The sequence below is a fragment of the Cololabis saira genome, chromosome 23 (genome assembly GCF_033807715.1).
Source record: "Cololabis saira isolate AMF1-May2022 chromosome 23, fColSai1.1, whole genome shotgun sequence".
In the NCBI taxonomy this organism is placed as follows: domain Eukaryota; kingdom Metazoa; phylum Chordata; class Actinopteri; order Beloniformes; family Belonidae; genus Cololabis; species Cololabis saira.
This window is the reverse complement of record NC_084609.1, coordinates 21834990-21969665: the sequence shown is the minus strand read 5'-3', so window position 1 is coordinate 21969665 and position 134676 is coordinate 21834990. Positions and strand designations below refer to the sequence as shown.

Here is a 134676-nt window from a genome sequence, read left to right as displayed (position 1 = left end):
TGTAAGAGACATATAAAATGGAAGAGGAAAATCATCTTAGATACCGGTAAAAGAAAATTTGATCAGTGATTAACACTGATATTTCAGCTGCCAGTCAGGCCAATCAAGCAGCCGGACTGGAAATGACCCGCTCCAACCGATACCCCTATATTCTCAAATGAATTTTGCATTTAGGAGTAAATGAATCAATTCCTGACTCTGCAGGCAGCTCCTGGGGAGCCAAAAACAGCAGCTATTAGTGCATACCGCACACGAGACAGCTAATAGGGCTGAAATGAAAGAGAGGCGATGGAAAGATAACGTCAGTTTACTGCAGCGTGCAGGTGCAGACTGTTTCCATCCAATCTGGTCGCTATTAATATAAAATGGGGTTTGTATGTAATATTTATAATGGAACGAGGAACTGCAACACATAAAGCTATTAAAATATCAAATGAAACATTTCGTTTCAGCAATTTTCTTTGTGAATTGTATTCTGGTTAAAAGCACAGATGGTGCAATAACAGGATGTACAACATTTAAAGGAGAGAATTACCTTCCACTTCAGGTGGAGCTTCTTCTGCATGAAAGGAACAAAATATGAATGAAAGAAGCAAAATTCTGTTATTAGTAGCTAAGAAAAGACTTGCTAGAGACATGTGCAAAAAGTGGCACCCCTTCTTTTAATTGTATGTAATTTTGCTACTTGTACAATCTCAGACGTAAACACTTAAACACGTAAACATGTAAACACTCAACACATAACGTTTTTCACTTTGCCAATATAAGTATTATCATTTTTGAACAAAAATAAAGCCATAAGAACAGAAGTATTGATGAGGCTAAGAGTCATCAGTCCCTGATCATCAGCACGTGTGGAGGCCTCCGTAAAAACTGACGTATTTCCAGTTTGCTGATCTGAAGAATTTAGGTGTTAACAGAATGCCAAGAAGGAAAGAAATTAGCAAAGGTCTTAAAGAAGTAACTGAAACTGCACATCAATCTGAAAAGGTTCCTAACCATTTTCAAATAATTTGGAGTTCAAAGTTCCACAGTGAGTGACGTGACTCTTCACACGTCACTGACTCAAAAGAGGCAGGGAGCATCATAAACGACCCCTCACACGCCGCACGCACAGTCCTTTCAATAATAATAAAAGAATTTAACTTGTAATGCACTTTCCATTCAATGAATCTCAAAGTGCTACACTTAGACCATTATTCATTCATTCACATTCACATTCTCTCCGGTGGTGGTAGCTACATTTTGTAGCCACAGCTGCCCTGGGGCAGACTGACAGAAGCGTGGCTGTCAACCGGCCCCTCCGACCACCACCAAACATTCATACACCCAAGGCCCAAGGACACTACGACAGCAACTGGGACGGAGCAGGATTCAAACCGCCGACCCGCTCTACCACCTGAGCTACTGAACTGCCACCTGAACTGCTTCCGTCTGGCAGGCCTGCAGACCAGGACCAACAGTCAGTGTTGCTATTTCAACCCTACAACAGTCTTCCTACTCAACCAATAACTGGTATCTGGCACAATATTTGCACCATTATTGTATATTTGTATAATTTTGCATTAAGATATAATTGTTTTTATGATTTTACACTTCTTTCTTTATTGAATAATCACTACATTGTGTTAACTAAAGAGGCAGCAACTGCAGACAAAGAACTCCTTGTATTTTTCTACGTACTAAAAAAGCTGATTCGGATGTGGAAAACCTTCAAGACAGGTGCCAATCTTCCCAAAAGTGGATGTCTCAGAAACTTTATACCAATGTCACACTGTGCAATGATAAAAGAAAAAAAAAAACAAAGAGCGACATCTGGGCCTCACCGAGCAGCGTAAATGTTCCAGTCAGAGACAGGATAATTAGAGGAAGACTGAACAAGGGAGAATTGTTCGGAAAGGTTTCCGTGAGAAAACCTCTGCCGTCTAAAAAAAGCATGAAAGCACAAATAAGGTAAAAAAAAAGAAGCCATCTGAACACACCAAATTAATCCTGGATTCAGCCCCATGTCTGTTTAACACCAAACACATCGTAACCACCGTCAAGCATGGCGGCAGAGGGATGATGGTTTGGTGGAATGTTGCGGCCACGAGGCACCTCGCCCTCATTTAGTTGACCGTAAAGTCATCTATTTAATATTCCCTCTGTAAATGTGACACCATCGCTCAGATTGATGAAACTGGGTCACGCAGCAAGTTCGCTATCTGAAAGACAATCGGCTGAAAAGAATCAAGGTTTTGGATTTTCCCTTGTTCAAGTCCAGACCCCTGATTGAACCTAGAGGGCTACGTAGAAGCAAACGCCCAGAAACCTCCATGAACTGGAGCAATGTTGTATCAAAGAAAAGATCAACGTTCCTCTTAAACAATGTGAGACTGATACAAACAGAGTTGTTCAATTTATTGCTATTGTGTTGGATTCAACACGCTATCAAATCAGTGCAGGTCGGCTCACCTGCTGATGATTGATTGATCAGGAGCTGATGATTAGCACCAAGATGCTACAACTTAAATCCTTAAATCCTACAAAAGATTTTTTTGTCTTGTTTGTTTTGATTCTGCTAAATCAATAAATGGCATGGTAAGAAAAGTTATATGGTGTCATCCGAGAATGTATTTGTCTGAGACCAAGTATGATTTGATGATTTTTGCTTTTTTCACACACAAAAGTAAAGTAAAGTAAGAATAAAAGTAAAAACTTTAAAGGAGGGGAGCACACGGTTACACACATGCTCGACGCCAAAACAATATGCCATTACAGGGTACAAGAATTACACACACAAAGAAAATAATTCATTCAACCTTTCTTTTTCAGAAATACTGAGTAAACAAATAATAGATTAGTGGATCAATTAGACTCTTGCAGTTTGGATTCGGGGTCCCTGGGTGTTGTGGTTTGGGGATGTGTAGATAAACAAGTCTGGGCTCTCAGATCCAATCACAAAACCTCCAATATGTCATCTCAAAATATAAAATCTGTTGGGAGATTATTTATAGTGGTGCTACACTTGTCAGCACCTTATTACTTCAACCAGTTTGTCCAAGTTTAAGTGAATAGTTTGTACAAGAAAAAAAGTAAAGTTATTTCTTCAAATTAAATTAAAGCTGACTTTTTAACACGAATAAGCCTAATTTGTACTAATTTAAAATGTTTCCTGCATTTAGCAAAAGTGCCTCAGCTTTAATGGTTCTGTCAGGATTGTAAATAAATTTACATCAATGCAGTAATTGTTCCCTGTTCTTTTTTAACTACTTTTACAAACTGCAAATTAGATGATACTTATTTTGAGCCACAAAATGTAACAAGCCTTCTTTTCTTCAAAACCATATACGACAAATTTGATCAGAGGGAATCAAATCTTCGGGACTTGGCGACATCCTCGCGCGTCCTGGCCTTCTGTCGCAAACTTCAAATGAGGCGCGAATCAAAGCACGGCGCTAAATATGGCGCGCGGATAATTCCAGTAAGAACTGACACTTATACACGAGCTGACAGACACATGGAGCGTTAGCATGCAGGAAGAAAACACACTCGTGCTTTTTTATCGCTGACAGCAGACGGTGTAACAGCAGATGAACATGTGAAGCCGTGCCTAAGTCTTTGCCGCCACCTGAGCAGACATAATCAGGTCAGCCGCGTTCAGGAGCCGGAGCGAGAAGTGACGTTTTGGTTTGAAAAAAAAAACAAAAAAAAGAGCTACAAAATGCTCACAAAATCTTTACTTACCTTCTTCCCTGAAAAAAAAGAAGTCAAATTATTAAAATCTGTAGTAATCAATCAAAATTATATCTGTTTTTCTCTTTATAACACACGTCTACAGCTTAATGACTAAATGAAAGTACTTACTGCTGCTCCTCCACTATTACTTCTTCATCAGCCATGTCAGTTTACTGCTACTTTGATCCCAGAGGAAAGCAGAAAATGTATTAGCCCTAAAACACCAGAAATCAACGCTTCAATTTATCACATTTAGCACATTTTAATGAGTTTCTCCTCAAAGATATTAAGGTTTTTTAAATATTATTTATCAACTGATACAAACTCATCCACAACAGACTCTTCAGCTAAATAAAGCTTTCACTCTAGTTTTCAGATGCCAATTTCTTTTTCTTGCTGTGATTGTTTGCTTTCTTTGTATTTCCTCTCTTAATCTTAGTGAATGTTTTGTTTTTACAATCCCTTGAGCTCTCTTCTCCTCGGATTAATGGGTTCTATCTCTCCTTTTCTTCTCATTTTCAGAACTTCCATCATTTGTGGGGAAACTGCCTACATGTATATGCTGTGGGACTGCGACAATGGTAAAGTAAGGAGTGATTCCTGCATGGGCATGGCAGGGAGAGGCCCGGGGCTTTAAACAGCTCCAGGCCTAATCCTCAGCCATTTCCTCTTGGCACTGATCAAGGCTGCAGACCGCAGGACTGGGGTCTGAGCAGCTCGGAATCGGCCAGGACTGGAAGAAATGTTTCAAAGATGCACCGATGCATCTAAAGCCACGCAGGTACATCACTTTGGCTTTGAGGTGTACACACTTTTCCAGGTTCTGAAACGGCTTTGAAGTGGTGTGCAGCATCAGATGTCATCAGATCTGTGATGTTGTCTGGTGGTCAAGATGGACAGGGTTTTCTGTCCAAGTCATTCATATTTACTATCCAGTCTCAAAATGTAGGTTGAGTTAATGTATTTCATAGATTTTTCCAAATTTTGGGACAAGAGTTCTAAATAATCTTTGATTAGATTTGATTAGATTTAGACACTAAAATCACTTGGCTAGTTTAGTACTAATTGGTTAAATTTAGGCATTTAAAGGTAGGTTGGAAAACAATGCCGTGGATTTAGGTGGATCCTTTTACCCCAACTGCGACAAATTATAAAACTGAATTTTTTATATTTCCAGTCATGACAGAAACCTCCAGCTATATTACGACGACGCTTCGAAAGTTACCCTTATCGTTTTGGGGGTCAAAATGGCAATTGGTGTCAATCTATAAGTGAAAAAACCGAAGCTTGAAAGAGGTGTGAGCTAACCAGAATGGGAGGGTCTAGAATTGAACTAAAATTCAAAAGTGAGGACATTTCAGGCCATTTTCTGTTCTTTTAATTATTCTTTTTTTAAACTAATAGTTTGATCAGACATTTTGTAATGCTCTTCAAATATGTAGTGAGAGTTTTTATACCCTATATAGTGCATTCAGTATACCTCGCAATGTATCCCACTGACGCTACGTTAGCCAGCAGCAATTTGTAACATTTTATCTGTGCGACAGCAATGAACAGTGCTGACAAAATAATTTGAGTCACGTTTGCTGATGAGCTCAGTTCATTGTCCCCTAGATAGTGTTCTCTTGTACAGTGTAGCCTACATAAGGAGTAGTGCACTATCTGGTGATTAGGGGTTGATTAGGGGTTGATTTGAGATGCAACCATAGCTGTTGAATCTTTCATGTTCATGTGCATATTGAAGTTCTAGCCGGTGAACGATGAAGTGATCTCATCAGCAGAATGAACCTTTGGAAGTATTAGTGTAATTTTGTTGGGACTATTGATTGTGTCATTGCTGTTGCAAAGATAAAAATGTGAGGGATCACCGTACACTCCTGTTCATGATGGTGGTAGACTGAGGCGACTATACAGGGTTTACCAATTTATGATACAGATTCGGACGGTGCTACCAAATCGCTAACACATTATGTAGTGAATAAAGGGAAATTTTTCTGACGCACCTGTCAGTTAACAAAACAATATTAATTGTACTCCACAGCACCTTCTGTGCCTAGATGAATGCCTCATGTCTACTAGTCGTGCAAGTTCGTCACATCGTGCAGCAGTCAAAGTTTAGTCGTGTTGAACTACAATGCTAGCTTGAGAGAGTCATTAGGTGACGACATGAAGATAACTTTTTTCTTTTTGTATCTGGAGTTCTGGATACAAGAAACATTTCCTCACACCTGTGAAACCACAAACTGTAACTTATTAGGGCCAGAGCACTTACAGTGCGAAGGCCCCATTGTATCTGTAGGAATTTTCCTTCTTTATTTTTCCGATGAAATGAGGGCCTTTTTGCCCCCCTAAACGTGCCCCAAAAGTCACCAAATTTTGCACGCAAGTCAGGCCTGGTGAAAAATTCGATATTTAATGGTTTGCATTCATGGGCGTGGCCTAATGGCTCAACAGCGCCCCCTAGAAAACTTTGTGCCTCAAGCCCCACAATACGGTGTGACGTACATGCACGAAAATCGGTAACCACCTGTATCATGTCGCAACTTAAAGAAAAGTCTCTTGGTGCCATGGCCGAAACTGAACAGGAAGTCGGCCATTTTGAATTAATCTTCGGCAGTTAATACGGCCCGAACCGTAACGTGCACCCAGGTGTGTTATACATCAAAACGTGCGTCTCCATCCTGCGACTACGCGCATTACTTTTCTCTTTCAAAAGTGTTACCGTGGCGACGATAGATGCCAAAAAGCGCGCCCCCACTTCATCTGGTTGGTCCATATTTGATAGTTCCTACTTTCTGCCATAACTTTTGAATGGTTTGATAGAAAAACATGTGGGTGGTGTCACCGGACTCGGTTTTGAGTACTTGAACATAATTGGTGCAAATTAGCCCCGCCGCTTCTTCTGATTGGTCAATACTTGATAGTCCCTATTCTCTGCCATAACTTTTGAATGGTTTGATATAAAGACTTGTGGGTGGTGTCATCGGACTGGGTTTTGACTCCTTCACCTTAATTGGTGCAAATTAGCCCCGCCCCTTCTTCTGATTGGTCGATATGTGATAGTTCCGATTTTCTGCCATAACTTTTGAATGGTTTGACATTAAGACTCGTGGGTGGTGTCATCGGACTCAGTTTTGAGTCCTTGAACATAATTGCTGCAAATTAGCCACACCCCTTCATCTGATTTGTCCATATTTGATAGTTCCTACTTTCTGCCATAACTTTTGAATGGTTTGATATAGAGAGTCGTGGCTGGTGTCATCCGCTAAATGTCCAGGCCTGGAGACATCTACATGCAAGTCCTACAAGCTTCCACTGCAGCACGCCTAAACGTGCACAAGGGTGCGAGGGTCCATTCATCGCTGGTTGCAGCTTTAACTCACCTTTGTTTTGGTATTGATGGAGCAATGTCAGATATGTTTACCAGTATGTTAGCTATCCACATTAGCTGCTTCACAGCTTTATGGTTATTTACATAAAAAGCAGCGGTATCACTCAATTCATCAAGCAAAATTATCCAATGGATCCTATATTTATCCTATATTTATCTCTGACACGTTCTTAAAACACAATAGCAAATAGCTTTAAATGAAAACAACATTGATAAGGGTGTTATATTGACCAGGTACATATGTTAGGAAGAATTATTTTGTCCTAAAGAAATAACAATTGTAGCAGTGGATTTGACCTTGGCAATACTGTTTATGATCAAGGTTATAGATGAGGGTTACATGTCAGAATATGATTTTGTAAAACTGTTCCAAGAACCATATTGTTTTCCACTGGGTAATAAATCACTAGGTCATAAAAACCAGTGTCAGCATGGCTGAAGACTGGAGGGGGGTGGGTTGGAGGGGGGTGAAAGTCTATTTTTGAAAATAATAGGTCGAGCTTTTGAACAGGTGTGGAACACCTCCTCCAGACAATGGCCCCGGCTCACCTCGCCTGTGCTCCAGTAAATCAACGATCTGGGACCCACATTCAGCAGGCTATTTTTGTTGTTGCAGGCTTAACGGTCAGCTGCCGGTTTGGTACGACAATATATCACTGGAGGAGCTGGTCTTTACATTCAAACATATTTTTAGCAAAGAAAAAAAGCCAAATGCTCATTTTACAAACGTATGAATGCTGGATTTTTGATGGAAAAAAAGAAATAGGTCCATTCAGACCCAGTTTTATCTTTGGTCCTCCTGCTTGGCGGAAGTCCTATTCTTTTTTCTCTCTCCAAATGTATTAAAATGACTCAGCTGCGTTCCTCTGCTGAATATAGCGACAGCCCCCAAACTCCTGCTTCTGTTTCAGTTCTGTTGCATATCTGCCAAAATACAAATACTGTGGTCGTTGCGTATGGCTGCTGCGGTTGTTACTTGTGTCATCAGATTGCACATCTGACGTCAAAAGATGAACGTGAATAAGAATGTGAAGAGGATAGAAAAAGCACACATGAAAAATTACCATCTGGTTGAGGAAAATCACCGACTGGAAACCCAGAGAGAACTCTGAGGGCTGTCACGACTGCTGTATTTAATGTGTATTTGCTTTAATGAATGCGGTCAGATCCCGTCTGGCTGAAACGGTGGAACAACACAGTCTTGACAGTGGCAGGAATGTTGAGGGTGCTGGTTTCAGCATTAAGCAGCATTAAGTCAAAGCCTGCAAAGCATGCTACCAACACGACAGTCTCGGGGGCGAGCTTAGCACCTTCTTTACCAGCATATGCACTGCTCCGATCAAAAAGCAGCGAGAAAAAATACAAATAAAAAGGAAAGCAATCATAAAGTCTTAAAAGTCTTCTCAGGCTGTTTAATTCAGCATTCCAGACTCTGAATGAGAAATGTCTTGCAGTCTATAAAGATATTTGAGTTATATCCTAAACATTTACTAAAAATTGCATTATAATAAACCCTATTCATGTCATTTACTCTTTCAGTGTTAGTACCAGTGGTCTTTATACCGTCATGCTCCCAGAGGTCATGGTCATGCACAACTCCTTACCTCCTGAACTGTATATCCCTTGAAGAAGAGATGGGATTAACAGCAAGTTGTGGTCTTATTCTTTCACAACCTGACACAGGCAGGTCCTATCCTGCCCCCCCACCCCATTCTTTGCAACCAAAAGGCACGCATAATACACCCCTGTCCACCATGTGACCACATATCCTCCCTGTGACTGGTTAGAACAGTCAGTGCTATTGTTGGAGACAGAAAGAGGAGGTATACCTGGGGAGAAATACTGCCTTCAAGTGCTCATCATAATCCGCTACACTTGAGAGGAGAAAATTAAACCATCAGAGGTCATGTCCGAAGATTGAGGGCCGTGGTTGTTATTGTTTCTTTATTAAAGTTACACATGACATATTTTGTGCTGTAGGGTAAAGTAGATAAGTACAGATTGGAATAAAAGAGGTTATTTATGTTAATAGAATCCATTCAGAGCCTTTCCCAGCCGTCGCCGCGGAGGCGCTGGGGCACAGTCTGGACAGCTCCATCACGGAGCGCATAACTCATTATTTCTACATTTCTTAAAGCAATTGCCTCCTTAAAACGTAAAGGAGGCAAATGTTGACTCGATTTATCTGAGCACCTGTCACTGAATAGCTTGAAAAAAACCCCAATCAGTTTGCAAATAAAATAATTCACAGATAAAATATTACCTGAACCACTTTTGAATGTTTGTTAAAAATACCTCATGACGAAAGGTTAAACACACACATGCAATTGAATGGATGGACAACTGTCAATTAAATATGTAAAAGGTTCAGGTGTTATGGTTTGGTTTAGCCTGGAGTCCAAATTGTTAATTAAACCTTTTTTTTTAAATGTTAAACACTTTTAATATGCAACTGGGAGGTCAGCACAATTAGCTTGCTACTGGTAATAAAAGCACACGATTTGTTTTCTTTATACGTCATTACTTTCCAGCAGTCCGGGGCCTACGTCCACACGTTTTGTCAATGTGTACAATATTACCACCTAGTTTTTGCTGGCCACCAGCCAGTGCCACTTTGACGCCAGTGCAGGAAAAGCAGTTGTGTTTTAATGATCGCAGTTTGCTGATTTGGAGTATCCTGATGTGTTAATGAGAAAAGACATTAGCAATGGTCTCAGAAAAGCAACTGCTGCCACCCATCAATCGGGGAGGGGTTATAAGGCTATTTCCAAACAGCTTGAAGACCACATCATTCTGCAGTGAGAAAGATTATTAACAAGTGGAAAACATTCGAGACAGTTCTAAACAGTGTGTCCTAAGAAATTCAGTTCGTCCCAAGGTCAGGTTGTGTAATTCCCAGAGCGGGAGAGAGAGGGGGAAAAAAAAGACCACAGGCTTTACTGAGTTTGTTAGACACTAAATTTAATAACAATAGTTAGTAAAACGGCTTTCAAGACTCTAAGAAATAAAGGCTCTTCCTTCTAAAAATAACACTGCAGTATGATTTAGCTTTGCAAAGTTACATCTTATTCAACCACTACTACCAGAACAATGTCGTTTGGACGGATGAGAGTAAATCAGAAATGTTTGGTCATATGAGACAGAACCATGTCTGACAAAAATCTAACTCACATATGAGCACAAACACCTCATTCCAGCTGTCAGGCACCGTGGTGGAAGGGTTATGATTAGGGTTGAAACCAAGAACTTTGTATACAAAAGTATTCTAGTATCAAACATGAGCCATCTGTCCGCAACAGAAGGGCCAAAAATAAGGAATCAAGGTGTTGTTAAGATCATGTCTGTGCATTTTAGGAGACCTGAAGGTAAATGAATGCCTACAAACCTCAATGAATTGATACTTTTGTAAAGTTTGATGAAGGAACAAACCTTTCCAAAAACTTGTTCATCCAGGGTATAAATAGAAATTCTGTATCCAATTTGGTTGTTTTGAATACTATTTCTTGAATGATAGTGTATGAGTCATCACATAAGGCCCACCCCCATCCTGTTGCAATTGGTTTTGGTAGGGTCTATCCCTACGAATGGGAGGGTACCGTTTAGTCTATTTGCCAGCCTATAGAGCCCTATTGTGAACCCGGAAATGTTGAGTACCCCAAAGTTTTATGTTAGAAATGTACAGTATAGGTCCCCAGCATTTACTTCTGGGACACAGGGGTTTCCGCCCGCATTTAATTTTTTCACCATAAATTTTGTACTCAGTAACGTGAGGGGGTTCAAATGTAGCGAAGTAAAATACTTGGGTCAAAATGTACTCGAGTAAAAGTAAAAATTACATATTTCAAAAACTACTTAGAAAATTACAAATTACTTTTTAAAGTAATTAAAAGTACTCAATTACAGTAACGTGAGTAAATGTAATTCGTTACTTTCCACCCCTGCTTTTCTCACTCTGGACATGTTAATCTTGTGGCACATAGTTGGTTTGATGGGTTGCTGTAAAGCTCAGGAGGTAGAGAATGTGTTTGAGATGTTGCAGGACTGAGTTCAATTCTATGCAAAACTATCAGAAAATTACGCCAAGGAATGCTCTGTCAAATATTAAATCTGAGAACTAGTCAGTTTTTTTTAATTTAAATACTGCTTGTGTTGAGGTTCAGTGCCCTCTTCAACATGTTCTTTAACATGTTGAACATTTTGAAAGCTTGAAACAAAGGACAAAAGATAAAAAGTTTTCAGTGCAGTTAAACTTGTGTCCTGGTGTAGCTCATCTTGGAACAAAGAGGCTTTAATGCAGAGGTTATTGGACCAAACCTTATACCTGAACCACTTTTAAAATGACGTCCTTCTACTGACGATTGAAAACTGGCCAGGAAGCCTGGGAAAGAGGCAATAATGTGGGGCCTCATGGTAAAGAGCTGTACATTGTTAAAGAGACTGTGAGTTCAATTCCCGCAAGAGGTCTTTAGCCCGTTGACTTTAAGTAGCACAAAATCCACTTTTAGAGTTCAACGCTAAAAATGAAAAGATAAATGCACTAAGAGAGATCTCTTCCCCCCAAGGATACTGGTGGTGTGGAGGGTTTGCTCATGGCTTTAAGGTGCCAATGAAAGGGTGGTGCATGCTGGTTCAAACCCACAGTATCTGGAGAGGTAGAGGCATCAGACCTTATACCTGGACCACTTTTAAAATGACGTCCTTCTACTGACGATTGAAAACTGGCCAGGAAGCCTGGGAAAGAGGCAATAATGTGGGGCCTCATGGTAAAGAGCTGCACATTGTTAAAGAGACTGTGAGTTCAATTCCTGCCAGAGGTCTTCAGCCCGTTGACTTTAAGTAGCACAAAATCCACTTTTAGAGTTCAACGCTAAAAATGAAAAGATAAATGCACTAAGAGAGATTTCTTCCCCCCAAGGATACTGGTGGTGTGGAGGGTTTGCTCATGGCTTTAAGGTGCCAATGAAAGGGTGGTGCATGCTGGTTCAAACCCTCCCCATCCTCAGTATCTGAGGAGTTAGAGGGATCAGGGAGGATAAGAGGTTAGGAGTGCTAGGGGATGAGGTAGGATGAGGAGGTCTTGGGGGGTCAGGTAGGATGAGGAGGGGGGGAGGACTAGAGGAGAAAGGCAAGGGAGATCAGGGTGTAAGAGGTGGGCTAGGGACATGAGGAAAGACAGCTTGGGAGGGTCAGGAAGGTTGAGGTAGAGAGATGTTGTCCCCCCAAGGATACTGGTGGTGTGGAGGGTTTGCTCATGGCTATAAGGTGCCAATGAAAGGGTGGTGCATGCTGGTTCAAACCCTCAGTATCTGGAGGTTATCTATTAATTTTGGTTATCTATACTTCACTGGAGTAATTATTTTTCAGATGACTTTTTACTTTTACCCCTTAAATTTTCACGCAATTATCTGTACTTTTTACTCCTTACATTTTAAAAACCGCCTTGTTACTCTATTTCATTTCGGCCTTTAAAAAAAAACTATCCAGTTAAATTGCTCCATCCGGATAGAGTGAATTTGGTTGTGGTTGTTTCAGATGTTCTTGTCCAGTTTTGTTCTTACATCCGTTGCCCTCAGATTCCTGCAACTAAACTTGGATGTACATTCCAATAAAGGTTAGGATAAATGATAACATGCATTAGATTATGTGCTACTTAAAGTCAACGGGCTGAAGACCTCTGGTGGGAATTGAACTCACAGTGTCTTTAACAATGTGCAGCTCTTTACGAGGATGCGCCACATACAGTACTCACCTCTTTCACAGGCTTCCTGGACAGTTTTCAATCCTCAGTAGGACATTATTTTAAAAGCGGCTCAGGTATAGGGTTTGCTCCAATAACCTCTGCATTTGAAACCCTCTTTGTTCCAAGATGAGCTACACCACGACACAAGTTCAGCTGCACTGAAAATTGCAATCCCTGCAAACCACCAAATAACCTCTTCAGTCATGTCTCATAGCGCATTTATCTTTTCATTTTGAACTTCAAAATTGACAGGTTTGGTGCTTTTTAAAGACAACAGGATGAAGAACTCTAGAAGGAATTGAACCTTAAGTGTTCTTTAGACCATGCACCTCCATAACATCTTGTGCCATAGAGTCACATGCCGCTAAGGCTTCCTAGTGAGTTTTTAGTCCTCAGTAGAAGGAAATCGCTTTAAAAGTGGTCCCGGGATAAGGTTTGAACACAAGCTCTGCAGTGGAAAGCCTCTTTGCATCCAGTTGAGCTACTGAAGAGTACTTTGATATGAGGTTTCAAAATAGTCTATCACAGGGCTCTTCAAGTCCGGTCCTCGAGGGATCAGGTAGGATGAGAGGGCAGGAGGGGTAGAGGGATCAGAAGGGTCCTGCATGGTTTAGGTGTTATCTTGCATTAACACACCTGATTCTAATCAATGGTCATCCCCAGAAGTGTCAAGTAACGAAGTACAAATACTTCGTTACCTTACTTAAGTAAAAATTTTGGTTATCTTTACTTCACTGGAGTAATTATTTTTCAGACTACATTTTACTTTTACTCCTTAAATTTTCACGCAATTATCTGTACTTTTTACTCCTTACATTTTAAAAACAGCCTTGTTACTCTATTTCATTTCGGCCTTTAAAAAAAAACTATCCAGTTAAATTGCTCTATCCGGATAGAGTGAATTTGGTTGTGGTTGTGGCACAGATGTTCTTGTCCAGTTTTGTTCTTACATCCGTTGCCCTCAGATTCCTGCAACTAAACTTGATGTACATTCCAATAAAGGTTAGGATAAATGATAACACACCTCTGAAGTTTGACTTTTTGCACCATTACAATACTTATAGGCAACTAGTCATCATATCTTCTGCTCTCTGAAACACATGTTAATGCTCAATAGTACACATATATGGTTCTTTAATATATTTACATTATACTAAGATGCATTCATTTTCAATGGCTTTTGTCCTTAATGACTTTTTCCCCCTTACATTACTTTTACTTTTATACTTTAGGTAGTTTTGAAACCAGTACTTTTATACTTTTACTTGAGTAAAAAACTTGAGTTGATACTTCAACTTCTACAGGAGTATTTTAAACTCTAGTATCTATACTTCTACCTGAGTAATGAATGTGAATACTTTTCACACCTCTGGTCATCAACAACTTGTCATCGAGGTCTACACAACTCCATTAGTGACAGTTTACAGCCAGTGGAGGCTCAAACTGTTGAACTTGTCTTTGCTGCCGGTAAAACTATGACCACAAAATAACGCTTATGCATGTGCAATCAAAATCTATGACTCTGTTTCTGGAATTCACGCCTTTTGAAAAAAAATTTGCTTCCATACCTGTGACCCAAATGAGAATAAGTATGTATGGATAGATACACATAAAGTTTGACATAAAGAGTCGTGGGTGGTGTGATCTGACTCGGTATTGAGTCCTTGACCTTCATTGGCCTGAATTAGCCCCGCCCCTTCTTCTGATTGGTTGATATCTGATAGTTCCTACTTTCTGCCATAACTTTTGAATGGTTTGATATAGAGAGTCATGGCTAGTGTCATCAGCTAAATGTCCAGGGGCCTCATCTATAAAGCTTGCTTGCGCAGAAAAAGCGCCTGAAAGTTGCGCAAGCCGCCATCTACGCAAAGCCTCGGATCTAAAAAGAAAAAACTAACCGAAAAATCTGCGGATCCCTACGGCAACCCTCGGGTGCGCGTCTTCGCATCGCTTTCGCACAGACAGGCTGAGGCTACCGTTAGTTTTTAAACTGTAAAGTGAGGGGGGCAAATACATGATTTTGAAAAGTGGGGGGGGACATGTCCCCCCTGTCCCTAGTGGTAATTGCGTCGTGACACTAACGGGCAGCAACGGCGTGCTACCACTCACTCGCTTTATTTTATTGTATACTATTTATATACTTATTCTAACTTTTACTGTGACCACCAAATAATGTGGTTTTCCTGTCCTCCACATAATTTACAACATCTAGATCTAAGTCTCCGTGAAAGTCAGTGTCACGGTGGCTGGACACCCTCTCATTCATTCTGACGCCAAACAGGCTGCAGGAAGCCACTGCGCATGCTCAGTGGGCTCATCCATATGCATTTATGGTAAAAAGTGAGCGTGTAGAGGGCGGGATATGAGGCAGATTCAGCTGCGCAACCTTCCAGCTGGACTGTTTTTTTTTTGCGCCCGGCATTTTCGGCTTTTGGGTGTACGTGCACTTTTAGTATGACTCCTACGCAGTCCATTTTAAATGAGGCCTCAGGTCTGAAGAATCTACATGCAAGTCATACAAGCTTCCACTGCAGCCTGAACGTGCACAAGGGTGTGAGGGCCCGTTCATCGCTGCTTGCAGCTTTAATTCTAGTTTGGTATGGTACCTGCCTTTGTTACCTCCAATACCCAATTGTGAGTCACCTCAGAGTGTAATGTGAATTAAAATGTACATGTTCTGCACTGTTTGGATAATTGTGTTCATAAATATCCTACAATTTATAACCGAGTTGTTTCAATTATTTCAAATACATAAGTTATCTGTCCAATCCAATCGATTCAGCATCTTCTAAAACTTCTAAACTGACTGAAACTTCATCAAAATCGGCCCACCAGGAGTTGAAATATGGCCACTTCTGGTTTCAACGGCCATTTTGAATTTTGAAAATGTCAGAAATGGATTCAGCATCCTCAATAACCCCCAGAACCACTCCAATATTGTCCAAATTGGCCAAGCAATTGCTGAAATATTGTCCATATATGTGAGTATGCTAATTGATGCTAATTATGCTAATTGCCCAACATATGTAAGTTAGCATCCGGCAGTTTCTAAATGCTGGGGACCTATACTGTACATTTCTAACATAAAACTTTGGGGTACTCAACATTTCCGGGTTCACATTGCTGGCTAGTAGACTAATTTCAAGAGAGATCATTTTCTAGACTGAATGGTTGTGGGTGATAGCGGAGTTGGTAAAGGAAACTAAACAAAGTGAAATACCTCAATGTCTTTATTGCTGTTGTTGAGTCAAGGGTACAATGTTAAAAACATTCATCCACTTAAAAAGTTGCATGACATTGGGAGAAAGAGTACAGATAATGTGTTTTGCATAGGCGTAGCGCTACACAAACAAGTGCCTGGTTAAACATGGAAATGAAAAAAAGGAAAAGAAAAAAAAACATTATATGGACACAAGGTCGTACAAAATACAGCATTAAGAAAGCACTGTATTAAAAAAACAAAACAAAATGAAACATTAACTGTCACATTAATTCACTTTTTAAAATATTTTGGTCAAGCTCCCCTGTTCTTTTCAGGAGCCGTGGAATGTGATTGTCAGCATCTTATCAATAACATTACGCATTGAAATTAATGCCCTGACAAACTGCTCATGTTCTTTTTAAGTCATGTGCTGCACAAGCTACTACTAAGCAAGCTAAGATAAGCTGAGCTAAACTAAGAGTTTAGCAACCTTCGCTAACGTATAGCTCTGTTTACATAAACAAAGCTTTAGCTAAGCTGTAAGTAGCATAGCATCTAGGAATGTAAGTAAAAAAATAAACGTAAAGGTCCCGTCTCAATGTCATACTGTTGCGAAAAGGCTTTTATATGCTGTTTTTCAGAAATGGTAAATGTCATTCCAATCATAAAGCGAGAGGGTTTACATAGTGGTAAACAATCCGTCTAGATACATGGACACAAGGTTGTACAAAATACAGCATAATGAAACAACTTTATCAAGATAAAAAATATAAAATGTTGCATTAATCCTATCTTATAAATATTTTGGTCAAGCTCCCCTGCTCTATTCAGGAGCTGTGGAATGTGATTGTCAGACTCTTGAGCAGTGAAATCAATCAATTTAATGCCCTGACAAACCGCTCACATTCTTATCAAACCTTGTGCCACAAAGGCTATGACTAAGCTTCGTTAAGCTAAACTACAATTAGGTAAATTAAGCTAAGAATTAAGCTTAGCTTATCTCATTTGAGCTAAGAACTTGGTTTAGCTCAGTATAACCAAGTTCTTAGCTTAGTTTACCTACAGCTAAACTCACAGCTTAACTATAAGTAGCTCATAGCTAAGACATGAGCTATTTATAGCTAAGCTATTACCTTATAGCATGGCTATACAGTAGGTAGCTCCTATCTAGCCGTAAGCTCATATGAGCCTATAGTTCAGCTATAAGTAGCTCGTATCTAGCTTTATCTGAATTATAAGTGGCTCATATCGAGCTTATAGCTGAGCGATAATTAGCTAGTATCTAGCTGATACTCATATAGCTTAGCTATGAGCTACTTATAGCTTTCAACTTAGTTATAAGTAGCTAACCTATGAGCCAAAATTATTTCACAACCATGTGAGACTGATAATGTAACACAGAAAAGTGAAGCAAAAAGCTACTTATAGCTTAGCTATGATCTACCTATAAAGCTAAGCTACGAACATGTGAGCGAAAAACAGGACGGTCACAAGTTTCCAAGACATATTGTTGCTACAAGGCTCTTTTATACTGTTTCTCCGACCTTGTAAATGTTGTCATTGCAATCATTAGGCAAGCGGTTTTACATAGTGGTAAATATCCTTGCACGGCTGTCATGCTAAATACTTAGGCACCCTGATTTTACTTTTTAGGTCCTTTATCTGACAAGAACTGCTGTTATGAGAGTGTGAATAGAGACAATGAAAAAGTTACTATGAATAGAATAGTAGAATATAAAAGATGGGTGATTTTCACATATTCCTTACAATTATAAAACCTGCAGCTTTAAGCAGCAAAGGCACCATGTGCATTTAAAGTGGAATGTTTGATGCTAACAAGAACAGGTAGAAAAAGATAAAACAAGACACATTTAAACTTAAATTAAAAAAATGACAAAGGATATGAGTCATAATGGCCTTCTGAATATTCAGCACTCCTATCGCCTTCAAAATAAACTGCCTGTTGGTGAATAGTTTGGGATACTAAACAAATAAAAACAAAAAAATAACAATACCTTTTGCGATGAGTATACAGATGTTATATATGATACAGTATGATAGGTCATATTAAAAACATCACATGTGCTAACTTACATTACTCAGACCATTGCTGCACTGTTGTTAAGACATAATAAAAGTGAAATAAGCTAAATTCTAGAAGTGCTTATATTTCTATCCTGAACAGGTGAACGTTGAATAAAATAGCAATGTGTGAAGCTTTCGCTTTAAATATAAATAAGAAAAGAGATGGAAAATAATCTGTAAAAGGGAGAGAAGTAATTTCACCAATCTCTTTGGAATGTGGAAACTTTAAACTCATCCACTCTGTCGGAGTAAAATCTAAATTAAATCACCCCCTGACTTCCTGGAAGGATTTTTTTGTTTTGTTTACAAATTACAAATGTCCAAATTTCACAGCATTTTTTTTTAAGAATGCAAAAACCTTTGTGCAAAGGCACTATACGTGGCAACCCTATAAAAATATGCTGCTGCTGTTTCAGTACAGTGCGAGGATAGCGTCTCTCCTGTCACTTTGTCTTGTCTTGGGGTCCCTCGCTAGAGTGTGGTCTTTATTTGGCTTAAAAAAAAAAAAAGACAAAAACAAACAAAAGAAAGAGTCTTGGATTGTCGTGGTCCCCAGCTTTAGTGGCTCCTTTGAGACATTAGTGTCCCATACCTGATGGAAAAAAAAACAAGAAACAAGTCCATTAGTGACTTTTCCTGACGGTCACACAGTTAAAATCTCTTTCATTTAATTCCTAAACTGAAAAAGTTGGATGATCTCTTTCTGAAATTCTGGAGGAAAGCATGTGACTAGTGCTGGGCTGAAACTCTCGAAAATCTTAAAATCGAAAATCAGGACAAATCCTCTGTCATCCTCTGAGTCTGACAGAAATGGAGCACTAATCTCCAACATACCATGTATTAATGTGACAAACCAGCCTGGCAGAACCCCTGCTTGTAACACTCATCGGGTCAAAGCAACAAAAGGGCACTTGCATGAAGCAAAAAAGCTGAAAGGTTTAAGTGGTGTTAAGATGGCTGAGCATGTTTAGAGAGGCGAAACTGTTGTGCGCATTTAGGAGTGCTGGACTGAGCAAACAGCGCATTACATTGTCATGTAAGGAATCTCTCAAGGTCTAACCTCTCGCTCCTCCCGTCCGAGGGCGACCGAAGGGGGATGAGGAGGACAAAGAGGAGGAGGCGGCTGCGGTCAGATCTGATTTTAAAATAGCTAGCAATGCATTGCAAAGCACTGGCATCCCAAAATGCCGGGGGGGGGGGGCAAACAAAAGGCCCAACAGCATATTAGAAGATACTTCAGGGTGGACTGGGCCAGCGACTGGTTTTGGGACACATGGCAGCTATTTATATTAAGCTCAAGAGACAATATCACATTTGTAACACTTGTCTGGGTTCCAATCTGTCTCTGCTTACATATACGAGCAAAAAGTGGAAAGGGGTTTTGGTGGGAAGCCAGTCGGGGATCATGTGAAGGGCCGAGTGGACTGAAGGGCGAAGACACCTGAATCCATGTCGCTGTGATATCAAACCTCGGCGTTCATTTCATGCCTATCCTGTGTTGCTCTTAGCTTGGTGAAAGACTTTCTGTGTTTGTATGTTAGCAGATTATCTAACTTCGTGTTGAATTTAGACAATTTAATCCTTGCTAAGCAAAGAATATCAGTCACTTTCATTAAAACCAAAGCAAACCTCAGCAGAGGAAAGAAAACCAGAGATGATGGAGAATATAGATGCACTCTCCAGCCACTTTATTAAGTTTATCCAGTTGTAGCTTTATATAAATGATAACGTGGCTGGTGAGTTAATTATGATATTATGGGAATACATTTACAATGTTACAATCAAAATAAGTCATTATTTACAAATCAAACTATCTTACAAGAAAATCATTGTTATAAAAGTTTCAACTTTAAAATGAAAAAAGTCATTACATTAAAAGAAAACATTTCGTTATTTTATTAGAAAAAAAGTAATATTATTGAGTCTACTTAAGAGTACTAGTAGTAATCGTCCAAAAAAGATTAAAATATATTAAAACTAAAAAATCATAATTTTTATACAAAAATCATCTGGACAGGAAAAAGTTGTCGTTTTAGCCGAAAAAAGGTTATATCAATACAAAAAGGGAATTGTCATATTACAAACTGATATTTGTTTTTAAAACTGTAATTTAATAATTACAAGAAGAAAGTTGCAATTTTACAAAAACAAAGCTGTAATATGAGGGTAAAGTCATAATTTTATGACAAAAAAGCGAGTCTTTATGAGGAATTAAGTAATATTTTATTCAAAGTCATCAATTTGAGAAAACTGCCCTACTTTTACGAGAAAAAGTTTGCTATATTAAATTAAAATGCTGTCATTTTGAAGGAAACAAGATTTAGAGGTTGCAGACACGAACATCATGGAAGAAGAGAACACTATCTAATCAGTTAATTTCCCCTTCAGGGATTAATAAAGTATTTCTGAATTGAATTTGGATTGAATGATGAGTCTTGCTTAAACTGCGGCTCCCATGAGCTCGGCTGTTAGGTGTCAGGTTGCAATTAAAATAAAAATCAAATTAAAAGGGAGTCTTGGTATCACGAAAAAAATCTAATATATTCCATATTAGTTGTTATATGTCAAAATCTTTAGTCTCAACTACCAATTGCTGCAATTTCATGCACAAATCAATCAGGTTGTAGTAAATAGAGACCCTGCAAGATTTCTAATCTTAAGTCTGCAATGTGATACTTGTATCAATCAATCAATCAATCAATCAATCAATGAAACTTAATTTATATAGCACTTTTTGGACAATAAAGTGCAGCACTAAGTGCTTAACAGTAAAAACAAGATTAATCCCCCCATCCACCCCCTTTGATATCTTTCCGCAAGGTCGTCTAATGTAAGGTCAGTGAAGTTGAAGATTGAGATGCCACCAGTTCATTCAACAAAAATGTCTTTCAAAGCGACTTCACAAGCGCTGCATTTTCAGGCTGGTCACTGTGGTGTGAAGAGAAAACTCACCATTGGCGACTGATTTGGTCTCCCCTCTACCTCCCACCTGCAGAGCATGACAAACAGGAGAGGTATAAGATGTAGAAAGTTACCAAAAACATATCTGAAAAACGTCAAATCAAAACGTATGAAGAAGCCTGACTGTGACATCGTCCTGGTCATTCTGTCCTCATGACATCACAGCAGCTTAATAATAAATTCATTATGCACTACTGCTTCTGTCCAGGGCTCAGTTCTTTTTATTCATTTATTTTTTAAATATCAGTACAGACCACATCCGTGCCGGCTGCAGGTCTACACTGCTAGCACCAGTGGCAGGATATCCTAGTCTCCGTGGTGCAAACCCACTTTTATTTACATGTATGAAGAAAGATACGACTGTTTATTTGTGTCTGGTTTAATCAGACGTGTTTGAAATTGTAAAACTGTCAATCAGCCATTACAGAACCTGCTGAGGTATCTTCATTGTCAAATAAAACCCCAAAACGAACACATAAAACAAGCCATGAACAGTTTCTCCATTAGAGCACTAAAAAGTTGAGTGAAGTTAGACTGGGAATGGTGCTGCGTGATGGCCGGAGTAGCAGCGGTGATGCAAGACAGCCATCGGTGAAAAGCGTGAAAAGCCTGCAAAAAGTGCGCTGATAAAGCTTTTAACAACAACTGCCTTCAGTCTGAACGCTGGTTTGGGTGTCGTTTCATCTTCTCAAACAGGCTGTTCCTCAGCATGTTCATCAACACTTAGAAAAACTGGAAAAACTCCTTAACAAATTAGAAGTTTTATAACTAACTTTTAACTATACAACCCGACTCCTGGGAGCTCGTTCAGGCAGGCAATCTCGAGCAACGGTTATGTGCAGCATGAAAACTTCTGTTTCAGCCCCCCTGCATAGTTCAGTCCATTCACACCCTCGTGTTTATAGATCTGCTGCTCCTGAAATCCCTCCTCTTCCCCAGCTTCCACCTGACGGCTTGGGGTCTTTGGATTGGGCGTTAAATTATGTGCACCTAGAGATGGGCGGTATGGACTAAAAAATGTATCACGATCATTTCTGGCATTTATCCTGATAACGATAAAAATGACGATAAAAAAATACCAACACAAAAAGTGTCATCAAGGGGAATATTTCTTTCTTTCTTTCTTTCTTTCTTTCATGCTCATTTCTTTCTTTCTTTCTTTCTTTCTTTCTTTCTTTCTTTCTTTCTTTCTTTCTTTCTTTCTTTCTTTCTTTCTTTCTTTCTTTCTTTCTTTCATGCTCATTTCTTTCTTTCTTTCTTTCTTTCTTTCTTTCTTTCTTTCTTTCTTTCTTTCTTTCATGCTCATTTCTTTCTTTCTTTCTTTTTTTTTCTTTCTTTCTAATTTCTTTCTTTCTTTCTTTCTTGCTCATTTCTTTCTTTCTTTCTTTCTTTCTTTCTTTCTTTCTTTCTTTCTAGGCTCATTTCTTTCTTTCTTTCTTTGTTTCTTTCTTTCTTTGTTTCTTTCTTTGTTTCTTTCTTTCATGCTAATTTCTTTCTTTCTTTCTTTCTTTCTTTCTTTCTTTCTTTCTTTCTTTCTTTCTAATTTCTTTCTTTCTTTCTTTCTTGCTCATTTCTTTCTTTCTTTCTTTCCTTTTCTCTTTATTTCTTTCTTTCCTTTTTTCTTTCGGGCTCATTTCTTTCTTTCTTTCTTTCTTTCTTTCTTTCGGGCTCATTTCTTTCTTTCTTTCTTTCTTTCTTTCGGGCTCATTTCTTTCTTTCTTTCTTTCTTTCTTTCTTTCTTTCTTTCTTTCTTTCTTTCTTTCTTTCTTTCTTTCTTTCAGGCTCATTTCCTCAATTTAATGTTTTTACCGTGAGATGATAAATTCTTACCGTGGGGAATTTTTTTGACGGTTTATCGTGAACGGTAAAATATCACCCATTCCTATGTGCACCACCCCCAATATTCCTCTATTGACCAAATCAGAGCCGAGAAGCCAAAACTCATGTATTTTATCTTTTGGAAACCAATTGAAGTGAATTGTATTTAGTGTATTTTTAGAAAGCAACAGCTGTTTATTGTTCATGATTTACCCTTTGACAAACCTGTCCAATCATAGATTCCTGAGTTCAGCCTGTAACTCTGCAACTAAAAGAAGCAGTAGCGTCCAACCAGAGCAGACAGAGTGCAGCCCAGACAACGCCAGACAGAAAAGAAAGTCAACGGCGTTGCAACAGAGTAAAATAAGCGCTTTGAGGAAACATTGATTAATTACTCCTTTACCTCTCCAGGCTTATTCCAGACTGAACAGTGAGGTCAACTAGCTATGAGAGTTCTTTAAAACAAAAGCAAACACAAGTATTTGTTACTCCCATTGCTGCCCCAGCGGGGTTCAAATGAGCGCTTTTTCTCTTGACTGACAACAACTGGAAACCGAGGAAAACGGTGAAAATCCGTCCAAAAACCACAGAAATATTTAGCATAATTGAAGCTTGATCTGGCTGTATTCCGCCGGGTATAAATACTCACTTGTGTAAGACTGGTACAGAAATACATTTGCAAATAATTTCTTGGTGTTTCTAGACGGCAGTAATGGGCTGAGATCAGCTAAGGCTACCTTTGTTGGGGTGCCGCCTTTGTTTTCCCATAAATTCCTCTTGTTGGTGACGTCAACCGGCTTCAGGTCCTGCTAGAGTGAACCGGGACAAAAGAGACAGGGGTCAAAGTGTTGAATCAGAGGTGCTCAGCCTACGTAGAGCCAGACTATGTCAGCTATGCGGTGGCGGTGCCTGAGTACTTGAGATGTAGAGACAAATCACTGATGGACATCACTGAACTGAGAGTTTGTCAAGAGGAAGTGGAAAAAATGCACTGTGGCTATTAGCAAGAGGATGAGGCACTCAGAAGGAGCCTCTTCCTCTGTTTGGAATGGGTTTGACCTCAAACTATCCCATAATATCCTCCCTCAGCTCTGCTATGCGTTGCCTATTTTCAGCACTTGGCTTTGGTCCCGTCAAAGATTCTTAAAAGAACTGAGATCGGGGCTCCAGGACATCGGTTCTGGTGTCCTTCAAAAGGATTTGGATGAACCAAGATCCACGTTTAGGTTCCTTGTCTTCAGACATGAAGGTAGATTGGCAACAGATTTATTTTTAAAATCATTCCACCAAATACCAACATACCGTATTTTCCGCACTATAAGGCGCACCTAAAAGCCTTTAATTTTCTCAAAAACTGGCAGTGCGCCTTATAATGCAGTGCGCCTTATATATAATCATTACGGTAATTTCTGTTACTGTAGTCAGGGGGATTGTAGCTACTGTAGTTGGTGTCGCCGAAGTAACGGCGCTAAAAACGTCAGGAATCGTCACAGACGTTCAAGACAACAGCAGCGACGCTGACTTGCATAATGTCGACTTTGACGAGACGAAGCAAAGCTGGTTTTTATTTTGTTAAAAAAGTTTGACATACGGTACTTTTCTTCTTGGTTTTTTTTTTTGCATTTGCTGTAGGATTTTGTAGCATTTCCTGTAGCGCAGCTCCATCAGGTAGATACGTAACTCAACCCCAGCCACTATAGTACGGTATTTTACCATATATTTCGTGCGCCTTATAATGCAATGCGCTTTATAGTGCGGAAAATACGGTAATCCTCTTTTGATGGCTGGGACCCCAGGCCCCCACCATAATGCTCCCACCACCATGTTTCACAGTGGGAACCATGTTTTCTGGGGGTTGAAGCCATCTATTTTCCTTTGACAAACAAAAGCAGCATCCACATACCTAAACAGTTCCGGTTGGTCTCTCAAAGGGACCAACTTTCCTCACACTCATCCAAACATTTCAAATATTCACAGGGCTACTTTAAGTCGCTGTGTGAGCAATAAATCTCCCCCTGGACGGCGACCTTTAAGGTCACTGTAACAAAGAACCTGCATGGCAGTTTTCCTTTAAACAAGCCCATGAAGAGGCTGGTTCAGCAACTCTCAGCTTTGCAGACATCTGAGGTTTGGTTTCCTGGGAACTTTGCATTTTCCTTTGTTTTTCTTTAAATCAGATTTGTCTCTTTGTATTGTGCAATAATGCAACTGTTTTAGACACAGTAAACCACCTTGGGATGAGCATCAACTAGCTCATGTCTGAATTTCTGTACTTTTTGACGAGGTGATATCAGAATTAAGGAATTTCTCACAATAAAGGGTCAAAGATATTGATTCATGGAGGTTTAAATGCTGCCTGATTGTTCAGGTGAGGTTAGAAGGCAAAGTCAATTGGCCGCCAATAATTCAAACCGCCTTAAGTTTCACTGCGTTTTACACACACAAAATAATGAGAAATATTTATTATTTAACATTCAAAAATGAACCAAATAGGGGCCTTAGCAGTGAGAAGTGCTTTATTATGTAAAGTTTTATAAATAATGCAACCACTGGGTCAATAATCATCTTGAGCTTAACTGTATGTGGACGTTACAAAGACTTGCAGACTGCAGCAAGTTCAGAAATGTCACAACTTTATTTATGGCCACCAGGTGGTGCCAGATGGAAAAAGTGTCAGGCTCACTGGCTTCACTGCATTTTTTCCTTTTTTGAAGATTTATGCCTAGTAATTATGACATTATATAATAATACAGCGGGGCTGATGCAAGAGGCAGAACAGGTTCTCATGAAGTGAACCAGAGTGGACTGAAGTAACTGCGACTAAGCTCCTGCAGGACGACGGCTCTCATGCACAACAGCTGCTGAAGCCTTACGACAAACATCTGCAGAGTTCAATGATGCCAAACCGTGTGGGTGTGGTGGTCTGACTGCATTTGGCCATGACCTCTTTAACAGTTATCTGATTCTGATTAAAATATTTCTAAAACCTAAATGGTACGTGGGTATACATGACATCATTCTGAGCTCCCACTTGAAGGCGATATATTAAGATGATTTTTTAGAAGTTAATTAAATTTCCTGAGGTCTGTGATGTATTTTGGTCAAAATACCACTGTGATACAGTTCAAAAGCGTCCTTTTTAACCGTTTCTTTACAGCTGTGTGCATAAAGGCTGGTTTTAGGGGGCGGAGTCAGACACACAACTAGACTCCGCCCCCTCTGGTCTTTCCAGTGCTCCTCTTTTGAAACTGATGAAACAGTTAATGTGATTTCATGTAAACTTGGGTGGATATGAAAATGTGGAAGGTGAATAATCCTAATGTGATACGAGTCTGGGATGTCACAGTAGACTGAAAAGCTGTATTTTCAGGGAGAAGGTTCTAATTTTACTTTTTGCCGTCAAACATAGGGTTGCCACCCGTCCCGTAAAATACGGAATTGTCCTTTATTTGATAAAAAAAATGTTGCGTCCCGTATTGAACTAATACGGGACGCGATTTGTACCGTATTTTCATTAACTTTTACACCATATTCTAGTTGAATTATTGAAATAAATTAACCTTTACACCATATTCTAGTTGAATTATTGAAATAAATTAACTTTTACACCATATTCTAGTTGAATTATTGAAATAAATTAACTTTTACACCATATTCTAGTTGAATTATTGAAATAAATTAACTTTTACACCATATTCTAGTTGGATTATTGAAATAAATTAACTTTTACAACATATTCTAGTTGGATTATTGAAATAAATTAACTTTTACACCATATTCTAGTTGAATTATTGAAATAAATGAACTTTTACACCATATTCTTCACCTGTAGGCTATATTATACATCTGGGCTGATGTGGACATACAGTAGCATAGGAGGCTATTTCAGTTGCTAGTATGGTTGTCTGTCTGTACAGTCATGCAAGTTCAATGCTATTAAAGCACTTTAAACTTGAAATCAAAGCATTTTGTTTTTTTATATAAACATTTTATATAAAAATAAACACATTTTTATTCAGTTTAGAAGTTTGGGGGCTTTTTTTTTTGGCTCCTGCGCTGCTGAAATCAGGGCGTCCCTTATTTCTATTTCTGAAAGGTGGCAACCCTAGTCAAACACAAACAGTAATTTTTGTTTTTTTTTTCACAATATTTCCCCCAAACTCCAAAAACGTTCCTCCTTTGGAAGCCTGTGTCTCCCTGTAGGTCCACATGGCTTCATTTCCTGGCAGCAGCGACCTACCGCGGGCCTTCCTCCTGGCGTCTTGCTGCCCTCTGGGGTTTTATTCAGCCAGTCGTTGATGCGGCCCGCCACGCCCGTTTTAATCACAGCTGTTTCCTGTGTGGACAGGGTCAAAGGTCAGCCAAAGTTGGTCATCCCTGACAGCAGGGCAGAGCAGGAAGTTACAATGAATTCAACTCTTTCCTCTTTCTTTCTTTTTTCTGCTCAGTCACACAAGTTTTGACCTTACATCCTCATTGACCTCTTTTGTTCTTTTAAAAAAAAAAAAAAAATTAAAAAAATCATTGTACCTTGAATGAACTCCCGCCGCCTCCAGGCGAGCTGAAGACGTCGCCTTTTTCCCACATGCTCTTAATATTTCGTATGCTGTCGGTGACTATGGGGAGATCGGCGGCTCCAGAGCGGGGGGATCGAGACTCCTTGTTCTCTCTCTGCGGAGACGGAGAAGGCCGCGTTTAAACTGGTGAGCAGCAGCTGCTCTGATCATAGCTCAGATAACTCTCTTATTTAAAAACACCACATGAGCTCTCTAATAATAACAGCGGTAAATTCCTGTAGTGTCTTTCATATGTGCCCGATGCGGACTGATGAATAAAAGCGTGGTTTTCAAATCAGCAGAGACCCGTGCAGGCTGTGGCTTACGTAAAGCTCATGTACAGGTTTATGACGTTAATCTGGTCTGCCGGCACAGGTTTGCGTGATACAAGTGAAATAACATAAAATAAAATAGAAATCACTCTCTCAGGCCTTCCATCTGAAAGCAACAGTATGATGCATCTGAAGGCTGAAAATGTTCTCCTGTCTGTGTTTGAGCTTTTAAGAGCAGAAACACACAAAAGGGCTGCACAGTGATGTCACTAGGTAAAGGAAGAAAAGCCTAAAAGTGTCCCCGCAGAGATAAAGTATGTTTGGAGTGGACTTTGCAGCAACATTGCAGACCATTTACTTGCATAACAAACTATAAAACCTGAATCAAAGTTGTTTTACATTTTAACATTTTAAACAGAGTTTTGTGATTGTGAGTTAGCTACTGTATGCTAAGCTAAGTCAGGTCAAATCATGTAAAAAATTGATAAAAATCATTTGATCACACTTAGTCTTACGCATAAAGTCTTACGCATAAATGCTATTTCTTTTTACCAATGCCATTATTGTATTTATTTAACAAAAATGAAGTCAAAAGGAAAAAAACAAAACCCAACATGTGCTAAGTGCTAAGTACCCCCATGATTCAGTAGCCTGCAGGTCCACAAGTAGCACAAGTTTAGTAGCAATTACTTAAAGTAGTTGCTTCATGTATACATTTATCATTCTCTCACAGCAATGTCAGTATTTTAGCTTATTGTTCATATCCTATGATATCAGTAAGAAGGTTCTGGTAACCTGATACAAACCATCACACTTCCACTGATGTGCTTGATAGTATAGTAACTGTTCACAGCCTGCGGTGGGTATGAGCTGTCTGCGGAAATGCTACTAATGCCCAAACATTGTGGTTTGTTCGGATTTGCTGGGACACCCCCGTCTGAATCATTGGCAACTATCTTGAACTCTTTCCACTTCAGAATAATCTTTCTAATGTAAGAACGATGGACTACACATTTTTGGAAGTGGTCAGGATTAAGGTGCAGCAATGATTGCTTCTCCAAGACCATTCCTTACGTCTTTCCTTCTTAGTATTGGGTTTTAACAGAGTATCTAAGTGCTCCAGAGCCACGAACTGCCAAAAAAGTCTGCTTTTGCAGAGGCATGCACACCTGCTTATGATTATTTCATTAAGGGATGTGATTAGCAGCACCTGGCTGCAGCTTAACCATTCAAACGCTAAGCCTGGAAAGGGGGTACTTTATATTGCCCACTCGTCTTTTGGCCTATTTTTGGCTTCATTTTAGTTAATAAATAAATAATGGTGAAAGAATTATGACGTTTGGCGGAGGTTTGCTTAATACGCTTAATGTGATTAGATTACTTTTATTATGTTATGACATTGAAAAATACAGTATTAAAAAGAGGAATAGCAGCTTTTGCATGTGATTGCATGAGAAATGGGCCAAGTGTTTAAAAAAATGCTAACCTGAGCAGCCGAGGTGTACTGTTCCAGCCGGTTGTCTATCTTGGACACCACAGGAGAAAGAGCGGTCTTCACTGTGCTGTTGGCCAGGTGCAGGTTATTAGCACACAGTAAGGACTACATACGATTTATATACAGTTTAATCTATAGACTGTAGACACTCAGGTGGGAAGTGACGCAGCATCTCTGGATAATGTCATTCTAATTCAGCTGAGACAGTTTTGTGAGACAAAAGACATGGTTACAATTTTTACCTTTTCTGTGCAGACTTGTTGAGGAACTCTGCTCGCTCTCCGATCTGTACAGAAAGATCACAGAGTTATAAATAACATTCCCACTGGTTTTGTGCATGCATCCCTTTTTTGGTGCATGAACTGATTCCTGACTGAAGGCCGCAGGTCAAGTATGTGGACACGCATATCCATCCATCCATCTATCCATCATCTATACCCACTTGTTCCTATATAGGGTCACAGGGATCTGCTGGAGGTAATTTTTAGTAGTGGTGGTTTTATTTGTGTGCAAAAGATGCTCTGCAAACATGCACTCACAGCACAAGAAAAACACAGCATGCTTTTGTTTTTCTTTTTTCTTTTTTTAATCCCTGTGGTTACTCTGTGGGAATCTCAGAGCACTGTTTATGATACGCGACAAAAAGGCTAAAAGAGGAGGCAAGCGCATATTCTCCTCAGTCATATTAAAAAAAGCCCTTTAAGCGGACAAAAGAGACTGCAGAAAAAGCTTCTCTTCCCCCTCCCTTCTCCGTGAAAAGGGACCTTGCGTTCAGCTGCTACCGAATGTGGGAGTTCCCAAAATACTCTCCGACAGGAAATTCCCCATTCTCAGACGCGTTTTTAAAGAGCTGTAGCCATCCGTATGCAGTTACAGTAATCCTGTTAACCCTAATCGCTTTCCTGCATATCCCTACAGTCTGTCCTTCATTTCAGCCGGCTGTCAGAGAACAGTGTGCTTTATCTACAATACAGAGCAGGGTTATGCTGGTTCACTGCAGATAACATGACGGCGAGCGTTGGGGACTCTGCGTTCTACTGGGAGATTATTCCTGGTACTGAGGCATTTTTTTTTTCCTTCCACATTTTGTTGGAACAGAAGTTATAAAATTGCAGTTGTGAAGCGGAAAACATGCAACGGCAAAAGGAATGGAGGAAAAAAAAAAAAAAGCATATATTCTGAGTTTCATGCATGTACTTTTTGGAAATCGGAAATAGGTTTTTGACAGAGGTCACTGGGGCATGAAATTCACTCAGCACAGAAATTGAGCAGGAAATTGTTCAATTTATGTGAGGAATATAAAAAAAATTTGAGCTGCATTTTTGCAACTTTGTGTGGTTCTGCAGAAAATAAAAACCTGGAATGGATTCACATTTCAAAAACTCTCTATTCTCATAGAGCTGTTAAACTCGTAATGTGTGGAGCAATATCAAAAAGGTTGGGCCACAAGTAAAATTGCTCAACTTCTAAGGATGGGACACGCCCCCGTAACTTTCTTGTTATGGCTCATAACTCACACAGCAGGAAGGTCGTTTTATTTTTTCCTTTTTTGTTTACGTGCAGCTTAGCTTTCACTTGTTTGCTAGCCTGGCCAGGCAAGCCCTTTTAATTTACAATAATTATCTTGTTAAATGTGTCCGGTGCTGCCTCCATTTGCAGCCATTTCTCCTGGTACAGAATGTACCGAACAAAAAGCAACTGGGCGGGCTTTATGCGATGACACATTGTGGAGTATGCAAGAGCAACTTTTCAAAATTACCAGTATCGATGAAGAATTGCTATCAAAAATAACTTGGATCAATGAGTTTTTACTGCAAAACCTGCAACAGCAGTTCTCTGTTGTTCCTACTCAGCAGCTCTGCGTTTTAAAAGTCTTATCGATACTAGCCCGTCGTCACTCTGCCTACGTCACATGCTTTATTTCTTTAAGTGGTAGTATGTTTATCCACAGACAGTTTCTTCTGCAACTTTTGATTGTGCGCTTAAATTGAGTTTATAACAACTAAAATGCTTATTTATAACACTGGTTTTATCAAATGAAATATGTATCCAACAGCAACAGTCAATGACAACATGATGACACACTGAAGTTTACAGTTAATGTGGTAAAACCAAAGTGTGAGTTTACAAAGTTTCCCCAGGAGGTGGAGTAGTCGTAGCAACTTAAAAGATGGTGTGTGATCACCAGCCAATCAGGATTGGTGTGATTATATAAATGCTTCTGAAGAATACATGAGTGGGCGTTTCCCGTACTTAGACATCGAAACGGATGCTACGAATGACAACCACATTTTACAAAGTTTCCTCAGGAGGTGTAATGGGATGGCAGCCTGCTGGTTAGAGTTAATTAAGTCTAAATTAAGGGAACATGTCCAGTTTATATCTGACGTAAACATAACTTTATCTTAATGGTTTAATGTAGCGGGACGTCCCAGTCGTCTGTGCCTCGTAATTTGTTGTTTTCTTTGAATCAACTCATTAGAATGATTGTACGAATAAAAATGTACATTTTTAGGTTTATATTTAATTACATTTGACAAAGTTGGGTAATGTTTGTCCGGTGAAAAGTAAATGATATCTACCAAAATTTGGTTGGCAGTTTTTTAAACTGATGGTACAAATATATGACCCGAGGAGTGAAAATAAAGTGCAGTGAATGATGCAACATAACACAGACAACATTTGTGAATATTTGGGTTTTTAATTTCGGCGATACATTAATGATGCGTACCAAGACAACGGACGAGTGGACTGCACAGTGACGCGGCAAAGGGGTTGGACGGAGCTGAAATGTGATTAATGATTCTTTGTCGCAACTACGCTCACAGGCTGGGTGTTAGACCTACACTGTTGTTGGCATTTATACCTGTAATTACACCAGCAAACGCTAGGTAGTATTCTGTGTTTTTTGTCTGCAGTGGTGAGCTTCCTTCCGTTTACTTCCCTTAAGTAGCCCAGACAGAGCAAAAAAAAAGCCATCTTACGTATTTTGGAGCTGATAATGGTCAAGCAACAGTCATTTCTTTTTACAAATGTTGCAGCAATCCATCTTTCTCCCCAGTTTCAAAATGGCAAAGAACTGGCAGTAGTAGTTGCAGTGGGAAATGTGTAGAAGGAAAACACCAAGTGGATCAATTGCATTTGTGCAGCACAGCAGCCAACAAAACAGGAAGACGTGAATAAAACTGAAAAGAGATGGTTAAAAAGATGGAACTTTTGTATGTCTGTGGTATTTTGTCCAAACCATGTCTGAGAAATTCCATGTCAGACAGATGCATCTTTACGAATAGATGTGAATTAGATTGGCCAGCTAACTGTTTAGGCACTCTTGTGCGGTACCAAGTGTATTTCAGCTAAATATGCTTTTGAACCTTCCGCTGGAAAATGTTTAGGGCCAATTGCAAAAACCAGGAGCCAGAAGAAAAAGTTTCAGAGATTCCCAAAGGTATTATTGTACGACTCGTTGAAGTAATTTAGCATAAATATATACTTTTCTCAAAACTGAGCTCAAACAAAGAAGAATACCAGATCCAGCCCTGTCAAATGACCAGAAACCCAGTCCTAAATGGTTGTTAATGTTACTTTGTGTCTGCTAGCACATTCAGCTAAGCCATCCCCATCAATATACTAACGTTACATCCACAACTTTCCCTGTTCCAACCGAACGACTAAAAAGAAGTGCACGCTGCTTTAAACAACAACAATATTTGTCTACAAACCCTGCTTTGATTAAAATAGAAGACGATGGTTTATAGTATACGTAAGAACTAAATGCAATTTGTGTGAATCATATGTAATCAGGAGATCCATGAAACACAATCCAGCATTTAAACACAATAAAAGCTAAAACTTCTCAGCAATATTCAATAAACGATTTAGTTGTCTATGGCATGCAACACACACACACACACACACACATATGCACAACAGTACGTACAGTGAACATGATGACGAAGTAAAGCTGTGTCTGAGGCGAGTGCAGTGGGGTGGAGAATTGAATTAGAACAAGATTATTTACTGTACGTAACTGACCGCGTTCAAACAAAGTTCTGGGTTCTAGTGTGACGAGAGCTCGCTATCAAAGCCAAACTTCCAGCCTCGCTGGGACGGGCCAGATGGATATTACAGCTAACTGTCACTAATTAGATTTTGTCCACTGGCTGAAAATTCCCCTCGATTTTCAGTGTGTGGGAGTTGCCTGTTGGCAACGCTGGAAACATTTATTCACATTTGGTTTGATTAAGCGTTCCATCTCTGTGACAAAAATTTATCTCCAGATGAGGAGGGAAGGGAGACGCAGCGGGTTGATCTTTCTTTTTTTTTTATTTGAAGATGTCAGCAGAATTTTAAATTCTCTCGCTTCATTGAGCCTCTCTCCATTTAGAAGCGCTCCTTCATCTCAGTCAGCTAACACTTCATGCAGACGGCTAAAAGAGGTGAGAGGTGCAGAGGTGCAGACGTGGGTCATTTGCTTGAGTGTTGCTGTACTGCCAGATTAGAGGAATTTCAAACACGCAGGAACATTATAAATTTTCACTCCATTCTGTTAATAATTGTCTGCAACAGAATGCAAATGCATTAAAGGACAACAATATGCAAAGTGTTTTAAAAACTGGTGCTGGTTTAAGCATCTTCCTGTGTTTATAAAAGAAATGGCTAATAAACTGACTGCTCGCCCCAAAATAGCATCTGTTAAACTGCTTAATCATGATTACAACTCAAACTGAAACTTTTCCAGAGCATCATGAACCAGCCAGTCTGAAAAGTGAAGCCGGTGGTGAAGTAGTTCAGCCGGGCCGGTCATCCGCAGAAACAGTCAGGCTCCGCTGGATTCGGCTTTGATTTCCAGGAGACGGCACCAACGGACTCGGAGGGAAAACACCTCTGGACAGGGCTGGGATGACTTGTCAACGTAATCGAATCATCTGCATCGATGCTTCGGATCCAAAAAAACTAAATACATTTACAGCAAAAGCATGGAAGCAAAAATGCTCACTCAGTCTTGAAAATGTGTGGACATATTTCATTCATGACATTGTGGTTTGCAGCTAGCATATCACACTAGCCGTACAGCGATGCACAAACATTTGCAGAGAAAACCCTATGGAGCGTTTAGTGAGTTCTCTTAACTTGTTTGTTCCTTTTCTGCAAAGGGTTGTTTATCAAACACTGATTTTAGTAGGAGTGGAATGTTGCACAAGTCGAGTTATTTGTTATAAATGCACCACTAACGTTAAAGGGATTGTGACATGAAAAACACATTTTTCTTGATTTTTTGTGTTTTGTTGGGTGTCTTGACATCAATTACACCCAAAAAACAACGAACTTTTAACATTCAGTGTATTGTGTGCTTTCTGGGATTTTCCGCATAACTGTGCAAAAACGGCGCATGTGGTTTGGTGGCGGGTCGTTACGTAACGATCCGCTAAATCACCGCCCCCTCCACCCAGCTCCCTGTCTCCTCTCCTCTCCAGCGCACCATAAAGGCTGATTTATGGTTCCGCGTTACACCGACGCAGAGCCTACGGCGTAGGGTTACGCGGCGACGCGCAACGTACGCTGAACCCTACGGCGTAGGGCTCTGCGTCGATTTAACGCGGAACCATAAATCAGGCTTAACACGGAGCTGTTTAGTGTTTAGAGCCTCTTTTGTTCTAATCACCGGAGGAAAACTGCTAAGAACACCCGCGGCCACTGACTGGACTTAAGATAAGGTGACACTGCTGCTTGCATGCCTTTATTTTTATGATTGTTTGCTGTGGTTCGCCGTGCTGCTTTTCCGTGCATGCTTCGCCTGTCGCTCCCGGCTCTCTCCGACGCCGCTGTGAGCGTATGGCTGGAGGAGGAGGAGGTTTGGAGGAGGAGCGGAGCAATGATTGACAGGAAAGGGGGAAAGGAAGCATTTTTCACGGCGCAAAAAAACACTGTAATAAAAAGCCAGGAATAGAGTACTAGAGTGAATATTTTCTTGTTACACTCTTTTAGACACATTTGAGGGATGTTGGCCAAGACTTTTAATAGTGTTAAAAGCATGTTAAAAATGATGTCACAATACCTTTAAGCTCTGTCTAAAACTGTCGTCAGTCCTGCTGCATTATTTTGCACTAATAAACTCACCTGGATTTTATGTCAGTTTAATGATAACATATAGACATAACCATTTGTTTTAGGTTTGGTTGTTTCATCCACTATTTCAATTTTCTATACGCTGGTATTGTTTCTTTGCAAAGAAATAGAAACAAAAACACATTGGCTGCATTTTTATTTGCACTTGATTTTTATGTCTGTGTTGCCCCTGGCTGATTTGAATTTTTAATTTATTTTGTTGGATTATACATCTGGCTTCTGAATGAGTTATGTTGCAGAACTTTATTCTTCTCATTAGATTTCATTTTGAAGATATTTCTGAGCAGCAGTAAAATGTTAATGTTATAATTCTTAGTAAATCTCTTGTGTATTCTTAATTGTGTAAATGGTGCATTCACTGAGTAATGGGAAAATATTAGCTGAAAAAATAAATTGATAGATTATTTGAAAAATCAGTCCACAGATCAGCAGACAATTTGGAAAAGTAATCACTAGATTAATGGTCTTTAAAAAATAGTCTGTGACAGCCGTAACTCTGCCCATCACTGGATAGATGTACAACAAATCAGAGGAAACCAGCATGTCACGTCGGCAGTAAATGCTCTTGTATGTTCCCGTACGGCTCATCACATTTCCTACCTCGTTGTAATTGGTCCGGTACGTTCTGTACCGTTGAAAATGGCTGTGAAAGATACGAGTACCAGACCCGCTTCACAAGAGAACCTTTGAACACTAGATGAATATGACTGGCCAGACTAGAAGTACTTTTAAAGTTCAGTGCTACTGAAGGGGGCTTAGTTCAAATCAAATGCCTGTCATTCTTGAAAAACAGAAAAACAAAGCAAAAAGAACAAAAACAAAAAACCCAGGGTAAAAGGTCAGCCTACCAATCATAAGACAGATAACTTCATAGAAATCTCGCAGGTCATCAAAGCCAGCTTTGAACTGCTCCTTGTTATACTGCCTTTCATCCAGCGGGGAACACTTTTATCTGTTTTGTCTGAGCGGCGAGGAGCAACGCCGGCAGGTAGTCAGTCAGGGGGAACAGTTTGAATCCACGTCATATTTTCTCTCACGTTTGCCTTTTTCTCAGCTAAGCAACTCAATGGATTAACGTCAATATTTAGCTTGAACTGTCGCCAGCTTTGCATACTTAAGACTCTTTTCACTGCATTATACGCTAAAAGAATGGAAAGCATGCCAGAGATAAAAACTAATGAGGGTTTAAGGCTTTGCCAGAGGTGAAAGGAGGAGGACGTACCTTCAGAGACGATCCTCGGGGGCTGACACACTTGAAGGGTTTGTCGTCCCCGTCCACAATGTCTTCCACTTTCTGCCTCTTCTCTGCAGCCTCTGCTCTCCTCCTTTCTATCTCCTCCTTCATCTTCCTCTTCTCTTCCTGAAAAAGAAAACCAAGGCAATGTTAAAGTGATACAAAGGAACTCTTGTACTTTTGAACTCAGGGTTTCCCTACGGGCATGGAACTTAATTTGCTTTTGCATCCACCGTCTGAGCAGACAGACTGGCTTCTCCCCGTTAATGTGACTCTTGGAGATCCTTGAAAATGTGAGGGTCGTGTGACTTAAACACAGATAGACAAGCTCTTCTCTTTTCTTGCCCATTTAAAAATACGTCTAATCCTTTGCTGGCCTCGAAGAATGCATTGGAAAGCAGCGGCTTACATAATATCATCTGCTGTGTCTTTTCACAACTTCAAGCATAACAAGGGGGACTTAGTGCTTCCGCTGTAGCCATTAACTTTTGCTGATCCAGCTCAGAACATAGCAGTATTAGTGCAATCGTACTGAGGAGGCATGTCCATGCACTAATGGAAACGATATCTTCTCTTCCGCCTGGTTGCGTTTCTTGATAATTGTGCCGGTTTTTCTCCTTTGCCATCTAACTTTTTCCAGGTCGGCAGCCAAGTTCATCTAGCTCGCACGTCGTTTCCCCAGTTGGCAACCAGTGCAAATACGGATATATAATATCAGTCGCTTTTTAAAGATTTAAGCAACTGATGGAAAAAAAAGGAAATAAATTGGAATTGGCATTCATCCCCTCTTCCACCACGGATAGTTGCTTCTCTGCTGTTGCTGATGTGTGACATAATGTGCGTTTCCATAAGCAGGGGTCTGAGATAAAACCAAGAGTGCTGGAACTATAAAAGGGCCGAATCCTCCTCTATCTTTTCAGTTGTTGTGTCTCTTTTTAAAGTGGGTGCCCCGGTAGGATCTAGTTATTTAGGAAACTGCCACTTGAACAAGGTCATCTCTTCCTGCAGCATACCCAGTTAGTACCAAGTCAAAACATCCCCGTCAGCCAGCTGTAGGGACTGTTCTGAGTACCTAAACCACTTGTTTTAACATAGACTATTCTAATAATATAATAAGATATGTCACAGATAGTCAACAATCAGAAATAGATACAGGATATCAGTTCAGTGACACTCAGCATATTCTTATTTACAGTTAGGGCTGGGCAATATGTCGAGATTTTAATATATATCGATATATTTTCAAACGCGATATGGTACGAGACAATTTCGTTCGATTAAAAAAAAAAAATAATAATAATAATATATATATTTTTTTTTTATGATTTTGATATAGCTTATTTTGTGACAAATTGACTTGAATGTTTTATTTGAGATTTGCACAAATGTTTTGTTATTTGCACAACTGTCAACCTCAGTGGAAAAGTCGGCCTGTTAATGTCTACATTGTATTAATTGCACAGTGTATTTTAATTTAATTGTTATGCAGGAAAGGGATATTTGTTTTATTTTATTCAAGAAGCATTTTTATTCTATATATGCAGGCAGTTTATTTTTATTTCATTTGTTTTATACATTTTGATATTGTGCAGACCTCTGTTAATAAAGGAACCTGTGTGACATTTGGCACGATGCTTTGTATCAAACTGTTTTTTTAAGGGTTTGCCTCAGAAAAAATGAAGCTAACAGAGATGCTATGCTATAATGCTTTGGGGGAAACCCCAATTAAGGCACAGAAAAAATATCGATATATATCGAGTATCGCCATTCAGCTAGAAAATATCGAGATATGACTTTTGGTCCAAATCGCCCAGCCCTATTTACAGTCATCAATCGCCTCAAAATACAACCCAAGCCATAGTATAGAGTTAACAAAAACCACAATTAATTCATGAACCGTTCACAAAAAGGGCTGGTACTTGGCAGTATATCAGCCCTCTCCAGCTTCCTTGTCTGGTTAATTAGTCTCTCTCCATCTCTGGGCCATCTTTTAATTACAAACCAAAAGGCCTCATTAACATCACACATAAGGAGGAAAACAGGGGCAGATAGTGAGAGACGGGGCCGCCACGTTCGGAGCCAAGATCAACAAAGAAGACCGGCCATGGAAACATTGCAAAAAGCGAGGCCTCGGCTCCAACGGCTGAAGGGAAAACGAATGGCACTTCACGTTCAGGTGAGGACAGGAACACAAAGGAAAGACGAGGTTATCGCGTTTGAGATACATACGGACTCTGTTGTTTTGGAAATGATGTATGCAACTTACAAGCGGGACGCAAATAGCTGTGATAACAGTAACATATGGAGAGATAACATCGCGGCGGTGCCGGCGTGAGTGTGATGCATGAGTTTCAGTCCATGCAGGTGCAAAGGCTAAATCAACATAAAAATGCGGAGAAAAAATTGACAGGCTTGTGAGATCACCTCGTCTTTGGCTCTCCTCTCCTCCTCCTCCTGCTTCTTCTGCCTCTCCTCCTCCTCCAGCACCTTCTTCCTCTCCTCCCTCTTCCTCTTCAGCTCCTCCAGCTCCACTTCGGCCTCCTGCTGCTTCTGCCTCATCCTCTCGAACTCCTCGCTCTCCACCTCGTCGCGGCGGCGCTTCAGCTCCTCCAGCTTGCGCTCGGCCTCCAGGCGGGCGTCGTCGTCCTGCTCGTCACCGCCGGACACCTCGGGGGAACGCATGCTGCCGCGACTGGCAGCGGGCACACCAAGCACAGATGCGGGTTAACCCTCGACATTTGAGCCGGTATTAATATTTAAACACAGTCTTGAAGTGTTTTATCTCAGAGGAAAACACAAGGACAAACAGCAACAATCACCTTTCCACGGGTAATGTTACAGTTAATCTCAAGTGACACACTAACATTTCAAGTTAAGGAATTTATAGAAAAACACTACGGGTCTGCTACACCTGAACAAAATAAGCCTGTTTTCTTGGAAATCCCATTCAGATATGCTTTTTAATAATCTTGCAGAAGCCGCAGGCAACGTTTTCATGCTTTAACGCCATCCTGTTTGGAAAACAACAAAGGCCAGACTGCAACGTCTATGATCTCCTGGGTGAATAATCTGACTGTGCAGCACGTTTTAACACTCTTAACTCTACTTTGTGTTTGATCTCATAAAGTCCCTTAAATAACAGTGATCTTTGCTTGTGTGGGTAATCTTTGTGATGACACTATTAAGCTACTTCAGTGGTCGACCAGAGTGACCACTTCAGAATAAAAGCCTGTTTTTGTGCACTAGAACATAATAAGTACCAGAAAGAGGCGGAACTAAAGGTTCCTTTGGGAAAACACTGACATAGAAAACACATGTTGAGATACATTTTTCGTGAGATGCAAAGAAATTGAACAACTGCAGAGAAGAGGATCATTTCAAAAGGCAGTTTTCATTTTAATGTTCAATTTCTTTTTAAAATAAGGTTCTGATATTAATAATTAACAATAGTGTACTTTGTGGATGGCATGGGCACTGTACTCAACCAGACTCTCTGCTTGTGCCTGTGATAGTAACTGGCTCGTGTCCTACACACTTGTCAGGGGAATGAGCTCAATGGCCGAAAAATCATCTTTGTTGGTACAAAAAAAAAAAAGAAAGTCTGTATTGAGAAAGCTACAGCCAAAGAACACTGGCTCCCTCGCTGCAAGAAGTTATTGGTGGCACGGTGTTTCCTCGATGGGGATAAATGAACAGAAGGGGCTGGGGAGTGACGCCATGCCAAGCAAAGTTTTGCCCTGGAATCTGCTTTGTGATGATGAAACATCGAAGCTAAGACTGAAGTCAGATTTATGCAGTAAGAAGGTTTTTTTTCCCTGTTTCTTTGCTGTTTTTCCACTGTCGGCTCTCTTTTTGTCACAGTTTATGTCTGTACATTGAAGAGACAATGTGGGCCCACTGGTGTCGGGAACCCTACGTCGTATCCTCACATGCACACCCCAGAGATGTAACAATGCACTGGGTTGAAACAGACCACAAAAATAGCACTGAACTGTTTGGTAACATTGCATTTCCATCTGCATATCTCTTGCTACAACTCCTTCATCGTTTTCAATCCGGGTAGAAAGACAGTTTGCTGTAAAAATCAGTCAAAATGAGTCTTGGTTAACGTTTATCAGCTTAAACTCATATAAAATGTGCTTTATTTGTGCCGTTGCTATGTTTGAGATATATATGATATATATATATATATATATATATATATATATATATATATATATATATATATATATATATATATATATATATATGAGAAGTGAACAAAAGGAAGCTTTGCACTGCAGGAAAAAACCTGCACTGCCACCTAGTGTTCGGTGGTGTAATTACAGAACACAAATGACGGCTATAAACGCCAACTGCAGCTTGGATAACATATGCACACTATGTCGAACGGTTTAAGCTCAGTCTTTGAGATGATAACAAGCTCGTATTTGTATAATGTAGCCTGTGATTGCTAGTCCCAGCTTTAGAGAATTTTGTCTCATTCGTGTTTTTTACCATGCAGTCACTCTGCTGCTTGGTTTTGGAATTGTGCCGTGTTTAACTAAACACTGACTTTAAAGGCGTATTTATTTGTTAGTATGCTGCATGTGGCTATTGCATCATGCATGTTACCACTGAGTCAGTTTTCCCTGGATATGGGGTGTGTTAGCAAGTTGAAAATGTCAGCAGCATCACTCACAAAATGACAGGGAGGTTTTTTCTTGCTACACAAAGTTAATGTCTACAGGCAGGAATCTGATGGAATATTGGTTTTAAACCTTCAAAATTCATCTAATTCTTTCAAATCCAGTTGTCACCCACTCCACCTTTTTCAGCAATACTCCACGACCTAACAACATTAAAGTAATTGTTTTTACAGCCTTATCCTTAGCTCGGGAGACCACGACTCTGATGGCATTGTCAATAACCTGAATTCTTGCATATTTCAGAACACCTGGTTAGATCGTGTCGGGCCTCAGAGTGAGAACCAGACAATGACTCCGTGTGTGTCGCCGGTTGGCGTGTACCTGAGGGTCCTCTCGGGTTTCCTGTGCTGTGTGGGAGCCGCCTCCTCATGCAGCCCTCCGTTGTGCTTCATCTGCTCCTCTCTGTCCTCCCTGGCCCTCTCGTTCACCTGCAGCCGTGCACAAAAACAAAAACACAGCAACAGTGAAAAAAACCCTCAAAAACAAGGAGTGAGGTGGCACCATGACGGGGGTCTTTGTGCTGATAAAAACAAAAAGAGAGCAAACGGGAAATAAAATAAAAAAACTTCACATCTCACTGCCTCCAGGATGAAGTAACCACTCTTACAAGTTATCTCATAACGGGGGTCTCCAGCTGTTTCTGTCCTTTTATTGCCCGTACAGTTTCATTATCATGAGCAAAGCCAGTCAAGTCTTAAAGAAGACCATGTAATATTGCATTAAACTTAAACCATTTCTGAGAAACATACATCTCAGTAGTGTTACCCAGATAAAAGCGGGAACAGTTTCACTTGAAAGGCGAAATTACAAAGATAATTGCTTCTTTTTCCGAGCAGTGTTTTTAAAATACAGACAGACAAAATAAGAAGAGCTACAGTACAAAAAACAAACAAACAAATAAAAAAACACTGCTGATTAGGGTTATCAGATAATTAGAGTAATCAGAGACACAAATACAAAGGGAAGCTGCCCTTGAATGTTAAATGCTCGTTTATATTTGAGCATCAATGAAACCCTGCTCATAAAAGGGTGATACATTGACAATTTGGTATTTGTGGTTAATAAAAAACTACTAAAGCTTCCCTTTTTTTTTGCTTCTTACAATAGACATAGTATATGAAATGCTTCTCCGCTACGGTCTAGAAATTTGACTGGAAGTGCACATGATGTGACGGCTCAGTAGCTTCAAATTGAACATTATGCTGCTGTGCTCCTGTGAGCTGAGTGGAGGCAGTGAAATGTGATGTGCTGCTCAGGTGGAAGACATGCAGGAAAAAAAAACACACACGCCGTGACCACTTTGTGGAACATAATCTTATTAAAAAACCGACCGCACGTATGCAACCGCACTTCGGAGACAGTGAGCTCGGTTTGCCACCGGTTTGCAAAAATGGTGCAACCCACACGAACCACACTTGATAACCTGAGGTGTCTGGGTAATTTCAGCATCTGGCTCCGGCGTGAATGATGCTCTCATCAAGAGGGGTTTTTCTTTGTGTGTGTGCGTTAGGAATGGGTGATATTTTACCGTTCACGATAAACCGTCCAAAAAATTCCCCACGGTAAGAATTTGTCATCTCACGGTAAAAATGATAAATTCCCGTTGATGATGTTTTTGTGTAAAGTCGAATTTATGGTTCTGCGTTATGTACGTGAAGGAAGGAAGGAAGGAAGGAAGGAAGGAAGGAAGGAAGGAATGAGCCAGAAAGAAAGAAAGAAAGAAAGGAGCCAGAAAGAAGGAAAGAAAGAAAGGAGCCAGAAAGAAAGAAAGAAAGAAAGAAAGAAAGAAAGAAAGGAGCCAGAAAGAAAGAAAGAAAGGAGCAGAAAGAAAGAAAGAAAGAAATGAGCCAGAAAGAAAGAAAGAAAGAAATGAGCTAGAAAGAAAGAAAGAAAGAAATGAGCTAGAAAGAAAGAAAGAAATGAGCTAGAAAGAAAGAAAGAAAGGAGCCAGAAAGAAAGAAAGAAAGAAAGAAAGAAAGAAAGAAAGAAAGAAAGAAAGAAAGAAAGAAAGAAAGAAAGAAAGAAAGAAAGAAAGAAAGAAAGAAAGAAAGAAAGAAAGAAAGATAAAAGGATAAATTCCCGTTGATGACGTTTTTGTGTAACAAACATGGCGGATCTGAGAGTGAGATAGATTCATAGTTAAAAAAGTGGAGTTGAATTGGTATTTTTTTTATCGTCATTCTTATCGTTATCAGGATAAATGCCAGATATTATCGTGATACATTTTTTAGTCCATACCGCCCATCCCTAGTGTGCGTGTGTTATAGTCTTGAGGGATTTCTGCTTTTGCATCGACTATAAGACACATCCAGACGCTGAATTTACCCAGAGATTATCCGTGCTGTGCATCACACCTCTACTGAATTCCTTACCGCATGCAAGATACCTGATTATCCTCTGAGTGCTGTATCTCAGATACCTCAGCTTCCTCTTCAGTGTCATTTCTCAGTAACATAGGCTCGTTCTCAGTTGAATTATCTACATTATCATCCTCAGATACCTCTTCAGCCTCCCCTGATGCTACCGCATCCTCCTCGGCCTCTGAATTTGCCGACTCGGCCTGATTTGAACTCTCACTGACTACTGATTGTGTTTCTTCCTCAGCGAGGTCCTATGAAAAAGGATTATAGCAGTTCTTTGAAACACAACATCTGTGACTTGCATTTGAAATACGATCCGCGGAGGACTCTACAGCCATACCTTGTTTTGCATTTTGGGCTCGTCGGTCGACGTCTGCAGAAAGAGCGGCACATTTTGCAGGAACCGTCAATTACCAAACAAAAAAAAAAACGGTCAAATAAATGAAAAGGAATGAAGACAACTGACCTGTTCTCTCATGTAAGACCTTCTGGGTTTGTCTTCCACTACTTCAACTTTCTCCTCCTCCTCTTCCTCCTCCTCTCCTCCCAGAGGAGCGGCCTCCTCCTCTTCCTCTCTTGGCCTCTCCCGCTCCTTATCCTCCCTTCTCGAGCTGTAGGCTGCCGCCTTCTCCTCTTCGTCCACGTTGTCACGGTTACGTCCCCTGCGCCAGGAGGAGGGCCTCTCCTCCTCCTCTGTGTTGTTCTTCTCGGCGGTGGCGAGGCCGTCGTTGCCCTCCGTGGCGGTGGAGTCCTGGTCCTGTCTCTCCATCGCCTCCTTCATGCGTTTCAGTCGTCTCTCCTCGCGTTTGGCCATGCGATCCATCAGGGCTTGGTCATCATCGTCTCCACCGCCTCCGTAGGAGCTGCTGACAGACACGGTTTCTGTCACACTGGGGGAGAGAGAGAGAGGAGACAAACGCTTCATTGTGAATTCTCTTCTTTTTTTTGTGTTAATGAAGAGGATGCACTGAGGTCAGTAGACGTCAGCTGGACAATGTGGGTGGGGAGGTGAAATACATCACATTAACTGCTGTTACTGCAGAAAGGCTCTCCAGTCGTCAATCACCTTAAGGTGTACTTAACAGCCAGAATCGTGAGCATACACTGGTTTATTGATCGTTTTCACCAGAACAAGGTTTTGAATATTCACTCAGACCAGAATATTAACTTAGGCCTTTAATTAAACAAAGATTTTACTCTGATTTCAGGTTTAAAGATTTCAATCCACCCACTACCAAGGAGGGTCAATGCAGCCAATCTCATTGTGTTTGGACCAGTTGTATTGGCTGGATTTAACCACTACAGGCTGAATTAAGGTTCTGCGTCACACCAACGCAGAGCACACGCCACAGCCGTGACGCCGTTGTGAACCCTTCGGACTTCTCCGTCTCTCCATTTCTCTGTGGTGCAGTACCCCCCGCGACCGCTAGTTAGCGATCTTTTTCTGAAGGGTTTATCCGACTTTTTCCAGTCACAGTAAATCAAAGAGATAAGGACAACTATTGTGCCAAAAACAAAAACAAAACAAAAAAAAAATCACACATAAACGAAGAAAAGAGCCCTGAAAGTTCACGACTGCTTCAAACCGGAAACCGGAAATGCATTGCTACCAAGCGAACCAATCACAGTCCTCTCCGTCTGCGTGTGGTCTGCGTCGCCTCGACACGTAGTTACAATTTTCGGGAGGTGCACGTCAGTGACAGCACAGGTGACGGCGTCTCTGTTGAATTGACAGGGCAAAACCCCTTCTGCAGATCTCTGCATCGCCCAAGATGTACCTAAAAAAACTTCTGACTAAGCATCGCGGCGAAGCAGACCACAAGCACGGTGAAAAAAACAATGGACAAACCATAAATCATGGGATCCACTGGCTTCTGAAGACAGGAACACGCCAATGATGATTATGGAAGAGGACGAGATAGCCAACTAGAGTGACTTCACAAAAAAAAAGGTCTGACAGTACACACACACACCTCTAGAAATCAGTACTAAACAACCCGTTTTGTCTACTACTCTGGATCCTCCAACCCACGTACCCTGTTTTCCACCATAAATAAACTCTTCAAGCCTCACGACAAGATTTCATCCTCATTCACTCCTTAGAAATGCAACAACCTTATTTCATTTTTCAACTCCAAAATAGAAAACATTTCACTGCTATGCCGATGACACTCAACTCTACATCTCCACCAAAACCATAATTCCAGCTATTCTCTCCACCCTCACCAACTTCCTCACCGACATAAAAACCTGGATGAACCACAACAGCAATAAAACTGAAACTATAATCTTTGGCCCAAAATTCACCGTCCACACCTCCCAGAACTTCTCACTCGTCATCGATGGTTACTCTGTCACTCTCTCCCCCCGGTCAGAAACCTTGGCATTTACATGGACCCTGCACTCTCCTTTAGGTCACACATAAACCATGTCACCAAAACATCCTCCAGTACACGCCTTCGACCCACTCTCTCCTTCTCAGTTGCTGAAGCACTAATTCATGCCTTCATGCCTTCATCACCTCCAGACTCCACTACTGCAATAGCATCCTGTATGGCCTCCCTTCCACTGTTCTTCAAAAACTGCAACATGTTTAAAACTCACCCACACCCCCTCCAGAGAACACATCCCGCCCATCCTCCTTCAACTTCACTGGCTTCCCGTAAAACAATGCATACATTTCAAGATCCTCCTCACCACCAACAAAGCTCTAAACAACCTTGCCCCTTCCTACCTGACAGATCTCCTCCATCGCCCCATTCACCCCCATCCAACACGCTCCACTGACGCCCGCACCCTCACCCCCATTACCAGGACCAAATACCGCACCATAGGAGACATAATCTTTAGTATAACTCCATCCCCCTGGCCCTCCGTAACGCTGATTCACTGCTGTTTTTTTTTAAAAAGCCATCTCAAAAGCCATCTCTTCAACACCTGACGAATCACGTCACGGTCACGTCTTTCTGTGCACCTCGTCATGGGTTTCACAGCAGTAAAACCCATCCTATTCTGACCTACAAGTCTGACAAACATTATCCTTCCATTCACACAATCAACAATGACTAGCAACCTCTAGGTTCTGTATCAGCATCCTCCGGTACAATCCCCTTGTTGTTCCACCAGCCCAGGATGTACGTCTGAGCTCATAGAGAGGAAACACTCATGACCACAAAGGAGCGTCTGTCTTGTTGAGTCTCAGTCCAACCCACCCCTTCCACTGTACACAAGACGACTCAGCTCAGAACCGACAACTGCACACAAATTGATTTTTGTCTCCTTTGTTACTCGGCGAGTCTTTCTGAAGGAAAGACATGACATCATGCATCGCTGAAGCACTGAGCAAGTGATGTTCTTCCTTTAAGCACCGCAAAAACTCAAAATCTTAACAAGAATATTTCTCTTATTTCTAGTTAAAGTGTTTCATTTTTAGTTAAAAAAAAAATCCCATTACACATAAAACAAGACTCATCACTGGAAAAAAACAACAACTTTCACCTGTTTCAAGTAAATTTTCACTTAAAATAAGTGGAAAAATCAGCCAGTGGAACAAGATAAATCTTGTCCCACTGGCTGATTTTTCTACTTATTTCAAGTGAAAATTTACTTGAAAAAGGTGAAAATTTTCAAATAACAAGTTATTTTTCTGGTGATGACTCTTGTTTTAAGTGTAAACAGAATTTCTTGACTAAAAATTAGACATTTTAACTAGAAATAAGACAAATATTCCTGGTAAGATTTTGGGTTTTTGCAGTGAGTAGCCTATAGTCTATGATACTCAAGCACATAGTTTAGTTTTGGGCATGCAATTATTGATCTCTTGCTCTAGATTGCTGCATTCCCTTGCCCTCTTGCTTAAATCTTGTGTTTTAGCTGCCTCCTTCTTTAAGGCCAAATACCAGAAACCTCCTGAAAGGTTGTCATCTGAGCTGATGGCCCTGCTGAATCCTAAGAAACAGCAGAACGTGAGTCAACTTCTCGTTTTGTATTTGAGGCGACATAGTAACCACTAGCTTGTCAAAACTAGGGAGGATGTTCCTCAATTAACTGGCTGATAGTGTGTGGTTTCTGGCCCAGTCAGCAGGGGGTCTGGGACTGTTTTAATGCATTTCGTTATGGACACTATCCTATAGACCAGGGGTCGGCAACCCGCGGCTCCAGAGCCGCATGCGGCTCTTTAGCGCCGCCCTAGTGGCTCCCTGGAGCTTTTTCAAAAATGTTTGACTTTTTTTTCCCTTTTTTTCTTCTTTCTTTCCTTTTTTTCTTCTATTTTCTTTTTTTTCCTTGTCTTTCCTTTTTTTCTCTTTTTCTTCTTTTTTTCCTTTTTCTCTTTTCTTCCTTTTTCCTTTCCTTTTTAATCTCAACATTTTGACTTTTTTCTCTAAATTTTGACTTTTTTCTCGACATTTCGACTTTTTTCTCAACTTTTTTCTCGTGATTTGAATTTCAACATTAATCTCGACATTTCGACTTTTTTCTCGAAATTTCGACTTTTTTCTCAACATTTTGACTTTTTTCTTGATATTTCGCCATTTGCCTTTATTCTAAGGCTTATACATACAAGACTTTTCATTTTTTGCGGCTCCAGACATATTTTTTTTTTGTGGTTTTTGGGTCCAATATGGCTCTTTCAACATTTTGGGTTGCCGACCCCTGCCATAGACGTTCTCTTACCAGCAGAGGCTGTAAAAGGGACTTTCTTGATAATAATTCTTAGATCCAGATTAGGGTCTCACAGTATTGATGAATTCCTATAATGAGGCTGCAGTGATACTTTAATCACGTCTGTTGAACCAGAAAACGGGAGCCGTGCACTTGTTTCCCGACGACATGTTTATCAGATGTATCACTCGCTGTGCGGCACCTGTGGCTGTTGGTCATGACCAGGCTGTCCGTCTGGCCGCTGGAGTCCTCGCTCTCCCTGCTCTTCATCCTCTCCTGCCGCGCCCTGCGTCTCCTCTCGCGGGCGGCCTCCTCCTCGTCGTCATCATTCCTTGACATCCTGAGAAAGACAGCAGAGGCAAGTGAGAATGTTTTTTTTTCCCCTCCCACCCCCAAAACTTTCAACCCTTCTTCCACTTCTCAATTAAAGTGAAAAACTTCAAAGTGAATCATTCTTTCAATTGGACTGTAATCACCATGGTGACCAAAGCTGATGGATTTGCTTCGAGTTTTTCTTTTTTCTTTTTTTTCCCCGCTCTCCTATCAAGCCGACCTGTCAGCTGTGCAACAACCAATACTTCTTATCGCCGCTGCAGTTTTCTCTAACTGATAAGAAGTAGGTCTGGAGACCTGGTTGGGCTGAAGATAAGAGAGAGCCATGAAACACTGCTCGTAATGATCCGGTCCCAGTTTCCACAGAGCGTAAGAGAATCTTTGAGGAATTTCAAACAACATTCAATCTTGCAATGATGTTTTTCTTTTTAAGTTAAATTTGAATAATTGTGAGATTCTTGTGCAGAGTGAGTAGTAAAAATGTTAAAGACAGATATGAGCAAAAACATATTAAAGCAATAATTAAAACAAACAAAAAAAATCTCTGAAAAAGCATGAGTGGGCTGCAAAAACACCTTCTGTTCTCCTTTAATGCATAACTGCTCAAGCATAAAACAGCTGAAACAAGGTCACGACAGGTTCAAAACGCTGAGAACATTTGGTTTGTGCATTAGGTGCTAATATTTAAAAAATTCCCCTCTCCACTTGCCATCTTGCCCTCACTGTGCATGTAACACTGAAAAGCTGCACGAGGTGCAGCAGCACAAATCCAGAGCAGATAAGCTGCGGATGGAGAATATATTTCTTGAACACAGTGGGTTATATAGTGCAGCTGCACATATAAATGAGATGCCAGTGCTCACAATCTATTTGGTTAGAAAGCTCCTGTGTACTGTGCTTAGATTTGATTGAAAGCAACAAGTCCAGACTTCGCTCTCTGGGGCCGGTCCAGCCTCCGACTGAGGGAATGCAGGAAGCTTTAACCGGCTACTGATGTGCAGTAAGCATTTCATTGGAACACACGACACCCGGAATTACCTACAAATCATGCATCATGAAACTTGCATATCAAACTTTGCAAAACGGTGTCTTGCTTTTTTTTCCCCCTCACGAAGGGGCCTTTCTCTTCCTGTACTGCTGAGTTTCTGGCCACCTGACATCTGAATGTTGCTCCAGCTGACCTTTACTCTCCCTCTGCTCACCACATGCCTAGCTACCTAAGATCAGAGCGCAGCCTTTGAGGTCGGCCAGCGAAGCGTGCCACTGCATGTTAATTGCAACATGTGTGGTTGAGCTGAGCCGGAGCTGCTTTGGTTTAAGTCAGCTTTTACGGCGTGTGAACAACAGTTTCTTCTTTGTTTCTTTCGGCCCTCTCTTGCGATGTTCCTCTGCCTCCACTCCCGTTCTTTCTCTCAGATGATAGATGTTGTCATAACAGGGGAGATTAATCTGCTAACGCCCTTACTGGAGCTGTGGGACGGTGACACGAGTGATGTCAGACAATGCTTTACACATGTGCCCGTGCGCCTCCTTAGTTCAGATAAATCTGGGTTTAGAAAACCGACTTAATCTGGAAAGTAAAGGTCAATCCTGCAGTAACACTTGTAGTATAGGCTGACATGTTTTATTTTAAGAGAAATATGCTGGTGTCATAACAAAGCTGCTCCATACACCACGTATTACTGAAGTTCTGAGTTCTGCCAAAAACCTTTACTCTACTTCTTGATGGAGAAAGAAGGCCTCTGCTGAGCATCAGCACATGTGGCTGCAGAGAAAAACATCAAGTGGATTAGGACGCACCGTAAAGACATTTTAATTTTCTTTGCAGGAAAAGCCAACTGAAGTCATCAGAGTATCTCTGTAAGAGTTTGCTTATATTTGCCACAAAGTTCAGATCAAAGGCAGTCTAAATAAGATCAACTCCTGCAATCGATCAATTCTTATCTAAAACTGCACAAAGAAACATGTGCGAAATTTACCTTTAAAAGGGTGGAGCTTAAGTTGTTTTAATGAGCCATGTTTAGACATGCATTCTGAGAAATCTGATTGTAAGTGCTCAGCATCTGTATTCACACCTGGCATTAAAATGTGTACCCAAATGTGTCTTGAGTAAAATTAAACCAACAGATTTTTTCAGCTTGAAACCATCAAATGGTGTTGTTATTTTTAACCGCCACGGGCAGTACCTGGAAATAATTAGGTTTTGAGAGAGAAAGATAAAAATAAATTCAAACTAGGGATACGAAAACAAAGAAGATCTGTCACCGTCTGCCAGAACATTTGGTCCAAACTTTATGCATAAGACAAATCAGCATGCATACAATACACACAAATACAGAAAAAGAATGATTGACTGATGAAGAGCTTAATTATAGTTATTTGAGGGCAAAATTAAACGAGAAGTTACCTCAGCCAATGACATTATTTCATGCCAGCATCTCAGGATGCTTGTTGTTGCCTCCTCTGAACAGGACTGGAAAACTAACTTAAACTCCATCCTGAATTTGTCTCAGGACCCTTTTGTGTCCAGACTATGAAGATAATGTGGACACAAGTGTCCCAGACTACTTTCAAACGCATCTTGAGTCACTGGATCTGAATCTATCCTGGAACATGTTCAGACCTTGGCTTTCGCCACTTGTGATGAGATTTGCTAGGAGGCATTTTAATGCCAGGTCTAAACGACGCCCCAGATTCACTACGGTTACGTGTCTTGCTCAATCACTCTCTTGTTTTGTCTCCAATCGTTACTTGCTCGAGTCTTTTAGTCGCCTTTGCCATCATGTCCACTGTAGCTCTGTGAGAAAGAGTCATCGTGGTGGATGAGTGACACAGTGCCGTGAACCGGAATGCAGTTGTCACAAAAAACGACTGTGACGGGAGTCCAAAGCTACTTTAGGGTTTTTTTTGGTGATCGTAGCAAAAGGAGACGGTGAGATGACTCTTACTAAAAGTAATCCAATATTTTTCTTCACTGAAATAGAAGAAAAACACTTATTTATGCTGATTTAAAAGGGTTGCAAAATTAAACAGATGCTTAACTCAAATAGTAATGTATAAATATTCGTGAAAAAAAGACTATGATTAAAAGTAGAAGTAGTGATTAAACGTATTCCTTTATATAAAAGTTAATAATGGTTTTTACTTATAAATGCAAAAAATAATTAGAAGATCAACTCTACCACCTGTTTCAATGCAAAAGGTACGTGAATCCAAGCTCATAATATAAATGTAGGAAAATTAATTCTTTCTGGCTTCAAAGTGCAGACAGATAACAATATGCTGGAAAAAAAAAAAAGTCGGGCACAACAGATTCAGCAGGAATTGTTCTTAAAGCTAAAAACTTCAAACACTTCACACCTACGGCTTCATTTTAAAAAGTCCTTTAAAGTCTCTGCAAAACCTCCTGCTTAACCCAAACCTGTCCACTGAAAACCTTTCATTTCTCATCCTCTGCACAGACTAGAAACATGAAATAAAAACATTTTTTGGAGGCCAAACCCTTAACTTTCATTGTGCATTTTTAACTCCGGCCATATGTTTATCAACTTTTCTTTCAAGACGTAATGATTTATGTGCAATGAAAAAGTAAGAGGCAAAGCTCAAACTGGACCGGCGAAGGCGTGGATTTGTTGGGTTCATGTCGGAAAAGGAAAAGGAATGACCTGCTGCTCTGAAACTGCTCCATCTGCAGTGTCGATGTGGCTTGTAACCAGCTCTTCTTATCGCAAATAATCACATTATAGTTTTCATTTCGTCTAGTTTAGTCTATCAAAGCTCAGTATTTCTAAAAACAGAACAGAAAGTCGTAAAGTTGAACAATCATGTCCTATCAGACCCGTAAAAACACAGATATCCCTTTTAAAATGTAGCCAATCAAAGTAAGATGCTGGCAGACAAATAAGTGCTCAAGTTTAAATTTAGACACCAAAAAATGTGCACTTGAGGACATTGAGTAGTATTTGTATTTTGTTTCCGCCAACCTCTGTTTATTCAAGTTACCATAGCAACCTTTTTTATTTCGAAGTTGTGAAAAACTACTGTAAATCCCAAAGGACCGATTTTGTCCCAGAAAACGGCACTAAATGTCATGAGAAAGAGAGACGACAACAGCTAAAAATGGAAGCAAAGAAGACAGGCAAAAAAAAAAAAAAAGCTCTCGGTGACGGGGATCTCAGGAGTTAAAGATTCCCCACAAGGACAGAAGAACAAACTCCTAAAAGCTGAATTAGCATTCCTGTCAATCACGGCTTTGGCTGGAGACGCATACACAAGCCCGGCTCTGGTTTCATACACCCTGCCTTACCTAGGCCCCAAACTCTATCAGCATACTGACAGAAATATGGGGTGAGCTGGAAGCTGAGGGGGAGGAGTGGGGGAGAAAGAGCAAGGGAAATGGAGAGCAGGGATAAAAAGGAGAAGCGGGAAATGAAAAAACGAGAAAGGAAAAGGGCGTGTGCAATAATGGAAAAACGAGTCATTTGTAGATTGTACAAAATGATGTGCAGCCACAGTAATAAGCCTCAGATATGCCTTTTTCCAGAGTATTGCTTGCAACAATTTCTTGGATATATAAACATATTGTTGGAAAAAAAAGCAACTTTAAAAAAAAAATCCGACAGGTACTATGAACCATACACAATTAGCTTTACATTTCAATACAATGATGAATAAAATGACATGCTTCGGTGCTCATGTGTAGGAGCTTTTCACATTCTGAACAGCACAGCGGTTCTGCATTCACAAAGCAACTGTCCGCGCACAAAGCATCACCATCAGTGAGCCTATTAGGGAAGAAATATGTCCAAATATTATCTTTACGGCAAAATATCTCAAAAATGTCAGTGAAAACAATTTAGGAAAAGCCCATGAGAAAGACTTCTTCACCCCTCCATGTCAAGAGAAGGACAGAGGGAAGGGAGGGAGCAACGTTAAGAGGAGAATGGAAGAGAAGGGGAGAGAAAAGGCTGCTGTGAACAGAGGGGAGGGCAGAGAAGTGAAGGAGGGGATGGTAGGGGGAGGGAAAGAGGGTGTGTGCTTGAACTGTGCTGTCAGAAATGCTGACCCATTCCCACGCTGGCCTCTCTGGGCCATTTCTCTTCCTATCGCTGCCTCGCAGGACCACAACCTACCCCGTCCGTCCCTCTCCTCCCACCCCGAGCTCCGCCGGCGCTGCTGCTTCAAGGATACGCAGCGTTAGCCGAGATACAGAGTTTTCTTCTCACTCACAGATGAATGAAGCACTAAAGCATTCATATAAAACACAGCTGAGAGTGCAGGGTTAGACTCTAATCCACTCCGTGCTGATGTGGCAGATGAAAAGATGTAAGACTCTCCCCCCAGCTTTGCCAATCTCCATCTGTATCTCCCCGTCCCTTCCTGTCAGAAACCAAAAAGGTTTACGGGGCAAGGACATGGGCCATGTTTGTAAAGGTCCATTCACCCAGGGCAGGGATTGTTTGACACGGCTCATTCACGGATGAGGATGGGTGTTATTTCCTGAACACTTCCTGGTCCCTCAATGGGAGGGCCGGCACAGATGCAGAGAATGAAAAGGAAGGAGAGGACCAGGAGGATGGTGGAGGGAATGAGGGAAAGTTGGATGGGTATGGGAAAGGGAAGAGACTGGGATGCAGGAAAAGAGGTCAGAGCGCACGGATGTGGAAAATGAGGGGCTGAGGGCTGACGTGGAGGTTTCAGAGGGCAGATGATGATAGGGACTAAAAATGAAGGTGAAAGATGGAAGATAAGAGGAAAAACTACGAGTGCCATAGGAAGAGCGAGAAGGACAACATGCAAAATGAATAAGTAGAGAAAACAAAGGAAATAGGGAAAAAATCCAAAAAGTGACATTAAAGACCAAAGTCCATTATAAGAAAAAAAGCACAGAATGTGATGATTTTTTAAATCAATTAAATCTTATATTTAATGGAAAATTGTATAAATATAACATATCAAATGTTGTTGAGAATTAAAAAACATAAAGGGCAACAAATGATAAATAAAATAAACAAAAAGGGCAACAAAAGACTAAAAGTGACGCAATAAGGTGCGATAGATACCAATCAGGTAGCTTTAGCCTGTTAGCTTAGCACAAAGCCCGGACACAAAAACAAGTACTGATGGATTTACTGTATGTTTGAAAACCAAAAGAAAAAAAACCCCCAGTAAAATGCAGGAAGGAAAGCAAATATTTATGCTTCACAAAATACTACACAGTCTGTTTTCCTAAACTTTGCTGACTCATGACTGCAGTCATTCAGATACCGGAGCCATTCAGTATGAGCTAACATCCTGCTAAGGCACACAAGTACATCAGCCTCATTGGGTAATGAGGGATGTATTTTTATTTTATTTTATTTTTTTTAGAAACAATGTACCCACCGGTCACAAAGAAAGGCCAATTTTAACCAAAGTTGGTCTGTAAAACGAGTGGGAAAATTCCACGTCCCTGCGCGGTCTTTGGAGACATTCCTGTCTGACTGTGTTTCAGGGAGGAAAAACACGCTACGGCACCGATGAGAAGCTCCGACTGGGGAAATGAGCAGCACACGAGAGTATGAGAAAGCTTAAGAGTAGAAAATTGTGAAATTGCAACTAAAGGTGAATCGAAGCCCGCTACAACCATTTTCTCACACCTATAAATGACACCGACATAACACACCAATGCAAACTCTGCAAAGGCCTTCAGCAAGCTTCTACCCACACTACAGGACACATTAAAAAGAAAAACAAAATTACACTCTCATTCAAGCAATCACAGTCTTCCCGCATGTAGGAAACACGGAGACCTCGCCAGTAAACACTCATAATGGCCAGGAATTTGGCACTCGTACAGCCGTTATTACTGTATATGGCCCCACATTCTCCCTTTGTTTTCCACACAGTATGGTGAGTTAAGGTCGAATGCAAGCAGGCCGCCGCCACAACATGTGCTTCTGGCTAGCACGAGAGCCAAGAGAGGCATGCAAATATTGATCGGTTCGATGTATTGGCAGGAATGGAAGCAATGTCAATATGTAACTTTTCGTCAATAACAGGAGCAGCATGTCGCCTTGCCAGCTGAAATTGTGGCTGCTGAAGACCAAAAAATAAAAATAACAGTCACGAACGAGCTCCTGCCAAGTTTAAATGTAAATCTCGAAGGTGCTTACAACTCTTTACTGGTTCACTTTGCTGCGTCTTTATTTCTGTCGGCCCTCATTTCTACCGTCGGCTCTTCTTAGTTTGGAGTTTTCTGCCAAATTCCATCATCTCCTTGTTACATAAACACTCGAAAAATGCATAAATAATTCCAGCCGCAGGGGGTTGTTGGGGAAGGGAGTTTACGCTGTGAAACCATTAAGGTTTGCTTCAATCAGCCATTTAAAGTGCTGCTGAGAAGATTAAGCATTCAAGTCTAAGAGGTGAAAATTAAACAATTACACTACAGTTAAAATCAGTCGCACAGAATCTTTCCCCCATGAAATAAGTTATTGTATTCTGTGTCTCTAAAAATGCATTGAGTAGCATTTCCCAGAACAGTCAGTAAAACCAAATATCCACTTTAGGCTTGCATGCATTTGGCCTGACATGATATTTGCCGGACATTAGTGACTGGGAGTGAGTTGGACTGGAAGGGTTTGAAGACAGACCCTACCTACATAGTAGGAAACTTGTGCTGACAGTGCGTTGCTTAAATGATCGAAGCCTTGCAGTCCCCTGTGGCTTCACCACCGCTTTCCTGTGGCTCAGCTGAAAGAGCTGGGAGCCAGCTGTGACAAAGCCCTGCTATCGTTAGCACCTTAAACACAAATACTGGGCAAAAAACGACCCCTTGTTACGCTCCAGCCGCTCTCATTCCTACGGTAATGCGCAGCATCATGTTTAGCATACCGCGTCCCAAACATGTCGACTCACTTTTGACAAAAGATGTTCAGCTCTGTGAAGACCTGCCCTGTTGGCCACACAACACCTTCTTTATTAGTACCTTTCGCCAGAAAACATTTACAACAGTCCAGCCTTAGCCTTATATACTCAATCTTAACAAATTACTGTGCCATACTTGAGCAATACCCACACGGACAAAAACAGACTCTCATATCTCTCTATCATAGATAAACGTGTCCAGTTTAGACCCAGATTAAAATCTTTTTTTATTTGCGGGCCGCTCGGTGGCGCAGTGGGTTAAGCAGCGGGCCATATACTGAGGCTACAGTCCTCCTGCAGCGGTCGCGGGTTCGAATCCAGCCCGCGCACCTTTGCTGCGTGTCTTTCCCGTTCTCTCTCTCTACCCCTTTCCAGTCTGCATCTCCAATAAAGGGCCACTAGAGCCCAAAAAAAACCTTTAAAAAAAAAAAATCTTTTTTTTATTTGCTTAATTCAAAATGTAGACCTATATTGATCAGCTAGAGAGATTATGGGCAGCAAATACAAGGCAACAGGTCTCCACATAGTATTAAGGTTTAAAATATCATATATGAAATTAAAATATGTTTTAGGCAAACAGCTCTAAACTTCAAATATGACACTTACAAAACTGTGGAACCTAATGACATCAGATGATGCTAGCCACACTGGCATGTGTAAATGCAGGACTGCATGTTAGAACTGGATTCACGTTGCTGTGCTGCTCTTAAGGGGCCAAAAACAATCTCTAAAGCTTCAAAAAGAAAACACATTATTGTTATTTTGTGCAGAAAATGTGTAAATACTTATCTACACTTCCAAATGCTGAAACAAACGTAGTCTGAGTAAATCTATCATGTGACCATTTAAGAACTGCAAATGGATCAGTTGGGTCTCATTTACTTATTATCTTTCCATCATTCTATCCAATATTTTATGTTTATTCACTTAATTTATATTCCTTTTTTATGTTAATACGCCTGTAAAGATATGTGGGATGTGATTCTTACAACTACCCATAAAGCAAGCACAACATGTGGGGCACTTTATTTTCAGTAACTGGTTGATTCAACCCTGAATTTTATTACCGAGTATATCTGAGCTAATATGCACATTTTCCATTCCACAGGAAAAGTCATTTCACCCTGAGCTCTTTGACAAATACTACTCGCATATTCCCTTTTGACATAAAGAAGGATTATCAGAGATAAACACAGTGATTTATTTGGCAGTGGTCAAACCTATGTCAGGTTGTTTTGCAAGAGTCACACTGGCTCGAATAAAATGCCTCTCAGAGGCAAGTGACCTTGGCAAGTTATCTACATCCACATCAGACTCATCCTTAATTGCAGGCTGCAGCACAGATGAAAAGACTATTGTGAAAATGCTCAGTGTAAACATTTCCCCGTCGCACTCTGCATCACGCTCTGGCAATAAAAACCCCATTTAACTATTTCTGATTAGTCCACTTGGCGGATAACTGCTCAGTTAATTTGCTGAAACAAACTTTGGTTTAATCGGTTTCTTCCACAGAATTAAGAGTGTTCAAAAGGCAGCATTATGTGGGAGAGAGAATTAGAAACAGGGAGGCAAGGGCACGATTGGACATCAATGGTCATCACTTTGAGTGTCAGATTTCTTATCTCGGGTCTTTTTGCCTGGTTCGGAGAAGCCAGCATTTGCAGAATGGTATTTTCAAAAGCTCTTAGTCCTTTCAGACCTCAATGGGGCATCATAGGAGGTGAACTGAGCATTATGCAACACTGTGCCTAAACCTAAACAGCAGAGTCCTCTCCTCTGGACGGCAGGACAATGAGTGAAACAATGCAGGAGAGGTGATGTGCACATGCAGTGAAGAAGACAAGCAAGCGGGTGTTACCGTTCAGCTTCAAGGCGCATCTCCTCCCGCTTCTGCCTCCTCAGCTCCCGGCGCCGCTCAAAGTCCATTTCCTCCATGATTGTGCCCTGTGGAGACAACATCATCAAACAGATATATTCATTCACTTGGAAGAAAGCAGGAAGGAAACACATTAATTCAAGCTAACTAAGAGAGCATAGGAACTGCTTCACCAGCCAAACAAACCCTGAATTGTCTGATATCTGATGATAAAAATAATGCTTAGAATTAAACCTCATATTTTACAATATGCGCATGGCCGAACTATCTCTTTTTTCAAAAGGACATATCAAAAAATAGCAAAAAAAACCATATGCATCTATGCTTTTTTAATTAATTAAAGCTGGTTAATAATAAACTCATTACTTTTTACTAATTTGACACCACATACGAGGTATTTTATATATTTATAATGCAAGCCTGCACTGCCACATTAATAGCTTAACAAAACATTAAGTAACTTTTGTTTGGAAAAACAAAAATGTGATTTAACAGTGATGACCATTCTTAAAGAAACTATTTGGAGTTAAAACAACCTATACTTTACATGGTAGTGAGAGTAAACTTTTGTTGGAGACCAAAATTACATGACTGAAAAGACTCATTTTAGCATTTTAGCTTGAAAACGTAGCTAATGGTTACTAATGGTAGCTGATGGCAGCTAATGGCAGCTAATGGTAGCCAATGGCAGCTAATGGTAGCTAATGGTAGCTAATGGTAGCGCTTCTAATTCAGGCCTCCGACAAGACACAAAAATGTTATTCCACCTAAGTGATAATACAGAAAGACACCCTACAGACAAACAGAGGTCATTTTAACATTGTAAGTGTACAGAAAGTGTATAAGAAGAACTATTAGTACAGTCATCTTTGACAACGTGTAATGATATACAATTTAAATACCCATCAAGTGAAAATGAACTTGGGCTGTCTTCATGTCTCATATCAACTTGAGTAGAATTACATTTTTGTTTTGTTTCAAGACAAATGCAGTTGTTGCAAGAGACAACCAGTACGAGAGACCAAAGTTACATTGGGCGGGTTTTGCAGACAGCAGGGATGGGAGACTGCGAGATTTAGACAATCATTCCTAAATATAATCAAATATTTCTTCAAAAAGATTTAACTGATATTTTAACATGCAAATGCTCATTGGTGTTGCTTTAAACCACCCTAAGATTAGTGTTTGTTTAACACCTATTCAGTGTGTTGTTGTGGTTGCTGCACACTACCAAATAAACTGAAATTGTGTGAATCTATAACTTTTGTTTTTGTGTACGAAAAGATCTTTAGGTAAAAACATTGGTGAGATATAAGTCCAAAAGGACAAAAAGACAGAGGGAGGAAGGAGAATCCACAACAGGATGTTGACACCATCACTTAGGAATAATTCTAACAAAAAAAAAAAGAAAATACCCCGCTAGGGTACATGACCGACTGTGAGGCCTGAGACCACCCAGGAGCCGGCAAGCCTCCCATCATACATCTAGAGACCCTGCAAAACCACCGAAAACATTCTTTACACACTGAAGCAGAGCACACAGATGCTGACGGAGCAGTCGAAGGAATAAGGCTCGCAGCAGGAGCGTGACAGCTGCGGACATCATCATATTTAAATGCTGCATGAGCGGGAAAGCCCAAGGGACTCGGACAATAAGACGCTTTTAGGTGGATTTTGGGAACATGTAAAAATAGATAAAATAAACAATACTATGTCATACCTTGAATTTGCCTCCAAGCAAAGTCCTTCACACCATACCAGCTCCTCACAAAGCTTTGTCCGAAACCAAAACACAATGCTACAACATGTAGTCGTCTCCCACAGCTGGCCCCAGCTGACAGAAAATGCAAAAGCCTGCGTCTTTCTCCTCCCCTGCTGGTTGTCCCTCCCTTCATCCCTCAGTGACCTCCTTCTTCCTTTTTTTCCCCCCCTCTCAGTCTCACCCCCTTCGACACCCCTCCCCGGCCCACCCCCCGCCCTTTCTCTTCACTATCTCTGCCGCTGAACTTTTCCTGAGTTGTTTACTGACGTGTTAGAGCTTGGCTAAACTTTGTTTTCCGTGTTTGTGCAACGTAAGCGTGCTGTCTGCCCGCGTCTCCCTCCATCTGCGGTCTCGCAGCAGACATCGGCACTACGGTATTTAAATGGAGACGAACATGCGGGCGCACGTTTGCATGCATGCTAATGAGAACAGATGTATGCATGCACAGGAAGCAAACATGGAGACACACTCGGAGAAGAAAGACTGACTTCAAGGGAGCCTGCCGAGTCTCGACCTCCTAATTGTATCTTCCACCACTCCTTTGAGTCGGTACAGTAAACACATATACTCTAACAGCCGAGAAGTACTCTGTTACTCGTAAAAGATCTCCTAAATGCCGCAGGAATTCGCTGCCTGTGTTTAGATGCACACTTTGTGTCATTTGTGAAATGGCTGGGAGGGAAATGGCAATTGGATGTGGGGCTACTCATACAACTGTAATTAAAGCGAAAATGAGTGCAATAACTAAAACCGACAGGGCCTCCAAACATCACCAGCCTAATCACATACTTCCCAGAACCTACGACGCCAAGGGAGACAAACTTATTAGTAACACAAGCACGAAAGCATGTAATTCTGGGGTTATTGTTGCAAATAATGGACGGTTTATTCGGCTAAGAGGACTGCATTTTCATCGTGTGCGACATTATTACAAAATGACTTGATGATCCCTTTATTGACTGGGGATATCTTAAAATAAAACCTGGTTTGCTCATTAAAAAAATGTCGTAGGTGGGATTAATTTTCAAGCTTTAAATGACCAATAGTTTTAAACATCATATATCCATTGTCCTGTTTCTACATGGGGAGTCACTGACAGAAGGAGCCTTCAGTGAGAGCGACAATGTAACTGTTTTGTACATCACTGAAAGGACCACCCACACTCTGCAAATACTAACAAAAGGTGGGAGAGGAGAGAGCAAGTGCTTCGTAAAGCTCAGCCCAGGGTTGGTGACACTTTAAGCTTGTCTGAGCCTGTCCATTTCAAAACACCGTCCTCTTTTACAGCATCCATTTATTTATTTGTGTTTATCGCCATCTATCCTCTCGCCCTCCGTGTTTTTGCTGTCTCTTTTTTATTCTCCTCACCCTCTCTCTCGTTCCATGTCTGCCCCAGCCTTCCCCAATGGCTATAATGACACATTTACCAGTAAAATTACTACCTGTCGAGATTGCCAGACCTTGGCACACAACCCAGTGTCTAAGTGCCAGTCTCTTGAAAGCCCTTTAAAACCAAGTTGATATTATCGTCACAGCCACTGGGATTACACTGCCTTGTATTGCCTCCTCTCACAAAGTCTTGAATTAAAAGCACCAAAACAATGGGCCCCCACTGGCCAAATGAAACACAGGGAGTATTAAGCAAAAGTCTGGGAGAAGGGTGGTAGAATAAAAATGGGCCAGCAGTGCTACATGTATTTTTGGCTTAGAAAACTGTCACTTTTTGGGTCAGATTTGTTGTCAACAACTCAGAACAACTTCACGAAGATACATTAATTTACAAGTGATACACTTTGCAAAATTCTGGTAGTTTCAAAGTTAGAACTTTCCATGGGAATTAAGAGATATGATTTGGAATAAACATGCACATGTAATGTGAAAAAAGCATAAGGCTGGTTAACACAATCAGATTAAATGCAAATTCATTCAAATTTCCACCCTCTGTATTCCTACATCAGATGGTGAGGTGTGAGTAGGTGTGGCAGGGGGTTCCAGGTGGAGGTGGGAGTGCATCAAGGATCAGTTCTGAGCCCCTTCTTGTTTGCTATGATGATGGACAGGCTGACAGATGAGGTTAAACGTGAATCTTTATGGACTATGATGTTTGCAGATGACATTGTGATCTGCTGTGATAGTGAATATGATAAATTACCATATATTTCCAATTAATTCCCATAAATTCATGTTATTTCCTATATGATTCCCATTCATTTCCACGGAAAAGAGTCCAGACTGAAACATTTCCAAAGATGCCACAAAGTTGATGTCATTTAAAAAAAACACTACATGTTTCTATTTATTTGATTAGGGTAAATTACCACAAATTTCCTAATAATTCCAATGAATTAATGTTATTTCCTATATCATTCCCATTAATTCCCATGGAAATTGAAATCATTTCTAAGATTTCAATCTTAACATCCCGTTTGTGGAAAGTTTCTTGGCATGTACAGAAACTTTCTTTCCAATTTTTGATACTAAAATTGATTGTGAAACTTTCCAAAAACCGGTGTGGTTGGCCTGCAAAAAATAAGCCATTAAATGTATGAATTCCTTTCAAATAAAACTAATTTAGGTTTAGGCTTGTCCTCTTCAGTATGTCGGCTATGCGCTTTGGAGCAGCATCTGTGTCTTTTTTGTGGTGATATCTCAGGAACATACTGTAATATAGCTGAGTGACACCTCTATGGAACCTCCACAGCCAATAGTTGTTCATTTTGATTCAACACAAAGACTTGGAATTACATGACCCGAGTGGAGTCATGTAAAAAACACCCAGGCTGGTACCAAATTCAGAGCTGGGCTGTAGCAACCTAGGTTTTTTTGTGTGTGAGTGTGCTTTTTGTGTTGTTTGACTCAGAAAGCAGTTCACATACTTTATCATGCCACTGTGCAAGCCCAAATGGGCTCCGGGGGAGAGAGTTGGTGGAGGAGTGATCTATCTGGAGTTTACAGGTGTGCAGGTGTCCAGGTGAGGAGAGAAGAAACTCTGGCACAAAGCCAAGCCATACTAGGTTTTTTTTCATCAGTGGACGAAAAGATTTTGAGTTTGATGAACAACTTTCACTCTTATACCAGCTACGTGTCATACAGGAGACCAAAAGATGTGAATGAAATATTAAAATGCTAATGCTGCTGTTGGACATAAGTAACAAAACTAAAGAATAATTGAGGACAATGAAACAAACAAAGCAAAATAAGCCCTCTATAATGGGCGATGAAGGTCTGTCTCCTTATCTAAAAGTATGATTTTCACAATTTCATGATTTTCCAACCTATAAATATGCAATAGACAGATCATCAGATTGTCTAAACAACAGTCGCAGAGCACGGACACAGTTTGTATCCAGATTTTGACAAAATTTGAGGCTTAAATTGCAACATTACTGTTGCCTCTCTCCAAATACCGTCATGGGTTTGCTACACCCAGGCTGACGAATGTTTTTCACCTCGTCCTCACAATAGAAATGACAAAACATCAGGACAAATTTCCTTAATGGCCCTGTTTTTGGCAAACTTATGATTACATTCAGAGTTTCTCAATAAAATGCATTATGCATGCAGCATAAGCAGAGGTAGAATCAGCATGCACCGTATTTCTCTTCGCTCAAAACAAAAGAAAAACTATTCCCAATCTGTTTTCTTTTTTCTTTTTTTTGTGCATTGTTAAGTCTTTCTTTCTTTTTTTGTGCATTGTTAAGACCTTATTCGACAACATGTGGTTTGAATTCTCCCAAACTTTTTCTAGTATATTTCCACACATCTACCACACAAACTGCTACCATAACGTTGTTTGGATCAGCTCTTGATAAGACATTTATTAATGCCTAGAAATTGGATTTTTGCTATTTGAAACTTTCGCCGTCAAACCACAAGGAGAGCTCTGTTTTGAGTTTGTTTACATCAGCTGTATTCTTCAGTATGTGCGCTATGCACCCCCCTGTGGAGCAGTTTCTCATCTGTAGGTGTTTGCGCAAGCTGCTATCTCAAACCCCGCTTGACAGACATGGGTGGCCGACACCTCCACTGAATCTTTACAGCCAAGTAGAATCAACCGCGGCTCACAAATCTACGTCACTTCAGTTATTATCCAAACAGAACGATGAAAAGATTGTGTTTTCCGGCATGGGCATAGGAATGCAGCCTTTTGTAAAACTCAAACAATGCCACAAACAATGATCTAAGACATCAAAACTGAATTTAATTTGACACAGAGACTTGGAATTACATGAATCAAGTGTAGTTTTGCACTTGGTTGTCATCTACGATGGCAAATCATCAAAGATAAGGCCAAAGCCAGAGCTCGACTGTAGAAAATTAAGCTGTTTTATTGTTCTTCTTTGGCTGCTAGGTCTGTGAGTGTTTTTCCTTACACCATTTTGCTCGTTTGAGATTTTGTACCCATCATGTCTTACCCTATGATCTGGGGTTGCTGCAGTTGGTCAGGTCTAGATTCAGCAACGTTATAATCCCAAAGGATGAGGTCGGCTGGCTACCTGAACACACTGAAGGACCAGGTTATTCCATCAAAGGCACGGACATATTCCAAGATGACAGGATTCATCAGGGTTAAATTGTGAAAGAGTGCTTTCAGTGCGCATCTACATCATTTTCCCACACGGACTGAGTCCATACCTTAACCCCATTGAGAGACTTTGCACAGCAGTCCAACTCTCCCATCATCACAACATCTTGGCCAAAAAAATAAATGCTCCGACATTGCTGAAGCTTATCGGAACAAAGCCACGGCAAACACGTGCAGCATTCAAAGCTGCAGACTGTTCAACTAAATATCGAGAGACTTTTCATTTGGACAGGCAGCGCATTAATGACGCAGCATCCTCTAATACCTTCCACTAATCAATCTCTTCGTCTGCTGTTGCATCAAACCTTATTTCCTCAACTCAATTAAAAATTACTTGGTTTGGCAATCATAACGTTGCATCTCATAGCTTTCTAAATAGATTTAGAGGCATGGAGAATCTCTCCTCCCACAGGTGTTGCCAAACATCTGCGCCTCTTCATCGTCAAGTGCAAATTTTAAGATTTGCTTTATTTGTGTGTGTGTGTGTGTGTGCGTGTGTGAAAAATAACACAAAAGTAAGCATGAAGTGTGGTAAATCAGTCTTAATGTGTTCAGTTCAATAACACCCCTGAATATTTTAATCTGAAGGGGCAACTCCCACAAATACATAACCAACAAGGCCGAGCTTCTTTTTTGATTTGCCAACCACAAAAGCTTTAGCAGTCAAAGCCAAGATCCTCAGCACAGCTCAGTTCAGTCTCAGTACCATCTGCTATTGGCCCACACTCCATCTTCTCAAAAAAGAAAAAAAATGTAGAGGATATGGCTCAAATAGGGAAAAATTTCACCAAAGCTGATCCAATTTCAATTAAAAGGCCAACTGAGAAGCTCCTGCAAATGCAAAGTGAAGGGCGATGGGACCTTGAACGCCTTCGATACATCTTGATGATCTAGTGATCAGACACAATCCTTCCACGAACCGGGCCTCGCTCTCAGCTGTGCTGACTTTGGCTGTCAGATATAAGATGAACCAGTGAGGGGAATTTTCACATTAGTACAAGTAAAAAAAGGCCCTGAAGGTTGAAGATGTCAACTTTCCATTCGTTGAAGAAAAAGGAGACTCCTGCATTCCCAGACAATGGTTCACATTCCATAGCATCTCTCTGGCCTGTGAATCACACACTCACACAGACACACACTCACACACTCACACAGTGAAACAGACGGAGTGAGTCCAGACACGGCCAAGAAAATCTCAATGGAATACTGCGGAGGCATTATATGTTACAGGGTGCTAGTTGGTTTGGATTAAACAATGACTGAGTCAGCGTCCAAAAAAAATTAGGTCCACATCCGTCACAGTCATGACGGGACAGAGTCATATAAGTCAGCTTATTCCAGGGGATTTAACACCAGCTTCATGTAAATTTAGTTTGTTTGTACTGCTCTGTGGTATAATTGATTTAACATTTGTTCCCAGATGTTAAAATAAATCATGGTTAAAATAATAAAAGGTGACATTCCGGCTATGAATAACATTTGTTTCAGATATCTTTCAAACGGGACAAATCTCTTTTGGACAGGAAACTGCTGCTTAATAAAAAGTTACTGCCACAATTAAAACAGATTACTTTTAATGTAGCATTCTTGAATCCAGCTGGCTTTTTTTTTTTTCAATGTCAGCAAGATAACTACACAAACTCTGCTGTATATTTAGATTGTGACTCACTGTTCCTTTAAAATTTCCCCTGCTAACTTTTAAAGTACCGTTTGATCGGAGATTCCCATTTCTTTTTGTGTGGGAGATAGTTAAAAGCACGTGCACCACTCCCGTTTGCATTCCCCGTCAGGACCAGGGGTTGATTTCAAGAGGCCGGCTTTCCTGTTTCAAGCAAACCAAGGAATGAAATTCCTTGAACGACCACTAGGAGCACACAGATCTCAATCTTTGCTGCAAAATCATGTTCACAGATTGGTATCAATACTTTAGCTACTTGACTTCTGATCTGTGAATTAAGACATAAATCATTATAATTATACTTATGCTGAAGATAATATGGTTTTTTGTTCTGTAACCTGTTCACTGCAAGAAACCCCTAAAATCTGAGTTTTCCTGGAAGGGTTAGGAATGGATCTTAGCAAAGAAAACTATCTTCACCCTGGTTGACCTGCTAGCCAGGAGGAACTGGAGGATGCCAGCTCGACTGACTGACTCATAACCTAATAAGTCTTGTGGCAGCTGAAGCAGCCCGGTCCTCCAGGGGCCTTACCTCCATCTCGGACCAATTCAGGTCCCTTCCAGCACGACTTACGTGCCACTAGTCCCGCTACTCTTGGCTACCCATTGCTTGGTCATCTGGGGGGAAACTTACTCCTTGTTTCACCATGTATTTCAAATGTTGTTTTGTTAGCAACATTCAATATGAGGACAGGTGCACAGATTTGAATTAGTGTAAAGTAAAATGAGTTAGCATCATAGGTTAACATGAGGCAACCCAAGCTTAAATAGCTAGCTTGTGGAAACTGAGCTCTGCAGTGGGCGTGTTTTAGCCAACTTCCAGGCCTGATCACTCTCCCCATTTGTCTGTTTTTCTGGATTAACCGGGGTTGGGTGGAGGCAGTCAGTGCAGTTACATGAACATCTAAATCAAGCTATTGGATTAAACTGGAGGTTCAGAGAAATCCAAGTATACATGTGCGAGAAGTCAATCGAGTGAGCTGCGTTCAACTCCGCGACGCTAAGTGGCGCCACACGCACTCTTTGCGTTGGCGTTCTTCCGGTACAATTAATAAACAAGCGCAGAGGAGGACAACATGCAAAAATATGGACGATGCAAGCAAAGTCTCCCTCTTTTTCTTCTGTTACCGTGTTGTTGTTATGCTGTGACTGTTATTATTCCTGCTCCTGCAGCTCGTCACTTCCGTAAGGGGGAGTCCCGGGGTGGTCAGTAGCTCGGCTAAGCGTGGGTTGCTATACATGCCGAAATAATTGGATTAGGACGCATTATCTGGCACTGAAAGCTCGATCTCTTCAGTTTGGTTGGACTACAGTCTGGCTAAGGTGTTTACATGGCTTTTAAAAGTTCAATATCTGTCAGATTAAGGCAACAATTGGACTTTCTGTTGGTGCATGTAAATGTACTGAGTTTCTACAAACATGACACCTTTCAGTAAGATGAAAAAGAGGTTTCAGAAGAAAACCTACAGGTGGCATCATGGAGAACTTGTCAAGTTCTTTTTATACAGTGTATGGTTTATTTATGTGTCTTTAGAGACCATGCCTGAGGCTAAGTCACCCCCAAAACACTTTATCCATCGTTGTCTCGCAGCTTTTCTTGCCTGCAAGTTTTAGAAAACACATGCCAGATTTAAACTACACTGGACTGTCTTTTTTTTCCCCAGCTTCAAAATTTTAAAGCTGGTTAAAGTGTACCACTGAAACAAGATGATAAATTCTCATCTGCCGGCTGTGAATGCAATTTACCAAATTAAATAGCTGCTCAATCGGAGACAATGTAGCTGCTGGCTGAAGACGAGGGTTATAAAACACAGTCTAACTTTTAGATGTTGGTTTTAAGAGGAACATTTGCATTAGAAATTGGTTTCTTTCTGTCCAAATCATAAATAACGCTGTAAAGAGGCAGCTTATTTGTGAAACAGAAAGTCTGTGCCAGTAAGATCCCTTTCTGGTCTTACGACTTTTAAAAGGCTTGCGTTCCTTTTTAAAAGTACGCCGTCAGATGCTGCAGCCACAATCAGTCAGAACTGAAGTACAGATCCCACACAAAATAGGGATGTTTGTACAGCATCAAAAGGCTACTGCTCGCTGGCGGAGCTCCATGTGACCAAATATGGAAGGAAAAAATGCTGCCTTTTCCCGTAACCAAACTGGGAAAAAAGAAAAAAAGAGGAAAAAAAAGAAAAAAGGAGGGAAGGTTTTCTTGCATGCTGTGTGCGCAGCGAGATAGAGCTCTCACACTCACTACACAGTGGCCACAGAGCTGGCTCCCTCTCAAAACAGCATGACTGATGGCCATGTTGGACTGGCCGTGACACCTCAACAAAAACGCTGCCGGACGCACAAACACCCACACCTGCAACGACTAGGGAGTTATTGTTTCACTGCGCCGACATTTCATTTTTTTTTTTTTTTTTAAACGTGCACAAAACGCTTTTCTGCACTTTCACATGTGAGCTCTGGAGCAGAGTCCCTCTGCAGTGCGTTTGAGTCGGAGCCCCTCGGAAAGGAACATTCCTCTCGGTGAAAAAGCAGCTCTCTCCAATGCCACAGTCCTCCGCTTAAGTTAGAAACAGTTTGTTTATCTGCACCCCCCCCAAAATCCCCCCCTTGCTATGTGGAGCTGCTCTGACATTCTCCTGCAGCTGCCTGTTGCAAAAAAATAAATATATGTGTGGGCATGTCATTTCACCAGAAAAACTTATCGAATTATCAGCGAATTTTTTTCTTCCTTTTTCTGCCTGCAGAAAATATCTTTCCACAGAAAATTGAAACTGCAGGAAGAACAAAAAAAAAACCCAAAATGTCTGCAGTCACCACAGAACAGAGGAGTACATATCTTTCTTTTTAAATTCAAAACTAAAACGACTATTGCAGAGCGATTTATTATTTTCTTTGCAAGAGAGTAAGTTAAATAATCCAGTTAAACAATGTCCAAATCTACTTATAATTCATCTAAGTCTTAGTTGTCGACCGCTTGTAATTCATTTCTTTTATAGTTCAGGCTAGACGCAAATACCCCAGATTTTTTTGCTTTTTTCCTTCTACAAAATTTAGTGCCGTTTTCTTTGGCCCACATTTGGCTTGGACTCAAGATAAGTGTCACTCATGTTGCCTCAACCTGGCCACATATCCGCCAGACGTGGCCTCAACTCCTCGTTTTTCTTTGTGCCTTTTGGCCACGCCTGCACCTGACAGCGCCTGCCAAGTCCCGTGTCATAACTAGCTGATGAAATCTGGGCCACATCGGGTTCCTGCAGCACATGCCAACACCGCTTGGCCCAGTTCATAAACTCTGAGGCACGAGTGACCCACGCAGCGCTCGGCCTCGGCAGTGCCGTAACTGACCGCTCAGCGGCCCAAATCCAGCCCACATGAGTGTAGGATTTCGGCATACATTTTCCTTTTGTTCAGTTTGCAAGTGAAAAGTTTCTTCAAGACTGTTACTATTTTTTTTTTAACAATGGACACCCTTTGATTTGCTGCCAAGCACTGAAGGGGGAAGAGAAAAATGATTAATAAGCCATTCTGGTTCTTTCTTCTCCTGTTTGCTCAGGACGCAGGCAGCCGTAGCTTTCAGCACTGCAGCCCTCTTATGTAACAGTCTCCTTGGCAGAAAAAAATACATCAGAATATAACCAGAAAGTCAAACAATTTCAATAAATATGCACTTGACATGGAATATTAACAGTCTGTTAGATGATACCGCGGGGACAAAACAGGCGAGCTTTAATCTCTTTGTCACTCAAAAGCTAATGCAGCGCGACAACAGACATGTCATTAGGAACCATCACAACACAGACCGGACTGTGAAGGGATCAAACGCGGCAAGAGGAAGATGAATAAACAAATACAACTTCTGCAGCATTTCGCTGTCGAAACAAAGCAACGCTTAAAGCCAACACCGGCGGGTTTCTTAGTACTTTAGGGCGCACTTTGCCATTCTTAATGCTAGATTGTTAATAAATGGCACCTACAAAGGTCGGAGACAAAGACGGTGATCTCTACAGACACAAGTAAGAGATATCCTGAAGTGTAACATTTCACAGTTTGGGATTCTTCCTCCATCATCTGTAGGGTTTGCCTTTCATTCGAAACAAAACACATCCTGACATCCTCTCAGATCTTTCTCTCGCATCCATTTCTGGGACGAGTGCAGCCTGCTCTCGTTCCCTCAGGTCAGTCCACCTCAAACCCGGGCCTTCTGTCGGTACAAATGAGACCTTGGCGGGAGACTGTGTCTCCACCGGAGGACATTAATCTGATACTAGTGAGCTGACTGGGGAGTCTGGTGGAGCCAGAATGCTGATATATGGCGGGTTCAACTGAAAGCGCTGCTACTACTGACACTATTAGCCACTTCGATCGACGGATTAGTCTGGTTCCTCGGGATTCAACTTTGATTTCCTAGGCAACGGAGCCGGAGGAAACTGCTTCTGGGTGCCATTTGATAGATATACCACCAATCAGATACATAAAGCATGATTCGTAGGCGGAGCGACAAGCAGACCGGTATCAGCGAAACACATCTAAAATGGTTTACAGCGGAGTAGGAACGCAGAGGGGGGGATTTTGATGACCCAGCATTTGCTTCGGTTGTATTGAAAAGTGGCTCTTGGACACCTTAGTATGAGGTAGGGCTGGGCGATATGGCATAAAAACTGATCACGATTTTTTTTCCCATATTGAATGATCTCGATTTTTAATCACGATTTATTAAATCAGAAGATCCCCCCTCCCTTCTGGAATAAAATAGAAAGAAACCAGAGATTAGTTTTTTTTTATTAACAAATAAAGCAAATAGCATGTTTTAACAAGAATCCAGAGTGCTACCATTGGTACCCACTGAAAAAACTAGGGATGCACCGAATTTGTGGTACAAGCAGAGCGAATCACAACTTTAATGAGTGCAGTTCGAATACACAATACATCCATCACGAAGGGCATTTTGTGAATCCATCACACCCTCCTCCTGTACGCTCGGAAGAAGTTGTCCGGCGAAATAAATAAATAAATAACCGCTAACCGTGAGTCCCGGTCGGCTCGAAGCTAAGCTAACGCTAGCCTGCGGTTGTTGTTGTCTTGTAGTTTTATTCTCTCTGGCCACGCTTGCTCCCACCGGTGCAGGGGAGGCAGATGTGACTAGTTTACTGCCTATGGTCATGCAACTTGCCGCGGCATGTCATGCGCATGATCAATTAATGCAGACAGCGCGGTGCCAGGAAAGCGGGTTGTGATTGGTTGTCGTGCACTTTGCTGCAGCTTGTTTTGCACGTGATCGAGAAAGTAGACCCACAGCTGATCACCGTGATCGAACTTAATTTGATCGCGATCACAAATCGAGATCGTATAATCGCCCAGCCCTAGTATGAGGCATTGCATAAAGCCCTCCCCTCAACCCATAGTGATTGGTTTGGTACGTTGTGTACCGGCATAAATGACTGTGAATGGGTGTAGCTGGCCAGGCTGTGACATTGTAACTGAAAAGCAGATCTAAACAAAACAGAAAATGATGAAAGTACATCACAAACAAACAGCAATGACATCTATTGTGAAATATCTCTTCTTTCCACCCACAACTAAAAGGTCGCAATGTTGCGCTGAAACGAATAAACAGACGAGCAGAATCTGCAGCAGCCGACTGTTCGTGAACAATAACATGGCATACTTGGATGTTGGCTTTTTTTTCTCTCCTAAAGCTTGAGAGGTTCCTTATGTGTTTCTCCAGAAGGGGAAAAGTGGAAACAAAATGGATCCACTGAACATTTGTGACATGCTTCCTATAAAAGCCACGTTTTCGGTCGCGGTGGACGTGTGGCTCCCATCCGCGGCCAGAGAGAAATTACACTCTGGTGAGACAAAGAGAGAAAATCCGGAGGGTAGAGGGAAAAAAAAGAAAAAAGACTATAAGCAGAGGAGTGATTTATGTGGCTGACTCAAACCCACACAAAGGGAGAATGTCTTCCCATCATACCTTACATGGAAACATACATGAGGGTAGAGTCCACAAAGCATGATGCAATGCTCCCAACGCTTGGAGAGACGGCTGCAAACACGACAGCTGAGTGAAAAACCCTGACACAAGTTTGCCTTTTTTGTGCATGCGTCACAGCCCCGTGAGGAAAACACAAGAGAAAATCACTTATTTATTTAAATCAAAACGCCATAAATTCTTATCCTTCTCGCCTTCTTTTTAACACACAAGCCAGTAAATCATGAAGTGGAATGCCAATTTTTTTTTGAAGCGCACTGCAAGGCTTTTCAAGGGTATTACATGACAAGGTATTTTTCAAAATAAGGGTCCGCATTCCTGGAGAGAGATAGGAGGAGATTAAGGAGCAGGGTGGGTGGCGGGTGGTGTGGTGGGGCATCAAGATGGCCCGGCTGAGTAGTACTATTACTCACACTGGATGCAGAGAGGTGTGCCGAGTTCAGTGTAGACAGAAGAAAAAAAAACTCAGCAAAGTAAAACACGAGTCAGAAAATGATGTGATAGCAGAAAGCTGGATATTGGAGACAGGGTGGTTTGTTTTAATTATGTGACTTTCTTTCCTGGTATTCATGGACACAGACACTCCCAGTGAAGTGATGAAGGCAGCTGCCATATGGTGGCTGTGCTGGATCTCATCAGCCAGACTGGAGGATACCCCTCAGTGCAAAAGTCTGGAGACGTTTGAAAAACAGTCTTCATGATGGTCGGTGACCAAAAAAAAAAAGACAGTCTTCAATAGCTTGAATTAAATTCAAAACTACATCCTGGTTGGCTGAAGATAAAGAATGGGAACCTGGATGATTCTCGTCTGATCTGGATCTGTGATGTCACAGGGCCCTGCAAATTTGAACCTTTCACTGAACTGACTTATTTGAATCTGCAGTTACTTTACACGTATAAATATATGTTCTTAAAGACGCACAAAGGAACTTTTGGGTTTTTACCGCCCCATGGACGCAAAGCTTAAGTCGCTCTGATGACACCGTCTGAGATTTGCTCTCTTGCTCAGTCATAGTCGCTTTCTTTTCCGTGATTACTTTCTTGTGTGTTAGAAGTGTTTTCCATGACGTCTACTGCAGCCCTGAAGGTTAGCGTCCTCCTTGTTGATGTCTGGCCTAGTTCCATGAAATGTACACAGTTCTTGTGTAAGGTGACCATGATGGGAGTCCAGAGTTACGCTGAGTAGTTTTTGTCAACAGTAGGGATGGGAGACGAGGAGAGCTAAAAACAAAAAGCTTCCTACAAATAATCAAACTTCTCTTTAAAAGACATTGAAACTGAGATTTTAACACTAAACTCCTCCTTTGTTTTGCTTAAAAAGCCACCCTGCGTAGCAATACCATTTCTGGCCACATGATGGCAGCCTATCACAAAAGTTAGCCCTCACTGACATTTACAGGTTCACGTACACGGTCAACGTAGCTTCCATGAAAAGGAACTGTTAACTTTTCGGGCCTCGATACTGGCCTTAGCCAGTAAAACTGTGGCAGCATTGCGAGCGTTAGCCAATGGCAAGGCTATTTCAAAGCATGCAGCTAATTTGCGTTGCGAGCAGAACGAAATTTGGTTAGCTGTTTATAGTAATGCGAAGGTGCATCAGAAAGACCCGCCCTCCAACATTGCCATGGTGCCACCGGTGTGCGTTTCAAGTGCTCCTCTAGTGGGACAAAGTGGTATTATAAGATATGCCAGCCCTCTTTAGCTGCCAGACGATGCACTGTGCTCGACAGGTAGGCGCTTTGCCGGTGAGCTGTTGTGTTCCCAGCGTCAACAACATACAGACGACATCTACCAATCATGAAAAAAAGCCTAGCTAAGCAGGTTTTGAAACCAGTACTATCTGCGCCAGCGAGTGAAAGCAACTGGCCGTCATTTCACATTTTTGCATCTCATGCTCTTCACATCTGCTATCCTCTGAAGTCAGCAAAAACTACACGCCTTGCTTTTGATAGCAACTTTTGGATATATCTAATAAAATAGAAATCAGCACTGAAATTCATTAATCTTGCAGAAATGCTTCTCTCAAAGCCAAGATGGTGAGAAGGGAGGGTGCAAAGAGCCTATTGATCTGATTACCATATCTGCTTAACACGAGCAGATGTCAATGAACATTTTAAAAATCAGTCCAAGAAACATGAATTGATCTATGCATGTGAAGTTCTGTTGTTCCGCCACAGATTGATTTCAAATAAATATCATGCCCCTGTGGAGCTGCCTTTTAGCGGTTTGCAATTACAAATTTGAAGATATGAGCGTATTAAGACTGTTTTGGAGTCAGCACAAGCCAGATGAGCCCTCTGAGTGACAGAGGGCTCACCTCTGCTTCCAAAAAATACATTCCAGTCTTCTCATTCCTCAGATCCTTTCAGAGCTCTGCAAAGCTGAAATTCACTCGCTTCACCACATCTCATTTTTGTGCACGGCTGTGCTGACTGTTATTATTAATGTGGCAGTCAGCCAGCTTGGAAGGGTACATGTCTTCTGCTCCCCTCCCTCACAAGCGCCCGTTCACGAGGCGAAGGGGCCCAAAGTCTTCAGGCATGGATCGTGACCCACGCAGGTGTGCGCATGCTTCCAACTACAAGGGGCTGATTTTTCACATCGTTGGCTTCTGTTGTTTCACGCGCAGAACTGCCCTCCGAACATATGACGTCCAATGCGTGAAACCACGAGAAGAGGCTGACTACTTTCATTTATTTGTCGTTCTGCTCGAAAAGAAAGAAAAAGAAAAAACAATCACGCTCCCCAGTCTGACAAAGATCTACTCGAGCTGAGCTTTGACAACGCTTCATTGAGACAGGAGCCTTCTGGGCTTCCTCGTGGAAGCTCTCACATTACATCTGCTGAGCTTTACGTCCTCATTGTTCCTGCAGTAGGCTAGAAGTTGCTTTATGAGTGCTATGTTCGATCATAAAAATCCTCTGGTTACCTTCATTAGCTGCAGTCGAGGACTTGCTCGACTTGCTCATGAGCGCTCCTGTACTGGGGGGTGGGGGTCACACAGGGATCACTCAAATCATTTTGAATCATAGCAGGCTTGACGTGATATATGCAGGACACCACACAAACGGGAAATCGCTTGGCTGTGATGTTACAAGGATCATTTCCACCTAAACAAAACACAACTCCAACAACCAACACTTGAACGCACCATCCCGTAAAAGAGTGAAACTAATAACCGAGTACCCCATAATACGAATACTAGCATATCATTCATTTCAATTCAGTTCAAAATACTTTATCAATTCCCAAAGGGAACTTATTATCGGACCATGTGACCACCTGCCTAACCAAAACTAACAAAGCTAGCAGCCAGAGAACCATATAAAAAACGCCCTCATTCTTTACAGCCCAACTCTAAAATCAATCTTACATTTGCTGTTTCAATATCATAAATGTTCTTCCAGTGAAAAACTTAAATCCTAAGGCTCTGTGCCAAATCAGGATCATTTCATTTTTGTTACCGGTAGTAGGGCTGCAATTAACGACTATTCAGATAGTCGTTTCGTCATCGACTATTGAAACAATTAGTCAGCTAATCAGATTATCTCTCGACTATTACTCTTATTCAGCTCTCAGGCTTTAAATTTTGAATGAGGTTGTTTAAATGATGTGCTAAAATACAAGAAAGATGGGCACATGATTCAAAAATGCCTCTTTTAATGAACTTTGCTGCAAGTCTCTGTGGAGTTGCACATAGACCATATATAACAATGGATGAAGAACCAGTCTGCAGAAACCAATGATCCATTGGTTTCTGCACACTGGTTTTAAAGCCTGTTTTCCAACGTACGGAACGCAGCCATGTTGCTCAGCAAGCGGATGGGAACGCGCCCACTGCATGTCAATAGAAGTTAGATTTGCTCCCAGCCCTTTCAGCTGAATCCCGCTGAAATATCTGCAGAGCTGCTCTCAGACGTGTACAGCGGGATATGCCGCTTAACATGTTGACCCGATGGTGAAATCAAAAGTGGCCGTAGTTTTGCATGAGTGTCGATGCGGAAGTAAGATGGGTGGCGATTAGTTTTGCTGCCGCCATATTGCTTACCTTGCACTGTACTCTATTGCACATGTGCAACTCTCAGCAGAGATGGAAAGGGAGGGCGATGCCTCACTCTGTTAAAAGACACAGGTGGTGACAATAGCGGCTTAACGCTATTCAGCATGCAATTCTCGCAGAGATAAGACAGAGGATGATGTCTTTATCTGTTGAAATTTTCTTTTTATCGACAATAGTTGACAATTAAATTAATTGCAGACTATTTATATTATTGATTTTTGTTGACAACGTCAACCAATCGTTGCGCCCCTAACAAGTACTGTCTTCATAGTGAGTGGTTATCTTGGGAAATGTCTTTTCATCATTTTGATATTGTCCCAAGTGACACGGATAAGCCTGTCACTTCTGCTGTCTGTGAGGATCCTATGAAGTTGTCAATCATCCAAACCAGTCAAGAGGTTCCCGGGGTTCACCTCGTGCAAACGCCCACAATTCAGTTACTGTTTCACATGGGAGGGCAGCGCAGTCACACTGAAGGCCAACTGATAAAAGCAAGCACAGAGTAGTTCCATTTGAAAGGAATTAACAGATTTATTGACATATAAATCGAATAAAAGCACAAGTAAGCTTCAATGTTCCAAAATGGCCAGTTTGGGAAAAGTCTGTCTAAACAAAAACCCCTTAAAAACTCCCAGGGAAAATTAATCTTGGTACAATAAACAATGCGACATTAAGGAATTAATTTCTACAGTGTTTAACTTGTCTCCACAGAGAAATCTTTTTTGTCAGACGAAGATAAAAATGTCTTTTTTATGCTGAGTACTATCTTCATTTACTAGCTGGTAACGTGTTTATTCTAACGCCTCCAAAACAGCAGAGAAGGGCAGCTTTTTCTCAGCCCCACACTGTATCCTGAAGGAGAGTCAGCGCATATCCGTCTTGGTCTCCTCTCCTTCTGCGGTTATTTGGTATCCAATTCCAGAGATTCCAGGAAACCCTAGAGCTTCATGAGACAAAACAAAGCCCCTTCTCTTCCTCTGTGTTTGTCTCTTCCACTGTGTCTGCCTCAGCCAACCCCGAAAACGCTGCTGATTATTCACCGTAATTGACTCGTATCACACCATTATATATGCAAGGGGTTTCTTACTTTTAATGCCTGTGCTAATTCTAGACCACAGACTATTTAGACCATGGAAGAGGCAATCATCATTAGTATGATGTGGCATTTACCACTAAATTGAGGATAAAATTCAGCTTCAGAGGTTAATATATGTGCAGTATTTAAGCCTCCTAATTCCTAAATTTATTAGAATAATGCATATCTCAGACAGCCATGAAATTGTAAATAATTGAGCAGTGTGCTCTTAGGAGGCTCCTCTGGTTGCTCTGTTGAGGTTGCTGCAAGCTTTTTTTTTTTTTAAAGTCGTGGCAAAACTGGAAATGAGTTTTGGTTCACAAAGCAGCAGCATTAAATGGGAATGAATCCCCCACGCAGCTCTAATCTGTCCACAGGGGTTCACCCGTGTCTCCTGGAGGGGAAAATTGTCACCTCCACCTGAGTCAACTCCACTCTCCAACATAGATACACATGTCTGAACCCTCGCGTGTGCATATTCACCCACCACCCACCTCGTGTTTATGTTCGGAGCTTGAGTGACTGGTATTTCATTTCGGCCTGCCCGCAGCCCTTTGGCACAGTTTGGCCCGGGCCGGTGTACCATTACTGGTCATTAAGTTTAACCTGAACTAATAGGGGGGCCTATTTTCCAAGGTGGTCTCCCAGGTGGCTGTCACAGGAGTGAGTGGCACCGAGGGGCTCGGGGCTCGACTCGGGCATGAAAAATCTGCCGGAGTTGCAGGTCAGGCTTCGTCGTGTATGGGGACACGGGTTCTTTGAAAACAAGAAAGCATTGTTTCAGGGCATGCCTGGGTGTTTGGTTTCTCATTAAGGCAGGCTTAATGAGGCCAGCCAGGATGAACACCATGCCCCCATCTAGGAATGGGCGATATTTTACCGTTCACGATAAACCGTCAAAAAAATTCCCCACGGTAAGAATTTATCATCTCACGGTAAAAACGATAAATTCCAGTTGATGATGTTTTTGTGTAAAGCTGATTTATGGTTCTGTTAAATCCGCGCACAACGTACGTGAAGGAAGGAAGGAAGGAAGGAAGGAAGGAAGGAAGGAAGGAAGGAAGGAAGGAAAGAAGGAAGGAAGGAAGGAAGGAAGGAAGGAAACAAGGAAGAAAGGGAAAAAAGAGGAAGGGAAGAAGGAAGGAGAGAGCAGGAGGAAAGAAGGAAGGAAGGAAGGAAGGAAGGAAGGAAGGAAGGAAGGAAGGAAGGAAGGAAACAAGGAAAGAAGGAAGAAAGGGAAAAAAGAGGAAGGGAAGAAGGAAGGAGAGATCAGGAAGAAAGAAGGAAGGAAGGAAGGAAGGAAGGAAGGAAGGAAGGAAGGAAGGAAGGAAAGGGGAGAAGGAAGGGAGAAAACAAGGAAAGGAGGAAGGAAGGGAGAAAAGAGGAAGGGAAGAAGGAAGGAGAGAGCAGGAGGAAAGAAGGAAGGAAGGAAGGAAGGAAGGAAGGAAGGAAGGAAGGAAGGAAGGAAGGAAGGAAGGAAGGAAGGAAGGAAGGAAGGAAGGAAGGAAGGAAGGAAGGAAGGAAGGAAGGAAGAGAGAAAACAAGGAAAGGAGGAAGGAAGGAGAGAGCAGGAGGAAAGAAGGAAAGAAGGGAAAAAGGAAGGACGGAAGGAAGGAAGGAAGGAAGGAAGGAAGGAAGGAAATTAGCCTGAAAGAAAGAAAGAAAGAAAGAAAGAAAGAAAGAAAGAAAGAAAGAAAGAAAGAAAGAAAGAAAGAAAGAAAGAAAGAAAGAAAGAAAGAAAGAAAGAAAGAAAGAAAGAAAGAAAGAAAGAAAGAAAGAAAGAAAAAAGGATAAATTCCCGTTGATGACGTTTTTGTGTAACAAACATGGCAGATCTGAGAGCGAGATAGATTTATAGTTAAAAAGGTGGAGTTGAATTGATATTTTTTTTATCGTCATTTTTATCGTTATCGGGATAAATGCCAGAAATTATCGTGATACATTTTTTAGTCCGTACCGCCCATCCCTACCCCCATCTGTACCTGCTCCATCTGATCCAACAGTCCATCAACAATTTATGAAAAAAATCCTTCCAGACCAAGCCCCCCCCCGACACACATTAGGCTTTTTTCCTTTGTAAAGTGTATTATTGTGTTCCACATATTGATTTAACATCATTTTGTTTTCTTTCTTAACGCCAGACGACAGAGCTAGTTGGGGGGCAAATGACTCAACCCACCACACCATGCTGTGTTAAAACTCTGTACTGGTTCTAAAAATCCCCAAACTCATCGCCGACACGTATCGATCGGCTTGTTTTCATACGAGCAGGTTTAGTCAGTTAATATCTCACTGCTCCCATAGCAGATGTCTCACTCCGGCATCCGAATCTTTGCATGTTTTAGCCGTACCCTGCTCCGTTGTGACATGTGTCATCATTAATCAGAGGAGAAGGAGCCATTAGTCTAAATGCGGGAGTAATTAATCCATGCTCACACCCCATTAGACGTCACGCTCAATTTGTGCACGGAGCTGTGTGCTGCGTAAATAAGTAGAGACGATGGGACCCTCGGCTATTGTTCCCGGACAGCCTGGCATCTGAAGACTTGCTCTGGTGCCGCTGAGATGCCAAACTGCATCTCTGCATACCACACAGCAGTCCACGTTGATGTCAGATATTGAACTGGAGGTGAAATGTATGCCATAAATAACTGTTATAACGTAGAGCTTTTTATTCATACTTAGGGCTGGGCGATATATCGAGATTTTAATATATATCGATATATTTTCAAACACGATATGGTACGGGACAATATCGTTTATATCGATTTAAAAAAAAAAAATTATTTTATTTTTTTTTTACATTTTTTTTTTATGATTTTGATATAGCTTATTTTGTGACAAATTGACTTGAATGTTTTATTTGAGATTTGCACAAATGTTTTGTTATTTGCACAACTGTCAACCTCAGTGGAAAAGTCTGCCTGTTACTGTCTACATTGTATTAATTGTTAATTTAATTGTTATGCAGGAAAGGGATATTTGTTTTATTTTATTCAAGAAGCATTTTTATTCTATATATGCAGGCAGTTTATTTTTATTTCATTCGTTTTATACATTTTGATATTGTGCAGACCTCTGTTAATAAAGGTTCCTGTGTGACATTTGGCACGAGGCTTTGTATTAAAACTGACTGTTTTTTTAAGGGTTTGCCTCAGAAAAAAATGAAGCTAACAGAGATGCTATGCTATAATGCTTTGGGGGAAACCCCAATTATGTCACAGAAAAAATATCGATATATATCGAGTATCGCCATTTAGCTAGAAAATATGGAGATATGACTTTTGGTCCATATCGCCCAGCCCTATTCATACTCAATTCATCTAATCAGAGAATATTCATATGTAGCTCCGTCGTAAAAAAGTGACCGGTCTTCAGCAGTAAAGCCAAAACCATAAGCCTCCAACAAGGTTAAATTGCAGGAGGGCATCTAGTATGAATTAGCCCTCGGTTTAATAAGAACCATTAGGCTGTCACCTCGGCGGTTGTAGAGCTGCCTATATTACAGTAAAGCCCCTCTGGAGCTGAGCTGAGGTTATTCAATAAAAACCTGACTGAGTGTTTCTCCCAATCACCAATGGCAGACCTCTGATGAGGTAAAAAGCTCTCCCATGCCAGCCTCCCTCCCTCCGGTGCGCTGTCTGATTAAAATGGTTTTCTGAGGCCAGATTTTTTTTTTTTTTTGCTCTGCTTGTAACCTTGCCAGAGCCAAGTTTAGAGAACAGAGAGAAAAATTGACAAATTACCTAATACACACTGAAATGAATCCATGAAAACAGATCTAAGCCATAAAGGCCTCGCGATAATTAGGTGAGTAAGAGTCCAGGATTTTTTACCTTTTTTAGATAAACTGTTGTTACCAGTGTCTTAGATTCCCATTATAACTGTAGCTTAACATAATCTGCATTTGTTACCAGTATTGAGGAAGCGGTGGCTCTGTTTGACCTTCAGCCTTAATCACTTGCACACGTACTTTTCGTCTAGACCCCATCCCTCAACCCAACGGAGCAGCGGCATGTGAAGTGGAAAGAAAGTGCAGCGACGGAGTGGCCCGCTAGCGTCGGCTTTCCGAGCCTCCCATCCTTTCGCCTTCCTCGTATCACATTCCTGAGCAATCCTCAGAGGCTCGTATGTAAATGCCAGAGTATGCTTCTGATTAGGAAGCACATAGAGTACACTCCATAAATGCACTCTTAAACAATTACCACTGCTTCCAATTGCAGCGCCGAAACAGACATCAGACCGTGCTGCTGCCCGACTTGCCTACTCATGTGGGAAAGTTAGACGTGGATCATTTACAACAATGTGCCCTGCTTTATGACACGTCTGATTCTAACTGTCTGAAAAAAAAGGTTTCAAAACACAGGGAATGATATATCAAGTAACAAAGGAATTTAGCCACAGACATGTCACAATGTTGCTTTGGTTTTCAGGCAAGGCAATTTATTTCTTCATAACACTCACAAAGCTTAATATTTTAATGAATTGTGTAGCACTTTAGCTACATGCATTTCTCTAATTTGATCCACAAAAAGTGTTAGCACATGTCTGCATTTTGCCGTAGTTGAAGGTTGGAAGATATAGGGGTTGCTCAAATATAACTTTGTGGGAGATTACGACAAATATTGGGGAGGAAACGCATCCGTTTCAGAGGTTCAAACAAGGCAGATGGAACAATTGTGGCCCAACACCTGCTTTACCAAAGGAGTGAAACACCAAATGAGCAGAGTCTCTGTGTTGGTGATCACGCTGAGTCTCTAGAGGAGTAATACAAATGAGTCAATCAATGTAGGCGAGACCAACCGAGGAGTGCACAACAGAATTGAGTTGACTTTAGCAACTCAGTTCAAAGCTGAGATATCCAGCCGGCTCTCATCCTCTTAACAGCTGGAATGAACTGAAACATTTCTGGAGCTGATGCTCATGGCTGTTGGCAAAAAACAGCAGTTCGGAAAACAAAACAATCTAGATACCCGACTGGAAAACCAAAATGTCCACCTAATAAACAAACATCTGTATATCAAGCATTCGTGTCCAGCACTGATGAGTACATCTCTAAACGTTCAGCCAGGAGACGGGATTTCTTGAGTCCTATCACCCAACACGTTAAATGTGCATAATTGAAACTTATTTTACACATTTTTTAGATGCTATTTGAGTATTTTTAGGTCAAGACACACATGGCTAGGTTTAGGTAATCATAATAAGTTTAAATATTTGGTTTCACTTGTAATTATAGCTTAAAAGGAACCTTTGCAATTTTTAGCTCAGAGTCCTCCAATATGTGTGTTAGTGAAGTTGCTTTTATGATACTATCCAAGATTTAATCCTGTTTGATCTTTAGCTCCGTGGCTCTTGTTTTTTATCTTCCTCACTTCGATCATCATTACTTTCTCGGGTTTCTTACGGTCCTCTAGCCGTTGTGTCCGTCTGTACGTCATTAGCGTTCATATGGTTGTTTAGCAGCACAGCCACCAGGGGGCAGTCACGAGCCCATCACCTGATAGCAAGTTTAGTGTTAATTTAAGAAAAAATCTTTTGGATAAACAAATAATAAAAAAATCTATAAATATAGTCATATATATAGATGAGTTGACTCTGGAGGCTGTTGGAGAACCATTAACTCATTCATGTTCAATGTTTTATTTGCGTTACGTCAAGGAAACAAAAACACTGGTGTGAACGGCGGTAACTAATGAACCAAAGTCAGTACATAAATGTCAAATTTTTTTATTTAATTTTGCTCAAACTGATGATGAAACGTCTTACTATATGTCCCCCAAAACGACTGATATTCTGCTTAACTGTGAAGCAACTCATCAGGTGGAGATGACTTACAAACCAGATTTGAGTGAGGCTGGGCTACTTCATTTTCTTCTGTTTCATTTTCTCATATTGAACATGAGATATTTTTATTTTTATATAGATTTTTAATCTCAATGGGTTTCTTTTCCTGGTTAAATAAAGGTTAAATAAATTTAAAAAAAAAATTAGGTAAATGATTGAGTTGCTATGCTCAATACTGCTCCGATGACTTCCGGTAGTATTGTTATATTTCATGTGTAATATTAAGCATCGAGGCTCCGTATCAAAAGATGGATGAAATCAATGCAGTATACGGACAGAAGGCTCTGTATCGTTTCAAACATAGTTTATATGGACCTTTAGTCGTCTCTGCCACCTGAGGGTGCTCGAATAAAATGTAAGTCCGTCAGTTCCCTAGAAGGGGATCTCGGGTCTGAACCTGCCGATATGAAATCGATCTTAAAGGCTTACACCCCTTCATGAGCACTGCACACTTCAAAGAACATAGACCGGCCTTGCCCTCTCCTCACATGAGGAGATCTCCGTCGAGACTCTTCTCCCACGTCCCTCAGTTGTGGAATAAGTTACCAATGACCACAAGAACAGAGTCGTCCCTCTCCACAGTCAAGAAGGTGTTGAAAACAGTCTTCTCCCCATATAACTTCCAGAGCTGCACTTGTCATCATAGTGGCACTTAGCTGCACTTATTTAAATGTCTTATCTGCACCTACTTTGTGATCTACTATGTTCCTGTGGCTTGATTGTATTCCTCTGTTGACATAGCGCCTTTAAGGGACCCACAGTTGACACAGGAGCTGACCGGGACAGGCGTCAGATTTACTTTGGACAGTTTCTGTGGCTAGATGGCTAGAAATAATCAAATGGTAATTTAAGAAATTTAAAACTGATATTTGAACAGGAAAACTGTCGCTTTAAAAGCCACACTTTTCTACTCTTCAACCAGCTTCTCTTACATTTCCCAGATTGCAATGGGAACACAACCTGGGACTGCATGAGATTTGCACTTGTCTCAAGGTATGTCATTGAAATAGATGATCCTGCATGTTAATAGTAATAGCTTCCCCTTCCATTAAGAACTGTAACCAAGAGATTTGACTATATAATTACCCCTACCAATACCTCTTGAAAGAGAGGGCTGAGGGGTAAGGCTAAAATACAATATGTGATTGCAATGTCTTGCTCTCAAATGTCTTGATTTGGGGTTTGTCAATAGCAACACAGAAATCAAAGAACCAGTAGAGTTCTTTGATGCCCAGGAATGCGGGTGGATCTGTTTATGGTGGCTATAACTGGCTGTATATTGTAGCTATCACGCTATAGGGGTATTGGACATGAAAATATGAGACTAATCCGTAAATCAGCAATAGCTATGTGACAGTAGCATTTGTGCAGCAATGTTTTTAAATTACACCATGTTTTTAAATGTTGCCCCGTTCACGTTATGTTTTGCCCTGAAATCGTGTTTTTTTCGTTTACCCCTCTGTTAGAAGTGTTTGTTTTCCATTTGGAGGGGCTGTGCAGCCCTTTGCCTCTTCCCTCCTCCCCTTAATCCACAGAAGAATTGTGAACCACTACCCCTCACATAAATACGTAAAACCTAGAAGTACGGCTAAAGGGCAGTAATTAGATTTACGAGCAAGCGTACATGCGTGATGAATTTATAAGATCCAGATGTGCTAACGGGCAAAGATAGCAACTTGTTAGTAGTAAAAATTGAGCTTTTAGCAGCAAAGTAAACAGAAAATTCCCTAAACAGTTGGTGCCGACCACATCCAAACTAAAATAATGAATACTGAACTGACATAACTCAGACTGCCTAATCCACAATAACAAATCTAATCTAAAACTTGATTCAAAAGTCCACTCAAATGGGCACGAGATATCTCAGTGGGTTGAGCGGGCACCATTTACACTAGGCCTGTGTTGAAAAAAATCGATTTTCTGATTCTAAATCGATTCTCATATTAATTCCTAAAAATCGATTCTTATGTCTAAAGATCGTTTTCTTTTGTTTGTTTTTTTCATCATTTTCGCCAGGTGAACTTTAATCCCAGTAGTCGGACACACAGTTTGTCATGACATTTCTGAAAAATGCCAGGTGCTTCATGGCAATATGTGTGCGTTGTGACAGAATAAATTAGATAAGCTAAAATGATTTGTTTACTGCATGAACTGTTGCAATTTCTTTCTTTTTTGCACTTTAAATGGATATTGAAAGGCCTGTTTGAGTTATTTATTTCTTAGTTATTTCACAGTAATTATTGTGAAATTATTATTTCACTAGTTATTTTACAGTCATATAATTCAGGCAACAGCTCAAAAAACATTTTAAATAACACTAAGCCAATATCGAATCGGATCGAATCGAATCATGATAATCGATTCTGAATATTAAGAATCGGAATCGAATCGATTCTTGACATTTGAATCGATACCCAGCCCTAATTTACACAGGCTATTGGCCTTGTGCATGCAGCGCAGGTTCGAGTCCCAGCCTGCTGCTCTTTGATGCATGTCTTCCCCTCTCCCTCTATACCCATTTACTGTCCATGTACTTTCAATAAAAGGCCACAAGTACCACAAAATCTTTTAAAAAGAAAAAAAAACCCAGAAAAACAACATTTACTGTATATAACTACTGTAGTTATTATTTATAATATGGTTAATTTAATATGACAAATGGATCAGACAAACCAAATACATGGAAAATAACTATCCAATATAAACCAAAACAAAAGGAACTTTTGGCATTTTTCCACTCAGTAGGTCCCCCTACAGGCGTGGAGGTTAAGATGTTACGCAACACTGTTGACGTCTACTCTTGTCCGCTCACTCTCGTTGCTTATGTGTTACACAGCGTTATAAGAAATACTCAGCTGTGGCAAAAGACAACATATATGGGAGTCCAAAGTCGCTGTGGGTGATTTTTGCCAATAGTAGAGACCTAAGAGCTTGACGATGCTTTCAAAAAGTAAGAAAATATTTCACTCATTGTCTAAATCTGCTTATTTCTAATTAGGCTCACAGGGATCTGCTGGAGCCTACCCCAGCTCATTTTGAGGTACACCCTGGACAGGTTACCAGCTCATCGCAGGCCCACATATACACAAACAACCACACACAGCCAATATTAATTCAAATAAAACTGAAACTAAAGGGAATTACTTTGACTCTTTCACTTTGTTGAGAATGCAGTAAAGCAACTCACTGACAAATTGAATAATAAATGTAATTGTTGGATGCGGTTGTTACAACATTGCACTGAAATAGAACGAGACTACAAGTCTGACAAATGTGAGTAGCCGTGTAAGAACGCAGAGATTGTTTTATGTGGATGAGGTAAGCCCTCCACTCCATCATTACCACATAAAAGCCCAAATTCGCTCTCGCCACTTCTCAATCCCAGGATGGCAGAGGTCCAACACGGCCTCCCCGAGCTGTCCTTCACGATCGGCGCACACACACTCGAACACGTTCAGAAAAACCACAAGCATAAATCCTGCAGGCCTATTACTGACCTGCATACTGGCCTGTCTGCCCCCCCCACCACCCACCGCCCCCACCCCGCATGCAATTCATTGAGCGGTTAACCTCGCTAACTGTGTAAACACATGAACTCACCGGTCATGTTTTCACACTGAATGGTATTTTTCACACACTCCTCTGGGATTTACATCATATTACCCCCGCGTTCCCCTTAATTCCCCATCACCCTACAATATGGGAGTTTTAAAGGGCGATTGGACTGGCTCTTGATTAGCCATGTTTGTTTAGATTTAGCACTGATTGCGAAGAAGAAAGGTGGAATGAAGAGATGTAAAAAAGAACACAATCAAAAGAATTAACATTTATTTACTCGTTACTTTTTTTTAAGGAGGAAACAACTGAGTTAGATGAGATTGGTGTTACGGGAAAGGCGAGAGGAAGAGGGAAAGTTAATGTGTAGCTGCTAGAGGAGAGATGTGTACGGCGCTTTCTCCGCCACAGGGACACACTGTGCACGTCGGAGGTCCCAGCGGGACGCCGTCGAAGGAAAACACAAGGCCAATCAGCTAACAGAGACATTTCCTGTGCTTGTTTTATCAGATGAGAAGAAGCCTAAAGGCTAAATGTCCCCTCTCAACAAGGTTGTACACTTCTCAGGATAACCCGCTTCGGAGAACGGCGGGGAGAACATGCATCTTTGTGGGATGACATCAGAAGTGCAGCTCGGGAGCACTGACCTCACTCTCGCACAATCAATCATCCACAAAAAACCCCATGAAATGTGGATCACGTGAATAAGAGAAGAGGTTTTACCTTTTAAGATATAAAGCAAAGCTGCCTCTGGAATTAAATCATCTCCTTATGAAAACAAATTTAGCAAGAGTTACGGGAATGTGATAGTCTCTTTTTTTATTTTTAGAGCTATGAAACCTCTGGCAGGGCTTGGCATCTGGAAACTAGCAGATGGTGGACCAATAAGTTAGTTACCAGCACCGGCATGCCATACTGCCAATTAGGCAACTGGCCTTGAATGATCCTTTTCTTTTGGAGGTCAGAAAATGCTATCAGCGAGAGGTTGATGTGTCAAACCTTCCTCATCCCAGTGTGACTAAACCCCAGAGGAATTCAAACACAGGTCCTTTGTGCCCACGTGACTGCATCACACAGCAAAATCAAAGTTTGAGTGCTAGTTTAGGAAAGAAAAGAGGTAGAGATAAAGATCCTGGGGGAGAGGATCAAATTCTTCATGCCTGTACAGTGAATTGAATATGTGGCTTGAAAACAGATGAGCATAAGCGTGGTTTGATTAAATAAGGCTTAATTTGGTAGTAAAAGCCTTGTAGGCCAGGAAGAAAAAAGAAAGACCGGGACGAGCATTTTCCATGACCCAATAGACAAACAGGATCTAATTGTACGGGAAGAAAACGCCAGAACATCCAAGAGCACCATGCTCCCCAGCCATTGCAGCTCCCTGGCAGCTCCGCTGCACGCCGAGGAACTAAAACACCTTCAAAAACTCCTGCAACCCAGAAGCTCTACCAAAAAAAGGAGACGAAAGAGTTAAGATTCCCTCTCCAGCTCGACGTCTGCCCGTACATCCAACTCCAACTTATTACAGAACTTAAGTGTGCGGTTCTGGATGCAGCGCATTCAAATTACATGCTATCGTATTAAAAGGCAAGCAGGGAAACTTAAAGAGTACGCCGTTAGCCTCGACTCCAGGGCCAAACTCCCAGGAGCCTCAGCAGCGTGTCAATCACAGCTACTTAAAAATGTTCTGGGGACAAAAAACCTAAAACCTATCCTGATTTTATTCCAAGCAAGACATGCACGAGGATGACGAGGGCGCAAGCGATAAAACCGAAAGCGTTCTTCCGGCTTGTGGTTCTCCAAGGCACGGCGAAGCTGCATCTCATTTTCAAACCATATTATTACAACAAACAAATCTGCAAAAAATTAAGCCGACGGACAAAAAGACTCGAGCACCAGAAACATGCTTGACATAGTTTAACTGGTCTGTTATGAGAAGAAACCATAAAATAGCTCTGGCACCTGCAGAAGGAATGTGTGTTTGGATGTCATGTCAGGATGTGAATGAACCAAATTGGAAAATCTTCACATGGTAGGTACAGATCTACTTAGAAAACAACCGAACGGTAGATCATTTGTGTTTAAAGACTGTCTCTGCCAGTTTCCATTTTATTCAAATTCATTTTGGCCACTTGGTTGGCTGCCTTTGCTCAGCGGTGGTACGAAAAAAAGGAAAGAAATACTGCCTCTCAAGGAAACTCTGGATTTTTGCTTTGAAACTTGATACCATGGTGGATTATGCGTAACTAGCATCAAACTATAACAAGCCTACCACATACTCTGCATGCATGTAAACCCATAGTGATGCTTCATGCTCCGGCATTTGTTGACTGTCATGAAAATGAGGTAAAATCATCACAGAACCCAGCATCTAACTCTAATCAGAGAGATATATGGGAAGGAAAATGGAATTGAGAGAAAAATGGAGCCAGCATACAGCGAGAGTATGTAAGAGCCCACACCGCACTGTGCAGCCAGAGCCAGACTCCGGAAATGCATGGCAGTGTTCCCAACATCCTGCCCGCCCAGCCCTAACCCTGGCCCTGGCTCTCGCCCCGCACTGCCAATCCCCTGTTATCACTCTGTGCAATTACCTCCAGATTCCTCTGCGCTCATATCATATCGTGTCAATTATACAATCCTCTCCTAAGTACAAAGTGCTACACACATTTTAGCTTAAAGCTTGCAGTTTTATGGGTGTTTAGGTCTAGAAATAGCTGTATGAGAGTGCATTTGCTTGTATGAACATGCTTGCAGAGTCTAAAGGGAAAAAAGAAGAACTCCCCTAGAGAAAGATATTGCTGCAGATGCCAGAGGGAAGATTTTGTGAGAATTGTGTATAATTACTTATTTAAACAAAACAAAAAGGTATGATATCAATATTTCCCAAAAAAACAACCCAAAACTGCATAACATATCCCCTCGCTACAAACATTGAGTCAGCTTAGGTGAACACTACATGTTGGGATAAAGAGTGAGGAATGATGAAAAGGTGAGCAAAAAAGTATTAGAAACATATTAAAATAGCTTTAAGTGATGCAAAAATGCTTGAGATAAAATTTCATTAAAGAAGACATCATTAAAATAGTTAAAAGTTAAGGATATGGTTAGATTTGGGTAATTTTCAGGGTACATTTTAAGTTTAAAAAAAAAAAGAAAGGAATAGGGATGTACAGTAACTTTCAAATGTCACAGCAACGCATTGTTTCGGCCACCAGGAGGCAGTAATATGACTGATTACCAACTGACAGCTACCCTGAAACAACTTCTTTCCAGCCGTGCTGCGATGTAAAGTAAACCCAGGAGATGGCAACAGTAAGAGGGCTGACCCCCGCCTCGTTCCCTCTGGCTGCTACAGCCCCGTCACCATGTCCGATCCCGGCGGGATCCACTGATGCAGCAAATGACTCCTCCACACCAGTAGGTGGCGGTGAAGCAATGTTTGGTGTATGGGCAACCACCAATGATATAAAAGAAACTAGAACAATGAGATCAACATGGAAAACTGAACTTATGTTTGCAAACATGGAGATGGTTTCTATGAAATAGAAGGGAAGACTCAAACTCCAAGGGAACAGCATCTCCTGCCTTCAGCACACCAGGTGAACACCATGTTAAATCCAAGGCAGGGACTTGACTCAGCCCGAAAATAAAGTCTTGCTGTGGGGTTATCTCGCTCCTGGTAACAGAGACACGTGCCAACGTCAGAGGGGTCGTAAACCTACCCTCAACCCATGCCAATGGTCGGAAAGCATTGTTCTCACACATGGCGATACGTTATTTAGCCAGCAGACTAACATAAACTCAAACAAACGCCCACAATGAGATCATGAAGCATGAACGAGCGGTGTTAGTGAACAGGTTCGGGGTGGAGGTTGCAGGGGTACAAAACGACTGGAAAGTTGCATTCCTGAGACCATTCCAATCATCTGTCCCCAGGTCAAGCCCTGCACCTTATAAGGAGCTGAAGGCACTTTCTGCATGTTTTCCAAAAACACTGCACGACTTACCAGATACAGTTTCATGGAGAATGACTGTGCTGCTTCTGGCCCAAGAGCATTTAGAAACCCACAAATCTACCTTCATGCAGCTCCCTCCCTCCCTCCCTCCCTCCTTCCCTCCATCCATCCTCTTCCATTTTCCATGCTTACATTTCACAGACTACTGTGCAATAAAGCCGAGATCAAAAGACTTTATGCACAAGTACAATGAAGGTTGGGGAGAGCCCTTCGCCTCGGGGTAGGTGGGATTCAAAAGAATGTGATATCTAGAAATGAACACTCATGTGCAAATGAGCAGGCCTTTTGCTCGGCGTCTCTCTCTGCTGGAGGTGCTGGATATAATTCTATATTTCCAGTGGTGTAAAGTAACGAAGTACAAGTACTTCGCCATTGTACTTAAGTAAGATTTTTGAGAATTTGTACTTTTATTGATACTTTCATTTTTCTGTACTTTTACTTTTACTTCGTTACATTTTCAAGGAAAAAAAATCGTACTTTTAATCCGCTATATTTAAAATTGGACACGTCGTTACTCGCTACAAATTAAAGAACAGCACAGCGGGGGCTGATTTATGGTTCCGCGTTACACCGCCGCAGAGCTACGGCGTAGGGTACGCGGCAACGCACACCTTACGCCGTAGCCTACGGCGTAAGGTGTGCGTCGATTTAACGCGGAACCATAAGGCGGACGGGAAGGAAGGGGGGCGCGTGAATACACCGAGAAGGAGCGGCAGCTCCCGGTAGAGTTGCGGCTCAGAGGCGGGCCGGAAGGCCGGAGGAACCGCCGTCGCGTCGAGTACCGATGAGGACTGAAGCCTGAATTATGGTTCCGCGTTAAATCGACGCAGAGCCTCACAGTAGGGTACGGGCCCTGCGTTGGTGTAACGCAGAACCATAAATCAGCCTTGAGCGGCAGCCGACGCGTGTCCATGCGCACCATTCTTTGATTCCACCCCTTCTAAGGTGGTTTTGGCATTTAAAAGTTCAAAAGTCTCATCGTTTATCAGCTGGGGTTGCTTAATGTTGTCACTGCATACTACAGGCTGGGGGTGGACCTGTCAGCGGGGCCAATGGGGTACAGCAGCAGTGATGAGCAAAGGGAGAAATTAAAATGGGGTAATGGAAACAAACGCTAAATAATAATATCACCATTATTTAGAGTTGTAAGCAAATTCTTGGATTCTTCATTTCTTTGCAATCCTTTTGAAAATAATTTTGTACTTTGAATTTTGTACTTTGTACTTTGTACTTTTTACTTTTGTACTTAAGTACATTTTACACCATGTACTTTTGGTACTTTATTATATTTAAGTTGAGGTACTTTTATACTTTTACTTAAGTAATGTTCTTAATGGGTACTTTTTACTTTTACTTAAGTAATTTTCAAGCAGAAAATTTGTACTTTTACTTAAGTACAATATTTTTGTACTTTTTCCACCTCTGTATATTTCAATATGATCTCAGGAACTGTGAGGAGCATGTGTAGTGCTGTAGGCGTGTGTGGGGCCTCTTCTCGCCTATAGGCCAAGCTTTTACACTTTCCACATGACACAGTTCTACAGGTTTAGGAACAAAACCTCGCATCTATGCGTTCCCTTGCTGCCAGAAGTGTTGTTTCAGGATGTAGTGAGTGTCATGTCGGCTACTGGCGCCTGGCTGGGGTCTGGAGACAACCCCCCGCCGTCTCTTAATACTTTTTTTGCTCGATAAGAATCAAGGCTGATTTATGGTTCAGCGTTACACCAACGCAGAGACCTACGGCGTAGTTTACACGGCGACGCGCACGCTTCGCCGTAACCCTACGGCGTAGGCTCTGCGTCGATTTAACGCAGAACCATAATTCAGGTTTAAGAATCAGACAGGAGGAGCTGAGCGTGCAGAGCCTGCCTTTGTGCGCATGAACCTTTGCATGACTGCGCCATCGCCTGAACTGGGAAAAAAGTTGGTGTACAGCTCGCAGCCCGTGGTTAAACTTTTTCCTTTAGAGAACAGTTAAGGCGGAAGAAAAAGGAGCGCACAAAAAAGGGAGCGACGCGCAACCGGGATATGATAAGTGCGCACAGAGCAGATCCAGTAGGATAATCTACCATCGTCTGACAACAGCCCGCATCACTAATCAGCCCACATCCTCACGCTTAATCCCCTTTGTTCTTTCAAATCCAAGTACAGTTCAAACATCACCTGCAAAAGTCCTGGAAGTTTGGGGTGTTTTTGTTGCGCTTACCTGTGGATCTTAACGGAACAAAGTGGAGCTCTGCAGTCGAGTGAGAGGAGAGCAGAGGAGAGGAGAGTCTGCAGTCGCTCCTCCACCACACTCAATGATAAAAGCACACTCAGACCCGCTCAGGCTCCTCCCTTCAACACATAATCTACATTTACTCTTGGCTGCTCGACTTTATCCAGTCTCCAGTCTGCTGTTTGAACGCCAGGCAGCTGCAGACGCTCTCCGACGGCTGCGTTCAAGATGAATTAAGAAGTCTGAGCGGCTGCAGGCAGAACATATTCATTTACTCATTCTTCATGAGTTCAAAACAAAGAACAAAACAAACAAAAAACAACAACAAAAACACCCTAATGTACACAAAAATGGTGCGCTGATAAATGATATAAACATTTGTAAATAACTGACCTGAAATCAGGGCTGTCTAGCTTTTTTGAGGGCCCCTCCTGTGTAGATTATATTTAGTGGCCCCTATTTAGTAAAACTACAGTGTGATGGGGGAATTTAAAGGGGACCTATTATGAAAAACACGTTTTTTCTTGCTTTAACATATATACAGTGGTCTCCCCTCAGCCTGCCAACTCAGAGAATGAGGAAAGCAACCAAATTCTGCAGTGTCTGTACAGCCGTCGGGATGATCCATCCAGTGTGATGTGGATCTACGAGCCGTTCAGATTCTGCTCCCTTTCGTTATATAACGAAAATGCGATTTACATAGATTGGCCTCCGATGCGTGAAACCACGCCCACAACTAACTCCACCGGCCGGATCTTCCGCCATTTTTTCGTAGCGGTGTATCGCGTCATTCAGGCAGCCAATCAGCACAGAGCCTCATTATCATAGCCCCGCCCACTCAGAATCCCGCATAGATAATGAGGTTAGAGAATGGGATGCTGAAGACATGGCTCAGAGGCTGAATTTCTAATTTATTTAGCAAAAAAAGTCTAAAGCTTGTTTTTAAGACATTCAAGGCCTGTTTAAAATAGTTATTAGATGCCATAATAGGTCCCCTTTAAATATTTTAAGACCATATACTATATAAAAAGCACTGGACAAAGCCCCTGCGATGTCATGAAGGTCTGTTAGGACAGTTAACACACCAGGACACCAGATGGTTAAGCAATGTTTGGTCTTTATTCACAGCTCACAAGTCAAGACAGTTTTAAATAACACCCATCCCTCAAAACATAATGTCCCTAATTATGCATTAATGTGTTACTTTACACAATTTTACCTGAAACTGCAGTTTCATCACTTTCTCATTAATCTCAATGTCCCATATTTCAGACTATGCAATTTAAGGGTCAGTCTGCGAGTCATAGCACTTGCAAAAAGGTTGGTGGCAAATCAGCTGCCATTTGGGGGTCGGCACGTGATCATTTAGCGTGAACAACTGAAAGACTCCTCAAAGATACCCGCCAATGCGTCTCTGGTCCATTACCCAAGGCTGACGTATATTTAACATGCCAAATATTGGCAACTGTTGCACGACTTCCCATTCAAGCCACAGCCCAAGAAAAAAGAAAGGTGTCAGGTGAAGTCACTAAGAAGGGAATTCCAAAGGGGACCCAATGAAGCAAGGGGAGATGGACACCATGCACAAATTATACAATATGTGTACGATATTATCTTTCCACGGGTTTGTCAATCACATACAAGGAGGGGCATAACAGGAATTATTTCAAACTGGACCTCAAGGAGAATGCACAGTGTAGGCTATTTCCATAATTTCTTCAGAAACTGAATGCAAAAGGAACTGTTTTGTCGAATATTGTACAGTGTCTCCCCTTTCCTTTATAGGTTTCCTTTTCTCGAGGTGACATCGGTCCCATGATACTACATAAATCTTCAATGAGTTTGAAAATGTCTAAATGTCACCAATAAACACCAAGTGGAAAATTACATTTCACCGGACCAGAAGTGATGCTGACTGAATGGTACAGACAGTAAGTCATATGTTCCTAAGTTTTTGTCAGAAGTTGTCAGAGAGGAGAGTCTCCGGGTTGTCTTGGGGTAAACCTAATTAAGATGAATTAACGGCTCCTTGTTTTGCTCTGCTTTGACCAGTTTTTCCCTAATGAAAAAAACAAAACATGCATTGACTTGTAAGTTAAACATGAAATCAGTCAAGGCTGACAAAGCTGGCTCCATATTAGGGATGGATGGTCCTATTTGGTCTACACATGATATAAGCATTAGGAGAAAACATAATCTGGAATTACTGAATCATGGGAATACAAACAACCCTCCATGTGATTTCCAGCCACTGGGCAGATGTGTGTTGCAATTGGAGAAGTGGGATAGGAGTTGATATTTTGCTAGCGACGAAAGAATGTTGAACTTCTTTTTTCTTGATCGCTGGGCCAAGCGGATGCTACTCCCTCTGACCATGAGAGGCACGATGCGTATTTTACAGTTCAAGGTTTAATAATGGTTGAATCATACATATTTAAGTTGGTTTATCAAAAGTTTTAAGTTCAATCACCCTGTAGCCATATTTCTCTCTGATTAGAGTTAGATGCTGTGTTCTATGATTGATGTTTATTGTGGATGGCTGTGTGTTATTGTCAAACAGGGCCAGAATAAACAGATCAATCCAACCGAACTCTGGTCCAAATTCTAACTACATTTTGACACTTGATGCATTCAGCTAAATGATCAGCATATAGTGATCTAACATACAGAATAGAACCCCACTTCATACCTGATGACAGCTGGGATGGACCTGCCATACGGGATGAAGTGGGTATTGAGGATGGATGGATGATCCGAGTGTCCTCAATGCAAACTAAGATGCTGATCGTGCTTTTAGTATCAGGTAGTGGACATTATCAAAGGCTGATTAAAGATACATTATTTTAAGGTAAAGAATACTAATAGAGGTGATTTATTACATTCAAAGGCACCTCTGCTATTTGCAACCTCCTCTCACCTCCTAACTCTGCAGGGAGTAAGGAGGTGACAAACACAATAGCTGCAGTGTTCTACTTTTTGCTATGATGCAGCAGAATACAAACACTGCCCTGCTTTGTTTCTTGCTTCAAAACAATGATGCTCACAACAAAGACCAGACTTAAGAGCATTAGGTCGTTGATGCAGAAATGAGCACCATATGCGCTGGTGCTTTTGGTTTAGTTTTTTTCCTTGGTACATTTTTTTTTTTAAAGATAAACCGGAATAAATGTTGATTGTGTGTGTGTGTGTGTGTGTGTGTGTGTGTGTGTGTGTGTGTGTGTGTGTGTGTGTGTGTGTGTGTGTGTGTGTGTGTGTGTGTGTGTGTGTGTGTGTGTGTGTGTGTGTGTGTGTGTGTGTGTGTGCAAATTCAGCAAGCGGGTAGTGTGCACATGTTTGCTGTATGTGTGTGACACAAAGAGCCAAGGTAGGGGGCAGGAAGCGGAGGACCAGCCTGTCAACAACTCTGTCAACGGGTGTTTGTATTCACTGATCTGAAAAATAAGAGATGGAGTTTACAATGAAATGTAATTTTACTCTTACAGGTTTTATATTTGAATTGCTTTTTGTTGTTTTTTTTTAAATTCTATTTTGCACTTCTTGACTTTGGAAATTACCTAAAAGTAAGGTTCCTTTTATGACAAATATGCTTGCAAGAAGTAATGCTGAGGCCAGGGAGTGTTTGAAACTAAGTCCAATGCCTGTAATTACTGTAGTTACCGTAGACTGTATAAAAGAGTACAAGCCCTCTATGATTTCACCCATAGATTTTCTTAAAAGCGCTTTTGAAGCCCAATTTTTTTTAGCTCTGGTTGAAAAAACATATTGATGAGAGTTGACCTCACTGTACTCTGATTAACCCCAAAATGAACAAATGGGTAAAAAAAAAACAACTCTCAAAGACCATGCACATCTTACCTATTTACCACAAACTAGCTATTCTAGCTTAGTTTAACTCATGCTGACTAATGTTAGCCAATATTAATTTTGACTGAGTCTGAACACCAATCAGTTCTAAATCATGCACTTGTGCAATCAGACTTACTGTTTTCAGTGCATAATTGCATTCACATTGATGATTCTATTTATATGTCGTAAACTCCAGGTACCTGGATGGCGCACTCAAAACAGTCAGAAAATTGAGTGTGAAATGCTTCACGACACTTCATCCCCTCAACACCCTCAGCTGTTGCTTTCTTGTCACTGTAGCTAAAGTGGTGGGATACTCATCCGGTGCATTTTCAATTTCAAAGAAGAAAGAAAGAAAGAAAGAAAGAACGAAAGAAAGAAAGAAAGAAAGAAAGAAAGAAAGAAAGAAAGAAAGAAAGAAAGAAAGAAAGAAAGAAAGAAAGAAAGAAAGAAAGAAAGAAAGAAAGAAAGAAAGAAAGTGGTTCATCTTCATGATCAATAAGGACCAAACGAAGCACCAACCTTCTAAATACTGGGTTGAGTCTCATGTGGAACTAAGTTTTGTTGGAGTTCCTCAACTGGCCACTAGAGGCCGCCTCCAAAAGCGAGTCAACCTGACTCCTATGTTAAAATGTCCAACTTTAGAGCAGAAACTAACATATTTACAACCTGGTCTCAACTGTTCCACCATGTCAGGTTTATATAAAGCATTAATTCTATGTATGATATGATTGATTGACAGTTGGCTCAGCCAATGGCAAGCTGTTATCACTTCCTCATCTGTAATCGTCACGCCACCATGCTTAGGGGACACATGAAACAGGATATTCCACTGTAAACGTCTGATGGCAGCTCTGCAGCTATTATAAATGAGAAAATGTGGGATCTTGGCGGTATCATGGTGGCAACTTGGATAAAGCAGCTAAAGGAAGTGGCTGACGATTGCCATTTCTACTAAGACACAACAGCAGTTTTACATGGGGACTGTGCTCATTCAGACGCTTTGCATGTACATACACCGTGCACGTAGTGCACAACATTAGACTGTGCTTACAAAAAGTGTTCCATTTGGAATAAGCCAGGAACTCCCAGAGCTGCAGTGCAGTTTCATGCAAGTTAGCCAGAGCTGGCTTGCTGCTGATTGGGGCGGGTAGCTAACTTTAACCAGCAGATGTTGGCCGACCCAGAGCAGTTCAACCTAGACCCAACAGAACCACGATCTATTGATATTGATATGCATTAATACATTTTATGTTTATGTTTTATGAAAAGCACTTTGTGTTACATTTTTTGTATGAAAGGTGCTTTACAAATAAAGTTTGATTTGATTTGATTTGAAAAGTGCTAAGTAGCTAAAGCAATGATAGCTAGCTGATTTACACCGTAAACTGTAATGCAGCTTTAATTAAAAAGATTCAACACAAATGACATAGGAATTGTATCTAATGAGGCCCATTAACCCCCTCAACCCCCTTGTACAGTTGTCATGCGTGTGAAATCAAACTATAGAAACCGTCATTTGAACCATGTTCCTCAAATGACCCCTAGTGGTCATTTTTCAGTTTGCACTTCAAAATTGGACATTTAATATTTGCATCATGAGCTGAGGTTTTGATATAAGTCTCTTCTGGTCTCTGGCATTGCCTAAAATATATGTGTGCTTTAGTGAATTTACTTTAGTTAGATTTTATGAGACATTAATAACAAAAAAGGGGGGTGGGGGGGTTTAGACAAATGAGCTCACATATCGCCCCACAGGTCTAAGCTGTATTAGTGATGGGAGAGGCTGCGCCGTATGTATAGATACTAATGAAGAAGGAAGATGGCTTCTGGCTGTTTGGCTTTATGTGAGCTGTTTGCAGCTCCTGTCAATGTTTCTCAGATATTTTCAGCCCCAGGCCATAAAGCCATATTTATCTAAAACATATCTTCAAAATGTTACATCAGATGGAACAGTTCAGAAGCAATTATAAAGATTTCAACACCACATTGACACTTAAAGTTTTTGATATTTTTCTTTTTTCATCATATTCCATCTTCCATCAAACCGACATTATGAGTGAAGCCTTTAAGATTGCAATCTAATGTGTAAACATGTTGTCGTTAATGATGTCTAATCAGGATCGGGCTGTTTGAGAGCAAAGTGATGCTGTCAGTGTCAGACATCAACTTGAACTGGATTGATTCCCGGTGCAGCCTCACTCTGATGTGCGTATGATGGATGATTGGTGTCTCAGGTGTCTCCTTTTTTTAAGCTGGTTGATGTACATATCAAACACCTGCAGTATCCCGGGTAAAATCTAACGATCTTATCATCCTAGCTGTTCTCTGGGTCCTTGCTGTGTCTCTCAACTGTGTTCTATCAAAGACAAAAAAAGCCAACAAAAGATGGACTCCTGCAATGACAAACATCTGTATTATTTCCCTGAAGCACGGTTTGTGTTTGATTTAATACGGATTCCTCGTTTTCAATATTCTGAAGACAAACAGAAAGATAACCATCATGAAGATATCAGATGAACGCTACCACGTGTGGCGCCACCTTTACACCAGATATCCATATTTGGGGTAGCTCAGGGGCTGGAAAAGTCGTCTTCCAGTCGGGAAGATCGTGGTTTGATGAGTGTTTTTATTTATGAGAGCAAACACTGAAACCTGAACAGGCAAGAAGTTTAGGTCAAAGTGTAAGTGAGTGTGACTTGAAAGGTGAAGCGCTTTGCTTGGTCAAACAGACCATTTACTATTTACTGAACTGAGCAAAGAAAATATGTGAAATTGTGAAATGATGATGAATCCTGACACCTGGATCCCATGAATATTAGATTCTGAGATTCCTCCCTGGGGATAATTTGCCTAGGCTTCACTGCAGCCCTTTTCAGTTGCCTTCAGTTTTCAGTCACTGAAACGCATGCACTGTTCGGTTGAGATCAGGCGCCTGACTTGGGATTTGAAGAATATTCCATTTCTTTGATGTTAAACTCTCCTTTGAGCTAAAGTGTGGTGAGCACCTCCACGAGGATCAGCATGATCTGAGTGGTAGATGTAGTTGCCAAACATTTAAAATGTTGTACTTGTTAGTAATTCAAGGTGTTTGTTTTTCACTGAGTGACGAGATAATCTGTGATAACACACTAAAAAAAGATCCTCTGCTCAACACTGAGAAGGAAGATTGGCCTAAACTCACTGAGGAATCTTGCACCGTTCTCCTTTTGCTCGCTCCCAACTGTTCTTTGCCATAGTTGCAGATTATATCACCCACTATTTCAAGCTTCTACACTGCTGTTCCAAAATGAGTATTAGACCCATATTTACTGTTTCACACTCATTCTTTTCATTGGGCTGGTTCCCTTCGGGCCTGTGTTTACGTTCATGAAAGGAACTCTAGATTGTAGATTTTGGCAATGATATGCCTATCCAGAGAATTTTTGACTTCTGTGAATGTTGTGAAGGGAGTTTTCTTGCTTAAGAAAAGAACTCTGTGACAGTACATTTTAGTTGTTTCAACCAGGTCTTTTGATTTTGTGGAGTTCACCAGTGTTTTTATTGATGTTTATTTTTTTTTTTACATTTTAAGAAAGTGCCAAACTGTTGATTTGACCACACATACGTTTTTTTCCTTTAACTACTACATTCATGGTGTTTCCAGCCTACTGATGTCCTCATTTGCATTGTGATCTCTGTGGACTTCATAGTCGTGGCTCCGTTCAAATAGTCATCTCAATACGTGAACCAATTCCAAACCTTTTATCTGCTTCATTTTTTATATTGAGGTCACACCTGGTTCATTCATACATTTTTAAACAATTATCCAAATACTTTTGAGCCCCTAAAAATGGTGGTTATTTGCTCAGAATAGGTGTAAATCCTAAATGAGGAATTACGTATTTTCTGTGATTGGCTGTTGTAGCGTATAAGCCAAACAAAACGATAAAATCTCTGTCACTGTCCAAATATTTTCTGGTCCAATTCTGCGTATGTATGTACATTCAATTAGCTTCAATCTACATTATATACCTCCTTCTTCCTATTTACGGTCACAGGGACCTGCTGCAGCCTATTCCAGCGGTCTTGATTCTATTCAGTTCAAATCAGTTCATTTCAGTTCAGTTCTCAGAAATATAATGTATCTATATTAATTATATACAGATATATGAACTATTCAACTGGGCCCTCAGAGTTTTAGCTATTTTGTGTTTTATTTTTACCTAACTTTCTTTACTTTACAGTCTCTGTTCTGTCTCTCACCTGTTATAAACATTATTTACTCACATATACTCCCCTCCTGTTCAAGGTTTTTTCAACATAGCTGTGTTGTTTTTGCATGGTGCCAAAGTTAGTCGGAATCACACTCTGTAACACATTTCATGGCAATTTGTTCAACAGTTTTTGGAAATACCGCAAAGCTGACGCTGAAGAAAAAAAAAAGGATTTTCCTTACAGTCACTATATTAAATCAACACAAAGAAACTTTTGAAACTTTTAGCTCAGAAGGTCCCCTGTAGATTTGGAGGTTCAAGGGGCCATGTAATGCTTTTCTGAGTTTTCTTACATAACCATTAACTCATAAATGGGGTGTGTTGCACGTTATAGCAGAGCCTGTTTACAGAATGCACAAAAATGGGATTTGCAAAGTATCACAGACCGTGGAAGGATTTCACAGGCCAATATTCAATAGTATAAAATGATTTAAAATGAGAAATTACTCATGGCATGTGGAAGCCTGAGGGAGAAATTAAAAGTCTTGCTGTTACGCACCTGGCTGAAGCTCTTACTGTTTGACATGTTCAGGGGCCCCTGCATCAATCCCTGGGGGACTCCATCACATCAGCTGTAAGTCTTACAACTTTAAACTGAGGCTTAAAGGTAAAAACTCTTTGACGTTCTGTTTTGAAACATCAAAGCAGCTATGAACCGAATTCCGGTGAAGTGAAATGTTTGTACATTGTTTCATCATTACTCTGAAATAAAATAATTCAATCTTTCTCAAGAGATACGTTGGTAGAAATTATTTATTGTTTTTGGGTTACATACTACAACCAAAACCCTTTGTCAGATGGAAGAGCTGTTCAAACACACCAAATGTTCAAAAGGAATAACTTGTACTAAAGAAAAGAAAACAACATTTTCTCACAGTTCAGCCATCAGAGCTGGCTGTCTACATTTACTACATATATAGGTTATTTTCATAGAAACGATGATGGCAACTGATCTTTTAAAACCCAAGCAGTAATATAAGAATAAAAAGTGTGAAGATGAAAAGCCGGCTAGAAGACACAGTTGAAAAGAAAAGACATGTGAGGGAAAAAACGATGCTTTCACTTGGTATTAGCAGGCACCTCCCATTACAGACGGGACAAGACTCCTCTCAATCCAAGCACCACCACATCAGTGACTATAAAAAGACACATGTATCAGTATCTGGACAAGGCTTAGCATTCTATGACGAGATGAACATTATGGCTTAATTCTCACTTGTTTCAGTTTCAGCAGCATTGACGTGCATAAGGCAGCGTCAGGGCGATGCAGCTTTGAGATAATTTCGGTATGGGAGTCGAAGCTTGGGCAAATTCACATTAACATTGTGTGGGATGTTGAATATTACCACGGGGACGCCATACGAGTTCAATTGCAGAAAAGGCCATCTGTTTAGCATAAAAACACCACGGGACTCTTAGAAGTTGGAACAGAAGGCTTTTTTTCCCCCGATGCTTCACCTCTCAGCTGAAAGGTTCCTTTGGTGCTGACTAACTGGTTTGCAGGGAGTTTTAGGCTTGTAAGCAGTTGTTGAGCTGTTTATTGTTCTAAGTCATTCATTTTACACCTTCCTCTCACAAGTAGTCAGGGTCTTGAGCTTTGGTGGAGAGTCAAAGATGCATCCGAAAATAGCTGCAGGATACAATCAGAAAACGCTTTTCCTTTTTTTTTCGGGGGGGATTGCCATGACCTAGATGACTTAGAATGTGCACCTGCAAGAGTATTTATTTATTTATTTATTTTTTATTGTAAAGTACAATTAACAGAAAATGTCATACATCCTGTCCGTGTGGACAAAGCTCAAGTTCAATCCCCTGCAACAATGAGATGTTTTTTAATAATTCAAGCACTCAGCCAGCACATTGCTATGGTCCTAATGGACCCGTTACCTCCATCTATTGACCCAATGGGCAAAAATGTAATGTAGAGGAATTCCTTCAGTCCTTATTTATGCATCAGTTAAAAAAAATGAAAATAAATAAATAAAAAATAAAAATGAATGGATGAATTGAGGCTGAACCTTGGACAACCCCTGGTGGAGATCATGATAAAGTGAACATTGTAAAAAAAAAAGAGTCAGATCCTTTATCTGTTATAATGTAACCATTCTGGATCACACTGCCACCAACAGTTCAGAGTGGGAAGCTGATCAAATCCAAAATGCAACCAAATTGTGTTCATAACGTGACAATTTATGAGCTACTGTGTCTCACTGGTGATTGTATTGTGCTGTATTACAACAAACCCAAGGTACTTCCGCACTGGAATACGTCCAGAATTCATTATTGGATAAAGATGAAGGTCTACCGGTTGTTTTTCCTTCATGCAGACCAACTCAACCAATATAGATAGACAAAAACTCTAAAGGCATTAAAGGATTCATATCACACACTGTAATTACATGCACGTTTAATTTCTTGATTCCAGAGAACACCATCTAAGTAAATAAGCTTCCTACAGCCTCATCTCCACTCTGGCCACTTATGAACGTTAAGCATCTTCAATTGTCACTGTGTAGAAGATAATCCAGTTGGAGATTTATCCTGCGTGCAATATGGATTGGAACATTGTAGAAATACAGCGTGTATGCAGAGCGTCTCCCCGTTGCATCCTTTGTAGATTAGAGTAGATCACAAAGTTTGCGGAGTACAACTCGATGAAAGCCTCAGTTTTACAAACCAGTCTTTGCTGTTTACCTTGAGTCAAGGCACTGATCTTAATTTCATGTTGGTGTGACCACAGATATAGAGATGTATAGATATATATAAAACGTTAGAAGTTGGATTGAGATGGGAGCGTTGCATTTGATCTTCAAAGAGTTGGGGTTATCTTGTGTAAAGAAAAGATGTGGTTAGTTCCATGGAAAAAAAAAACTCTATTTATTTCCATTACAAAGAAAAAGTACCTCTTTCTCATTCTTGCCACTTTCACCTCCATATTGTAGCACTCATCATCCACCATGTCAGTTTTTCAGTGTAAATCCTTAAAGATCTTTTCTGACGACGTGGGCTTCTTTAAACTGCTACAGGAGGGGAAGAAAGAGGAAGAAAGGAATGATTCATCATCAAATGGCATGTAAAAGCCTTGGCTTTCAAATTTCACTCAGCTGTCAACTAGACAGGTGGCAGGCTGCTTTTTGAAGTTGGTTTTTAGAAAGTAAAGCAGACAAGCAGCAAGAGATGCTGTTCATCTGAGAGACAGGCTGGCGTAGCTCCAGCAAAAGAAAAACTTTGTGGGGGATTGTGTTTGGAGCGTTAATCTGGCTGAACATCCAAATGACAGTTTGGTTTGGAGAAACACCATGAGAGAGAATATTTAACCTACCAAATATACAGTAACTGGTTTGGTAATTCCTTGATTTGAATTGTGATGTCAATGGTTTTAACATGGGAGAAGTGAGTGAGACTGCAGAAGATTATACAACTATTATATAAAACTTGGCCACTTCAGGCAGGGAAGCCGAAAATGTGTAATATAAAGCCGTTATATAACACAAGTTGAACGAACATTATTAATATAGCAAATCACCCAGAGAGATAAGACTTGTACCTGGAAGCAAATTAGTTTCTTTCTACTGTAAAGCTATGCGTTCCAGAATGGGTATCAAACACGAATAGTTTGATATGAAGAACTGCAATATTTGTCTTAATTTTCCAAATTTTGAGGGCCTTGCTAGTTAATAACTAGAGTTCTACCTGTGCAGCAAAAGTATGCACTCTTCTCAAAGCCCTGCCAACCCATGCACGGCCTTAAGTGGCTTAATGGTTGTACAAAACAGTTTTCTCTTTTTGTGTTGAATTACTGTTAAAGTTAACCTTTATTAGATCCCCACATATTCACAGGACCAGAGTTACAACCAAGAGGCAGAATCTGGTTTTCAATGGAGAAGTAGGAAAAAAATGAGTGGGAATTGGTTCCAAAGGCCATTTAAGACTGAAAAGATAATGGCATGTGCTGGTAATTGCACTAATAAACCATTGTGAAGGGCTCTGGTTTGGCCTGGAAGGCTGCAGGGATGAAGGTGACTTTGGCAGCGCAGTGAGCTGCAGCCATCATCCACCCTGGCCAAAGGCCAGGAGCTGGTGGTAGCCGAAGAATCACCAGCCGGAGTTTATTCAGTCAGATGGAAACCAGCAGGTCTGCAGCCAAACCCAGCGACAGCCGGGGCAAGCTGCTTTCACCCGACGAGGCCAACCAGGGGGTAAACCTTCTGCATTGGGTAGCAGTAGCATATCAGCATGGTAGCTCTGTCAGAGCTTCAGCAGTCCTTGCTGTAGCCATGGCAACGCTTGATGCAGATCAGGCGCGGCGCCAGGATTTCTATTCTGGGTTGGCCAACGTAATTCTGGATGGGCCTTTAATTAAAACATAGAGCTGAAAATCCCAATTTGATTGTCTCTGTAGTGCCAACAATAGATGAATGAAACAGTCACATAATTTACAGAAAGGATGATTATTTTCGCACAATTAGAGCAAAAAGTCAGCGAGGCTATACTGTATTTCCCACTCCCGTGTGTCGGTTGGAGGCAATAAATTAACTGGACATATGACAGGCAAACGAGCCTGTTTGAAGAACATTATGTACTGACAGGGAGTTGTGACTTGTGATTGGTCCAGACTTCACAAGATTTATTTTCATTAAAGGAACCAGTTTTAGTTCATTCCAATATTCAAAATAATTGAAAATTAGATTAGATTCAAACCCCTGATGCAGCAGTAGATGCAGATGTCTTTTCTTCAGCAACATCTGACACAAGAATAGATTGACACATTTTCTTAAATATAATGTAAGGAAACATTAGTTAGCATCATAGATTAGTTGCTACATGCTGCCCTTTTTGCCTATTTTTGGATTTAACCGAGGTCGGGTGGAGTCATAGCCGTGGGGAGTGGGGGTGCTGCAGCACCCCCTGCTGGATTAGTGTGTCATAGAACCGCCGCCAGTTCACAAAAAAAACAACCTAATGAGTGAATGTAATCATCCATCCATCCATTTTCTATACCCGGTTTATCCTTTGCAGGGTCACGGGGGTCTGCTGGAGCCTATCCCAGCTAATTTCAGGTGAGAGGCAGGGGTTACACCCTGGACAGGTCACCAGTCCATCACAGGGCCACATATAAACACACAACCAGACATACTCACACTCACACCTACGGGCAATTTAGAATCACCAATTAACCTACTATGCATGTTTTTGGACTGTGGGAGGAAGCCGGAGTACCCGGAGGAAACCCACGCAAGCATGGGGAGAACATGCAAACTCCACACATAAAGACTCGAAGAGAGTCGAACCGGGAACCACCAAGCCACCACGCTGCCCTGAATGCAATCATAAAAGTATTAAATATTTTTAAAAAATGTTGGTTTTTGTTGTATACATCATCGGAGCGCCTGTTCTCCAGTCTAAGGAGATTCAAAACATGGTCACGGTCCACTATGACACAGAGGAGACACATATTTCCCTGATGAATGCCAACAAAGACATTGTTTATGCCATAGACATGAAAGATTTTATATCCATGACAGCTGAGCGTCGGCCCGCGTTTGGAGTACTGGAGGAGGGCTAACATAACGGCACTGCAGCTCCTTGGTAACTGCTTGGTTTGTTATCAGCTGCTGCCAAGCCGTGTTATTAGGTCCCTTAGGTTTAGTTTTTTAATACAAATACAAGCTGTTGTTTATGTCATCAGTTGAGATAAGTAGGATGAGTAGGTTGAGAACCCACCTTTATGTTAAGGTATAATGTACCTGTCTACAATATCTGCTTTACATTAGCCTAAATAAATTGTGTGGTGTTTAAATATTGTAGGTGTATATCGCTGTCTTTTATTTATTTGGAAACCTCTCTTCAGCAGCCCTAACCCAAATCACCTTCCCACGGCCTTAGGCTTCTGAAAAATGGGTTACAAAACCACTCTTCAGAAAACCCAGATACTGGCAGATACTAACAATAACACAGGTCGCTACTGTTGGCAGGGTAAGGAAGTTTAAATTGAGCAAAAAGAGCCAAAAAATAAAATGCTAAGACAAGTTATACACAAGGAGAATAGGATGCAAAGTTTGGCAGAAATAGGTTCAAGGTCAATGAGGCTGAGACTTGATAGAGTAGATGACGGTGATGAGATCCGAGTGAAGGTAATTAGGGTGGGGCAGGTAATCACTCAGGTGGAAAACAACACAGGATAATAAAATCAGAAATGAGACCAGAGGTTAGAGTTTCTCAACAAAGCTAATGACAAAGAACAAAAAAAAAAAACAACCTCAAGTTAATGCATTAGCCCGAACCATAACGTAATACTGGCTCCTGTAATGAAGTCGCTTCTAAGTACTTTATCCATCCCCCTAATATTTTCAAATGTACATCCTTTTTCTAGAGTGGTCCACCAAAGTAAGCCGCTGTGGAGAAGGATGTTAATTCTCATGGACTTCCACAAAGTTAGAAACTGACCTTATTTATTTTTTCCCAGTAGTCAGGACGCCGCTGCTTTTTAGCCGCGGTGCTCGAGCAGACTTTCCGAGTGCTTTAATCTGCAGTCTTGCTTCTATTTCGCAACCAGTGGGGCCTAAGGACCTCTTAACAGCTTGGCATGTCGATTAACCGTGCATTAATTTTATTTTGCAGTATGTGCTACAGTATTCATTCAGCACATAGGGCTTGGCTCTTGGATTCCATTACATTAACAGCTACAATGTCAAACTCACAATACAAGAGGCTGCAGAGTGGATTATCTTCCTGTGAAAGCCAGTGTAGAAATAAACCAGCACCAACAAGTTATTCAGATAGAAATATATAATTCTCTTGACAGGAGGCATCTAGAATGGTGCTACATTATTCTTTTCTCACCCCACAAGACTGTCACAACATTGTGCAGTTGCAAGCGAGAATCCCCCAGGAGCAAAATTTCTGTCAAAACCTTTTTTTATATCCACAAACCGCTAAAATGAGGGCAGTAGGTTATGTCACATGATATTTTGTACCTCCAGATAGGCTTGTGAGTCAACGTGTGGTCCAACAGAGCAGAGACAACACTAACGACTGGCCTGCCACCACAGGTCATGCCACCACAGGTCACGCCAAGGTCTGGAGTCAAGAGACTGCTTGACCTGTCCAGCAGATCTTCATTCCTGTCAGTAATGGGGACATTTCAGCAACACTGTCTGGGGATGTCTGAGTACGTTTTGTAATTAAGTATATAGCACAGCGAGCGTGGCTTCAGCAACAGCAATCTCCTTTCTGTTTTCCCCATTTCCACATTTAGTCTAAAAATGCTCTGCACAGAAAACAAACAAACTTGCAAAATGATCCAGACCAAATGTTTTTTTTATTTTACTTTACAAATTTATGACCCATCTTATACTGATATTTTCAATCTAAAAACAAAATGCTACTTTTAAATTATTTTGAGGAAAATTCAGTTGCTTTGCAAAGTGTTTTAGCTTTTTTTTTTGCTCGAAGAAAAAAAGACATCATGACGAATCGTTTTAGTGCATATCTCCAGTAGTGCTTGCTGTCTTGTGCACTTTCATCTTCAAAAGATGTACTTACAAGGGTGTAAAAGTGTAAGACGCTGTGCATCTGACACTGTCATCAGGGCTACATAGAAAAGTGCTCCATGATGAGTCCAATGCTAGCTAGCTAACTGTTGCAGATTTTTAATCAGAAAGGTTTAGGATATGTATATTTTAGCTTTGTTTATCGTTTCCTTGGTTTTTGCTGAAGTTTTAGACATTTTGTCAGAGGCTTGTTAGCATGAGAATATTAACCAGAGTAGTGTGGTGTTTCATTTTTTAAAAATGTTTGCTAGTGATTGTCTTTGTTATGAAACGTGACTATCTTCAATCTAAACAGTGTAATCCAACTATCTGGGAGAAGACAGATATTGATGGTTTCAGGCTTCACTTCAAATAAAAAGCGAAGCAGGTCTCAATTAGCCTGGCTAGCTGGTTAGCCATATCATTCCATGTTACAAAAATGTCTCCCTTGTTAAATCAGTCTGGTAAACCTCCGTTTCACAGCCATTTCCACCAGTACAGAATGCAAAGGGACGGGCTTTATTTATATAATGACTCACACAATAGCTGCTACTCAAAACCACCAAGATGGCAACAGAATTGCCAATGACAGCTGGGATCAACAAGTTTTATTGCAAAACCAGTAGCAGTCATTCTCTGGTGTTCCCACTTCACTGTACTTCATTTAGATGTCTTTTAATAGCCACTTTTACATAACTGGATTCCCTGTGTTAATTATACCAAATTAGTGTGTTGTCTGTAGCCTACTTGTTACACTAACTAACTCAGGGTTATTATAGTTAATGAAAACCACATTTTCATTTTCATTTCATGCCTTTGTTTTTTTTCTTGTTCATTTTTCTTATTAATTATTTTTCTAATTCTAATAACTCAAAATAAACAATAAAGGATTATTGTACTGTATGGTATTGTTGATAGGATTCTTTCATCCAAGATTTTCTTGTCAATATCAGTAAGTCAGTACCTCAAAAACGAAAACTTACAGTAAACAAACCACAGTTTTGCAAGAAATGAAACTCAGGCCCTTAACAAATTGAAGAGCCTTAGAAAGAAGTTGTACTTGGTAAACAACCATAAGTGCAAGAGGGGCAGAGGCAGACTGAACGGGCCATATTTTAATTTGTACTTCACAATTCTTTAGGCGAGCCATTTCACAAATCCCATTGCTATACAGGGATCTAGGACCTGCTCCATCATCTGCATCCAGTGCTGCATCAGCCAGCTCTTCTGATGTCGGTGAGCCCAACTAAACAGACAGCAGGGTCGTCATGTTACACATTACCACTCGATAACGCCTCTTGACTCCATTTCCCTCCCCTCAACTCAGCTTCAGCCCCAGGGACGTAACACTTACACTGCCCCCAGCGAGTTAAACATGTGTTTTTTTGTCCAGGGAAAGTGTCAGGTCTAATCTAAATATGGCTATTGATACAATCATGGTCCTTGCCACTGTTTGGATTAAGGTTTTTCTCCCACTAGGGGAGTTTTTACCTGCCATTGTTTATGTTATGTTTATGTAGTAATTGATCGGGGGTCATGTTCTGGTCTCTGGAAAGATCCTAGAGACAACTTCTGTTGTAATAGACACTATATAAATAAAAACTGAATTGAATTGAATTGAATTGAAATGGTACTCTCCCCTCGAAATCACAGTCACATCTGGAGATAGAAGACTCATTCTTTGCATCAAAGAGGAAAGGAATTAAGATGTCAAACCATGGAGAATACAAACTACATACTGTATGTGCCTCAAAACATGACATAAGGAATTATGTAAGACTATAAATTCAATAATATTCAGTTACCACATTCTGCAATGCTCCAACCACCACAATCAAGTGCCCATCAAAAATGGTAACATGCCAAATATCAGAACAGACAAAAACAAACAAAACCATTGTAGCAGGAATATTAGTAGTGAGATGATGATTAAAATGTTGGATTTTACAACAGACACAGTTACTCATTGTTGTTGTGCTACATTTTCTGACAGTGTGATAAGGAATTGGCCGGCCTACATTTACAGCTGTGGGATGTCATACTGGGCACCATATGGCATGCATTACAAGATCATGAGATTTGATTATATGTAATAAGATTGCTTGTTGTAACTTATTTGTTCTGTGATCCATGATCGCAGCCGTACAAGATAATTTTTTTAAAAGAGACTCTAACAGGCTAAATGTATTGTCCTCTCATAATGCAAGGTTGATGGTTGGACCAGTACACACACATCATTTTAAAATGGTAACACCATAACATTACCTTTTCTTTTATTGGTGCCTTTGTGACATGGAACATTGATCTTCATAGAGGGTCAATCAATATCAATACATGTACCAACCCATTAATGTTCACGAGCAGCTCTAATTCAACATTCTTCACACTGATTAAAGGAGCTGCAGACCCAGGCAGAGCTGATTATTAGGGTGTAATTGTGTTTGAGTTTCATCGCCGCATTGGTCTCCTCTCTTACTCGCCGGCCCTGACCTCCTCCGGTTGCATCTTGTCCTCTGATTTCTCCCGAAAAACGCTGTTACAGTCTCCTCTCTGGGGACCAGATCGAACAGATCCTCACAGGCTCAATTGGGGATAAAAACACCTGACCCTGTCTCCTTCATCACACACTGAGATGATGGTACCTGAGCGGGGTGCAAAGGTTCATCCCATGGGTTAATAGGGTCTCTGGATGAAATCATGTGTATGACACAAACAAGAGAAAAAAAGAGAAAAGAGAGAGAAGTGAAGGTGCAGAAGTTTTATGAAAGACCTTTTGATTTCCACAGCTCTTTGATTTCCCCTACGTCGTTCCTGCTTGTGTGTCTGATTGCCCTTCAGATGTTTTGAGGGGGGACATTAACTTGAAGGAGATAAGATTTCATGCTGTAATTGAGGCTTAGGGAGCGTAATAGTGTCTCGGTCACGGTGTCTGCTGTACCATAGACATGTATGAGGTGGATGAGTTAAGAGGCCATCTGCTCTAATGATACCGGACTGACATTTCAGACAAGGGCTGAACTTCTGACCTTCACAATGACACACTGTTCTGCTGGTTTGAGTGACCTTATTGGCTCCACTACGTTAAAAGACATCATCACAACCACACACAAGCTCTGTATATTATGTCTCAATGTCATTAATTGAGATGTGGTCATCTTATTAGAAGGTACAAGTTAGCAATCCATCTTTTAATCATTTGTTCGTGATGTAGATTTGTGGGTCTGGTTCAGATCATTGTCCTTCCTGAAAGCCTGTTTTGAACCAAACTTTAGTTTTTGAACAGATTGTCTCATACTTGCCTCATTGGCCACTAAATTACTTCAAGGTGCACAGGTCCTACCCCAAATCATCACCCCACCACTGCCTTCCTTGACATAGCAGATGCATCTCTAAGCATCTGTCTGCTGTGTTTGGTTATCAGCAGACATGGTGCTGGACATTCAGGGCAAACAACTCCATTTTGGACATTATTCAAGAAGTCTTGTGGTTCAGTTGTTCAGATGAGGTTTTACAAACCTCAGTTGTGTTTCCAGGTTCCTTGAAAGCCTAATTTATGTCTCTCCATTGAATCAATGGGGTTGCGATGCAGAGTCTCTTGTTCCAAAAATGTCCTGACTCTGCAGACTACCAAGGCTGTGACTGGCCAACTGCGATACATAATTTCTGGTACTTTGCTTTTCTGCTTTTTCCCTTCTGCTGGACTCGTACAAGGGGTGTACAGTCTAGGTCCTCGCACAATTTATCTTTTGTTTACAATGCAACATTTACAATAAAATAATTTCTTGTTCCACATCAATGAGCTTCAACAATGCCCTCTCTCGTAGAAAAGTTAAAATGGGAAGGTAAAAACTCAACCAATGAGTTTTGCATCACGAAGCATCCTCCTAAAACTCAACATCCCCTGGTGTTTTGGTGGTGAATTGCTTCACAGCACTTTTTAGATCTGTGTTAGGGTGGAAAAATGTTACTTTCTATGGCATCTTCTAACTTTTCATCCATTTTCTTTGCTTTATTCTGTTATTATCAGTAGAGTTTCATATTTCATGTTAAATACAACATTCTTGTATGAATATTATTTCTCATCTTTCAAATGGATTTAGTGTACCTGCCATCTTCATTTTGTGTCATAAATGTAGTCAATACGTTTTTTCTAGTTAGGCTTGGTGGACCACGTGTTCGGAACACGGGACATGCGAGAGACCAAGACAAAAGGTTGGGGGTTGTAGTTTCTTCCCCTCCGGTGTCACCGGATGTTGTTTTTATCCCTTTTCCGGCGGTACTGGATTGGACGAGGGGACGAGCATCCAGAACCAGCCAGCCATGGGAGCAGCAAAGTCTAAACCACGTCCTCTCCACCTATAGTATAAATGTTTACGTTAGCCATGCGGTCGGGGTCTTTTGCTTTTGAAATTCATTTGATGATCAGTCAGTATAAGACCCTTGATATCAATTATTCTGTACAGTAATCGCTACTGGTGAATTTTGATCAAATCAGTTCCTCCTTCCAATTTTTGAACACGCAATCAGATTTTCTTTAACTTGAATTCTGACACCTGAACAGAGAACTTCAAAAGGTCTGACAAAGACAAGGTCAAGGCAGCAGAGATTTGACGGAAAAGAATAAACCAGCCTTTAAAGATAAGAGCTTTTCTCCTGCCAAGCAAACAGTACTCATCCATTCTTCTATGCTGTCATGGACCTAAGAGTGTAATATGCTCAGGGAGGCCTGCAAGGGTCTGAGATGTAACTTTTTAAACATTTTTATGTAAGTTTGTGTGTCTGTGTGCTTCAACAAATTTTAAGTAGCATTCTATTGATATTGTGTAATTACTACTTTATTGTACAGTTATTACTGTTTATATGACTGTATCGCTACTCTGGCTGGTCATACTGACTTCACTGATGTGTTGAAAAGGCAACACAGCAACTCATGCATCAATTTTATCCCTAGTTTTTAGAACAATGTTTACTTCATAGATGTAAAGTCTTTATTTGCTGTTTTTCCTCTGCAGGATCCTCGATGAAGTGGTGCACACCTGGGACTGACAAAAGTCGACCAATTAGTGATGATGATTGAATGTGAATCTTAAATAAACATGTTTATTTGTAATGAAAAGAAAATTGAATTGAGTACTTTATTTATAGTCTAGTCATTTATAGTTTCAATTAAATGCATCATTTCCCCTCTTCCCCTGTAGTTTTTAATGCTAGCTAATGACAACCTTCCTAACCTTTGTGTTAGTTATAAAACTAAGAATAAAATGGCAAAAAAAAACATATGAATACAAATGCAAATGTAGTACAGAAAATGTCTAATTTTAATGACTCAAAAAACTGAAGATGGTGATTTATTGTCCATAAAATATGGTATAATTTGCCAGAGTCGCATCATGTATGACAACATCACTGTCAACCTGCACACAGGAAGGAGGGAAGAATCATTTTTTTTTTTTTTTTTTTTTTTTTTTTTTTACCTTGTCTGCACACATATTATTGATTGATACCATGACGGTAGAAACCAAAAGTGTATATATGTGCATTATTACTATATGTAATATATACATATATATACGCACACATATGCGTACACATACATAAACATACACATACAAACCCAGTGTTTTTTTTTTTTTTTTTTTTTTTTTTTTGGGGGGGGGGGGGGGGGGTGGGGGGGGGTGGTGACGACATCCACTGCCAATCCAGGAAGCAGGAACACACGGAGACACACGTCAAGCACTGGAAATCTGCAACAAAAAAACCACAAACAAAGCACGAAACCGGCACGGAGCCATCCAAAACACGAACAGCAATCGACCTAAATCTTGAGATCTGATCGCAGTCTGAGCTAAGCTATCGCTACCGCTACCTAAACCCAAAAACTAGAGAGCCAGCATGCAGGTGAACAAGCCAGTGTGTATGTCTATGCGTGTGTGTGTGTATGTATATGATCATGCATGTGTGTGTGTGTGTGTGTGTGTGTGTGTGTGTGTGTGTATGCGTGTGACTAAATTACTATATGTGTGTGTGTGTGTGTGTGTGTGTGTGTGTGTGTGTGTGTGTGTGTGTGTGTGTGTGTGTGTAATAAACCAAACAAAGCTCCACCTGAAGTGTATCTATAGTGGGGGAGGGGGGGGAGCAACCCCGCCACCCGTGAGACCAGAGGCCGACAAGGAAGAGCCCGGAACCCAGGCCACCGGCAACCCCACAGAGGGGAGAAGTAGGAGGGAGGCAACCCACCGCCTGCGAGGCCCCCCCCCCCACCCGGCGGCGGCCGAGGGGGCCCGCGGGCGGGGCCCCCACGGCGCGGAAAGAAGCAGCCAGGGATCCCGCGGCGGCGGACCGCGACCCAGGCAATCCCCGGCCACCCGGTCCGGGCCGGACACGCGGCCAGGAGGCCCTCACCCTTCAGGCCAGCGACCCCCACCCGGCAGGGGGCCAGCCCGCCCGGAGAGACAGAGCCGCCCCGGCCGCCGACGCGGGCAGGCGCACCCGTCCCCCACGAAAGTGGCCCTCCAAGACCAGAGGGGCGCCCCGCCGTAGAGGCAGCGGGGGGGACCGGAGACGGGCCCGGAGAGAGGGAACCCCCCAACAAGGCGACACACGCGCAGGCCCGACAACGGAGGGCCCCAGACCCAGGCATCCCATTCATTCATCCATTCACCTATCCGATACCTATACTAATAATAATATAATATACTATACATAATAATAATAATACTAATAATAATACTAATAATAATACTAATAATAATACTAATAATAATACTAATAATAATAACCATCTTTGTATAATATAATATTGATAAATTATTAAGTTTTTGATGTCCTGCCAATGGAGGCTCAAATCCTCCATGGCAGGACCCTTCCATACCGCATTCTCACCGACACAGACATACAATCACGCACCGTTTCCCCCTCCCCGGGGGGATCCAGCACCGCCAGAAGGCACCCCAGGCTGCACGGCGGGCCCCGCCAGGCCCGGGTAACCCGACCCACCCGTCCCAGGCCCAGGCCGGTGAGGGAACGCGGGTGATGTGGGACCCCCTCCCGCCCCTTGTGTTGAGTGCATGTGATTAATGCCATAAAAACAGGGAGGAGGGAGGGCCAAGTATGACACAGACCCCCCCCCCTCCCGAACTACGTGTCCTTGTCAAATGTATTTATTAAGTGTTGAATGTGCAGTGTCTATTTTGCTGTTAAAACCGTGAGGCGGGGAGTGCCGGGCCACGCGGGACAGTGCCCCCCACGACCCGGACCCCCCGCCCTTCGCCTATGTGCGTATGAATCGTGTAGGGGGGGCAAGAGGGGGAGCGGAGGCCGAAGCCAGGAAGCAGGACCAGCAAAGCCGGCCCTGATAAGACACCCGCGTCCCCCCACCGGCCGTCCAGCAGACGGGGGCCGGCCCCCCGAGCCGGGCAAGGGCCCCACCGTACCTCCAAGGGCGCCCCCGGCGCCGCCGGAGCCCCCAGACGGAGGAGGAAACGGTCCAACATCCTCCCATTCATACTGACAACATAAGACATAGATACCTGGGAATGGTGCCACCCCGCCGTCGCGCCCGCCCGTGCACCCCCCGGTCAGGGGAAGCCCGCTCCCCGGACCCGGCCCCACCCCCCCCCGAGGCCACCCCGGCGGACACCCCAAGGGTCCCGGAGCCCCCACATCCGCAGGGGCACTTGGCCCCCGCCCAGCGACGGAGGACCAAGGCAGCAATGCCCCCCCAGCGCAGACAGCCACCCCCCACCCAGGCAGGGCCGGGCCCTCCGGGTGGGACCCCCATGTCCACGGCCCCGCCCCCCCCGGGAGGCCCGGAGACGCCCCAGCCACAGCCCCCCGCCCGAGCCCTCCCCAGCCACCCCCCCCCACCGCCATGAGGTAACCCCCCCCACAGGCCCCCAAGGCCCCCACCGGCTAGGGACAGGGCCCCGCGGCCCCCCCCACCGCCCCCCAGGGGCCACCAGAGGCCCGCGCCCCAGACCCCCCAAGCCGACCCCCAACCCCAAGGGCTACGAGATCACCACCCCCCCGCCCCCACTAGGTAACGAAGCCAATAAACGGGGACCACAGAGAGTGCAATTCAGCCGAATGTTGTTCAGTGGAGGCAGACATTATCTCACTACTAATATGATCTGATAAAAGATTCCTAAAATGGTTGATACATAAACTGGATTTTTGTTTCCAATTTACTAAAATGGTTTTCTTTGCGATACATAAGGCAGTGAGAACCCGGTGTGTCCAATTAGGATCTATTTGAGTGTCTCCCAGGTGACCTAATATACATACCGTGGGGCATACTGGGATTCTGTGGTTGATCCATGTGGATAAATCCTCACAAATCTCCTTCCAGAACCTCTGTACCGGTGTACAGAACCATAAAGCATGCATATAATTATCTGGGGTGTTCTCTGTGCACTGTGAACAGATATTAGAGGTGACAAAGCCCATCTGGAACATCCTTTGTCCAGTATAATGTATTCTATGAAGAACTTTGTACTGTATAAGTTGTAGGTTTGGGTTTTTAGTCATAGTAAACGTATTTAAGCATATTTGTGACCAAGAAAACTGGTCGGTATTAAGAGAGAGATCCGCCTCCCACTTAGAGATCGGGAGAGAGACTGAATCGTCCAGTTTAGACACTAACCTGTAGAGTTTTGATAACAACTTTAAAGTGCTTAGATTCAATAAATCTATTATCTTAGCGGGAAGTTGTAAATCTAATTGGCTAATTTTGTATGTTTTATTTATTATTGCCTTAAGTTGTTGATACTCTAAAAATTTATTCCTGCTAACTCCGTATTGAACAATAAGTGTATTGAAAGGTACAAACTGTCCTCCTACAATTACGTGCTGTAAGTACCGTATTCCTTGATCTCTCCATTGAACGAAGTTAACCATCTTTTTATCATTTTTCACGATGTCTGGGTTGTTCCATATGGGTGTACGGTCACATGGAAAAAGTGAAATTTTAGCTATTTTAAGAAATTCCCACCAAGCTGATAAAGTTGTGCTAATATTAATGCTTTTGAAACATTGATGACGTTTGATACTTTGACTAATAAATGGTAACTCTGAGATTTCTAGTTCATTACAAAACACTTGCTCTGAGTCCAGCCATTGACTATCTAAAGGATGATCTTTTGACCATTTTACAATATACTGTAACTTACTGGCTATGAAGTAATACTGAAAATTAGGTAATTCTAAACCTCCATATTCTTTGGATTGGGAAGAATCATTTTCATCACACGACATGGACAGTTTCAGGGGTTTAGCCGGATTTGTAGTAAATTATAAACATGAACTAAAAAGTAAAATCGTGGAACAGCAAATTTTGGATGAATGTGACTAATCTGTGACTATAATCTGATTGTAAAATCCTCATCTCACATTTATAAGGTAAATACTGAACAGTACATATATGCGCTGTCCAGTTATTACAGCCATTATTAAAGCACATTAGCTTCAGTCTCTGGCTGTTCCAGTTTGAGACAGCCCAGCTGGATAAAACCAGAAAAACAGCCAGAGAAAACAACCACTGGGTCTGACTGAGTCACTACAACGAGATTCAGCGAGCACTGAAATAATAAATCCTTTGCCATGTAACCGTGTTCCTGTCCCTGAGTTCCTGTGTTGACTTACAACACATAGGTTAAGTCATTATTACCAGACAGACGTGCAATAATTCATATGAATGGTAATAACTGTGAAATAAAGTAGTAATTACACAATATGAATAGAGTGCTTCTTAAACTGTGTTGCACAGCACACTACTAATTCCCACTCAAGTCAAATAGCGGTCATGTTTCCATCAATCATTTAAACTTAAGCACTTAATTCACCCAGTTAGATTTAACACTGTGAAATACTGTCCAATTGTCAAATATAACCTGTTGTGAGCTAACCTGCTATGAGTAACTCTTTTAAATTCAGAAACACCAGGCGCCAAATCAAATCTCTTTCTTTATTCACCTTCTGGTCTTTTGTTGGTGAAAAAGCTTCTTCTGTGACCCCCTAATTTGGTAATCAGGGAATATCTCCCATATTCAGGGAGTTGGTTCTCCTCCAGTAAGGCTCAACATATCAGGGTTGGTTGATGCCTGTGGTTCTGAGCAAAAAAAGTATTTCTATTTATTTTTTTTACCTTAAATTCTAAGAAAAAAGGCAGAATTATGGAAAAGAAAAAGGTTTTTTACTATACCATTAATATTTTTCACTACATACAGAAAAGACAAAATTATAAAGGCAAAGTGAAAGAAACATGTCCTTGTTAGCATGTAACTTGTTTTTATCCACATTTAGATTTTTGTTTTAAAAGTTCTCAAATCTTATTCTACAAACTGTCAAGTTAACACTACAGGCTGCTGCATTTGGAAACATACTGTATTTAACTTCATACTGTATGACCAGTAATCCTGCACATTTTATGTGCAGAAACAGATGCTTTTCGGAGATCATTGTTTTTTTCTTTCCCTCTTGCCGTTGTAGTAGCACACACACAATCAGTAGACTGCCAAACACCTTTACTGAGGTCTGCACACCTGCTGATGATCGATTCATTACAGTTGCTGTTACCATCTTACATCCTAAGGAATGATGGGGGATTTGAATAGGAAGCTTTAAAGGAGCTTGAGACTCCTTTTAAGAAATGAGACTCTCTAGCGCCACCCTTCACCACGACGGCCGTTGGGTGTACTGCAGCCAACAGTGAAGCTGGCACGGGAGAACGGGGGAGAACCCGTTAATATTATAGATCCATGGGGAGAACGTGCATGCAGCGTCATGTGACGTCACATCCGCAGCCCAGCGCGGGAAATTCGGGACCGAATTGCAGCACATTTTGCAGCACACAGCCTGTTCAAGGCAAAGGAGAGATACACTAGAGGGCTCATTCTTTTGGGTTTGGAACGCTTCATCTGACATTATTACTAGAAAACTTAAAATGTATACGGATTTTTTTCATAAATCCTGCCACAATCCGGCCTCAAGCTCCTTTAAGTATGAAATTTGAAGGGTACCAAGTACTGCACATAAATTATTTTGGTATTTTTTTGTCAAATAAATAGTTGCACGATGAAAAAAAGTTGTTCATCTGAGGTTGTGTTTGCCTCATACTGATATTCATGACAATTGGACAATTTTTGTAATATTTTTACACATATTTCACAATGAGCACTCTAACAAGAACAATTTTTCCATTTTTTTTATTAAAGAAAACGCGGCGACATCTCAGGTTGCAAATGGAAGGAGATCATAAGGAAGGGAGGAGGAGATACTGCACCCTTTTACAGGCAGGGCATTTGACACCAATAAAACAAGCGACATAGGGAGAATTACAATCTTCCGTAATGAAGGAGGACATGAGCCATGGACCCCTAGAGAGGCTGAGCGAAGTGCTGCACCAGCAACATGAAACTGACGCACAAATATGAAAGCAATCAAGCAAGTGAGAAGACTTGACCTGCTTGAGCTCGTCATCACTCATACACCTTCAGTGAGACAGTTAACCCGGAACAATTCCAGGCAAATTATCTTGAGGTTTGATTAATCCAACACCATTAACCCCCTCAAAATCAAAGTCTCAAAGAAGGATTGTTTCTACAGTGATTGGATAAATAAAATACCATTACCAAATAACTTCCTTCAAAGAAGTTGTTTTCAGGAATGTGTATTTAACTTGGAAACTGTTCACAGAGAAAAGCCGGTAATATGTTGATTGTTCTTAAACTTTCCTTCAGAAGTGTCATATTATTACTGGGAAGAAATATTGAACTTGGACTTTGTCAGAGTTTGGAGTGTCCAACTGACCAGACAGGTTAGTTTACACATGTGGCGGATTTGCTGGTACTCCTCCATTAAAGACAGAAAAATCCACAATGGTCACTTAAATAACCTGAAAATGACATAAGTGAAAATAAATAATAACTTACCAAAACAAAACACTTATGAAAATCATACATTACGGTTGAATTGTGGGTCAAAAGAATCCTTCAAGGAAAAATAAAAATAACTAATGAACAAATTAGTTGGTCATCAGTGAGCCTCTTTGGTGCATACAGATGGATTTATTTTAATACTGATTGCTCGAGACACCAAGCAATTGTAAGTTTGAACCTACAATTGAGTTAGTCATTCAAATGGGAAGTAGGGCTTTTTAAATTTATATTCGAAATCCATTAAAATGTATTAATGTTACTAGCCCCTTTGATATACATTACACTCTAATGTACGTTAAAAAGTTTCATATGCTTTGCTTTTACTGAATCTTCATAATAATAATAATAATTTAAAAAAATCGTTGTCAGAGTGGGTATAAACGAGTAGAAATTGATATATATGATATATATATACCCTCCTGGGTGACTGTAAAAAGATGGTGCTGCATAAAGGAGGAGGGGAACTGTCTGAAAACAACTTTAGCTTTCATTTCATTTTACCCTAAAAAATAAACTTATAAGTACAATTTTGGGTTACACCGTGGAGCGGTAAGGTGAGACACTACAGGCCAAACCATATGTTGGTTTCCGTTAGCGGGAGTCCAACCTAAAACCTAGGAGGCTGGAATTGTGACAGGCCTGACCACCTCCTTAGTCAGGACTTATCCAACTACCGCTCGGGAACTGGAGTGCACCACTTTCAATGCTTGCCAACCACCAATAAATAAAAGCAGAGGAGTTGGCAAAGAAGAAGGAAAAAAGGAAGAACAAACACAGAAGGAGGTGAGATGGTTGCTGTGCTGCTGTTTGCTGTTACTGCAACGGTGGCCGTGTCTGGGAGGAGACACAGATGTTCCTGAAAATCCTCATAGCGGGTCTGTTCCTTGTGGCCACAGTGCCATTCCTCTGGATTTAGCTTTGATCTCCAGTGGGGTGTACCAATGGTTGCAGGAAAAAACTGCTTCTGAATATACAACCCATCACAGACACAAAGCACGTCTCATTGGTAACGAGACTAGTATCGATAAAATACATGCAAAATGGTGTGCAGTGGAGTAGGAACACTCTAAAAGGACTGATGGCTGTAAAAACTTGTTGATAGGTTTTATTAGCATTTCTGCCACCAGCTTGCTTGTTCTGAATAGCTTTTGGATGCTCTTGTGAGGGTCATTGCATTAAGCCCACCCTCCCCCTCCCCCTGGTTGTGACTAGTTTGTTCTGTGCTGATGGAACCTATAAATGGGAAAGCTACCAGACCCACTTTATGCAAGATCATTTCCACAGGCTAGCCTGTGTAATTCCTAATAATGGAGACATGTGGCAATGGCTTAGGGCCCATAAAACCACCCCAGTCTCCCACTAATGGGGGTCCAGGGTGGATATTTATTTGAACACTGTCCAGGATGTGTCTGGATACGCTGGCCCTCTGCTCACCCAGTAACAGCTAGGACTGGTTAACAACATCTGATAACACCTTAGTTAACTGACATGCATCTACAGAATCCACAGTTAGTGCTACTTATACCAGATCATAACACTGAAAAAAAAAAACTGGAAACAAGAACTGAAAGTTGATCATTTACCAATGTTTTAAAATGATCGTAATATGTTTGATTATTTAGATTAAGACGCTTTAACGTCACTCCTTGCTCTTTATTATTGGTTTGACCCTGAAAGGTCAGTGCAGCATCGTTTTATCCCATTTCCTAGTTTGTGTATCCTTAATCCTGCTCCTACAGACTCCTCCCTCTGTCTCAGTCTCCTTTAAAAGCCATGAAAGGAGAAGCTGAGGACTCACACAAGGAGACGGGGTGACAGGCACTTATCATATTGATTCACAGCCATGATTCTCGTCCAACATGAATTGCATATCACGTGTGTCCTATTTGCGACACAAAATATATTCATTTTTGTCTGAATTTAAAATATTGTTAATAACATATATTGCCCCTTTCTGATGTTTCAGGTGCCTAAAAGACCTTTACCACGTCTGTGTATCTTTGCTCCTAGCTCCTCCTAGCAAGCCCCCTCTCTCCTCTTGGAGCAATTTAAGGACAGAGACATTTTTCAAAATATTTTGCTGAGATCGATTTCTGGATCTTGGAGGCTGGAGGAGACAAGGACTATCATATTAAACAAATAAAAGCTGCATCAGCACGTATGGGGAAAAGGGCAATGTTAACATTAAGAGAGGACACAATGTGTTTTTTAAAGCCTTTATTTATGCTACCTCTAAAATCTGTCTCCTGCAATTACATAGAAAGAGATGAGTTATATTACATGATCTTTCAATAAACAGACTTCACCATTTGATAAATCATTTAGTCCATATAATGTCTTGAATTTATCTGAACACAATCTGAGATTAACAACACATGACATATTACACCATGACATTAGTCATTTAACAAGAACGCCAAAATGCAGAAGCATTTGGTGAAAAACCTGAGTAGATCCTCCTTACAGCTTCCATGGCAACCAAGAGGTTGTGTTGCAGCCAGGTGCTGAGGATCAAACACACTAGATTTACTGGTCATCAGTAGATGCCACTGACAAACAACAGTTTTGGCAATTTGGTTTTTTAAAGCATCCATGGGTTTCATAACACAATACAAAGGAGGAAAGACATTAGTAATGATTTCAGAGGAATAACAGCTGATGCCCATCAAACTGGTTAGGGTTACAAGGCCATTTCCAAAATATATACAGTTGAGTATTCAGCAGTGATAAAGATTATTTAAAAGTGGAAAATATTCAAGAAAATTCAAAGAACCCAAGAACTAAATCTCAAAGTCTGAAGGCCGTAGCATGACAAGCACTACAACTAGAAAGGGTCTTCACAATTATGAGCTGTCTGGAAGGGTGGGCAGATGAAAGCCTCTTTTATCTCTGTGGAAGACAAAGCCAAGGTGGAGATACTGTGTATATATATGTGTGGCAGTCTCCTTGCCACTGGGGTTTAGTGCAGGAACTCTTTATTTCACCCTCACTGCAGACACACGTGCACCAACACCTTCAGCAGCTTCACAGGGAGACCTCTTGCTGCTGTGCAGCCACGCCTTATGAAGGCAGGCAGGGTGGAGAGGTGGAGAGACCTGTGGCCAATCAACCTGAGTGGCTGCACCTCCACCCTGTCACAATATGTATTAATGATATAGATCAGGGGTCGGCAACCCAACATGTTGAAAGAGCAATATTGGACCAAAAACACAAAAAACAAATATGTCTGGAGCCGCAAAAAATGAAAAGTCTCGTATAAGCCTTAGAATGAAGGCAACACATGCTGCATGTATCTTTATTAGTTATAACTGGGGGAAGTTTTTTTTTTCATAATGCACTTCGAGAAAGAAGTCGAAATGTCGAGAAAAAAGTCGAAATGTTGAGAAAAAAGTCGAAATGTTGAGAAAAAAGACGAAATGTTGAGAAAAAAGACGAAATGTTGAGAAAAAGTCAAAATTTCGTGAAAAAAGTCGAAATGTTGAGAAAAAAGTCGAAATGTTGAGAAAAAAGTCAAAATTTCGAGAAAAAAGTCGAAATGTCAAGATTAAAAAGGAAAAAGGAAGAAAAAAGAGAAAAAAAGGAAAAAAAGAAGAAGAAAAAAAGAAAAGAAGAAAAAAAGAAAAAAAAATTCAAACATTTTTGAAAAAGCTCCAGGGAGCCACTAGGGCGGCGCTAAAGAGCCGCATGCGGCTCTAGAGCCACGGGTTGCCGACCCCTGATATAGATATTCAAAAAAAAATAAACAAACATACTACACCAGCACAAACACCTCATACCAGCTATCAAGCATAATGCTGGAAAAGTGATGATTTGGGTTTGCTTTGCTTCAATAAGACTTGCCCAACATGCAAACTCCTCTCTATACTCAAGTACCCAATAGGCAAATCTGAGGTCTTCTGTCTTACAGCTCAAACGTGGTCAAAAATGCAGCATGCAACAGGACGATGACCTGAAGCGCACCAGCAAATCAAAAATAAAATGGCTGAAAAAGAAAAGAATGAAGGTGTTCCAGCAACACGGCAAATGTCCAGATAAGTTCTTAAACCAGGACTTTGGGTGTGGTAGGACTCATCGAAACATGTTCTACTTTTCCAATCCTTGCAAGCTGCTCATATTTAGCCTACTGTATACCCACGGTTTTAAATGTCTGTCTAATCACATAAAAACAGGTCTTGAGAGCAAAGGGATTATGGGTCGATAATCTTTGGCAATAATAAATCCACACCACATAACCTATATGAAATCTTCCCCCCTTTTCCCACCTGCAAAAGACAACAGTGGCTGTCAATGTGCTTACGGTCAGGTGGTGCAGTCGTAAAGCCTCATAATTGTTTAATGGTGCGTTTTATGAGGCGACACTGTGAGTCAGTGCAGCCCGAAGGCTCTGAATTCCAGATGATAACACATTGGGTTTGGTAATGCGGGGTTAATCACAGGTGGATATTAGCTCACCGTGGGGCATGGGCAGCTGCTCAACGTACGTGCCGCCTTCAGGGTAGAGATGCATCCATATCTTTCTGTCTGAGCCAGACCGACCTTGCTGCCTGAGCACAGGCAGACATAAGAGGGGATAGAGACAGGCTGTTCCCCCTGCACAATACGTCCTAGACAAACATCTACACTGAGAAAACACACTGAAGCGTACTGTGCATTTACACAATCACAAAAGATTTGCTGAGGTAGGAATCTGTGCGCTACTTTGTCCTGAGATCAAAAATAACTTTTTTGCAGCTGTCTGTGTGCACTGACGCTGGGTAACCTGATACTGTCCCCAAGCACAAGCACTGCTCTGCATGAGCTGCACAGTCCCCTGTGGACAGAGCAGCCCCCTAACGCATGACCACAGATGCACAGAGTCGCTGAACACATGAACATGTGAATACAAACACACACACACACAGGGGCTACATTCTTTTGAGGTCTCCTTCACAGACTTCAAGTATCAGTGATACAAGACCGTTTAGCCTTTCAAGAACAGACCCTGTGCAGAATTGAAGCGTGTAAGGTCAAATAAATTCATTAATATACTTCATTAAGGGCAATGGAGGCACTTTACTTCTTGTGCTGGTCCCTCATGAATCTGAGGCTGATCCAATGCATCCACCGGTGAATGCTGTGCAATGTGTCTTGGGATATGCTAGTTTGCGAAGGATCCACCTGGTGAAAAAAAGATGCATTTGTAGAATCCAAAATGGGACAGTCTACGTTGTGCCACTTTGATGCAACCTTGCTGGGACACAATTATTGCCTCATTTAACGCTAGCATAAAAGGGCAGTTTTGGATGCAAAGAAGCAAGTTGGACCATATGTGGATGCCTGTCCAATGCATAAAGCCAAAGCCAGACGTGCACAGTTTACAGCTGTACAAACGGCCTTTAAGCATCACATCAGATGCTGCAGGTGTTACGGAGTTCAAACGAAACCTGAAATGGCTACACGCCTTATCATTGTTAAGCTAATTTAAGGGGTTACATGTGCTGACATCAATCAGATACAAGCATGACTTTGTTTTTATCCTGGATGGGAAGTTTAAAATGCATTACAACCTGCAGCAGAACATATTTAATGAGACCTCTGCCTAATATTAAAATCTGATCCGGTGCCCTTGGTTCATGTCTTCAAAGATGTGAATTCCCATTTGAGTTTTTTTCCTCTTTCTCAAGTGTTAAGCAAGCAAGCGCTGTGTTTATACGATTATTGTTATGCAAAATTACTAGCTCCAGACAAGGGGCTCCATTGAGATTACAAGTCTGAAGCAAAGTGGAGAATTTGAATTTAGAAACTGACCAAAAAGCTCCAAAAGCATATCAAACAATGGAAAAATTCAACCAGAAGGAATGTAAGACCATGCATGGGACTTTCAGTATGTGGTGTAAAATTATGGAACTCCTTAACAACTGATTTAAAGGATTGTAAAAATATTCACCAGTTCAAGAAATTGTATAAAGACAACACAATCAGACAATATGAATTTAACGGGTAAAATATCTTTTGTTTTTTTTTGTTTTTGTATTGTTGACGAGTTAGTGTGTATGTTTTCTTATTTTTTTTTTTTTTTTTTTCATTATTTCTTTTTTTTGGTATTATATAAGTAGTGACTGTTGAACAGACGGACAGACCATCTTCATACGAATTGTTTTATTTTTTTTGAGAAAGGGGCTTGTTATATAAGGCTTTCTTCTTCTTGCCCCTTTTCGATCATGGAATGGAACATGTATGTGAACTATTTCCATGATACGGAATAAATAAAAATGAAATGAAATGAAATGCTGGTTGACATAATTCAGTTATAGAAAAAATAAAACATCAGTTGGAGGCAGGTCTCCGGGGGATTCCTCTGGACCCAAAGGTTGCATCAGTCAGCCGAGCGTTGGCTCACCGAGGGTCCCAGAGGGCCTTGATTAGAGTGCCATCAGTTGTCCTTAAAGCTCTGGCAGTAGTCATTTTTTAAAATGTCATTTCAGTGCTGACATCAGAAATGAGGACAGATGGACGGATTTGATCAGAATATTATTATCACAGTCATAAACAATGTGTTGGAAAAAAAGAACAAACCTTAGTTTGATATGTGATCAGAGCTCTGATCAATCTCTTAACTTAATCTAGTGAACAAATCTTTTGAACTTTCTCACAAAAGGACTCGGTACATTGAAAAGATCATGGGATCAGAGTGATGTAAGGTAATGCTAGTTAGCATATGCTAAGCCATGCTAAAATAGTTCATTTGTGGTAACTGAGCCAAACGGCCTCCAAACTCTTTCATTGTGCCCTTTTTTGTCCACATTTGGGTTAAGAAGCGGGTTGGGGGGAGTCTGCTTTGGCATGATGCTGATCTTCACCAAACTTCAGAAACCCTATGAATAAAGTCCCAGTGGGTTTGTCTAGTTTTTCCTATAAAGTCTGTGTTCCACATCGTGCACTGTAAGCATTTACATAGTTTTGAATGGGTAAAAATATTATTTGGGATTTTCTGTTCCATATTTGTGAACAATAAACCAGAGAATAAACCAGCAAATCTGGAAGATTTCACATTTTAAAATAGTAATAATTATGTTTATTTATGTAACCGCATAATCAGTGCATATTTACGTCATAACAGTCAAAGACAGAACTCACTTTTGCTTAGCTTAACATTTTTATTTGAGTTTAAATTGGGTGCTTTGTATTGACCAGGACTGGGAACATCAATCTGCTTGTTCACACTGCATACATGCTAAATTAAATTCCCATTGAAGTTTGATGACACCCTCTTTATTAATATATGAGAAACGAGCATAACTGAGGTCAAGTTGACAAATATGAATACCTGAATGATGGCCTTATTTCAGTCCTACTTTTGCAAACATTTATTCCGTTGAGCAAATAAATAAAAGTCTTAAAACATTCTTATTAGTTAAATAATGTTTCCTAAGGCAAAAGTTGTTTTCAAAAACATATTTAATAAATCCTGCTTTAAAAACTTATATCAGTAATAAAAATGCATTAGTTTGCTGCTTTATAGATTAAAGGCATAAATGGCAGATGTTTTTCATCATCACCTGTCAAATTGCTGGAACTTACAAATAATATCCTGCCAATTCTTTTTTGGCCCCACCTGGTCTCTTGTCATAAATACAGGAGAGAAAACAATTTAGATCACCTGATTTTTCTTTCATCTGCTTCTCAGACAGGCTCATATTTCATTTTTCTGTGACATATATTGTTTTTCTTTTTCTGATCGACATACCAACACCACAGCACTTTTGTTTTATTTATAGTTACAGAGTGAATATTACTTTTTTTTTTTCTTTTTTGTTTTCAGTTCTGCTCCATGGTTTTCCTTCTGGCCATGCACAGCACCATCAAGACTGGATGTGCATATTTCCCCAGCATGCAACAGGGGTGGAAAACAAATCTTTAAATGCAGGTCATTACATTAACCACTATAATTAAAATTATATTATCGTTCTAAAATTTTCTCCAAGAATATACATGAATATATCTTTAGAGTCCAAATTAGACTGGTAACAGATGAACGCATGCCACTGAAACAGATCAAATGGAAAACTCTCCCAGTTGCACATATACACAAATTGCACCTGCAGGCTCAGAGCTGCAATGTATCAAGGTTAAGGCATTACGGTTCATATTCAGATGACTGAGTCCCTGCACTCAGAGTGTTAAAGCAACAGGCCTGCAGGTTAACTCTGCAAGATATTAAGATAATCCAGACAAGGAGGGAAAGTCTGACATATCAGGCGTGATACTGTATGTTGTAAGGCCTTGCCGCTTCTGCCAAGGGGCAACCTTCAGCTTGCTAAACTGAGCAGTTCGTTAAATGACCACTAGAGACTGCTTCCATAAATCAGTCAATCTCTATTAACACACATGTTAAAATGTTGAGATGCTCAACTTTAAAGTTGAGATAAATATATTGACAACCTGGTGTAAAGAGCAGCTTTGGAATATCTAAAGATAGAAGTCACATCCAGAGCATGTATACAGAGGTTGACATTTTTTGTATCTTAGCAGGTAAAATGATATATAAAACTATTTTTTTTTCACACTTACTGTAGTTGAACGATTTCTTGAATGAGAGCTGCCCTGCAGTCCGTGATGTTATAGACTAGCAGGCATAACTTTTGCTAAAAGCACTTAGGATTTAAGGTATGAGCTGTGAACTATGAGCTTATGATTATTATTTAAACATAATATAGCTTGTTGTCTTGTTGATTGTAGTAACACATTGTTGCAACCAGTTTCAGGTTGGCCTGGAAGGGTTAAGAAGGCCTTTTCCCCATGCGTGTGGGGCTAGATGGTGCTAGCATAGGCCGCTGACTGGCTGGAGGGTTTTCGCCGGGGGCCACGGCCTGAGCTCGCACCCAGGGCCTGAGCTGGCAACTAAAGCGGCTTTCTACCGTTTTCTCTGGAACAACCAACTCTGCACTTTCAACTGACTCTGAACTCTAACCGTTGCTGCTGCCACTTGCTCTAGCAGAGCACCCGACAGCAGACGGCAACGGTAGTGCCGACCAAGCTCAAGTGATGCTATGATACTTAGTTAGCATAAAGACAAAATAGCTAACTTCTGGTAACTCACAAAGTGAAGTTACCATGAAGTGACTGACTTAATTGTCAGGTCATGTTTTGATGAACCTGGGTTAGGTGGAGTTTTGAAAACTGGGCTTCAAAAACCCAGTCTGGCCTCCGGCAGGAAGGTCCCCCCTTATGATCCAGGTCCTGGTCCAGGTTTCTTCCTCCTAAAGGGGAGTTTTTTCTTGACACTGTTTGACTTAAGGCTTTTCTCCCACTAGGGGAGTTTTTACCTGCCATTGTTTATGTAATAATTGCTTGGGGGTTTATGTTTATGTTCATGTTCATGTTCTGGGTCTCTGGAAAGCACCTAGAGACAACTTTTGTTGTATTAGACGCTATACAAATAAAATTGAATTGAATTGAAAACTACTTTCAGAAACCCTGTGATGTCACAGAGGGGCTTGTCCAATTCTCTTCATGCAGACTGCGGCCTCCACCTGCTGCGATTCAGACTGATGATGTTCTTTACTTGGATACAGCATGACATGTTAATGGCAAACACACTGGAAGGAAAAAGGAGCAAAAGTGTTTATATAAGTATGGATGAACTCCAACTTTCAGAAGGGACTGCACATGTCTGAGTCCAATGACAGCCAAGTTATGTGTCTACATTTACTTGGAGATGAAACCAGAGATGAGTGTGAAGAGAAACAGTGTGACAGTGCATGATGGGTTATTAGATTATGCAAATGAAGGAGAGTAATAACACAATTTAACACCTCTTCTCCCTATCTATACCTTGGACTTGGCTGGTGAGGTTCTATTTTTTTTTGCCAGAATTACATAACGATTTCACATTAACCTCACTGATGGTGCCAACTGGATTCCCTACTCCCACAAAAAACACATATAAGAACACACACACGCTGTGCCTCTCCTGCCATCACTTTGAAGAGTGGGTGGTGAGGAGGAGCAGCATGCACACCATGTCTGACAATATTTCAGGATAGAAATGCTGCCAGAAAGTATTGAAATGTTTGTTTTGAACATAAACTGCATGCATGAATTTCAATGGTGAAGATGTGGGTAGCGAAGTTGCTCTTTCAATGGTAAAGTAAAGATGGGATCAGTATTTTATCAGATCTGCATATATTTGTTGGGCTATAGTCCTATGTGAACATGGGAAGACTTAATTTAAATTTTAAGGCCCAGTTCTGAGGCCTCACTCTGAGGCCAGCCTCGATTTCTTACAGCTGACCGCATGGTCTGAAACAAAGGAACTGGATGAGACCAAATCTCAAAATGATGAAAGAATGAAACAAAGATATGTCATTTTGATCTGAAACTGTAAGTTAAAGCAGCACAATGTAACTTTTCCACTTTAATATAATATTTCCAGAGTCATTGTGATGGTACATCAACTTCCAACAGGTTTAATGACCCCCTCAGACCTCATGGTCTGAGGGGTCTGTATCGCCTTCACTGGCACTATGTAACTTCGAGGTGCATGGTAGGAACCCTGCCACACTTATGGTAAAGCACTACCGCTTTAGTCCAAAGGAGCCACCAAACTCAACAAAAGCTGAAAGTTACATTGTGCTGCTTTAATTCACAACATTTCTCAAAAAGAAAAAAAAGGTGTAATACTTAAAGGATTGTATTTCACTTAAAAAATAATACAAATACAACATTTGTACATGCATAATGCGCAAACATTGCAATATATCTGAGAAATATCATTGCTTTACATTTATTCATTGAAAAAAAGCAGCAATAGCCACATTGAGTTAGTATTTTAGCCTCTCAGCAGTTACATATTAATTCATGACGGTCTAAATGTTCCTAATGTTTGACCTGTCTGTGTCTATTAACACAGAATTTTATGTGCATAATGTGGTTTGATGTTGTCTTTCTTATAGAAGAAAGTACATTCCCGGACAATTAAAAAAAAATCAACCCTCACCTAAACCTGTATAGTTTTTTAATAATGGTTCAGTGAATTATGTGCAAGCTCCCCATACTGTGAGCACCAGTGCACCACTATACCATTAAAGATGCTGGCTTTTTTACGGCTCCACTGGAAGAAGGAGACAAATCGCCTTCCTGAACTGACTAAGACGGACGTAGACAGGTGTCATCATCATGTGTGGACAGTAAAACAAGAAGGTGTCATGGTACGGTTTTTCTGGGACCCAAGTGCAGGAGACAGAGGGAGGCTGGAGGCAGGAGTTCTCAAAACAAAAGGATTTATTCCACAAAAAGGGGAAAACAAGGCGCTGCAGCGCAGGATGAAAAAACACAAAACTAACAGGGATCAAAAAACTACGAGGAGACATGGAGGTGGAAACAGTACGGACCGACAGGGAACCAAGGAATGACAAGACAAGATATACTGAAGGGATAACGAGACATGACGAGACACAGGTGCAGACACAATCAGGGCAGATGGGACACAGGCGGGGCAAGACAGAACTGAAAGTTACAAACACTGGGGGGGAAGTGTCAAACCGTGACAGAAGGAGCATCTTATCCTGGTTATCGTTTAGGGGCAAGAGGCAAGTCCAATTCCTTCCTTCATTCATTCCTTCATTCATTCATTGTTTCATTCATTCACTCAATATTTCATGTTGCATTTCAACCGGTTGGTCAGCAGACAAAGTTGTAGGATTTCTGACTGTCAAGCAATCTTTGACTACATGTTGTTTCCAAGGTGCTCACATAGCACAATGTAAGACCCCCAGTTTCAAGCTGTGATGAAACATATCACCACAAGTCTTCCATCGTTTGCCTACGACAGGCCAAAACTGTGCAGCGCTTAGCAGGCATGAGATGCTGGCAGTCACAACATATGTGGAACAAAGAGTTGAAAGAGTTTTAATGTGGTGACAGTGGTAGTTTAAACACCTGGGGCTGTGAGGCTTGGCTCTTTCTAGCTGAAACAATGATGGGTTCCCAGGAAAAGATGTTTCCTTGATGGCATCATCAAACTCACATGTATACAAGTCACAGATGCTGTGGGAACCGAAGCATCCACAAATCATGGCAGACGTTGGCATTTGCACACTTCACTGGTGAAAGCCTGGAGGACTGCCTGTTCTTTGGCATGTAAAACTCAAAGTCCTTTTATTTTCTCCCCAAGAGCGAATTGAGACGTGGACTCATCTGACCACAGCGCTTGTGTCCATTGTCTTTGTGCCTGTCTGAGATGAACCCCTGCCCAGATAGCCTGGTGGCCTTTCTGCACAGAGCAGATACAAGGCTTCCTCCTTCCATGAGACAGTTTCAGGCTACATGTCTGTATGCAGCTGTGGACTGAATTCAGAGATAATTGTTTTCCAAGTTATTTGCAAGCCGGTGTGGCTGTATTGATAGTGGTGACATGAAAGTTTCCTCCGTAGTGACGCTGAGGGCTGAAATGTCATGCATGTCTAACATTATTTTCCAGATTGCCTTTTTTTCTTTTCTTAGATGGGATCAGGCTCACTGAACTTTAGATGTTAAAAGATCCTAGTTCTTTGTAGTTTTGTGTTGACAAATATACCTGTTCAACTGATCTAATGATTCTCTGAAAAGACTTGGCAGAAAGAGATAAACCACAAGTCATCCCTTCAACTAAGCCTGTAGTTGATCTCTATCTATCTAACATTTTTTGTAAATCTTACCTTTATATATTCTATAATCCTTTCTGTAATGACTAGTATGTCTTCCAAATCTTTTTTTTTTTGTGTTTAAAGTGATCTGACGTCAAATTCTAGATTTGTTGTTAAAGTTGATGAGCGATGACATTGAAAATTATTGACTTGTTTCTGTTTATTAAGAGTTTCCAGCAAATTATTGATTTAAAACTGCACAAATCAGTTTATTTTTGTTAATACGTGTGATTACACTCAAACTGTCTTGCAAGTCGATCTTGTTAAAGGTTGTTTTTTAAGACAGGTTTAAAAATACTTTCTGTACGTTGAAATGTAATTGTTCAGACATGCATTTAAATTATGATGTCTGTCTTTTATGTTCTGCTGCAAACGCTGCTTTTTTCTGCCATTTTCATTGTGTTTTCTATGTTTTTATTGTTGTACGGCAACCTTGAGTATCATGAAAGACGCCTTACAAATAAATTGTATTATTGTAGTAAATGTAGTATTATTAGGGCCCGAACACTGACAGTGCGAAGGCCCTATTGTATCTGTAGGAATTGTTCTCGTTATCCTCGTCGTTTCTATTTTTCTGACGAAATGAGGGCCTTTTTGCCCCCATAAACGTGCCCCAAAAGTCACCAAATTTTGCACGCAAGCCAGGCCTGGCGAAAAATTCAATATTTAATGGTTTGCATTAATGGGCGTGGCCTAATTGCTCAACAGCGCCCCCTAGAAAACTTCGTGCCACAATACGGTTTGACGTGCATGCACGAAAATCGGTACACACCTGTATCATGTCGCAACTTAAAGAAAAGTCTCTTGGCGCCATGGCCGAAACCGAACAGGAAGTTGGCCATTTTGAATTAATCGTGTAATTTTGGCGCAATTTATGCAATTTTTTCGGCCGCTTCTTCGCCCGAACCGTAACGTGCACCCAGGTGTGTTATACATCAAATATGCGTCTAGATCCTGCGACGATGGGCATTACTTTTCTCAGTCAAAAGATAGCAGATCCTATTTTCTGCCATAACTTTTGAATGGTTTGACATAAAGACTTGTGGGTGGTGTTATCGGACTCGGTTTTGAGTCCTTGAACATAATTGGTGCAAATTAGCCCCGCCCCTTCTTCTGATTGGTCGATATGTGATAGTCCCTATTTTCTGCCATAACTTTTGAATGGTTTGACATAGAGAGTCATCGGACTTAGTTTTGAGTCCTTGGCTTTTATTGGTGAAAATTGCACG

The 134676-nt window shown here is 41.1% G+C and overlaps 1 protein-coding gene and 1 long non-coding RNA gene across 6 annotated transcripts; both read right to left on the bottom strand.

Annotated features, from left to right (window-relative positions):
• Window positions 1-3841: 3841 nt before the first annotated feature.
• On the bottom strand, window positions 3842-8829 carry LOC133424212 (uncharacterized). The gene is made up of 2 exons (XR_009770854.1): window positions 8713-8829; window positions 3842-3932 (listed from the first exon to the last, which is right to left on the bottom strand). It is a non-coding gene; the product is annotated as an uncharacterized LOC133424212 (long non-coding RNA).
• Window positions 8830-16060: 7231 nt separating this feature from the next.
• cald1a (caldesmon 1a) lies at window positions 16061-93333 on the bottom strand. Of its 5 annotated transcripts, none has more exons than XM_061715120.1 (14): window positions 93204-93333; window positions 58407-58492; window positions 48510-48647; window positions 44112-44535; window positions 41607-41713; window positions 39022-39289; window positions 36586-36723; window positions 29480-29523; window positions 29229-29304; window positions 27445-27585; window positions 27155-27250; window positions 23652-23723; window positions 21088-21124; window positions 16061-18727 (listed from the first exon to the last, which is right to left on the bottom strand). In XM_061715120.1, the coding sequence occupies exons 2-14, from the start codon at window positions 58481-58483 to the stop codon at window positions 18714-18716; spliced, it is 1632 nt and encodes a 543-aa protein (XP_061571104.1). In that variant the 5' UTR covers window positions 58484-58492; window positions 93204-93333; the 3' UTR covers window positions 16061-18713. The 5 variants fall into 5 exon arrangements, with proteins under 5 accessions (XP_061571104.1, XP_061571106.1, XP_061571105.1 ...); XM_061715122.1 differs by having other exon boundaries at window positions 23652-23720; XM_061715121.1 differs by lacking the exon at window positions 93204-93333 and adding an exon at window positions 60145-60271.
• Window positions 93334-134676: the final 41343 nt, after the last annotated feature.

What these genes read in the sequence shown, in the direction of transcription:
- cald1a (XM_061715120.1), bottom strand. Translation starts at nt 58,483, where the DNA reads ATGGAGGAAATGGACTTTGAGCGGCGCCGGGAGCTGAGGAGGCAGAAG. An exon ending in ATGCGCCTTGAAGCTGAACG is followed by an intron (nt 48,648 to 58,406) that starts GTAACACCCGCT and finishes TGTCTTTCTCAG; the next exon opens with GATGTCAAGGAATGATGACG. An exon ending in CCCGAGGATCGTCTCTGAAG is followed by an intron (nt 29,524 to 36,585) that starts GTACGTCCTCCT and finishes CTTTCTGTACAG; the next exon opens with ATCGGAGAGCGAGCAGAGTT.